At 37.9% G+C, this 144,179-nt stretch overlaps 1 protein-coding gene across 2 annotated transcripts; it reads right to left on the minus strand.

Moving 5' to 3' along the window:
- Positions 1 to 7,247: 7,247 nt before the first annotated feature.
- Positions 7,248 to 86,731, minus strand: MSR1 (macrophage scavenger receptor 1). 2 transcript variants are annotated; one of them, XM_080796886.1, is made up of 10 exons: positions 86,642 to 86,716; positions 76,986 to 77,092; positions 74,614 to 74,727; positions 67,784 to 68,196; positions 62,511 to 62,697; positions 52,948 to 53,028; positions 46,491 to 46,580; positions 37,483 to 37,536; positions 18,148 to 18,336; positions 7,248 to 7,487 (listed from the first exon to the last, which is right to left on the minus strand). In XM_080796886.1, exons 2-10 carry the CDS (start codon positions 77,086 to 77,088, stop codon positions 7,354 to 7,356), a joined length of 1,365 nt encoding a protein of 454 aa, XP_080653012.1. In that variant the 5' UTR covers positions 77,089 to 77,092; positions 86,642 to 86,716; the 3' UTR covers positions 7,248 to 7,353. The 2 variants fall into 2 exon arrangements, with proteins under 2 accessions (XP_080653012.1, XP_080653013.1); XM_080796887.1 differs by lacking the exons at positions 7,248 to 7,487; positions 18,148 to 18,336 and adding an exon at positions 33,654 to 35,062 and having other exon boundaries at positions 86,642 to 86,731.
- Positions 86,732 to 144,179: the final 57,448 nt, after the last annotated feature.

The raw sequence follows: 144,179 nt of genomic DNA on the forward strand, positions 1-144,179 counted from the left end.
CCAATGCTTCTTGATCTGGGATTTCTGCTAGGGCTCAGCTTAGGATCAGTCTCTGAAAATTCCCCTTTTTCTCCCCTTTCTTTTTCTTGGCCTATGGATGTCAAGAGCTGAGGGTCTCCACCAGCTAAGCCAAGTACCCCCAGGAGGACTCGGAAATGTCCCCTTGTTGTTTTATGTGTTTTTCCGTTTATAAGATAATTCCTTCACTAAATTAGACTAAGCCGATTCACACAGCAATTCTTCCTTCCTAAACGTCTGAGTAAATGAAAAGTTCTAGATACATAGTGAACTCTCTATTTACAGAGTATTCTCATAGCTCTAATGCTAATGAAGCCCTCATGTGTACAGGTCTCAGAGTTGCATCAAAATGTAAAGGAAACAGCCTTCAAAACAAAACCAACTTCAAGGTAACTCAGTTTCTTTACCTTTTTGTTTTAGAACATGGGGAGTCTGAGGACTGCCTGAAAATGAGTCACTTCTGACCTGTCAGTAATTCACGTTCACACCCGGTCCTTGCAAGCACATCCTGAGTTAGCAAAATCACAAGGAATCGTCCCCCCTTCCTGTTCTCGCCTGTGAGGACTAGAGGCTCGGTGACTTCCCTAAAGAATGTGCTGGCAGCACCAAGCAGAGCCTGGACAGAAAAAGGGGTCATCCCCCTCCTGCCCACTACACTGACCACATCCTACGGCTTCCTAATAAATATCAGCTTTTTTTCCTGAAAAGACACAGCTCTCCTTACCCATGTAGAGGGCACCTGGCAAAAAATAACGAATTACTTAAGTTCACTGCTCTACAAGAAGAGCATAAGGCACAGAGAGTGTTATGCCTTTGTGCTTTATCTTAATGTGACACAGTTTTTCTCAGTATCAAAGAAAATAATATTGTAATTCTATTTTAAAACAAAAACAACAATAAGAAATGCTTTTCTGGTGCCTCTCGGTGAGCATACATCAAGTTTATGGGTGGATATCTCCCCCAAATATAATTTGAGTACACAGTCACTGGTAGGAGATTTTTATGATAAATTTGTTCCCTTTAAGTTCTTGATTCCCTCACGACGGCGATGTGGAATGAAGCTGTTTTGAGTAGGAATTCAATTTAGAATTTGAATGCTAAGATAAAAATAATTACTACTGCAGTCCCACAACCCTTTCCCCCCCAAATCATTTGTTACCTCATTTCTTTAGCGTAAGATGTTTAAAAATATCACAAACTGACCTACCTCCTCGTTCAAAATTTTCAGCATAGAACGAAGAGATGATTAACAAATTTGTTGCTGCTCAGATCTCTTCTTTCCTCCTTCCCCCTGACCTTCCTTCTTTTTCTCTTTTCTTGTTTTGAACCTTCTCAGGTTATCCTTTTAATCCCCAATCACTCTGGCAGCTGACGTGGATAGAGGACATATTAAGTCTCCAAAAGATAGCAGGGTCTTACTCAGGATAGTAGCTGTTTTCAATTTATTCTGCCCTAGAACCCTTAGAATGGGACAATGCTACGTGATTTGACAAAAGAAAATAAATGAACAATTTATGTCAGTAATTCTATCAGCCTATTTAGGGTAGTGTTGTAAGCATGAAGCATCAGAGATGTTTTCTGAAAAAACAAAACAACAAAAAAAAAAAACTGCAATATTTTACAGGTTTGAGTGAACTTGTTTGGCCCCAGGGAGGTTCTTAATGGGCAATTAGCAAATGTATTTCAGTCTTGTTTTTCTCCCTGCCTAAAATTCCTGCAGGCATGGAATTCTAAAGTTTTTCATTCAAGGAACCCCAAAGAGCTTTGAGGGTCACATTCAATTTCAGAGTTATTAAAGTAATATAGTAAGTCCCCTTTTTAAAATTCTTGGTGCAGTTCACATTTTTGTAGAAAAACCTACAGCATGGAAGTTGGATACTTTATGTAACTGTTAAAACCTGCGTTCGTGTGTTTGTCTCAGAGATGGTTGCCTTCAGAAAGCACCGTTCAGCAGCCAAAGTAATTAAAAATAATTTCAGTTTTCACTTGTGTGCTTGGCAAAACAGAAGAGACTCTAAATCGCAAGCCCATGACTACGATTATTAAATACCCCTCTTCTTCTGTCCATGTTTCTGCCCAAAGCCACTGGTTCAAAATCTAGAGCTACTGTTCCCCATCTCCCTGTAAGGGGTTTGATCTGATACAACAGTGGATGGGGGCTGCTGGTTGAGTAGTCTGTGTCCGGTGCTGTGTGCTCTGAAGTCAGTGGGGTCAGCCCGTGAGAAGGGCAGTTGGCCACTAATGGAGATCAAGGGCAAACTGAAACCCATGCGGATGAGCTGGAAACCTGCCTTTCTCCCTGCCTTCAACTTGATGGTGCAGGTGGCCTGCCGGAGAAGGTGATGAGTTCCTCAAGAAGCTAACCACGTACCGGGCTCAGGAGTGAGAGGAACCCAGGGAGGCTCCAGAGGGAACTCTAGGAGCTCCAGGTTCTGCTGTCCTGCAAAGCTGGTGAGCCAGCAGAGCAGTGATGAGTGGTGTAGACATGTATTAGACCCTGTTGCCCCTGAAGTGACTTTCTGAACGTGAACCGTAACTGCGGCTAAACTCCCATGCAAAATGTCTTGTGTGGCCCATGATGAGCCAGAACAATGTAGGAAAGAGAATTCTGGAAAACGTAGTCCCGTATAGATGCTTTTCCTCCTCCTTGTCTCTCTCTCTCTCTCTCTCTCTCTCTCTTTGTGTGTTTGTGACACACACAGACACTTATTTATTTATTTATTTCTGGGACTACACAATGCATGGTTCCGTCCAGTGGACAACGACCCACAGGTACCTTAGGTTCTTTTTACTTTTCCTCTTTTTTTTCTTTCTGCTTCTCAGATTCAAGAGGTTCAATTGTCCTATCTTTAAATTAGCCAGTTCTTTCTTCTGCTTGTTCATCACCGCTGCTAAACTCTTCTAGTGAATTTTTCACATTGCTAATTGAACAATTTCAGATCCAAAATCTGTTTGACTCTTTTTTCTTGTTTTCTAATTTCTATCTTTTCATTGATATTCTCATTTTAATGCATTATTCCTAATTGCCTTTAGTTCTTTGTGTTTTTTTAAAAATCATATTTTAGCAGTTGTTTTACTTTGTTGAGTACGTCCAACCCTGGACTTCCTCGGGGACCATTTTCTGTCAATCTATTTTATCCTTTTGGGGAGGTAACTATCCTATTTCTTTGTATGACTTGGGATTTTTTGGTCGTTATTGAAAACTGGACCTTGGACTATCATGTGGTAACCCCTAAAGGCAGATTCTCCCCCTTCCCTATGGTTTGTTCTGTTTTTCTTCCTTGAAGACTGTAGTAGTCTACCTGCTTAGGTACTTCCTGAAACTGATTTTTGCAAAGATGGTGTTCCTTGTTGCGGGAGGTCACTGCAGACTCTGTTGCTTGGCTTGTGTTCCACTAGTGTTTTTGAACGCCAGGAACTAGAAACCAAAAACAAGCCTCCCTTCCCCCCAAGGAACCCATAACCAAACAAAAAACACTAACAACAGCAACAACAAAAGCTACCTGTCCCAGTCTTTGCAGTCGCGTGTGTATCTTGCCCTGGGCACGTGCAGTTTTCTGCAGTCCTCTGTACACGTGGCTTTTTTAAAAAGTCCTTAGAAGCTCTGCCGGGCTTTCGCTTGCAGTGCTTGTGCGATCTATCATACGTCTCAACCGTAACCTTTGGCCCCCGGCACGTAAGGGTTGTTATCAAAGTCTGTAGAGTTTTTGAGCAAGGCACGCTGCTTTTCCAGCTTGAGTTCCAAGTTGGGCTCGACGGGGTTGAAGGTAAGTTTGCACCCATCCTTCAGGGAGCCCTCAAAGGAGTTCACCCTGACACACACAAGCATTTGTGAAGAAGGCTTGCCCTGCGTCCTCTGGAATCGCAGGCCAGGGTTCCAAACGAGGAACCTCTGCGGTGGCTGTCTCATGACCAAATCTGGGAGTGGTTAGGACAAGGGTGAGTAAAAATGCCACAGAACTTCCCTGTTGTCTGGAAGTTGCCTTTCTCTTGACTCAGCATTTGCTTAGTTGCTGTAAAATTTTGGCTGTTTTCCAGAGGACTGAGGAGGTTGGTTCTGACGGCTTGTACTTGTTTCTCAATGTTTCTGTGGGGGAGGAGCACGTGGAGTTGCCTGTTCCACCATTTTGCTGATGTTGTGCTTCCTAATTTTTCCTTTTGTTTAGGTAAATGTTCTAAATAATAACCCATACCTGAAACACATTTTTTGTTAACAGATAATACAAGTGTAAAAATAACTTTACATGTTACAATAAAATTAAAAAACTAGAGTAAAACTAGAGTAAACAAGAGCTGGTAAATATCAGAAAGGAATAGTGTTCCATTTTGTGATGTGACAAGAATATTGATTCGATTAAAGAAAACCCTGTGAAAATCTGTCACCTAACATTCACTAAGGAAAAAGCAGAGTTAAAAAAGCCAGGCTACATTGTGGTTATATGCTTGATAAAAAGCTATATCTAGTGCCAAACACATATTCCTAAAATCCCTGCATTCCATTTGAATGTATTAAAAAAATATCTCAACAGAAGCATCTCCTAATTGTACTCTCTGTGGAAACACTGTTAACTGTCCACCTGACGGTCATTCACTTGTTCCCATTCTCTGCCAGAATCTTGATTTCATTTAGTGAACATGGTCCCTTGACCTTTCATGAACCTTGAGCTTTTCCAACTCTGGAGAATGAATAATTGTTATTATTCTAATCCGATGACAGTAAGTTTGTATCTCTTGCCAATGACTGGGTTAAGCGTGAGCATCCAGCAATCCTGATCACACATACATTACCGAGGCTGCAAATATTCCATTTCCCTCTTAATCACGAGCATTACTATATGATTTGTAATAGGTATATGCCTCAAGTGCACATTTTGAGCACAGACTATCATGGTTCATAATTTATGGAAAAATTGAAAGTTTTTACTTGAAATTATTTGTTCAGATAACTGAGGGGAAGTATGTTTGGTTCTTAAATATCAACTGATATTCTTATTTTCTACTTCCCTATTCTTTTAAAAAAATTATTTTAATGCACACTGCATTTATTTTGATGCATGGCTAGATAAATGGAATGCAATGATTCTGGTCAGGTGGTCTCTCCTTTTTTGCTTCCCTCTTTCCCTCTTTATCTCCTTTTCCTCCTTCCCTCCCTCCCTTTGTCCCACCCCCCTTCCACTCTCTCTCCCATCAGTCCTTCCCCAAATCCCCACTTCCTGAAGGAGTTAATGCAATTCACCATTCCAAAGGAAAGGTCCCAAATATAGTGGCAAAGTTAAGCTCTTTTCTAGGCCAGATTGAGTTGAGTAATCCAATTCCAAAAAGGGCTTGCTTGGTTTTAAGGACACAAATGTCTATATATAGGTGGAAAATCAGTATCCATATACCCTACATCAATACAGCACGTGCCACCCATAAGCACTGATCCCAGACATCTCATGTAGGCTGCTATGTAAAGGATTCTTTTTATTTATTTATTTTTTTAAGATTTTATTTATTTGGCAGAGAGAGAGAGAGGTTGAGAGAGAGAGAGAGAGCGCAAACACAAGCAGGGGGACAGCAGGCAAAGGGAGAAGCAGGCTCCTTACTGAGCAAAGAGCCCAATGCAGGACTCCATCCCAGGACCCTGCGATCATGACCTGAGCTGAAAGCAGATGCTTAACCGACTGAGCCACCCAGGGGTCCCTGCAAAGGATTCCTTTTAATACTATCTTGTTTGCCGTCTGAAGGAAATACCTAGACAATGCAGTTGAGCCCAAGGACTTAATAACCCGCTGAATGTGAGCCAGGGTTTAGAGACAGTTTGTCTAGGTTGAGAGCCCATTCTCTTAGCCACAAAATTACATTGGAGAAAATAACTCGTGTTTAACAAGTAAAAGAATGTAACATGATAAAAGGGCATTTTCAGCAGGCCATTTCCAGTACTTCCAGTTCCGTGAGAATTTTTGCCTTTGCAAGCGAGAAGCAGGGAATCTACTCTGGCTACTATTTGTGAAGTGAGACTTCAGGAGTGAAAAGAATGCATCAGCCCATGGTTTTGCTTATCACCGTTCAAGAGAGAAGAGTGGAGCCATTCCAAACTAGTACTACTTCCTCATCACATGTCCCTTGGGGTGGCACTTAGGAAACTTGAAAAGTATATTCTTCTCTGGGCTAGATTATACTCAACTGGGCTTCAAGAGCAATCCCTGGTCTTTCTTCCTGTATACCTAGACAGCTGGGGACAGGCACTGGGTTCCAGGTGGCCTTCCACATTCTAAGATGTACCCCTGGTGATGGGCTGACCATTGGTAAGGTACTGTTTTGGCATGTGTAGGTTCACTGATCCTTGAGAGCTACAGATCTCTCTCTCTCTGTCTCTCTTTCTCTCTCTCTCTTTCTGGTTGCAATTGTTAATGGACTCCATGAAAGACTTCAGAGAAGGGTAGTTGAAACTAGGTTCTGTGCTCAAGACATTTGCATGCTGTTATTTAAAGTAGAGCCATTTAGATTGGAAAGTGTATTTACATTTTAAACACAGCATTCTGGAATGATAACAACTACTCAACTTAATTTAAAATGCACATTAAATTGAGCTCCATGTTGAAATGACATTTTTGATCCACCAATTATCAAGACACATATACTGATGGGGAGCCTGTGCCTTTTCTCAGAAGCCCTTTTTCTAACACATGGGTCAGTAAAAACAAACAAAAACTGTCAATATATGATCATATAAAATAATCATGTGGGTTTTCTTAATCATCATGTTATTATTGACCATGTGAAATCTGCTGTTTTTCATTATGCCCAGAATATATCATGAACAATGCTACCTAACAGCCAAGTTACTGCACATGCAGAAATCTTAATGGCCAGATAAAACGTTTCCTCAAAAAATGTGTATGGTTAGAGATTTCACAAACTTGGCACAAAAGAACTCTTCCAGTCTTCTCATTATTAAGAAACTGATTAAATTAAAGTCAATTAAATAGATTACAAAGAAGATAAAAATGACAAAAATTGTCATCCTGTGAAGAGATCAGTTAAAGTCAAAGGCTGGAAGGTGTTTCCATTATCATTGGCATTTGTAATCTAGAAGCCTTAAATTCCATTCAATATATGTCATTATATTAGAAATTCCATTTAGAAACCTAAAGAAGTTGAAATGGTTCAAATGCATGTCTATAGCAAGTATGAAGGTGTCCAATATGTTTATCCAGTGATTTTAAAATATTCCTTTTCTTTAGACAAAATTCCTAATCTCTTAAATATTCACTGAACTGATATTAATGGAGCAAAATAATAAAAGTATTTTTGCCACAATGATTTCACGAAGGTGAAAGAAAGTACGATACATTATAAAGTGCAAGTGACTCCAGCATCTTCAGCGTGTGAACAGCCTCTCACCCCCCATTGGCTAATTTTACAGTCTTCGATAGATGATTCTCTCCCAAAACAAAATACTTCATTCAGCCAAATTGGACCAGTACCTGCAAAAATCAGATACAAATGCGTTAGTAAGTATGGTTTTAGGGTTTCTATCTGAGTGGGAAAAAACCATTATTTTATATACTAATTTAAAAACAAAGTGTCATATATCATCATATACAAGTTCTGTGCTTTCTCTTAGGATTCAAAAATTAATCTCCTGCCCCCGAAAACTTATATGTTCTGTCAGTGAGTAAACTACTTAAGTACAAAGTAGTAAGACCTGTGACAAAAGTACATACACAGCTCAGTGAAATCATAAATAAAACACTGAATGATTTGAACAGACTGGTTTTGTTTTTAGAAATAAGAAAGGAAAGACGCTTTACTGATCATAGGCATATGCCATGACCTGATGGTCTGTGGGCATCTTACGAGGCATTCTCTGAAATGTTACCATGTACTGGAGTTCTCTTCTTGGCTTCCAGGGTTTTGCCATTAATTAATTAATTAATTAATTAATTTTTTAAAGAATTTATTTATTTATTTGACAGAGAGAGATCACGAGGAGGCAGAGAGGCAGGCAGAGAGAGAGGGAGAAGCAGGCTTCCCGCTGAGCAGAGAGCCCGATGTGGGGCTCGATCCCAGGACCCTGAGATCATGACCTGAGCCAGAGGCTGAGCCACCCAGGCGCCCCAGGCGCCCCAGGGTTTTGCCATTTACATGCACGGTTTACCAAACATATTATCTATTTTTAATTAAACTAAGACTAATAAAATGAGCAAAGGACTTACAAACTATCCTGAAAGAAGACCATAGATTATTAATTGCAGGCACAGGTAGACAAAAACAAAATGGCAGAGCTAATACTCTCTTTATCTTGAACTCTTCCTCAGACACGTTAGAAGGGAAATGGCTGCCAGAAGCAGGCTACCAGGGAGATACCGAGCTAACTAAATATGCAAACTTAACTGCCACTCTCAAGATAAGGACATTATTTTATCAATGAATACAAAAACAAGGGCATTTTGAAAGGCATCCATGCATGCCAAAAAAAAGTTCACTTTTAAAATAATGTTTGAAAATATTTTTCTGGTATTCTCTAAAGATTTTCTGCATGTATCATATATAATAGTTCCCCTTTCTTTTACACTTAAGACAGTTAGAAATGGAACCTTTGAAAAACTTCTAAATGAAAGATTGCATTGGGTTTTGTTAAATATATATCATGCAAACTTCCTGATGAGTTTTCGAGAACATTTCATGCCATCAAGAAACATGATTTAGCAGCTAAACTTCAAGAAACCCCTTAGCAAGACTGGTGGATGGTAAATAAATATCTTAATCCTGTCAGCATAATCAATAATACATTTCTTCAATCTGGATCAATATGATGTTGAAAGGTTCTCTTTCAGTCACAGAGCTGTAGAAAACCTATTTAGAAATAACTTCAGCTCAGAAACAGACCTTGTGTAGCTATGACACAGTGCTAGATGAAGACTTTTTTTTCAAAGAGGCATCTATAATGGCACATATAATGATCACTCTTGCTGATTTTTCAAGTATTTTGTGAATTCAGTAAGCAAGAATTTATGTACATGGCTGACAGTGTGCATAATTATACAGTAGTATGTGTAGATATGAAAAAATTATAAATATTTTTATAACCACTGTGTGGATAACATTTGGCCTAATATTAAAAAATGGACAGAGCTTTTCCATGTATAAAAAAGAAGTTATTCCATATAGTGGGGGCAGCCTGAAAAGTCTTGATGTATTACAAGAGGCAATGGTATCCTGGCATCTAAAACACGAAGTACATTTATGAGGGACAAGGACTCATTGGGAAGCCTGGATAGAAAGCCAGGGCCATGCTTTACAATATTCAGAATTTTATAATAGGTCACCAAAAGAAATGATGTCATCAGAGCTATATTTTAGAAATGTATGTCTGACAGAAATGTGGAAGTTGGATTAAAGAAAAAAAAAATCTGTAAACCAGAAGGACATTTAACAGGATACCTGTGGAGAGATTTCCTCTGAAGTCTCAAGTTTTTATTTACTCTTAGAATTAGATAGGAAATTTGTATTTCCACCTCTAAAATAAATTGTGCATTCACTTAATCTTTAGTAATTTTTTCCTTTACTAGAAAGATCCAAACATGGGACAAAACTATATTGAGGTTTATGCTACCAAAGTAATTAGGAACTTTGTATTGTTCATTTCATATACTAGTAATTAAATCACTCGGGTCCAAACAATGTTTCTATTAGAAAAGAAAGGTTTTCCCTGGTTTATTAATTATAAAAGTAGTAACCTGGAGAGTGCAAGTATTTTTTGAAATGTTTATAATGGTAGTGAACCCTTTCTGGCTTGAAATTTTAAGGCAGATAAAAAGGAAAAGATCCAGGAAATATAATCTCAAAATCAGAAACCTTACCAGGAATGCTGCTTTTGTTCCCAAGTTGCTTTTAGTGGGTATAACCCAGTCTCTTTTGTGTTTGTGTGTCTGTATGTGTTGAGTATATTTGTGCATGTGTTTCTTTTTAAATATATAAAGTCTATATAAACTTTTTGGGAGCCCCAAACAGTGACTCAAATTATAGCCAAATAATCTTAATTGCACAAATAGTGAAGCTCCTCCCACGTGAATGTAGAAGAGAGCACAGTGGGACATCTAAAAACTGTCCTTATTAGATGTATAGACATTTATAAATTGTATAAATAAACAAAAGTAAAACTTTTGGTCAAAGCGGGGCTCGGTCATAACGGGGGACTGTTCTTGTCTGGCTCTCTCGCAGGACACAATGATGCTTTCACTCATTTTGTAGATCAAGTCATGGGATTTAGATCTCAGCAGTGCAGAAGTCTTACAACTCAGGAAAAGAGAATTAAGAACGAGAATCCTCCCAGTGGCCGTAGCACCAGCTGGGGCATCCCCATAGGGGCAGCAGAAGATAGATATTATTTAGTCGATCAATGTGCTGACATGTGAACACACATTTTTAGAAACAGCAGTAAAGGAATTTCTGAATGTTAGAATACCAAAGCTGTCGTCATAATAATGAGCTTTTAAGCTCACTCTTTGAAGAATTAATGATGAGGCTGAGAACATTCAAAGTAACTTTTGATATGTTCTCTCATTGAATCCTCAAATGACCTTCAAAACTTAAGCGCTTTCAAAGTGCCATTTTGCTGTTGAGGAAAGGGAATATCAGGGAGTATAAGTAACTTGGACCAAGGTCATGTAGCTAATATAGGATGGAGCCAGCAGCCCCACCCCACATCTGCCCAGAGCCAGCGCCTTACATCAATGATTCACGCAGTCCCCCTCATTCTTAGATTCAATCATTCACCCAGTCTGTTTTGGGTGAACAAAATCAAAATCAAAATCCATTCGTCCTTGAACTGTGAAAGCTTCTGTTGGAGGTAGAGGCAGCAACTGAGGTCACAGAGGTACTTAGCAGCAGAATTGCTACTTGGATCTAGAACCCCAGTGCCTTTTCCACCAAAAACACACGGATAAGATCAATACACTGTGCGATTCTCCAAGTCTGGTCTTCAGCTGTGTGCAAAAGATTCCCAGGGAACACCCTAGGCCTTTTCACATATGATCTTTAAAATTTACATCTTCTAACGACCCTGTGAAATAATGGCAATTATCTCCACGTCACAGGTAAAAAACTGAGACTCGGAAAAAAAATGTGTGCTTTTCTCCAAATAACAGAGAATACAACCAAGAAACAGAACATGACGACGACATTTTAAAACTTGGTGCTATTCACTGACTGCATAGAAGCCCAAACAGAGTTATAAAAATAATTTTCCAAGATTTGTTTTTATTTTTACATTAATACATTCAGGACTATTGAGCCTAAGGGAAAAATTTATTTAACATGCATTTTCCTTCTCATTCCAAATTGTTTTCTGCATTAAAAATTAATTCAAAGGTAGCATAGAATTCATAAAATTTTACCTTCATGTAAACCTCAAAGATTAAAAAACAAGTTTGTTTTTATTTCTTTACATAATAACGATCTTTCAAGGATGTTAGGTATTGCTGCTTTCATTGTTATTTGCCTCTGAACTATCTTTCCAGTTCGTGGGAAACTATGCAAAATTGAGGTGTATAGTTTAGATATTTTAAATTTTCTAATCCTATCTATGTATCATCCATCTATTTATGTACCTGACCATGTACACATCTACAATTCTCTTTACAATCTGGGGGCTGGAGGGAGGACACATTGACTGATCTTGTGTTTCCAAAAGCACACAGCTATCAGTGTGTTGTCCACGACTCCTGGAATTTCATGAGGTTGGTTTGTGATGTCTAAGAATATGCTTGACTGGTGATACCATTTCCTCTTAATCTCTTTTTAAAAAATAAAAGATACTGGTATCTATTTGAAGGATTTGAGATTTTTTAATCTGATCTTGAATAACTCACCACTTTTCTGAAGAAAAAAAAAAAGTCATCATATTTTATACATTAGCCAGAAAGATGGTACAGTGATGAGATTTGAAATTAGCTGCTGAATAGATAACGTGGAGAGGCAGAACCCACTGTTGGTTGGAAGTCTGAATGAATTTTAATTAAATCTAGTCATGGCTTGGTGATTTGAATCTGTATTACTTTTAAGATTTCTAGTTGGGAAGTGCTTTGTCAACAGCTTCCTCTTTGAGAGAAATAAAGCTTTTGTCTTTTTGTGAGTTTTTTAAAACCAAAGGTAGAAACAGAATGGGAATCAGAATTGAGGATGGTAAACTATAGTTCTATGTTCTAGTGTAGCAGTTCTGAGGAAGACACTGATTTTCCCTGTTTTAGCAATGAGGCAGAATGAGGACAGGGGGCTGAAAGAGCTGTGAGATTTCATTTACCGTTAAAATTCCATAATTCTAAGATTTTAAAGAAGCAAGCTCTGTAGAAAAGAAATTCGTAAGGATAAAGAACTTAGAAGGACATTCTGTTGAATGGAAAGACATAAGTTAAGGCGTGCATCTTGACCCCTCCCCCACAACCACCATAATAGTGATATAAATTTGGGCAGGTCTTGGGACAGCTGTGTCAAGTTTACTTACAGAAATTTCTCTGTGTAAATTGGGGCTATCATGTCTAGTCTCACAGACACTGTGAGCACAAAATGAGATCATCTAGTATGCACTTAATTAACAATACTATTACATACTTAGTATTGTCTTTCTTACCATAAGTCACAAAACAGGTCCATAGAGTTTTTCACATGAAACTTCTTAACATAAAACTCACAAAAAAGTTAAAAACTCTATGGACTCCAAACCAGGTTCCTTAACACCCGACATCTGAACATTTACATTTTAAACCTTCCAGTGTACAGGGAGCAGTCTGTAAGAATTTGAGTTCTGACCCATTCCTATATTTTATATCTGACATTGTTTTTACTCCCATTCTCTGGAGGATAAGTTCGGAGGGACAGTTATATTTTTTATCTCCTTCAGCTTATTCTTGTATTTTTAAAACTTCCACTTTAGAAAACTGATTATGAAATGTGAAAAGGGTTCTAATAGAAGGTGATGCTTGTGCTTAGAATTTTCTTTTTTTTTTTTTTTAAGATTTTATGTATTTATTTAACAGAGATCACAAGTAGGCAGAGAGTCAGGCAGAGAGAGAGGGAGAGGCAGACTCCCTGCTGAGCAGAGAGCCCCATGTGGGGCTGGATCCCAGGATCCTGGGATCATGACCTGAGCTGAAGGCAGAGGCTTTAACCCACTGAGCCACCCAGGCGCCCTAGAATTTTCTTTTGTTTCTGCTTTCAAGTTTGGAGCTGCAGCACAACGTCCTGTAAACTCAGAAGATGAGCTCATCGCTCCGGGTCCAGCTCCAACTTCCCGCCTCAGTGCGCAGGCTCAGACACAGCTGGAGGACCGCTACTGTCTGATCGAGCTCAAGTAAATTTGCTACCCACAGGTCACGGGGACCAGAGACTAGAAAGCCTGCATAGGGAAAGAAGCGACTCATTCTCCCTCCCCTGCCCCACCCCATGCCCTGAGAAGCACCAGCAACCTCTCTGTGCTTCCTTAATTTTAACCTTTTTTGTCTACTCAGGAAAAAGAAAAATTACATTCCACTGTATGCAAAAGGTGCATCCAAAGGAAAGAGCCTATTTATAGGAGTGGGCTCTAAGCTTTATTCCTATAAATCATTTTGCTTGCAGCTGCAAAGTAATTGTTTTTAAAGCTAACAAGGATTATCTTTGGTAAGTCAGGTTTGCTATTTTAAAACCAGAAAGAAAAAAAGCAAGGGGGGGGTGGTGGGGGGGAGGGAGAAAACTAGGTTCAGAAAATTGTGTGTTTTTTTTTTTTCTTTAAGGGGGGAATGACACAAAGGGTATAAATTTAAACTTTTTTCCTCTTGTTTCAGTTCCGGTAATAATGTATAATACAGCGTCAGACTGATTCTTCTTACTTTCCCAAGAGAACGACAAATAATTAAAACCTGGATGCACCTCTTTCATCCTTTCCTCTACCCTCCATTCATATTTCTAAGTTTCTTTTCTGGTCGCCATCCTGCGTTCAGAATTATCTTTTCTTTTTCTCCTGAGTGAAACTATAAATTAAGGTGGAGGAGTGAAAAAACCAGGAGGAGTTGAAACAGGTTCACATAAAAAGGTTGTTTGCCGTGTCTAATCCCAAATCAGCTTACAATAGAAGCCTGTTTCTGAAAATACAACATACAATGAAGCAGATCATGAAATTTATCTCTCAGGTTCTTTTACTTGCGAACAAATAGCCTCAGTTCTATTACGTCTCCCAGTTCATCTTGCTTTGTTTATTATTTTAAAATTCTCATAATCATTCTTTAATTGTGTTGGTGTGGAACTCTACACAGAGTTGACATCAGGGCAGGTCTGTCTTGAGTAGAGTGAGGTTGTGAGTCCCCATATGGGGCACTCCTTCAGTCACACTTCTACAGAGTAGAAAATCACATTCACCTCTGTGACCCTTGGAACATCACTGATGTCACAGACAAACTAATACTAATCTGATTGTTTGACCTTTCAAAGAGAATGGCAAGTACCCTTGGAATTATACAGCGGGAGCTGTTGCCAGCAGTGATCTGTGCCCCATATCGAGCAATGCTATGAGTCAGGCTTTGGCTGGGCGCTTTCTGTATGCCAACTTTTTTAAGATTCAGAGTAAATCTTATGTGGCTGTTATTATTCTTATTTTTTTGGAACAAAAATGGAATCTCTGAGACATAAATAGCAGACCTAAGGTTTCATCTCATATCTCCTTGTTACAAAATTCTTAGGGTTTCCAATTCACTCCAGTAAGCACTTAAAAATGTGAAAGAAAAAAACAAATTCAGACATACCTGGTTGTTTCACTATAATAAAACTCTAGTATAATGCATAGAATCACCAACTACCACAAATACCCAGCCTTACTAAAAATGGCCCCTCATCTTAGAGAAACAGTCAGTTATCTAAAGAAAACTTGAGAGAACTGTCTTCACACAGCCAAATAAATAATTTCACATAAGATGAAACTCTATTGTTTCATTAATTGTTTAAATGGAAGACATTTTCTTCCAATAGTTCAGAATTCTTATTTCCATCTCTTCTTATCAGTACTTGAGAACTGAAATCCCTAGAGATACAAACAGAAATGAATGAAGGCTGTGGGGAAAAGGATATTTTACTTATGAGATGAGCCCTTAATGTTAATGCAAGCTTCAGCCAATCATCTCCAATTTCGTGCACCACCTACGTTTGGAACTCAAGGGAAAACAGCTTTGTGCACCCCCAATGTTTACAGCAGCAGCATCAACAATAGCCAAATTATGGAAAGAGCCCAAATGCCCATCAACTGATGAATGGATAAAGAAGATGTGGTATACACAGTGGAATATTACTCAGCCATCAGAAGGAATGAAATTTTGCCATTTGCAATGACGTGGATGGACTAGAGGGTATTATGCTAAATGAAATAAGACAGCCAGAGAAAGACAAATACCATATGATTTCATTCATATGTAGAATGTAAGAAACCAAACAGATGAACATAGGAAAGGGGAAAAAAAGAGAGGGAGGCAAGCCATAAGAGGCTCTTAACTATAGAGAACAAACTGAGGGTTGATGGAGGGAGATGCATGGGGGATGGGCTAGATGGGGGATGGGCATTAAGGAGGGCACTTTTTGGGATGAGCACTGGAGTGTTACATGTAAGTGATGAATCACTAAATCCTACTCCTGAAACCATATCACACTATATGTTAACAAACTAGAATTTAAATAAAAATTTGAAACAACAGTAACAACATGAAAAGAAAACAGCTTTGAAATCTAAGGCAGTAAGCTTCATATTCAGTGAAGAAATGAAACTGGGGAACATCTTGTTTGCCATTCTTCCATAGGTCATATTTTTTTTTGCCAAACCTTATTAGTTTCCCCTTAATTAAGGTACATATGCTACCACTATCGCTCTGACTTGGGTTTTTTCCTTTGTAATAGATGAACGGTTTACTTCAAGATATAAGAGATTAATAAACAGCAATATGAGGCTTGTGTTGTAAAGATACAAAATTAAATGTCAACTCTTTGGATAAAGTAAGCTATAAAATTAGTCATCTTGATGAAAGTTTTTTTTTTAGGATAGTTTTCTCTTTTTGGATTGAGCTATTTAGCTCATGTTGATTACATTATCTGAACAAATGGCAAACTATATTTCACTTTGTCAACATAGGCACATCCTAATAACTCATCCACTGTTGTTATTCCTAAAACTGAAGAATTTTAGCCATCTACCAGGAGTAAGTCACCGTCGATGAAAATTGTATGTCATCTATTTGCAACATGGCTCTTCACTTCATAGAGCTAATAGTCATTTGAAATGTTTTAGATGATTAAGTATTTGAAATAAATGGCCTTTTATGCTGTGGGTCCTAGTTCCCATAGAAATAAATTCTGTCCCCATACAACACTGGAAACTCAGATTGGCAGCCTGGTTTTGCTAAATGATTGACTTATTCATTTGATCTCTAGTGATCAAGAGTTAGGGATTTTTAAATTTTGTTTTCTTCTTCTCTGGGGGAAAAAAAGTCAGGTTTATTGACTTTAAAACCTTTTGCTTTTTACAGGTGCAAGAATGATTTTAGTCCTGTACTTTTCAACCTGGGGAGAAAATTCTGAAAATGTAGTAGAGATGGAACTTATGGAAATTCCAAACATCTATTTAGTTGTAGCAAATTACAGATCTTTTCTTTTTCCTTTGTTTCTTCTATTCAAACCTATAAGGGACAAATAAAAAACTGGGCCAAGAGCTGAAATTCTCACCAGTGCCACTCTCTTTTGTCTTATCTCACCTCTTCGTAGGAGACTAAATGATATTTCTGACTTCCAAAGACTTTGGAACCTGGATCTTTGCTTTAATTTACCTTTTAAATCTGATACAGTGAGTTCATTTAGGTAAAGGAACAAAGATATAACTGTGAACTCTCATTAGTACTATTCACCTGTTTAGCACTATGCTGACCCATAGTCATAGCATAACATTACTTAATATCTTTTACGAATTTAAGAAATCGCTCTTATACTGTTGCAGTTTTTTGACATGATTTGACATATTGCCCTATTTTATCACTATAGACAAAATAGCAGCAACACCAGATAATCTTATCTCTATAATTTTGCACACAATTTCTTCTTGCCATATCTGTCTAAAACAACACTTATAAAATCAACAGGGCCAATTTTTTTTTTTTTTCAACATCAACTTCAGAGAAGCCAATTATTTATTTATCAGATTTGGACAGTGGAACAAATAAGTAAAAAATATTGACTTTAAAAGTCTAATTTATACGGTCACTTTTTTCTAATCTCTTTGTCATTTAGGATTGAAGTACTTGTATGTTTAATTATGCATAAAGCCTATATTGTAAGGTACCCGTTTAGGAAAAAAAATGAGACATTAAAAATGTCACGAGTATACATTCAAATCTTTTGTTCTCTGCAAATTTTCTTCCCAGCTCTCTAATACATTTATAGGTTACTGAGCCATCCAGGTAAAAATACACAAATGCATGCAACAAAAGAATTATTCAATGTTTTATCAACCTCAAATAGAGGGGAAAGTCACTTTCCTCTTCCCTTATTTCTCACCATGTCTTAAAAGATTTGGAGAAATCATAAGTAGTAGGTATGCAGAACCCATGTAATTGCTTCTTTCTCTTTCATGGTTCCTCACGGTCCTTTCAGAACACAGGTGCTCCACCAGGCACAAAGGATAGTTCTCATTTCTGTGAGACACAACCGGGAGGTAAAAGCACAAGCTGATGCCCTCCTCTACAGTCACACAGAAGAGAGAACATGAGCGAGCACATGGGATTGCTCAGATGCCCACAAAACCCAGACGCACCAAGTGAGTTTCCCAGGATTGTCTGTAGTTCACTTGTCGCTATTTCTCTTATTCTACTTTACCAGTCTTTCTGTTTTCCTCATGTTAGTGTTCTCCACCTAACCAGATGAGTCTAAATAAAATTTAAACATTAAAGATTGCCTGATAGCATGTGTCATTTTTAAAATATCTTTCTTTTCATTTCTGCCTTCTAGGAAAAGCCATTCAAAAAACTCCTATGTAGGATTTTTCTTCCTATTTTGTATGTTCCTGCTGCTACTTTATTCTATGTATTAGAGAATGCCTACATTTCATTTAAATATGTGTGTGTGTATCTTTTTAATTACCTTGTCCAAAGTGAGCTCCTTTATGCACAGTTTGAACGCCTTGGTATCCCAAACTCCTACAGATGACCTGTCCACCTCGCAGTTCCCAGTGGTCGTCACAAACTGTGCCCCACTGGCCATTGTGGAAAATCTCCACTCTGCCCTCATAAGGACCTCTACCACCAACCAGTCGTACTGTCTTAAATGGAGCTGTAACAAAAACAAGTGGTGGTTAATTAGATATAACTATTGTTTTATAATACTTAAAAAATTAACATTTTTTCCAGTAAGTTGAACTATTGAAATAAATATTAAACTTTCTAGCACCACCTGTTGGTAAAGAGTTTAATTACAAGTATTGCATTAGTCAAAACTGAAGAATAAAATCTATTCTCTCTGTTTCAACATTTATGACTTACATATAAAATTTATATAAGTTATAGATAGGAGAAAACATCAAAGATTACATTCCAATGACTTTACAGTTCAATTGCTACAAGTTTGTTAATGTCCTGTAGACTTTTCATACTATTTTGAAAAATTTATATAACGAATTGATTTATTTTCTTGCCACCTTAACACACAAACTGGAACACAAAATCCAGTGACTTTTTGATATAGGAGGTTGAGGAGAAGATATTTTATAATATTATAAACACAAAGATAGATGACCAAACATCCTATCTTTTACCAAGAGAATCAAGATAACCATAGTGACGGTATTTATTACTTTGGATATTTTGAGAAATCACTAAAGCAATAAATGCTGTGATGAAATATACCAGGGACGCCTGGGTGGCTCAGTTGGTTAAGCAGCAGCCTTCGGCTCAGGTCATGATCCCAGGGTCCTGGGATCGAGTCCCACATCGGGCTCCTTGCTCAGCGGGGAGCCTGCTTCTCCCTCTGCCTCTGCCTGCCTCTCTGCCTGTGTTCACTCTCTCTGACAAATAAATAAATAAAATCTTTAAAAAAAAAAAGAAATATACCAAGTTTGTAATTATAAAAATAATTTTGTTCTTCAATGTTTAGTCAATCTGTTATATACAATAAACTTTTATACAATTTTGATCATGTGCAATTTTAAATATGAAATGACTCCTATTTTTAAAAATATACATTATGAACCTAGAGACAGAAGAATAAAAGTGTGTAATTAATATTAAAAAAAAGGTCACTTGGAGAATCAAGCTTTTTTTTTTAATTTTATTTATTTATTTGACAGACAGAGATCACAAGTAGGCAGAGAGGCAGGCAGAGAGAGAGGGAGGAAGCAGGCTCCCTCTCTGAGCAGAGAGCCCGTTGTGGGGCTTGATTCCAGGACCCTGGGATCATGACTTGAGCCGAAGGCAGAGGCTTAACCCACTGAGCCACCCAGGTGCCCCGAGAATCAAGCTTTCTTTAAAGAATTTATATTCTAAAAAAAAAAAAAAAAAAGAATTTATATTCTAGTAAGTATTTTTTTAAAAATCATTTGGCTGAAGAACAGAATGAAAGGCAGAGATGAAGTATTTTTTAAAAATTAAGATAGTGCCAAATAAAAATAACAGTATTCTCTAATAATCATAAAAAGCCAATGAATAAGTGCAGTTCTATTTATATCTTTCCAAACGTAAGTTTGAGAAACACTGTAGTATAAAAAACCAAGCTGTAACTATCAACAAAAATATCCCTCCAATGTGAAAATGGAGATTAGGAAATGAGTTTACAAAGTTCAATTAATTCAAGACATATCCAGTAACTTTTTATTTCTAACTGGAATAAATTTTGTTAAAACCATAATCTAGTAACAAGTAAAGAAAATCAGCCATTTCCTATGACAAAACTGACTGAACCATACAGATACATAAAAAGCTAACATGTTAATATGTAGTATTACAATTATAATTATTTTCTTGATTCTTCCAAAATAGAACTCAGTGCAAAATACTGAACTAATGTAATCATGCCCAAGTGCATAAGCCATTCCTCACTTAATAAAATGAGTATTCTTTTTTTTTTTAAATTTTTTTTTATTTATTTTTTTTTTAAAGATTTTATTTATTTATTTGACACAGAGAGAGAGAGATCACAAGTAGGCGGAGAGGCAGGCAGAGAGAGAGGAGGAAGCAGGCTCCCTGCTGAGCAGAGAGCCTGATGCGGGGCTCGATCCCAGGACCCTGGGATCATGACCTGAGCCGAAGGCAGAGGCTTTAACCCACTGAGCCACCCAGGCGCCCCTAAAATGAGTATTCTTAAAAGGAAAATAATTTGTTATTACAGTATTCAAACTTTCAATTACCGTAAAATACCCATGTGACCCAATCATTCATTATAATTGCCTAAGAAAATAGGAAACAATTATCCAGGAGTGGATTATTTGAAGTTTTTAAATATTATAGTCATGTAGTATTAACTAGTGCTACCCCCAAATGTTTGTTTTTACAAAAGTCAAATATAGCCAAGCATAATATGTTTATCATGACGCTGTGACAAAACACACATCATATTCAAACATTTGATTATATGAGGTTGATGGTCTTATCATCCAAATAACTCAGTGAAAGCGTTCTCAGTGTGCATTCCTTACCCCCCAAAACGTTATTAAGAAGCCTTGTATCTCCTGGGACAGTAGGTCTCAAACTTTGGTATCTGTCTCAGTCTGTTCACGCTTTAACAGAATACCACAGGCTGGCTGGCTTAAACAACAGACATTTATTTTTCACAGTTCTAGAGCCTGGAAGTCCAAAACCAAGATGGTGGCATATTTGGTGGCCAGCTACTTGGATTGTAGACAGTTAACACATTTCTAGAGTAAGAGTGGGGAGTCATTTCCTTGTTGAAGGTGAATTTTGAGCAAAGACAGTAAGTCTAGACCATAAAAGATATTTTAGTAATCTTGGTGTATTTAAGCAATACTAATTATAAATGTGTTTAGATCTGTGTTCTTTTCTAGATCTGTGACTTCAGAGAATAAGAAAAGCAAAAAACCAAGAGTCGGATAATCTGGACTTTAGTTCAGATTTCTGTGACCTTATTAAACCATGTAACCACTCTAAGACCAAATTTTTCAACTGTTAAAAAGAAAAAATGATTATTTGCTGTTAGTTATCTGTCCTTAGTTAATGCACAAAACTTCATGCCAGGTATTTTCCTGGGTTCCAGGAATTATATGAATAAAACATGTATTCCTGCCTTTAGGATTTTTGAGGTCATTGTGGAAATTAGAAGAAATAGTGCATTTTTAATTTTTTATCTATTAATTTTAAAAGTTTATTTAAGGAATCTCCGAAACCCAACATGGAACTTGAACTCACCACCCTGAGATCAAGACTATCTGCTTTTCTGACTAAGCCAGCCAGGCACCCTGAAATAGTTCATTCTTTAAAATGGCTTATGTTGGGACGCCTGGGTGGCTCAGTTGGTTGAGCTGCTGCCTTCGGCTCGGGTCATGATCCCAGGGTCCTGGGGTCGAGTCCCGCATCGGGTTCCTTGCTCGGCAGGGAGCCTGCTTCTCTCGCTGCCTCTGCCTGCCTCTCTGCCTGCTTGTGTGTACTCTCTCTCTCTCTGGCAAATAAATAAAATAAAATAAAATAAAATGGCTTATGAATATAAGTTCTTAATTTTACAAGTTAAAAACATTTTGAGGTTTATGTTTTGTGATGAAAGCATTGGCATGAATATTATGTGATATTAATTACTTAATTCACGAAAAAAAATGTTGTTTTACTAATTCCCTTTTTAATGCTTATCCTTCTCAAAAAGTGTTCAACAAACCTGGGATAATTTTCTGCAGATAGACAAAACATACTCTCTAATTTCAGGACCCTGAGATCATGACCTGAGCTGAAGGCAGGGGCTTGAACCCACTGAGCCGCGCAGGCGTCCCTGACAGAGGATTTCTGTAGGAATACTCCTGCCAGGGATCCTGAAGCAAATCACATCATGACTCATCATTGCTTTCCTCTGAAGTCTGACTGTGAACCCCTCCATCCCTGCACTTCTTGCTCCTTTTATTTCAGTTATATAACTGCTTATATTTCCCAGATAACCCTTATTCTCCCATATTTCTGGGGCTTGGATCCCTGTCTGGAATGCTCCCCCGCACCCTTCCTTCCCCCACACACCTTCCAGTTCTCTACCTCCAATCCCAGGGTTTGGATAGGGTTCCCTCTTCCGACTTCCATAGCACTCCTGCCCCACCAGAGCGCTGCACACTTGTTAATTTTCTCCACAAAATTAAGATCTTTACAGTTAACATTTCAGCACCCGACAGAATGCAGGTTTTCACTTAGGAATCCATGAAGAGTTATGGTATGTATGTTATGTATGTATGAAAGAAAGAGAGAAAGAAAGAAAGAGAGAGAAAAGAGAGAAAAGGAAAGAAAGAAAGAGAAAGAAAAGAAAGAAAGAAAAGAAAAGAAAAAGAAAGAAAGAAAGAAAGAAAGAGAGAGAAAGAAAGAAAGAAAGAAAGAATCACTGTGAGCTCTTCCTGATGGGCAAACTGCATTGCCTGAGTGGATTAAGTTGGTAAACATTTAAAATATCAAACAACAGAAGACAGAGAATCCAGTATTTCACAAGTCTCTACAGGGAGTACAGTTTCTATGTATAGAAGCAATAAGGGAAAATCATAAAGGAAAGACTGGTTTAACAGAGCTAAACATGAATCCCATTACGGGGGGAAAAAAACCGATGCGACTACTGAGAGCCCCCCAAGGCGGAGAGATGATCAGAAGCCTTATGCATTCTAAAATGGTTTTGCAGGTTCAGAGGATTTATTTCTTATTGGCAGACTAATGTTAAATAGAATCTTGGGACTAAATGTCAATTCAATTTACAATGAGAAATGTAATTGCCTCAAAAACTGAAATATTTGTATCTGTTTGACAAGGCCATTTTCTCCCCACAGGCAATCTGCATAGGAAGTCAAATTGCAATCAGTGAATTATTGGCTTAATTAATTTATTAATTTACAGTGAGACACAGCAGTGAGGTTTTGCCTCTGGGACCGACCGACACTGTTTGGGTAACACATTTTTTCCTTGTATATGTTAATACATTCAATCAGGTGAGGTGACTTGACATATCTCTACTCTGATTCACTGTAGTTTAACTTTCTACAAGCAATCTCATTCTTCTTATATCCCAGCTCTGAAGGGAAGATAGGTACTGATCATTTCTATGGATTCTTAAAAGTCTGCATATTAAGTGAAAACTATATAAGATATTTATTATAGTAATAGTTTATTCACCTTTCTATTAATGTAAGATACCAAAAGAAAAATACGTAATAGAGCAGATAATTTACAAAAGGTTTTGTAATTTGATCTGAAGAAATAATTCCAAATATAAAAGTTAAAATTTTGGAGGTTATTTTTACTTTGTTTCCTGTAAGCTTATTTTTAAAAATATTTATTTATTTATTTGACACAGAGAGAGAGAGAGAGCGCACAAGCTGGGGGAGCAGAAGGCAGAGGAAGAGGGAGAAGTGATTCCCCGCTGGGCAGGGCTCAGGACTTGATTCCAGGACCCTAGAATCACAGTCTGAGACAAAGGCAGATCCTTAACTCACTGAGCCACCCAGGTGCCCCTAAAAATAACCCTTGAGGAGTTTAGTTATTTCAACTATTATCATATCATTTACCTCATGGTCATGGTTTCTTTTTTCTTATCATTTATTGGAATTAGGACTTAGGGTTAAATTTATTACAGTGGTATTTATTATATTTGCATTCCAACTGTTAACAAATTAAAAAAAAAAATCTGATTGTGGTTTAACCTAGAAGTCCTCACAACGTGGCTAAATTCCTCTAGAAAGGGAGGTATTTAGGTATGAAAGAAAGGCACAACCTGGGTATCAGATGTTTGGAGAAGCGGAGTTAAATTTCTCCGGAAAATTATCGTAACAGATTTTGAATCTTACTCCGGAAGTCAAAGGAGACAAATGTTTTGGAAATCCCTTGAGAGAGCAGAGAACAAGGTAGATGGAGAGAGTCTCAGTGGAGAGCCGGTAGGCAGCGTAGCCTGATGGCAGGGGAGAGAATGAGAATGTCCAGTGAGGAAATTTGAGGTCTAAGTTGGCTGGGAATTTCAAGACAGTGAGGTCTGAGGTTGAACTTTACACTGTAGACTGTTCTGCTTACACTTTTCTATTACAACTAAACCTTCAGTAAAATCCTCTTAGATCCCCAGGTGGAGGGGCTAAGGTACTTCCTCAACTGAAGGGAGAGATGTGGAGCTCATTGTGTAATAAGTGGTGTGGAAAGAAAGCAACCGCCAAAGATTCCTAGGTTATTAGGTTTCTAAGGCAACTGTAACAAATGATCGCAATTGTGTAGCTGAAAACAGCAAATTTAGGGGTGCCTGGGTGGCTCAGGTCATGATCTCAGGGTCCTGGGATGGAACCCCGCATTGGGCTCTCTGCTCACTGGGGATCTGCTTCTCTCTCTACCTCTTCTTCCCCGCCCCTCACGTGTAATTTCCTTCTCTTTCAAATAAATAAATAAAATATTAAAAAATAATAATAACAATTCCCTCACAGTTCTGGAGGCCAGAAGTCAGAAATCAAGACATCCACTGGGCCATGTTCCTTTTGAGGGCTCCAGGGAGAAATCGTTTCTTGCATTTTCCTCGCTCCTCATGGCTCCTGGCATTTAGTGACCATTTCTTGGCTTATAACTACATCAGTCCAATCTCTGCCTCAGTCTTCTTCCTGTATCTGTGTGTCCTTCTCTTCTTAGAAGGACACTAGTCATTTGATTTAGGGCCCACCTGAATCCAATATGACCTCTTCTTAGCTTAATCACCCCTGCAAAGATGCTACTTCCCACTAAGGTCACATTCTGAGATTTCACATGGATATGAAATTTCCTGTATTTTCGTCAGACTATTTTACACAGGAGGCACTTGACTTTGCCTTCGAACATGAGTTTGGTGCTCAGTTTTATTTCATTACCAAAGAATAAACTGAACCTCAAGATTTGAGGGCTACAAAATAGCTGGGTAGTAGATATTTTGGCTAGACTGGAAATGAGCAAAGTCCACCATGATTATACCGAACACCCATAGTTGAACTGCCGAATAACTAAAATAAAGATTGAGAATCTGTTGCTTCAAAACACACGGTGCTAAACTCAGATGGTACTGAGTAAATCTAACTTAATTATGAGTATAAGCAAATTACTTCCACGTATGAAAATTAAAAAGTAGCAGAAGGCTATTATTTCCTATGTTTTATTTATCAGTTCTTGAGGTGAATTATCAAATACAACTTTAAAAGAATCTTGCTTAAAAAAAAAGTGGTAAATACTTAAGATGAACGAAGAACTTTGTGTTTAAAAGGAATACCTCCCTAGTTGTGCAGATCCCCACAAAGCTGTGGTGGTGAAGGATAAGTTTATGTGGGAGAAAAACAAACAAAACGGAAAGGCTGAGTAAGCCAAGAGAAGCCGCCATGGTTGGGAGTGTAGGTTGTCCTCAGAGTATCCGGAGCTATAATGTTGCCTCTACTACTGGATTTCCAAATTGCCAACTAAACAGACATGTCTGCCTTTCAAAGACCAGATTGTGTCCTTCGAAGGACCGTGTGCATATATTAGGGTATATATTATCATTTTAGAGTAATTTTGTTATTAATACGCCATTTCTACGTGAGTCTTAGTTTTCAGAGTTACTTAGGAGAACTGTAAAGACATTTACAAAGGGGAATTTTACCTACCTATTTTTAGACTGTTTACAGTTTTGCTCTTCACTTAAAACCATACAGCACAAAAATAAGCAATCCAGGAAGATACTGAACAGAGCTAATTTAGAACATGCACATCACAAACTGGCATAAATTACATGATCATTCTTTCTGAGTTCTGAAAATGCAGGCCTCGGCCAGACCCTGTAAAGTTCCTGTGTCCCTTTTTATAATCTGTTATATCTGTTATCTGTTATAATCTGACATTGATAGTGATTTAGCCCACTTGATCCTTCACTTGCCTATTCATAAAATACTATAATAACACCTACCTCCGACGATTGACATTTCAAAAAATGTATTTTAGGCTAGAAAGTACTATAGAAAAATAGTGCCAGAATTATTAATTATATTTCATTCTGAATGTTATTCTCAGAAACCAAAATCATAGACTGTAGGGATTTTGAGGTGTGGATTTTGTGGAGAAAAATGTCTTAAATTTGGCCCAAGAAAAGTTAATCTGTCCAGTTATTGGCAAGACTGACAACTCAGAACAGGTTCTCTGAGTTTTTATGAAGAGAAAATTGTTTTCTAAAATAACCGAGTATTTGACCCTTGAATTGGATCTGGAGGTAAATTAAAAGAAAATATACATTCTCCTTGTCCTTGGGTGCTGTATTTTGTTTATGCTTATAACTGTTCAGAGCTCTGAGATGTTGTCAGGACAGCCTCGCTGGGATCTGTGGGAGACATTAGTGTATAAATTCTCCATTCCCTCATCATTTGATAGGAAAGACCATGATTTCTGTCCAACAGCTGTGTCCACAGGTATTTAAACACAGACCACTTGATGCCTCAAAAACCCCAAAAATGGGTGGCTTCTCTCTCCTTCAGGAAACATTATTTCCATTTGCTTAGCTTAAATTTTGACTGTTTTAGTGTCATCAAAGTAGAAGAAGAAAAAATTACAGGAGAGCAAATTTTGTTTGGATAATAACAGAAAGAAAAGCAGGGAAAAAAAAAAAAAAACTACTGTCAAGTGTGGGTTCTCAGGTTGAGGTACTAAATGCTTTATTTCAAAAGAGAAGGTTCCAGTGCTTATTCACCAGAGAAGGGGCATGGTCTGTATGGGAAACAGGATGCTTCTCTACGTGAGAAGCCAGGAGAGACCAGGGCCCTAGTCTCAGTTGTGCTACAAACTTCTCTTATGACCTTAGACGATTTGTATTTCTTCATATGTTATGACATCTTTTGTAATCACCTCAGAACTTTTGTGAGAACTGTTTTAGTCCATAAGTGTACTTTGAAGAGGTTTGAGAAAGAAAGTCAAGTTACAGGGCACCTGGGTGGCTCAGCTGGTTGGGCGACTAGCTTCAGCTCAGGTCATGATCTTGGGAGTCCCAGGGTCTAGTCCCACATCAGACTCCCTGCTCAGCGGGGAGTCTGCTTCTCCACCTGACCTTCCCCCATTTTGTGCTCCCTCTCTTTCTCTCTCTCTCTCTCACTCTTGCTCTCTCAAATAAATAAAAATATTTTAAAAAATCAAGATGCAATATAATGTGATGGAATTTAAAAATGAGATGAACCAAGATTCAGATTCCTCCCCATAAATAATTGCTGTGTGAAGCACAGATTACTTCATGTTCTAAATCCTCAGGGGGAAAAACAGCAGAGCGATAGGTTTCTTGTGAGGATGAAGTGAAGGAGACCACACGAAGTGCCCTGCAGAGCACCTGGCACAGAAGGGTCACTCTTTGCACTGCAGACATTAGTGTTACCAGTGTTACTATTTCTTAAAAATTCAGATTTATGGCCTAGTGACTGGGGAAGGGTGATGGTAGCCCTAAGGTATCTCTCCAGTATTAAAGGAGAAATTTTCAACAACTTGTGCTTTGGAATTCCAAGGAGAGTTTTTGGAAATCACAACATACCGGTCCAAACCCAAGGCCCTGAAAGAAGCATCTGTGTACGTTGGGTCCAGGTATCGTATACGATAGAAGACTTGGAGGTTGTTCTGATGCTCACCAGAGCCTGAGAACTACTGGGGGAATGATACAAGAACATGATGTGGTTACTGAAGACAGTTCTAAACCTCTTGCATTATGGAAGAATTGGCCCAATATGTTGATGGCCGATAGGCACTCAGCACTTAACAAGAGTGCTATTGAACAGTATGTAATAGCAAAGTTCGGTTGGTCCACGTTTTCAGGGCATTTTACCCTATACTCTGAGATTCTGAAGGGGGATCCTGCCCAAGCCATCACTTGCTATTGGCCCTACAAGGCTGGGTAGCGAGTGTGCCCCACTCTGAACACTACAGTGGTTTCAAGGGAAAATTCAGTATCCAAACAGAAGCAACAACAGCTCCTCTGAAGGAAAGAAAGGGGTATTCTTTCTCAGATGTGGCTAGATGTGAAGATTACACACTAGAGCAAAAGCCTAATCAACCATGAATTATGATATGATATGAACTATGAACTATATATATATACATATATATATATATACACACATACATACACATATATACACAGAGGGAGAGAGAGAGAGAGAAAGGGAGAGAGATACTGAGTCTAAATGACTTAGTTTGAACTCCTGGATCCCACCAAGCCTGAAGCAAAACCATCTCTTGGAATTCTTAATTACGTGAATCAATAGATTCTATGTCTTGACTAAGCAGGTTTTCATTTCGTTCTATTTAAAAAATTCTTACAAATACACAGATGGTGATTATTTGACAATAAATATTGAAGTGGGGCACCTGGGTGACTCAGTCAGTTGAGTGTCTGCCTCCGGGTCAGGTCATGATCCCAGGGTCCTGGGATGGAGCCCAGTGATGGGCTCCCTGCTCAGGGGGGAGCCTGCTTTTCCCTCTCCTACTACCCCAGCTTGTGCTCTGTCAAATAAATAAATGAAATCTTTAAATATAAATAAATAGGGGCACCTGGGTGGCTCAGTGGGTTAAGCCTCTGTCTTCCGCTCAGGTCATGATCTCAGGGTCCTGAGATTGAGCCCCATTTCAGGCTCTCTGCTCAGCAAGGAGCCTGCTCCCACCCCCACCCCCCGCCTGCTGCTCTGCCTACTTGTGGTCTCTCTGTCTCTGTCAAATAAACAAATAAATAAAATCTTAAAATATATATATAAATAAATAAATAAACATTAGAAGTAGCTTCCCAGGTCATTCGATTTCTCATTAATCTAATCACCACCGGTTACTGTCTACTTAAACAGCATTAGCCTCACAATTTTCATAATTTTATGGATTCCATAATGTAAAAGAACACCTCTGAAATGAGAAAACAAAATACTGACAAGGAACAAACAAAAGTCAAATTGCTTTCATAACTACAAAAACAGCACAATGTCTCAAATTTATTTATGATACAATTTAGGCCTGGAGAACTGGTTGGCAGAAAGAGACGCAGAGACGCCTGAAGCAGATCTTCCTCATTCTGAAAGTTCCAGGCCTGCGGAGCAAAGATTCAGACAGGAGGCTGCCCACAGACAGGGAGGGATAGCGGTTCTGGATCCTTCCTTTTACAGGCTGAATTATATCCCCCAAATTGCATCTGTGGAAGTCCTAACACCCAGGGTGACTGCATCTAGAGATAGGGCTTCTAAGGAAATATTAAGGTTCCCTGAGGCCATCTGGGTGGGGCCCTAATCCAACAGGGCTAGGTAGTGTCCTGAGGGCACCTGGATCTTGGATTTCAATGTTCAGAACTCTGAGGGAATAGACTTGTATTGTTTATGTCACCCAGTCTTTGTTCTGGCAGCCCCTAGCAGGCAAACACTCTTGTCTTTTTTTTTTTCTTTCTCTGTTTTGTATTTTTGACTAGCTGCAAACGAAATAAGAAATAGAGTACCTCAATGAGTATAAATTTGAAAACACAGCTTTTTCTTTAATTCATAAATGAGAACCAAGCATCCATCCCTGTTATGTCATGATCTGAACATGGTAAAAAAAAAAATCTTTCTTTAATAAAAATATTCACTTTGTCACTGAGATGCCTACCTTAATGGCTTAGAAGTTCTAATTCTTATTTTTAAGATTTTATTTGAGAGAGAGAGAGAATGCACATTAGCAGTGGGAGAAGCAGACTCTCTGCTGAGCAGGGAGCCCGATGTGGGGTTCTATCCCAGGACCCTGGGATCATGACCGGAGCAGAAGGCAGACGTTTAACCAACTGAGGCCACCCAGGCACCCTACAGGTTCTAATTCTTATTTAAAAAACTACAAAAGTGTTTATTGAGGACCTACTAGACGTCTCAATATAGTAATAATTATTCATTTGGCTACCTTTTGTGATTAATATAATACATTTTTTTTGGTATAGAGAGTATTTCTAGGTATAGGTGATAGAATAGCTAAGAGATTATAACAGGAGAATGTAACAGGACAGTCTGGCGTGGAAGATGTTTTGGAATAGAACAGACAATCATTTTATAGGGAACAAATGACTTACGCCCATAAACCATGCAGAGTTTGGTAAAAATACTGTGTACGGAAACTGAACACTGGTGTTCAGGTAAAAGAAGATAAATTCTTTTTATCTTTGGCTATTTCTGGGAAATGAGAAATCAGAATCACACAAAACTTCATTAAGTTGAGGGATTTTTTCCATTTTGGTAAAGGATTAGTGTTAGGATTCCTTTAACCAGTTCCCTTAAGAGCATCTTAAAGGCTGCTGGGATTCAGATGTTTCCCTTGGCAGTGAGTGGATCAAACAGACATGAGTAATTTAGGGGAAGTTGGGAAAGGAAGTAACTGGAGAGCCCCAGGAAAGGGGCAAGTCTGTAGGTTACACCACAAAGGGAGATAGTTCTTGGACACTTCATGTGCGAGTAACTGGTTCTAGCGACTTTTGTGTTGAGATGCCCACTGCAGGACAATGCATTTCCAAAGAAGCTAGGGTAAGGGCGGAGCAGGGACGAGTATTGGTTGTGAACCCCTACCGGGACAGTGCTTGTGTTGGTGTAAGACTACGTTGACTGCAGAGTGGGAAGCCAGGACTCAGTTCTCTGAAGAGCAGCAGGAAAGCCATTTTATCCTCTGAGATTGTGGATGGTGGGAAGTGCCACGTTGGGTCTATTTCACCTGCATTCCAGCCTATAACTGGACGAATTTCAAATTTTGCTGGTGCAAAAGACCGAGCTGGAGCTGTACTGATTTTTTTTTTTTTCTTTCCTTCTGATTGGTTCCGGTAGGAGTCGGGCTGTGTGAGTCAGCTGGGATAGGGACTCATCAGGGCAAAATGCTGACTGCGAGATCCATTCCTCATTTAAAGCTCTATTTCAGTTTATAAGACATATGAGTTATTCCCATCTATTGCGCTGATGGAATGTTCTGTGTTTCAGCAACAATGCGCGCACTCACATAAAGCTTTAAACACCACGCACTGTCCAAAATCGGCAGCACTTATCTAAGTCACCTGCAGCCAAAGGCTCTGGGATGCTCTTGGATACTCCACTCGGTCCTAACGTGGGCTGCCGAGAAGCATCGGTGAGGAGTTAAAACAAGACGCAGTAACAGAAGAGGAATGTCAAAGCAGCCAAATCTCATTCCCAATTGTTAAAATTGAGTCAGGCTCTGAAAACAAGAATGAATGTTAAGGGGTAGTTCCTGTCCCTGGTGTCACGTGTAAATGACTCCTACTACTGGTACCCCTGTTTTGTGGATATTCCAGGGAGACGATCTTTCTGAATAATAGATCGGGGGCAGAGACTGGACACAAGAGCTGAAGTAGCATGTGAAGGTGAAAACATCAATAAATATAGACTGAGAACGCTTGTTTGGGAATTTGAAATGCCGGAAGTCACACTGTAAGAATTTTCGTCTCCTTAGTGTCTTGAAATTATAGGCCCATTCTAGAAAACCAAATTGCTTATTATAAATCTCTTTTCCAGGGCACCTGGGTGGCTCAGTTGGTTAAGCGTCTGCCTTTGGCAGAGGTCATGAACCCAGGCTCCTGGGATCCAGTCCTGCATGGGACTCCCTGCTCAGTGGGGAACCTGCTTCTCCCTCTGCCTGCCGCTCCCCCTGCTTGTGCTCTCTCTCAAACAAAATCTTTAAAAAAAAAAAATCTTTCTCTTCCTTCTTTGTCCACACCCTTCATGCTATGTATTTGTGGCATTTACATATAAAAAGACAAAAAACTAGTGTGGGGGGTGTTGAATGGAGCCTGAGTTACAAACAGGGCCTTTGGAAATGCACTTATCTAGCTTTGAATTTCTGTTCTTCCATTTATCAACAGTGAGCTTCAGTTTCCAACCTATAAAATGCGAATAATCACAGTACCTACCTCGAAGTCTCTTCTGAGGCTTAAATGAGAGAATTCGTCAAAAGCCCCGGGTGCGCAGCCAGTGTTCTCTAAGCGTTCACTGTTGTAATTATTTAGTGTTTGGAGGAGAAGGTTTGACTTTGGTCATTGAATGCTTTGAGGAAGACCAGAAATCACTTAAGATTGTGCTGAGTCCTCAGTAGAAATCAATTGGAAGACAAACCGATACTTCATATCACTGCATGAGTTTCGAAATAAGATACTTTAAATTCACATCCTAATTATCGGCATGAACACAGTATAGGAAGACATACTAACCAATGACACATTGCGAATTGGTATGTGTAGGACAGAGCCTCACACTCAGTGTTGAATTGCACAGCAGGAATTGTTTCTGCTTGATTAAAACACCTTCCCTTCCAAGTTGGGTGAGAACAGGTGAACACTTGTGACAAGCATGTGAGCTTGGGGCACACTTCTCTCCACTGCACATTACTGGCATTGGTCTAACTTGTGCATTTGATCTGGGCATTCAGCATCTATTTTTGTCTGGAGAAAGAAGAGAAGCCCTTCTCCCGTCATCTGTGGTCTGGGGTATCAGACAACTTGTAAACTGAGTCCCGTGGAATTACCTCTCACGATTACTGCGATCAGAGTCATGCTACCGCCAATGTCAACGAAGGCCTGCTGGCAAGAGAAAAGGCTCCCTGGGTTTTAGCTGTTCCCCCAATGCAGAGCAGGGTGAGAAGTCACACCTGATTAAACCATGGACAAAGAGATCCAACTCATCTCCACATGTTTACATTCACAGGCCAGTCAACATTGCCGGTTTTCTAATAATGACCATCTGAAGACTGGCTACTTCCTTTTTTAATTTTTTTTTAAATTTTTTTTAAAGATTTTTTTTATTTATTTGACAGACAGAGACCACAAGTAGGCAGAGAGACAGGCAGAGAGAAGAAGGGAAGCAGGCTCCCTGCCGAGCAGATAGCTGGATGCGGGGCTTGATCCCAGGACTCTGGGATCATGACCTGAGCTGAAGGCGGTGGCTTTAACCCACTGAGCCACCCTGGTGCCCCCTACTTCCTTTTTTTTAATTAATTTATTTTTTTTCTTGGAGACTGTCATCTTGGAGGTACAGACCCAGAGTACCCCTGAAACTAATTCATTTCAACCTTCGTTGGAGTTTTCTCAGCACAGTCTTGGGCTCCTGCTTCATTCTTCAGAGCCTGGACTCCTGTTTTATGAGGCTGACATTTTGTTCTGACCTCTGGTGACAGCTTCTGGCCTCTGGCATGCACTCTGTTGAGTCACTTCTTTATTTATAACTTGCGTTCTCTGGCGCGGCTCAGACAAACTCACTGATTTGCGATCTGGTCACACTGGCGTTGCTCTATCTAAGGTAAAATCTTATCTTATTCTCTAGCATCTCTCTTTTTGTCCGTGACATTTATTTGGCTTCTCGCATTTTCATTTTGCTTTCCCTCCTGCTCTGATTACAGATTTTACATGTCTGCACGATAGCAGCAGGGAAGAGCGGTTCCAGTTCAGAGAGACCATTGTGAAGCATACCTTATGTGTTTAAAGCACTTTATAAATGGTTTTACAGAGCATCTCTGCCCACACAAGACCTTATGTGATCCTCACAACAACCCTGTGAGGTAGGTGTTACGAAGTCCATTTTACAGGAGAGGGAATGGAAGGGCTGACAGACACACGGACACACAACTTAGAATTTACTAGAAACTCAAGACTATGAAGCTCGGGACTATTTGTAAACCTTGAAAGAAATGAGAGGTGTGAAAATGTGATCTGTTAATTAATTAATACAGAGACCTACACACATATCACACTACACTAAATCTTCCCTGTTCCTTTTTTGGGGGGGAGGGGGCTGTCTTTTCTTACATTTTCCCCTTTCTCATTTTTATCCCTTTCTTCACCCACACAAAATATCTCCAGGTCTACTGAAATATCTCTTCATCTTCAGGATCTATAATTAATATTTAAAGTGTAGTCGTACAGGAGGCTTTTTAGAATAAAACATTTCAGCATTATATTTTCATGGCCACAATATTCTTGCTTGAGATAGCCAGGTCATTTAAGGAAACAAGTTCTGTTTTTTTGGTCTAAATGTGTTCAATAAACTGTCTAAGCTTCACTTTACTTCACTATAAACTCGAAAAAAAAAAAAAGGTGTAATTTGTAGAATAAGAAGACAAGAAAGTAAACTAAGCTAATCAAAATCAATTTACTTTTTGATATTTTAAGGAATTTAATAATGATCTCCTCTGAACACCTGTAGAGCCCTATTCCTCCCCTCACATAGTTCTGCTGTATTGCAGAATTGCCCGTTTACATGTCTAGGGCTTCCAGGGACAATTAGCTCTGTAAGATGAGAAGCTATGGTCATCTTATTAGCTCCTATGTCCAGCTCCAGGAAGTATGCAATGAACATAAATGAATGAATGAGTGAATTAACAAATGCATTTTCTTTTCTATATCCCTATTACTTACTGAGAATACTGTTTTTGAATGTCAAGAACCCACCTAGAATCAGTAGCCATGTCTCCTAGAACCCAATGGGTTAAGTTGGGTTCAGTAAGACATGAAGTGAGTGACTGGCAGAGGGCTTCTGGCCTGGCTCTGAGAACTAGCATGAGCAGCCCGCCAGTCAGTACATGGGAAGCATCCCAGCTAATGGCGCCAGGAGATGGTGGTGATGGTGGCGTCTTGGAGTGGGGAGAGGTAGGAACATGGAAACAGAGGCCCAAAGAGCACAAAGGACCAGAGAAAGCCATGTGGAAGTTGCACACCACACAGGAACCAAAGTCATTTGGAGGAGCCACAGAGGGATCTTGGAGTCGGTTGTGCTGATGACTTGTCCGGAGGTGAAGGGCCTTTTAATGAGATGGTAGCAGAGGGTGTCTTGCCCAACCCACCTGATCTTAAAAGGGCCCTGCCCACATACGATCAGGGAGTTGTACCGGTCCTGACACGGATGTAAAAAAGGAAATCAGTGATTATTCTTTTTATATATAAATATAAAAATATTAAAAATGTATATTAAAATAACTCCATATTAATTATTTATCAGAACTAACAGAAGGTGGTGAGAATCAGGCACTTTCATGCACAATACATTGGTACAGCCTTTCTGGAGCCATTCACAAGAAACCATCAACTTGTGAAATGCACATCACCTTTGAACTATTGATTTGTTCTACTCCTAGCAAATTTTCTATTATAAAATGGTTCCACAAGGTCATGTATGAGACTGCTGAATGTAGCACTGCTTATTAAAGCCAAACCATGGCCAACAAAAATCATCAAGTGTTCATGACTAGGGAACAGAATGATGTATTACGGGATAGCTATATGACGGAGTACTGCATAGTCACTGAGGGAGAAGAGCTAGAGCCACATGTCCCGACATGGGCAAGTGACTGACACATTAACCTCAGTGAGGTAAAAGCAGAACACACCGTACAGATGTTTGTACCTATGACTCTTTCTTTCTGAAACATAATGGAGTTATATCTACTCTATGGGGGCGGTGCACGGAGGGAAATCGGGAGGCCATAAACACATTTATACACAGAAATATATTGTTGCTTTCACAAAGTGTGAGCATAAAGTTCAAAAGAGCCATGAAAATAGCTATAACTGAAACCATTTCTGAACAGATAAAAAAAAAAAAAAAAGTGTTCAAAGCATTTGATAACCTCAGGTACCAGAAGACTGGGTGGGTGTTTGGTTTAAAGACTCCAAAACAGAGAAGTTCTTTACCTGCCAAGCTTACCCAGAGTCAAGGTTAAGTAGCTCAGGAAAGTCTCAGCAAAAAGAGAAAAAGATAAAAACCGCTCCAAAGATAAAGATAAAGGCAGAGATAAAGACAGATAAACAGGAAGCTAGGGAAAAGAGTTACACAAGGAGCTCAAGTGAAAATAACTAGAGTGACAAGGAGAAAGGAGTCTAGGTAGGGCAGAAAGTACTACACTAGACAAAAGTGATCACATTAAAGAAGAAATGGACACAAAGGATGAAAGGTCTACTAATGTTTCCATTTTCTTACTATAAGAGTAACAACACTAATAATCACGGAATGACGCTAAAGCACTGTGAGCAGACACACAATATTCAATGTTGTCAATTCAGGGGGAAGCGACATCAACAATGCAACAATTGTGAAAAGCATCAGGTAGTTACATTATATACCTGAATGGCTGGGATTCACGGTGGTGATTCTAAATTCTCTAAGGGCCCTATCCATACACAGCACAGGTGAAAATAATTCCTTCTGCTCTAAGGGAGAGAAATTGGTACTCTATTTTTTTTTAAATTTTTTTTTATTTATTTGACAGAGATCACAAGTAGGCAGAGAGGCAGGCAGAGAGAGGAGGAAGCAGGCTCCCTGCTGAGCAGAGAGCCCAATGCGCGGGGCTCGATCCCAGGACCCTGAGATCATGACCTGAGCCGAAGGTTGAGGCTTAACCCACTGAGCCACCCAGACGGCCCATGGTACTCTTTTTAAAATAATAACTACAACTAAAAAATGTTAGAGTTTTGGTACAATAAAGGATTAGCTATAATCTATCTAAAGCAGACCCTGTTTGGGTAGAGATTATCATTGCGGGGTGTGTGTGTATGTGTGTGTGTGTGTGCAGCAGCTGCTATCCCCACAGACACCCACACATACACATCATACACAGCTCCTACTGGGAACACGGGAGGGAGGATTTCTCAGTTCCTTTTCATAATCCTTTCCCTTGATCTGTGTGGATTCAGCCTAGACACACAACAACTGACTTAGAGCATGGCATGGTGAAGACATCTCATCTAATATTTTGTTTTTAAGGGCCAGTGTATGAGGTCAGCATCCGATCAACAGAGTTCCCTGTGTCAAATCTATTCTGTTGCAATTTTGAAGGTCTAGGATATAGAACACAACTTTTCAAGTTTTTAGTATAACAAAGCAAAACACAAACACCCCAGGCATCAGAGAATTGGTTGGCCAGGGTTCTTCAGATCGTCCAGATTCCTAGCTGGAGCCTTTCAGTTCCTCAGTCAGTAGGTAAGGAGGATATAATTGTTTCTATTCATAAACTTGATTTTCCTTCAGCAGACTGAAAGTAGCTTGAAAATGGCACAATTTTCTATGTGGAATTTTTAGAAAACTGTGCTCATCATGAAAACAAAATACAAATGGGTCATGAGACTCAGAGTTGTATAATTTAATCTATTTGTTTTACTCCAATTAGCATGCTTTTTTGGAGACAACTGTGGCTGACTTCCACAGAAACTCTCTGGGTCGATGCTGAAGTTCCCCACATTCGCCTTGAGCCCAGACCACTATGATGGCAAGCTTGTTGATGACAAGGCACACATAAAAACAAGGACCCATAAACTTACTTAGTATGCTTCCACTCCCTTTGTCCCCCTTCTGGCCTTTTGGTCCAGGATATCCTTGAAAACAAACAAACAAAAAAGCAACGATTTTGGGTTTTTTTTTTTTTTTTTTTGTAATTAGGACAATTTATTATTTAAAAAATTAATTGCTGTAAATGGAGACAAAAATGAATTGCTTTAAATGTAGACAGAGCATTAATCCCAAGGTAACCTAGAATCAACTTACCACAACCTGTAAATATTCAAGTGTAATAATATTGATGTTGATAATAATAATAATGGCTATCACCTTATTTTCACTATTGAAAAAACTTTTTTTAAAATATTTTATTTATTTATTTGACAGAGAGAGATCACAAGTAGGCAGAGAGGCAGGCAGAGATAGAGGGAGGAAGCAGGCTCCCTGCTACGCAGAGAGCCCGATGCGGGGCTCGATCCCAGGACCCTGAGATCATGACCTGAGCTGAAGGCAGAGGCTTTAACTCACTGAGCCACCCAGGCGCCCCTGAAAAAACTTTTTTAACTTATTTAAATTCACTTAGTTAATAGATAGTGTATCATTAGTTTCAGATGTAACGGCTATCAATTTAAAGTCCTATGAGAAACATGTCGGTGTTCTGGGTAGGTCCCTTACTCCATTAGCTCAAATTATTTACGAGGGCATTAGATATCCCATTTTCCTAAAGCAGACAAAACTGAGGTAGGCACTTCTTGGGCTTATTCATCTTGTTTTTCTTCTTCCTTTGACTTTGATCTTCTCCCTCCTCTGGGAAGCTTTGTCTCCTGCATCTCATCTGAAACCTTGATTCTGTATTTCCCACTATACTTTATCTGGTTTTCCATTTCTTTAGAGGGGAGAATCCCAAAGATGGACTGTGAATGAATTTCTGGAATGCTAAGATCTTGATGAGCTCATCCTGGGGGAAGCTTGGAAGGTCTCAAGGGCATCTAAGCCTATAGGGGCTTTGGCTTTGAAAACCCCATCTGTTTACAGAAGGGTGTGGTACAAATGTTCTCCTTTACTTATTTATTTTTTTAAAGACTTTATTTATTTGACAGAGAAATGGAGAGCACAAGCAGGGAGAGCAGCAGGCAGAGGGAGAGGGAAAAGCAGGATCCCCTCTGAGCAGGGGGGCCATGCGGGGCTGAATCCCAGACCGTGAGTGGAAAGCAGACGCTTAACCAACTGAGCCACACAGGTGCCCCCAAAATACTATCCTTTTATATGAGGGTCAGGACTTCAGAGAGGTACCGGAAACACCGTTAAGACCTTGATCTTTGCTATTGGTGACGATTTATCCACAGCTCCACTTTCAAAGGTACACCCAGAAGATCATGTTTTAGTACCAACAGATTTTAATGGTAAAGATGTCATCTTTACCACTATGAGAGTGGGGCTATTCTTGTGTATTGATTCTTCTTCTAACATTCCTCAAATATTTACCTTGCAAGTAATCACCTTCTCGGCATATACATGGGGTTGATCCGAGTACCTCTTAAGCCAGAATCTTTGTTAATGTTCTCGATTTCCCCCAACCAAATTAAGACCCTCTGCCTTTTCATCCAAGAGCTAACAGGACATAGTTTAAAACCCATGGCTTTATAAAAGCATGATAACAGCAATTTTAGAAATCTCTATTTGAATTATTTTGCTCTGCTACTTACCAAGTATGTGGCTCAAAACAAGTTTTCAAACCTTTCTGAACTAAAAGCTTATTTTTCCATCAAATGAGAAAACAACACCCTCGATAGGAGAGTTCTCTTAAATTAGCAACAATATTTATAAAGCATCTTGCCCATGAAGAGATGAATAGAAGAGATGGTAGTAGCTCTTATAGTTTTACATCTCCCAAAGCTTAGCTAGAATGGTCTCTCTGTGGTTTTAGTCTCGGTGAATGAGAGAGGACTTTGTCATCTCTGTTCACTCTTCATGGCACAATTACTTTTAATTTTACTATAAAGTTTTAATTTTTATTTGGATTTTGTTTTTGTTTCTTTCCCTAATTTAGTTTACTCTGTCTTCATCTGTCTTTGTGAACATTTGTTCTTATTTACCATTTAAGGATTTTTTGATCCCCAATTATCAAATTAAAAATACAAAATTATGCTGATAAGTAACATGAGAACTGAGATTGAGCACTTAAAAAGTGTAAGTTTTTTCAAATTAAAATTTTATTGGGAAGATTTCATGAAATGCCAACCACTCCTTATCAGAGTATGATGGAGAGAATGTCTCTAATCATTTTGCATATATGATTACACTGTACATAATTGTATTCACTTTTTAATTGTGATTCAGTCATTGCAGGTAATGTGAAATTGGCAAAAAAGTCATAAATTTACAAAAGTACTCAAAACCCTTCCTATTTTTTTGATGATATACTACTATGAGATATATTTTTTTATGATATACTTTTGGGAGATAGTACCTAACTTTCAGATTCCCAAGAGGAAAAAGTCTAAGATGTTAAACAAAAATTAGGAGGGGGGATTTAAAAGGGTGTAATGATCAGCTCTAATTCTTCTTAGAAAAGATAAGGTAATAAATGAGCTTAATTTGAACATTTTAGCATCATTTAGTAAAAAGGAAGAAGTTGTACATCATTCTTAGGAGTCTTTTTATACCACAACTGGTTTGGGATAGTTTCAGAATAGAAATGCTTGCTCAAGCCAGGGCACTGAGTGAATGACTCACTTAAATCCTGATAGCTCTAGGATCCTATGACAAATAAAAAAATCGGTTTAAAAAAAAATTGCTCTTTTATCTTATACCACTTTTTAAAAAATAATAAAATGAAACTTTTCTTCTTATCAATAAATACAAATGTTTTATGTCCCTCTAGCCAGATTCAGAGATCTCCTCACAGAGGACACTTGGAAATTTTTTCTTGCAGGTGAACACATCAAAAACATCCTTGCTAAAGAACAGCCTCCTTTAGAATGATACCTTTGGCTAAAAATGGAGCCCAAGGGCTTTGCCAAAACCTGGAGTTAATACTCTTTCATAAATGACACTCTTCAATCAAAAATAAGGAACTTATATTTCTGAAAGCCGTTGAAAAATAAGAAGTAAATAGTATGTACTAAATTGACATTCTAACTTTAAATATAAGGGAAGGTATTTTCAATAACATCATTATAATTTCAAGCATTTTTAGTGCCCCTTCTATGAGCTAGACAGGAGGTTAGTTATTTTTACAGACACATCATAATTAGCCCAGCCATTTGGCTACTTCAATTTGAGGTGTGAACATCCTCCTTCCTAAGCCTACAACTGTTTCCTATTTCCTGAAGTTTCCACTTTCAACCTTCTCACTAACCTTACCCTCTTTCCTCTGTCTCTTCAACCATTCCTTTATCTTATCATCAGTATTTAAACAGTATTCAAATCTCTTTCAAAGAAAAAAAAAAATCAAAGGAGCAAACATACCAAACAAAAACCAGACTTCTTTCTTCTCTGAGAGTCTGATTACTCCAGCCTTGGCTCCCTGTCCTTGCCTGACCCTCATCAGCAGTTCAGCTCTGAGCATCCCCATCTGGTTTCCACTCACCCCACTGAAACCTCTCTCAATAAGGCACGGTCCTTATAGCAACAATGTAGAGAGCTTTCTGTAGAGTTCACCTTATTTGACCACCTTTTATTTTATTTTTTAAGATTTTGTTTATTTAACAGAGAGATACGGCACAAGCAGAGGGAGCAGCAGGCAGAGGGAGTAGCAGGCTCCCTCTGATGTGGGATGCAGATGTGGGATCCAGATGTGGGACTCGATCCCAGGATCTTGGCATCATGACCTGAGCTGAAGGGAGATGTTTAACGAACGGACTGAGCCACCCACGTGACACACTTGACCATCTTTTAAAACTTCCTCCTCGCCTTTGATTTTTTCATCACTCTTTCCCCAGATTTCTTTCCTCACTCTGGCTGCTTCTGTTCAATCTACTGCTTTGTTTTTACTGCTCAGCCTGTACCTTCACTACTTAAGGCTTCATCCTCGGCGGCTTCTCTTCTGTCTACTCACGAAATAGTATTAAAACCAACGATGCCAGTAAACATTCATATAATCATAGCTACAACTTTGTTTCTCTATCTCTGGGCTCTCCCCTGAACTCCAAACCCATACCTTCACTGATCTATGAATATTTCCATGAAGGACACAGAGAAAAAATTCTGTGATTATTTGTTAGATAAATAAATGAATCTGTTTGGTCTATAGTTTTAGATACTCCTAAACTTTTTGAAGTAGGTAGGTCAGACTGCAACTGCGCTACCCTATAGATCAAGACACCATAAAGTCGTCCCCTTCGGTTAAGGACAGTTAACCACTGTGTCTTATTTACCTCTCATTTCCTGGTGCTAGCATTGCACCTTGTGTACACGGTAAGTGTGCATTATACGTAGAAAGGCGGGCACAGGTTGGGGAGAAGGAGAGCAGAAAAGAAAATAGGGTGCTCTTTCTCAAACTTTTTCCTTTGAAATCTGCCAATGCTTTCAATATCATTCAGATAGTCCAGGCTGTGTCATTAGTTAGACGATGACAATTAATGGATTTTATTTCTAATTTTACTACCTTCTTTGGACTCTTTTGGAGGAGAGACTCTATTATTCATTGTTTTAATGTACAATATAACTAAAGTGGTACCAGACACTGATGCTCGCATTTCTACCAAATTTGAGTTATTTTTTTAAATTTTATTTATTTATTTTTAAAGATTTTATTCATTCATTTGACAGAGAGAGACCTAGAGAGCACAAGCAGGGGCAGCAGCAGACGGAGAAGCACGGCAGGGAGCCTGATGCGGGGCTTGATTCCAGGACTCTGGGATCATGACCTAAGCCAAAGGCAGATGCTTAATGGACTGAGCCACCCAGGTGCCCCCAAATTTGAGTTTTTAAATAAGGCAGTGATGTCTTAAGAATATCTTCTGTCAAACGAATTCCTGCCTCTGCCCTGGCATGCATGCATTCATTCATTCATTCATTCATTTATTTATTTTTGCAGTGTTCTCTTTCTCCACTCCTTTTCTTTACCTGAAGATACGGTTCTCAGAGTGTGGTCCCTGGAACAGCATCATCACTATCACCTGGAAACTTGTGAGGACTGAACATTTTCAAGGGAGCCCTAGTCCCCAAACTACTGAATCAGAAACTCTGGGGATAGAACATAGTACCCTGTTTTAACAGGCCCTACAGGTGATTCTTTTTTTTTTTTTCTTTTTTTAAAGATTTTATTCACTTACTTGAGAGAGAGAGTACAGAGCTAAAGAGAGAGAGAGAGAGCACATGCAGCAGGGAGGGGCAGAGGCAGAGGGAGAAGAAGGAGAAGCAGGCTCCCCGCTGAGCAGGGACCCCCCCCCCAACCCCCACAATGTGGGGCTGGATCCCAGGATACTGGGATCATGACCTGAGCTGAAGGCAGACACTTAACTTGCTAAGCCACCCAGACGGGCCTCCTACAGGTGATTCTAATGCCTGGTCACGTTTGAGGACTAAAGAAATTGTACCTTTTTTTTTAAAATTGAAGTCTAGTGACTTACAGCAGTTTCAGGGGCAATGCCTATTGTGTGTCTTCTAGGACAGCACTAACAGGACTTCCTCTGTAACACATGACCTTGCTGTGCCTCTACTTTCTGTTCCCAGAGTGTTTTGTCCTAATTCATGAATGTTTATTACTTACCACGCTGCACTACAGCTAACTGCTTCTGCATTTTTCTGTCCCTGCTCCTTAAGGGCTGTGCTATATTCATGCAGGGCACCCAGTGAACCCTCATAAAATTGTGTTGGCTTGGTGAATGAATCAATAAATGCTCTCTCCAACACTTTGATTAGAGGGCAAGTGCTGAACTGTAGGAGTCTGATAGTAGAAAAAAAGTCCTGCTTGTGTAGGCAGTAAGCTACCAACATGTTTACAGAACTTGCTTTGTGACAGAACTATCTGAAGCACTTTAAGACATCTATTTATTCGAATTTTGCAGAAATTCTGAAATATGGGTCCTCTTAATAGCCCTGGTTTTTTACATAAGAAAACTGAGGCACAGTGGGCACCTGTGTGGCTCAGTGGGTTAAAGCCTCTGCCTTTGGCTCAGGTCATGATCCCAGGGTCCTGGGATCAAGTCCCACATCGGGCTCTCTGCTCAGCAGGGAAACTGCTTCCCTTCCTCTCTCTCTGCCTACTTCTCTGCCTACTTGTGATCTCTGTCTGTCAAATAAATAAATAAATAAAATCTTTAAAAAAAAGAACTGAGGCACGGAGAGGGTAAATGGGTGGGGAGGTAGGATATACTATGCTATTTCTGTCAAGTACCAAACATATTCTGCTATTCCTGTGTGTCCTAGGAGGATAAATAACGGACATGGAAGAATGATGTGCCGGCGTGAAATTCAAAGTCAAACCACTCTGACAAACCTTTACTCTTCCCAAATGAACCACCTAAGGTTAGAGAGTGCACATAAGTGTTACTGAATGATCTTGTTGATTAAACTTTAGAAGAGGGGTCAGTGTGAGAAATTTCTGGGAGAAAACTCTGGGGTGGGGATCTGGCTCATCTTGTATCCTCTGCTCCAAGCACAATGTATGAGAAAACATAGACATTCAAACAAAGGGAAGTTATTTCTCATCAAATCCGCGAAACTGTGCTGTAGTTAGTTACACGTCTCTTCTGTGGGTTATTCTTTTTTTTTTTTTTTTTTAAAGATTTTATTTATTTATTTGACAGACAGAGATCATGAGTAGGCAGAGAAGCAGGCAGAGAGAGAGAGAGAGAAGGAAGCAGGCTCCCTGCTGAGCAGAGAGCCCGGTGCAAGGCTCGATCCCAGGACCCTGGGATCATGACCTGAGCCGAAGGCAGAGGCTTTAACCCACTGAGTCACCCAGGCGCCCCTTCTGTGGGTTATTCTTAACGTTGTCAGTGACCACGTAGGAAGGTTATATTTAACAGATGGTTGTGAGAAGGAGTGAAGCCTTCTTAACATTCTTAAATTTTTTGCCATGTTTCCACTTCTTATGTAGACTTTCCAAGAAAGACAGACTAGTAACTCTGACTTACTCAGAGTGCCTCGTGATACTCATTTATGAAGATACCCCTTATGATTTAATGGAAATAGAAAGTTACAAATAGACTGTACCAGAAAGAGTCCCGAACAAAATTTTACCATGATTTTGCAAGAGATAATAAATGACTACCTATGTGAGAGAGATAGTAGACAGATATGCCATTTTAGCTTTAAATTTAGAATACAGATAAAATATGTTTTCTCACTTCATGGAATTATTTTGAATTATCTCGGAAAGTATAAGTAGCTTTGCAATTTTCTCAAATTCAGGGTTTTTAAATATATTTATCTATTGCACACAAATTGCCCATTTAGGAAATTCGGCAATTCGTGAAGGATGTAGATAATTTCAAACACATTAACAAATGAACGCTTCTTCCCATTTTGCCAAAAAAGGCCTGATTAAAGCTAGTCAGTTTTAGAGATGGTTGGTATATACATTTACCATTCAGTTCAGGTAATTGGGTCTGATTGTAGCTTGCTTATTTGTGGCTAGCTGATTTTTCTCCAAGCCCAACTGCCATTGACACAGTCCATAAACACTGATACTATCAAAAATACCTCTACACACCTACTGAAATTGCTAAAATCCAAAACACTGATGGATGTGTGACAATACTAACTTTCATTCACTGCTGGTTGGAATGCAAAATGGCACCAGCACTTTGGAAGACACTCTGGTGGCTTCTTATAAAATTAAACACAGGTAGTTTACCATGAGACCCAGCAATGAAACTTATAGGTCAACTCATGTTGCCAGCTTCATTCATGATTGCCCAAACCTGGAAATACCAAGGTGTCCTTCAAATAGGTGAGTGGATAAACAAACTGTGGTATACCCATACATTACAATATAAGGACCATTATAAATAAATGAGCTATCAGGCCACCAAAAGATATGGAGAAGCTTAAATGCATACTGTTCAATGGAATAAGCCAATCTGAAACCATTACATTTGGTATGATTTCAACTGCATGACATTCTGGGAAAGGCAAAACTACAGAGAGCGTCAAAACATTAGTGGTTATGCCAAGTTGAGAAGGAGTGTGGTAGTGATGAGTAGGTAGACTACAGGGGATCTTTAGGGAAGTGAAAGTTCTCTGTATTGTACTCCAGTGGTAGACACATGTCGTTACACAGCTGTTATAATCCACAGAATGTATAAAACCGAATGTGAATTCTACACTGTGGACTTAAATTACTTATAATGTATCAATATTGGTTCATCAATTATTACAAATACACCATGTTAATGACGTTAACAGGGAAACTGGATGTGGGTTTATGAGAACTCTGTATTTTCTGTGCAATTTTTCTCTAAGCCTAAAACTAGTCTAAAAAACAAAAACTATTTTTAAAAAACACCTCAGTGATAAGGCTCCTGTTCTCTCAGTCGTCATTTACTTTGAAATTAGGAAACAGTAAGCTTGTCTCTTTCTAAAATTTCTATGCAAATTTTACAGTTCAAGCGTAGGCTACTTCCTTTTCCTAAGGAGTAGAAAAAATGTCATCACATATAAATTTTAAAGAGCTTGAACAATGTAGTTTATTAAGAACTAACACATAACAGCAGTTAGTTTATCTTGCACAGAATAGGATTTCTGACCTATCTGTAGATTGCTAACTATAACTTTCCAGGGTTTGGCCAGTTTGGGTTAAAAGGGTATTTATACTTTGCTTGTTTTTCTTTGCTAGGCTTTCCATTCTCTTTGTTCTAAGATAGACACCATTCTTCATGTGATTTATGGCTGGGTAGAGTTTATAAATCCTCTGTAGTCTTTTTTTTTTTTTTCTTTCTTAAAGACTATTTTCCTTTAGGGCATAGAAACTTTCCTCAGGTAGAGAAAAATTAGTTTCAAAATGTTTCAGACCGCAAAATAAACTTCATGTGAGTCTACTATTCCTACTAGGATGGTCATTGCTTTTGGTATACAAAGAAAATATATGTTATCACAATACCTGTCCTTCCGGTCTTCCCTGGTGGCCCTGGGAATCCTCGAGGTCCAGAAAAGCCAATTGCTCCCCGATCACCTTTGAGACCTGGAGGACCTACATGGTTAATGAAGAAAAACACAGCAGTGATGATTCATTTTGCATATAGATTTGTGAGTATAATGAAACAATTTAGTTTTGAATATGCAATAGGCAAGTCTCCAAATGAAGGGATAGTATTCCCTCCCCAAATTTCATGTGTGACATTGATAAATAATACAAGTAATTATTAGAAACATTAGTGCACTTAGTACAAGGTAGATATTCAATAAACAATATACTGCTCTTACAAATAAGAATGTATGAGAAAAGAAAAATCTTGGGAGTTTTTTTTTTTTTTTAAATCTTGGGAGTTTTGACTGGAAGGCTTATGCAGTCCAATTGGGAATCCTCAAATGGCAGGATTTTGCTGTAGCTGAAATGGTAACTTCGAAATGTACAAGGCAGAAACTGAACTCTTAAAATTTATTTCCAAGAAAGCAAAACTCAAGCAATGAGAAATACAAAATATATATATGTATATGTATATATATCTACACATATACACACATATATATATGTGTATATATATCTACATATATATATGTGTATATATATCTACATATATATATGTAGATATATATCTACATATATATATGTAGATATATATATATATATATACACAAAAAAATAAAATTTGGGTCCAAATTCTGGAATATATTAATCTTTCTTCTATGCATGTGATTTTACATATTCTACTATAATCCCAAACAATAATGTAACCATATATATATACATGTGTGTATGTACATATAGTATATGAAGATTCATTTATGGGTATATATTATATAAATATACAAACCCAGGTTTTATGTGCTAAAACAAAAGCAGTCTTTCTCCCCCTCCCCCAATTACTGTGGTGACCTTGAAAACTGCATATAAAAGTGTTATTTTCCCTAGAATAAAATATTTCATCCTGAAGCCCAGCAGTTTGAAATAAACTATTGTTAAAAAAATCTCATTTTAGATGTTATTGTCAGTTCACAGAGATCCCATTAATTCAATTTTCAGTTAATTCCTTGGGAGGCACTTTATGAAAAATTTAAAAATTATGCATCTTTTTCTAATATCAATCTTTTAATATACTGTCATTAGTTTATAAGTTCCAGGAGGCAGGGCTTATACATATTAATTGAATAAAAAAAAAGAAAAAATCTTTTCTTGAGGTATATTCATATAGACAGCTAAAATTGTGCTAACTGTTCTCTAAGAAATGTTAGGTATATTTTAAATTGTTAAGAAATATTATTCAACCCAGTCTAAACTTTGATTCCAACAGATATTAAGCAGAGATCCAAAGCAATAAAATGATAAATTATGTTTAGAAATATTAGTAAAATTAGGCTATCTCAGTTGAATTTAATTTTTCAATACGTATTACTTTATATGTATATGTATATATATTCATGAACCATATATATGTATTAAAATACAAATGTATATATCTACATATGTATAACAATATATCTGTATATCATCCATAGATAGATTCACATACTGAACACACACAAACACACACACACACACACACACACACACACACTCTCCCCCTTGTTATATCTGTTAGCTGGACTTCATAGCATACAACCTAAGAAAGAACTAACATCACTTCTCAAGACAGGCTGACTGATTGTAATTCTTCTATCTGTCTTCATTATCCAAGCAAGACAGTCAGACCTCTATACTCAAAGTTATCAAGATCTGTCGCTCAAATTTACATATAAAAACATCATCTTTACATTCTCTGATTTTTTAAAAGATTTTATTTATTTACTTGACAGACAGAGATCACAAGTAGGCAGAGAGGCAGGCAGAGAGAGAGAGAGGAAGGGAAGCAGGCTCCCCACGGAGCAGAGAGCCCCATACGGGGCTTGATCCCAGGACGCTGGGATCATGACCTGAGCCGAAGGCAGAGGCTTTAACCCACTGAGCCAGCCAGGTGCCCCTCTCTTATATTTTTTAAATCTTAGAATAGTCCCTACTCTTTATAGAGTGTCACTCACTGGTGACATCCATTTTTACCATTTGTTCCATTAATTCAACAAAAATGCACTGAGCACACCTACACCAGTCCCTGCTCGTTCCTGGAATGACAAAGGTCCTGATCTGAACAGATCTTCCAGTGTGGAGACACTATAGCAAGAAAGTGAACAAATAAAGAAGGAAGGTAATTTTGGAGATGATAATTTTAGAAAAAAATAGAGAAATGCAATAGAGGATGCCTTGCTTAAGAGAGGCGGATCAGGAAGAACCCCCCCCCCAAAGATGGCTTCCTGAGTACATCACAAGGATACTCAGGATACAGCTGCTCAACTAGGAATTATGTCGCATTGTCAGTGGGCAAACAAATGAGTCTGGAAATGAGGTACATGTGATACTTTCACAGAAATCACTTGCTCTCTAGACATCTGTTATGGGAGATGTTGAGGCAAGCTCTGTATGGAGGTGTATGACCAGTTTAGTCATGTTTGAAAATATGACCCCTAAATGTTAAGTACCATGACTGAACTTTATTCCCAGAGACCAGATTCTCTGAGCCTTTCCAGTGACCATTAGCTAATGTTCTACAATAACCTATGGCAAGAGGCAAGGGTCTGACACCCGCTGCTAACCCAGAGGCAAGCTGAGTACACAGAATCCCAGTCATGGAAGGTTAGTGTTTCCAGGAACCTGACACATCATCTGTCATTTTGTAGAGGCAGAAACAGAAGACCTGAGAGAGTCAACCATTGATGGAAAGCTGGTCTGATAATCAGTCCCGTATCCTGGGTTTGTAGGCTTCTCTATTCGGGCTTCTTTCTGTGGTCCAGCAGACTGGAGAAGAGCAGGGCTCTGAAGTGGCGCCTTCTGGGTTCAAAGACTTGCTCTGCCACTTACAGCTGCTGATTCTCTTGGGCAAGTCATTTAACTTCCCTGTGCTTCTCTAAAAAAGGTGCATTGTTTACCCCTCATCGTAAGTCTGATGTGACGGTGAGGAGAGTTAATAAGTGTGAAACATTTGAAAAGTGCCTGCCATATGGTAAGTGATTTCCTCCCCCTCTAATTATTCCCCTTCTCTTTCTTCTTCATGACACAATCATTACTTTCACCAGCTTTTTGTCAAGGCTGCTAAATTTAATTTTATTTAATGAAATGCACATAGTTTGTGGGCATTGTTGGATTCTTGGGCACAATGTATTACGTCCTGAAGAAACCTGCTTTTTACAGAGTGAGAGTACACAGCCAGCAATGCTCCTTACTCATATGTATATTTAGGGAGCGTGATCCTTGTTGAAGGCTAGGCGAGAGATCTTTCTGGGCCACAGATTCACAGAAGGGGTGAGGAGGGGTAAAGACATGGGTAGATATAAAGATTAATGAAAAACAGTTCCCATCCTACAATAAGCACAGTTAGGATAGACTTCATTTTCTCCTCCAGAAGCATGATTCCTATGGTGGAAAATTTAAGCCAAGGAAGAAAAGTAAACAGCACCAGGTGATCAAAATTTTGTAGCCAATGGAGCCTTTTGTTCCCCTCTCAAGGCCTCTTCCCATGCCTACAGGTTAGGCTACCCTGGTATGGATCCCAGTGGGCAGAAACAGCCCAGCAGATGGCCTACAAAAAGGAGACCTTAGGATCGAACCAGGAGTCCTTTCTTCAAAGCACTGCTACCCTAGGAGAATAGCCCAGAAAGTGACCCTCAAAGGATCTCAGATGAGATCGGGAATCCTTGGCCATAACATTCATCACTTACAGAATTACTTATCATACTGAGGGTTTTGTCAAAGTGGAAATTCTCTACTTCTGAGTATGTGATCCACAAGGCCTTGTAGGGCATCAGGCACAGGAAAGGTGCTCAGTAAACATGTTGTTGAGTAAAAGACACTAGGTCATTCTCCCTGGCACACTTTTTTTTTTTTTTTTAAAGATTTTATTTATTTATTTGACAGACAGAGATCACAAGTAGGCAGAGAGGCAGGCAGAGAGAGAAGGGAGGAAGCAGGCTCCCTGCTGAGCAGAGAGCCCGATGCAGGGCTCCATCCCAGGACCCTGAGATCATGACCTGAGCCGAAGGTAGTGGCTTTAACTCACTGAGCCACCCAGGCGCCCCAACCTGGCACACTTTTAAGGAACTACCACTCTGAAATAGAATTTCTATTATGTTATTTTTTTTAAAGATTTTATTTATTTATTTGACAGACAGAGACCACAAGTAGGCAGAGAGGTAGGTAGAGAGAGAGGAAGGGAAGCAGGCTCCCCGCTGAGCAGAGAGCCCAATGCGGGGCTTGATCCCAGGACTCTGGGATCATGACCTGAGCCAAAGGCAGAGGCTTTAACCCACTGAGCCACCCAGGCACCCCTCTATTATGTTATTTTTGAGATAAAGCAAATTTTAACAGAATGTTCAGCCCAGTGCCTGAGTAACTGCTATAGTATGTTTAATGCATTAATCATTTCGGGCCACTTGAATAACCCTTTAAAAGTTTCTCAGGTTTACATAACATGGTTGTGAATCTAGGGGACTCTGAGTTGGTCAAACTGAGTGTAATGAGCTCAGCTAGAAGTACAGGTGGGGTTTGAATGAACTCTCTGTAATCAGGAAGTAGAAATATGACTGCCCATCGTATACTCTTTAATTCCTGATGCCGGTACTTCTACCGGGCAATTAGGCAATCTGGCAGAGAACAAAACATAATGCAGCAATTAAGCAGGGAAGACTCCTCAAGGAGAGATGCCCAGTAACCTGGCACTTCTGCTGCAGCGCCCTACAGCAAACGGCAACTTCGTCATCCAGGAGTCCATTTATTCTACAACAACAAAATCTAACTCCTATATGAGAAACCGCGTAACGCCGATTTGTGCCAACGAGCAGCACCAACGGCAACAGACTAACCCCTCACTAAAAGGAATCAAAGCAGCTTTGCAGTGGGATCTGTTTAGGGTATTAAGAAACGCTGGAACTTTTAAATCCCTCTTTCTATTTTACACATCCATAGTCCAGAAACAGTTGCAAAAGCTGCTCCCAAGATGAAACTTTGTGCAGCAAATTGGCGCCTAGACTGAACTTCTGTGGTTGAGTTAGAAAGCTCTGACAACTGCGGTTGGTAATGGAGGAGTTGACAGACCTCTGACAGTATTAGCTCTGACAGCTGATGGAATGCTGGTTACTTCCCCTGCTATGACATGAGTGCACCGTTGCGAGGATCTCCTGAGTGCTACACAAGTAGAAAGACTTTTCTGAATAAAGACTCTTACCTGGCAATATTTTCAAAGGCATACCAGTAACCCACCTGATATACATATATATGCATACACACACACACACACACACATACACGATTATATATGTCATATATAATCATATAAATAGATTTATAGATATTATGTCAAATAATTTAAAAATCTTTTTTAATGTGAACAATGTACTGGGTTTTTAAGCATAATGCTGTCAAGGTCAGAGAGGTGTCAAATTCAAGTCTTTCATTTTAAAATACTATTTTTCTATATAAGCTGGGCTAGTCGATGTATTGATCAGAAAGAAGAACATTTTATATAACCAAAAGACAGACGAATAGGATGAAGTACATGGTATTTAGACATAGTTTTGGCAGCATGAACCATTCTAGTTATACTTAAGGCATGCAGTAAACTCCCCACTTTCAAAGTGCATGTGGGTATTTGATTTCTAGCCAAAAATGACATGACAATCATGTTGTTGCTATTGTCTCCTCTATTTTGGGGAGAGCAAGGAAAGTTCATGCTCTTTCTCCTTTTCTGTCTTCTATTATCTTCTCTCGAAATATTGCTTTCAAGATTACAACATCAACTGAGGAAAATAATTTAAGACAATTTTGCTCTAAGTAAGATACAGAGAGTAGCTGACAGCAAAGGTAAAAGTCATCTGTATTCTAGTCAATATTTACATTTAGATTTTGTGGGTTTAAGCAGGTATAGTCCAGTTAAGGTCTATGTAAGGAATATAATCCAATTTCCTTTGACACATGCGCACACACACATATGTGTGCATCTGTGTATGTGTGTCATGCATATATATTCAGTGCAAAGATGATCTTCATATTCTTCTCATGTGACCTAAAGCTAGGGATGCCATATACTGTGCGCGATCAGTAACACAGACAGCACTCCCCCAACATATGAAAAAACCCCATGTGGTGGCTTTGGCTAAAGCCAAACTTTCTTCAAAAAGCAAAAGTCAGTTACATTCGGTACATGATAGTGCTTAGGCCACCGGAAAACATTTACTCTCCCCCTTCGCACACACACATACACAAACACACATGCACTCCACAGGAGACAAATCAGATAGTGATTCCCCTACATGCGTATGTACATGTACATTACTGGGCCCTGGAGGATATGATGAAGTAGTTATTATTTCCATACCTACTGCACCTGGAATGCCTCGTGGACCACTTTCTCCAGCGGGACCTCTGTCTCCTTTTTCACCAGGGGGTCCAGGAGGACCTTTAAAAAATAAATGACAATTTCCGATCACAGTTTTAAAACAATGGTAAAATGCATATGTCATGTTTCAAGACAATTCTTCAAGTAAACCCAGTCTTCTGTTTATTGTACAGTAGCATAGAATAAGTAAGATTGACCCTCCTGAATGCAGGGTCACCAGAAATACACAACCTAGCTATCTCATACATACTTACATGTGCCCAGCACTTTTTTAGGTTCTTATAACCCAGGAGCAGAGAAAAGACCTAGAGTCAATGATGCCATAAACTCACCTTAGTATTGGGTACATAGGCAGATTCCACTGTATGGACTTAGATGCTATGTGGAAAATGTGTGAGGATGTATAAACCATGTGTGATGCACACATAGTAGACAACCAAAACCCATGTTGTTGGAAATGACTAACTCACATCTCTGAGAGACATGCAGATCCGTGGGAGCAGCAATGGTTGAGATGCCTTTGAGAGACCAGGAACCGTAATTTGAACGATGAAGAGAATGAGATGAAAGAGAATTCTGAGGGGCGCCTGGGTGGCCCAGTGGGTTAAAGCCTCTGTCTTCAGCTCAGGTCATGATCCCAGGGTCCTGGGATCAAGCCCCGCATTGAGCTCTCTGCTCAGCAGGGAGCCTACTTCCCCCAGCCCCCTGCCTGCCTCTCTGCCTACTTGTGATCTCTGTCTGTCAAATAAATAAATAAAGTCTTAAAAAAAAAAAAAAAGAAAAGAAAAAGAAAGAGAATTCTGAGTAAGAGGCAGAGACTTGGGGAAAGGTAGGAAGGAGAAAATGAGTGAAAGAACACTTTTCAAATAAAAATGAACAACATGGGTTTGGATGGTGGGTCCTCTCATATACAGATTTTTTTTTCCGACAAATACAATACAGTACTGCAAATATATTTTCTCTTGCTTATGATTTTCTTAATAATATTTCTTTTTTCTAGCTTTATTTAAGAATATTTTGTATGTTGTTATGGACATTGGGGAGGGTATGTGCTATGGTGAGTGCTGTGAAGTGTGTAAACCTGGCGATTTACAGACCTGTACCCTGGGGATAAAAATACATTATATGTTTATAAAAAAATAAAAAAAATAATTAAAAAAATTCTCAAAAAAAAGAATATTTTTTATGTTAAATGTCTTACATACTATATTCTTAACCGTGTTAACCGACTATTACAGTTAAGGCTTCCAGGCAACAGTAAGCTATTAGGGAAGTGTTGGGGGACTCAGAAGTTATACACTCATTTTCAAGGGTACAAGGGATCAGCACCCCAATGCCTGCATCGTTTACAACTAGAGTTGTATTAAGTAGCTGTATTAAGTAGAACCCTAAATAGATACAGATACGATAAAATCAGTTGGAGAGGTTGCAGGGACAATTTTGACTACCTGGCCCCACAATTTCCCAAGTGTCCCCTGAGTACTGAATTTAATCAATACTGATTTAGTCGTTTGAATTTTCTGTGCCCAGCAAAATGGATATCTAGTGATCGCCTCTTGAGAATGATGGCACTTTGGACTTTTTTTTTTTTTTTAAGATTTTAATTTATTTATTTGAGAGAACAAGCAAGAGAGAAAACACAAGTGGGGTGAGGGGCAGAGGAAGAAGCAGACTCCCCGCTGAGCAGGGAGCTCAACACGGGCTTCTATTCCAGGACCCTGAGAGCATGACCTGAGCCACCCAGGCACCCCTGGCAGTTTGGAACTTAAAAGTTACCCTGCTAATATTCCCTCTTCCACACGGAACTGCACAGGACAAGTATTAATCCCTTCCCTTCAAGCAGAACAATTTGCAATTTTCTTTTCAACTCCAAAAGAAAGAAATGAGCTTGGATATACCACAGAATAATAAACAGCAACGTTTTAAAAGAGGCATTTTCAGTCGCTGTGATTTGGCCAAATCCATAGCCCAAATATGACGCACAACTCTCTTTAGCATCACTGGATGGATGAGCACTTGCTTACACATTTTAATTAGGTGGGGGAGTAAAATATCTGAAGAATTTGAAGAGAAGCCCACATGAACAGATAAAGATTATCTCATGAAAAAGTGTATTCTGTTCATGTTCTAAGTCCCGTCCCGGCTTCTCTCCATTTTTCTGATCTGTTCCATTTTTCAAGGTCCAACTTGGATTGTAGAACCTTCCTTCCCTGGTTACTCAATTTTCAGGATATCATTGTTATTCTCAATGGCACATTGCCCCTTTCTCTTCATATGCATTGTGGGGCATTAATATTTTATTGTACTTTCATTACAAAAGCAACTCTACTTATTACAGGAAATACAAAAGCCTGGAAAAATATAATTCATAATTCGATCTTAAGAGACTAACTATTAACATTTATTTCTTTTGTGTGTACTTTTTATTTTGTTTGACTGCTTTTTTTTTTTTTTTCCAGTAACATGATCATGTGCAAACAAATTCCCCGAAGCTATAGCTTCATGTTGGAGACATATATTTAGATGTTGCCCAAGAAATGCCAGGGTTCTACATCAGGAAGGAGTTGCACCTCCACAACCATGAACATGACTGCTGTTCATTTGTCTCTACACAGTGACAAAGTTAAGGGCAAGCAGGACAGACAGACTCAATTTGCAGCCGGCATTTTACTGAGCAAATTGAAAGGAAGGAAATCCACTCTTTCTTTGGAGGAAAGAAAAAAAAAGTGTACTAGGAAAGATTTTGATTTAGTAATTAAAGTTCTAAAGCAAGACATAGACATTCCATGTGTGAGACAAGAAACAAGTCACTGACAGACTAGATCTCGGCTCTTAGCCTCTGTGGTTAAGAGTTTTCACCATTTATTCAGCCAGTAAGAGATGGAACTCTTTTAGAAACACTTCCGTTTCAATTATTTTGCAGATAACTCTGTAGAGTAACTGCATACAGCTCTAACGTTGGAGAATTAATCCAACCATAACAAATACATGGGTTATTTTATATAACTCGGAGTCAAAGCTCCCTCTCTGTATTTTTTTAAAGACTTTATTTATTAAAAAAAAAAAAAGACTTTATTTATTCATTTGACTGACAGAGATCACAAGTAGGCAGAGAGGCAGGCAAAGAGAGTGGGAAGAAGGCTCCCCTCTGAGCAGAGAGCCCGGTGTGGGGCTCCACCTCAGGAACCCAGGATCATGACCTGACCTGAAATCAGAGGCTTTAACCCACTGAGCCACCCAGGCGCCCCATGTATTTTTATATAAAATACTGATACCAGGTTTCTGACTCCCAGAGTAAGAAAATCAGTTAGGCCTTAAAGAATTCTGACTAGGTGTATTGGCTGTTACATTTGTACTGCTATTTTATTCTTCATGTAACATTAATCTCACTTATTATGTTTCATTTTTATACATTGTTATATCTCTTCTCCTGAGTAGAAAATGTGGGAAGTATCTCAATAAATACTTTCAGTGTCTTTTACATATTTGGGTGAATAGAAGTACCCAGATTATACACCAGTTTTCTCTTAGCTTTGTGTGTAGAACTTTTTTTTTTTTTTTTTAAGATTTTATTCATTTACTTGACAGACAGTGATCACAAGTAGGCAGAGAGGCAGGCAGAGAGAGAGGAGGAAGCAGGCTCCCCACCGAGCAGAGAGCCCCATGTGGGGCTCGATCCCAGGACTCTGGGATCATGACCTGAGCCGAAGGCAGAGGCTTTAACCCACTGAGCCACCCAGGCGCCCCTCTGTGTAGACCTTTGAGAACACACTCAACACAACACTATCAGGCAACCTTCCAAATGTAGTCTCCTCTCCATCCCTGTTGTAGCTCACATCCTAATCATCCTGCACTTGAACTAGTCTAGAGATTTTTATCTGGTCTGAATGTATTGTGTCTATTTCACCCTCATATTTCCTTCAGCTCCAGCTTTAAAAAAAAAAGTATGTCTATCAACTATATATAGAAATACAGCTATCTATTCTGCCATGTTAAGGAAGAAAGAAGGAAGAACTTAAAAGTCAGGAGACTTGGTGTCTTTGCAGTTACCTTTGTTCTGAATTACTATCAAGCCCTAAGAATTCACACTATTTTTCTTCAAATTTAATACCATCTAACTGCGAAGTTCCAGGGATAATTTGTAAATGCTGCAGCCGTAATTTGCCATGGACAACTTCCTCTATAAAACACACATACAAAGTCCACTACTTAGCTCCCTCCCTATGATTTTTTTTTAAAGGAAAACTAAGATTTCTACATCACCACAAAAAGAACTGATTTAGAATACTCAGTAACCATAAATATCAGAAATCAAAATTACACAGTTCACTAGAAAAGCAAACCCAGGCACATCCTAGCATTTAAAGTCCTCAGATGATACCAAAGAACTAATAATGTCTGCCTAAATTTCCAGAGCTATGCGTCTCTGTGTCCTATTCATTATGATTACACATTTTCTACTTTATTCTTTCCTTGTCATCATAGAAATCTACCACACCTTCTAGGCTATTGCTACGCATAGCTAGGCTATTATTACTTAAATGTGCCTCTTTTTTCCCTTTTAGTTTTCATGCATATTGACTTAGATATCTTTAATTTGGAAGAGGCCTTAAAGATTTCTTAGTCAAACACACATACAGGATGGTCAGAAAGAGTAAGACCTTAAAGTCCAAAAGTCCAAGGTCTTAAAGCTAGTTGGATAAAACCAGAAATAGACCACTTCTTTCCTGACCTTCTAGGCTATCCTATTCCCAACTTAATGGACTTCATTCCTGGCGTCTGTTTTTCCATAATTCCTGGGATGAATTTTTCTATTACATAGTAGTTAAAGCCACAACCATTTTTTATTTTTAAAATCATGGAAATTGGGACGCCTGGGTGGCTCAGTTGGTTAAGCAGCTGCCTTCGGCTCAGGTCATGATCCCAGCGTCCTGGGATCGAGTCCCGCATCGGGCTCCTTGCTCAGCAGGGAGCCTGCTTCTCCCTCTGCCTCTGCCTGCCACTCTGCCTGCCTGTGCTTGTTCGCTCTCTCTCCCTCTCTCTCTCTCTGACAAATAAATAAATAAAATCTTTAAAAAAAAAAAAAAAATAAAAAAAAAAAAAAATAAAATCATGGAAATTGGTTGCATAAATCTCCAAATTTAAATTCTATCAATTGTTTCTTCTTCTTCCTTGACATGAATATGTTTATGTGTGAATATAAATATGCTTTTAGATCCTGGCAAGAAAATTAGTTTAAAATTTCTTTTCAAAAAACATCACATTATCTTTTCTCACACTGAACCATACTGTATTTTTTTTCTCTAAATTTCTCTCCTCAAATGTTCACCAACTTTATTTCTTTAAATCATGCTATGTCTCACCCCCTACCAAACTACTTCACTATTGCAGTGATGAAATTCCATTTAATCCTTTGGACTCTAATGACTATAATTACTTGAAAATGTGTCCAAATATTTTTGTCTCTTTTATCTTCATGATTACTTAGCAACTGTTAATATCAAAAGGGGGGACACAAAGATGCTAATTTTACAACCAACAAATGATAGGGCACTCATTAATTTGTACAATTTGGTTTTTTCGGGTTATAGTTTCATAAGTATTTATTAAAAATTTCTTTTATGCCTAGATGTGGTAGAGAATATAAAAAATAGCCCCTAACTTTAAGGAATATATTAATTCCAAGAAGAGCCAACACTTCTCTAGAAGACAATGTAAGGTACTTTTCGAGATGACTACCATGTGACAATTTCTCTGATGAAAAAATAACTGTTTAGTATAAAGGAAGATACAGATGTCAGGAAGAGTGTTCCTCTGATGGGACTAGAGAAAGCTTCACATATCAGATGGACACTGAATGAGAGATATGGTATTTTCAGACAGAAATAGAAGGTAAGATATTTAAGTGAAGGCAAAGGCATAAAGCAGGATATAAAAAGTACTGGGTATGTTAGAATCACAGTTAAATCACTGGACGTACTTGGTATCAAAAAGGGAAGAGGGAGGCAATAAGGTATTCAAAAGTGGTTAAAAGACATATTATAGAAGACCCTGAGTGCCACAGAGAGAAATGTAGGAGGAAGTGCTAGGCTTATAATCTAGGGTTTCTCTTCAGAAAGACTTCATTTTAACAACAGTGTAGACAGGATTACAGTCTGAAAAGAAAGAAATGAGGAAGGAAATGATTGGGAAACTATTTCAATAATCTGGTAGAGTGGTGGTAAGAAAGGTCTACACAAGAATATAAAGAAACAACCAGAGGATAGAGGATATAGAATCTAAGAACTAATGGCAGTTTCAGAAGAAAGAATAAAAACAAAATTGCTATGCTGGAAATCTGGAAAAATGACACTGTCATTACAAAGTATGACTCAGTAAGAAGGAAGTGCTAGTTTCACTTATTTATTCAATACATATATATTTGCTCATCCACTGTACAGCAGGCCCTCTAACGGGTGCTGGGTAGGGAGAGATTGACAAGAGACACGAAATTCAACCTCACGGAACTCACATGCGATTCGGGGAAATGAATGCTGAACAAATAAGCCAATGTGTATATTCAACAACTTCATGAGTGGCAAGTACTGGGAGGAAGTTAAAGGAAATGATGACACAGAAGGATGGGGGAGGAAAAAAATGATCTCCAAAAAGGTGTTTTTGAGTGGACCCAAGAAGGAGTGGAGTTCTAAGAGGAGAACATTTTGAGAGAGTGGGAGTCTAGAGCACATTAAGGACGGCAAGAAGTGAAACTAATACTTCCTCCTTCGTTACTTACACTTTTAAGTAGCACTTTCATTTTTCCAGATTTCCAAGCCAGACAGAAGGAGTGTCAGAGGGGAAATGGGAAAAAGAGGGCAGATAAGTAGACGAGTTCCAGACCAAGTAAGAATTCAGATTTATTCCAAGTCAATGGGAAGAATATGGAAGGGGCTCAAGCATGAGAGTTAAACATCTACTAACTTTTAAAAATACCACTCTCTTGCTCTACGTAATACAGAATGAATTAGAAGTCGAATCAGGAGGAACAACTGAGAAGTTGATGTAGTGCATCAGACAAGCATAGTTGCTTGAATTAGTGTAGCAGCAGACGAGATAGTGAGAAGTGGTTTTATTTAAATAATGTGTGCGAGAAGAGTTAACAGGACTCCTAGATGGAGGAAAGTGGCAGAAAGACATCAGTAACAGCTTCCGAGATCTTGGAGTGTGTAACTAGCTGGATAATGATATGGCTGATAAGGCCTGGGAAGCAACAGATCCGGAGAATTGGATGGGGTAGGATGCTCAAGAATCAAGGGGTTGGTTTTGGATTTCTAAAATTTTGGATATTTATTTGAAATCCGAAGTGGAGCTTGTCTAACTGTTAAAGGGAATGTGGTTAATTCAATTTTCTCTTTGTCATCTGTGTTAATATAATAATTAAAGAATGCATGCAATGCATTCCATGTAAGTAAGCTATAAAGCACAATAAAATGGAGAATACCCCCGTGATGTCACAAATCAAGAAATAGATCTCTATTTAGGTGCTCCCCGATCGCATTCATCTTCTTCCTTTTCAGAGTTAAACATAAACCTGAGTCTTGTGTTTCTTCACTGGCTTTCCTGCACTTCACAAGCCAGCATTCTTATTACATATGTATGCATCTATAAATTCACATTATTTGCTTTTGCTAATTGTAAGCATTTGAAACAAAACTGTACTATATATAGTTTTCTGGGACTTGCTTTACACTTTTAATAAACAATTGGTGTTACTTTACACTTTAGTAAACACTTGGATATTAGACTTAAAGGATTTTTTTTCCTAAATTAGTGTTATATAACAAAAATCTCATGGATTTCTGTTTATTACTAATACAATAAAAATATTAAAATTATAAATCGGAGTTTAATAGACATGGAAGCCAGAATAAGGATCTAACATGAATTTAATTAGAATGACAGAAGAAAGGATAGAGAGGGTTGTGACAAGAAGCAATAGTCAGAGACTGAAGCTGGTAACTCTCCCGAATTTATTCTGGATTTAAATCCATAAATATAAGAACTAAAAATAAATGCCAAATGAATAAATTATCAATATAAAAACACAACTAGTGAAATTGCTGGTAATGAAGACAAGGAGGATGACAAGCAGATTGGCAGTCATTTTTAAAACAGCAAGGAAAGCCAAAAGCCAGGGAGATACCCTCAAAATACGGTTCGAAATAACCAGAATAGGTGTCAACCTAAGAAATATGGATGCAGAAGAACAATTTTAAAGATCAAGGACAAAATAGAGAAAATGGAACCAAAAGGTCTCACCTTTTAGACTTTCACTAAATGCACCTCCAAAAGATATACTTTAGGAAGAAAGAAAATGATCCCAGACGTGATATCTGAGGCACATTTAGAAGACGGGAAAATTGGCAAACTCGTGCAAATTTTAATGTTGTCTATATAATGTAAGAAAAACAATACTGACTGAATTCCTGCTTTTTTAAAAAACTACATAAAATAGGAATAAAGTATACTCAAAAACAGCAGAAAAGAAGAGAAAGGGGCCATCAGACAAAGTTTTTAAAATTCCCTGTGTATTTAGGATCAAGGTGAAGATATCGATCAACGTTAGACTTTGTTAAGATAAAGTTCAAGGACAACCGCCAATCAAATAGAAATAGATGAGAAAGTCTCCAGAAATTTTGGTGCCTTTGGTGGAAAGAAAAATTCAATGGGAAAAATCTCAATCCATCTGAAAGTAGACAAGAAAGGAAAGCAAACAGAGCATAGAACTGGACAAAAACTGTACAAAATAAGATGGTAGAAATAAGTACAGTGAAAAGAAATGATTAGGCTGCACATTTTTTAAAAAGTCTTCTTGGGATGCCTGGCTGGCTCAGTTGGTAGAGCCTGCAACTCATGATCTCAGGGTTGTGAGTTTGAGCCCCTGTTGGGTATAGAGACTACTTACGAATAAAATCTTTAAAAAAAGGTTCTTTATGTGAAAGAAACCCAAAGCAAAGTAAAATAAAAGAAAATATTTAAGATGTAAATAAAAACTAGAGTAAAAATATGTATGGTGTGTCTATTAATTTAAAAGTCGGTAAGATTCAATTTACTGTGGTTTACCAAAAGCAACCAAAGTAGAAATTGACAAACTTATTGTTATTTTGTTATTTTACAGAGTTCAAAGACCTTTCTAATTTATAACACAGTCAGGTAAGAAGTAAAAAAGACTCTGGAGGTTTTGAAAAACGGAATTAACAAGATCGATTTGTGGACAGGTAGACAATTTGGTGCCTTATAGGAAACTCGTATTCATCTTCATTAATATGGGATAGCTTGAACAATGATTCATTAGACCTGAAAGACTTTTTTTTATCACTTTCAATTAAAGAATATTAAAATACTGTTATCTCATTGTGTCTTGATATTTACTTTCTCTGGACATCTGTAGTAAACATACGCTTAAAAACTATTTTGCACCATAGGATTTCAAACACCAAATCTCTGCATATAACAGTGTATTTTAATATATTCTTTTCTGGAGAAATGAGAAAATATTTTACCTTGAATTAAAGTGATATTTTTCAATGTCTGAGAGTGTTCCCAATCTTTCAGTCTGAGATCATTAGTGATGTTATTCAGTACTTTCACTTCTCCTTTTATTTCCTCTTCCAAATTCACTTGTTTTTCTTTCATAGACATAATTTCTGCTGATGCATTGTACACACGCTCTTCTAATCTACTCATGTCCTGTGAAATATAAGCAAGCATCCACAAATCTGTAAGGTTAAGAAGCCCTGAAAGCCAGGTACTTTTTTCTTTTAAATTATTACAGAACATTATGGAATAAGAATATGGAAATTAGAGAACTGTCTTAAAGTACTGATTTTTGGTTTTGGAGCATGTCCTCTTTGAACTGAATGGCTGAATTATTGCACCTTCTGTCCCTATAAAATCAGTTGAATATACCCAAGGTACGCTTTGGTTCCCAAACATATAGATATCAAAATGCTAAAAATGACACAAAAATCATGTATAATTTTTAATTTAGCAGAAGTGAAATTTCTTTGCACTGTACTTAGAATAGATACATATTCCAATTCTGTGAATTTGGTAGAATTTGTATATTAAAATGTTTTATAGCAATAATAAACTTTAACATCATAATTCTCATAGTTTTTCACATTCAGTAAAATCTCAACTAGAATTTTAACAATCTCTTACTTCCATTTTTTTTTTTTTTTAGATTTTATTTATTTACTTGAGAGAGAGAGAGAGCATAAGCAGGGGAAGAGGCAGAGGCACAGGGAGAAGCAGACTACCACTGAGCAGGGAACCTGATGGGGGGGCCAATCCCAGAACCCTGGGATTATGACCTGAGCCAAAGGCAGATGCTTAACTGACTGAACCACCCAGGTGTCCCTCTTACTTTTAATTTTTATTATATCTGTGAGGTTTCATTCCTATTTTATATTTTCAAATACATATATATTTTGTGTATATTTATATACATACATGCATACATAGATTGTGAATAGGAGAGATCATATCGCATTCTAGAACATGCTTTCATTTGTCACTCAATAATATACTAAGGGTAGTTACCTATGAAAGTATTTAGAGACTGTCTTATTTTCAATAATTTAGTAGAATTATATTAATGTATTTTTGCATAATTTAAGATTGCTAGAGATCAAGTTTTGAGCTGCATACTTTTTTATTTTTACATCTTTAAGCAACGCTGCAGTGAACAACATTTTATATATATATATATACTTACATACTTGTACAAGTGCTTCCACAGGACAGCTTCTGGGAAGTAGAGCCGATCAGAGGAACTAAATGTTAAACTCTCTGTTCAGTACTGCCGTGGTGCCCCCAAATATATGGCACTATTTTTTCAACCCTACTAATCCCCTAACAGTGCCTACTTTTGCACCCAAATGCCGGGTACCTTCAACATCCTTCAGTTTGCAGAGTTAAGAGTAAATACATAATGAATCATTCTACTTACTCTGCTTTTCAAATTACGATGAGGTTACTTACACAGTCCTAATAAAGCTTTTGACAATGTTTGTCTTTATTTTCCTTTCAAGATTTAGGCTTGGTTTTCCTCTGGGTGTTGGGCTGTTTCTGATGTAGCAAACCTTCTCATCCATTCTGGTGACATTTTCTGTCTTTCTATTCCACTTTTGTCCCATCCTCTGTCTTTGTGGTATGCTCCATACTTTGTCTAGGGACATCTCTGCTTACCTGCTGGTGTGTTCTCATTGCCCGCTGGCACAGAGAAACAAGCAAGGGGTATATTGCTCCCTAATCCAGGTACGAAGAGAAAATTACACTTGCCTTGACTGGACTGGACAAGCTGAAGTGTGGGGTGAGGGTCAAGGCAGTTAGGGTGCAAAGCCTTTGAAAGGAAATGAAAGGTAACCTAGATTGGTCTCTTCGGTGGGCCTACATTGAAATATAGAAGCTTATGGGGTTTTACTGCTCTAACTGTGCACCCCCCAATCCAAAACCCTATTCTGTTGTCTCTACTCTCTATCTCCTCCTTCCCTGACTATTTGGCATTTCCCATATCATATGGTGTAAGTCATGATCATGGGAAGTGCAGCACTGGGCATGCAGTCAATAATTCTGTGATAATGTATGGGCATGGACGGGCCTATACATTTTGTGGTATTGAGTAATGTATAGAACTGTCAAGTCACTACTGTATACCTGAAACTCATGTAACATTTCAAATAAATACAATTTTGGGATGCCCGAGGGGCTCAGTGGGTTAAGCATCTGCCTTCAGCTCAGGTCCAGTCCCGCATCGGGGCTCCTGGCTCAGCAGGGAGCCTGCTTCTCCCTCTGCCTGCCATTCCCCTCGCTTGTGCCCTCCCCCACCTCCCCCACAAATAAATAAATAAAACCTTTAAGAAAAATAAATACAATTTGGAAAAACACTTTTAAAGCTTGGATGTGAGCATGGATGCTTGGAAAGCAGAGCAACATGAAAAATACGCTCACTTCACTTGGGGGCTCCAGATAGTCACAGGGCAGAGGGCGGGGGGCTGGCAGTTGATTTTGCAACCAAAAAAACAGGACTTGCCCATGTTTCTCACACATAAAGCTGAAGCTGCCTTTTTGTTCCCTCGTTTGAAAGCTGCCTGTGGTGTTCGTTATTAGCCAGATTTCACTTGAAATCATTTTTACTGGGAAGAGGGAAAGTGCATTTTATTATTTTTTTAAGAGCCTATTCAGCAGCCATACACGCCTTCCATACTGTACCACCAGTGACCCCGCTGGAAACTGGCATTTAATTTTGCATTCTTACAGTTCTTTCTATCAACAATGGACATGATGAATTCCCACCTCTCTCTTTCCTTTTGCGCTAGTGTACCTTTTTTCCCTCAAGCTGATGTTTGGTCTGTCCTTGATAGGCATCATGCTGGTATCGCTCATAAGTCTTTCCTTCAAGCAGCACTTACTGATTCAGGCATTCATTTAATTTACTTATTCCTGCATTGGGCTAAAGATTCAAAGATGAATACAATTGTTTAAGCAATGGGGATGAGAGTCTGAAATTGTTTTCAATGAACACATGTGTGCACACATATACCCGTCCATATACATACACTAGCCCTGACCCAGTTTCTAAATCTCTACAAGTGATTACTGCCTGGGGTGGGGGGGATAGCTTTGGAAGTCCCTCCATTCCCTCTACCTTCATTTCATTTCTTTCTTTCTTTTTTTCAGTTGCACAAATTTGTCATAAGATTCTACCTTCATTTCTAATGCTAAGACCCCCTCAAAAACATAAGTCTGATCTATCTGAACTCAAAGAGTCCACTGATCACTACATTTTGATTGTTACCAGTAATTAGCACTTCAAATACATTCAAGATTTCTACTCTCTTCCAGTTTCCAATTTGGTTTCAACTCTTGATGTGAGTTTATAGAAATCCTATAGTCTCTACTGAAATCTGGGGCATTAGCAATACCAAATACTATCTTGTCTGTCCATGTGGTCCATTTTCTTTCTCTTTGCCCTGTTTCACTGCTCTTCTGCTTTTATGTAAAGTAATATTTCTTCTCCTGTCCTCTTTCCCTCCAGCTTAATCAGTTATTACTCTCATAACTGAAATTTTATTTGTCTCCCATATTCTTCTGTCCTGTAGACAGTTAACTACCCTGTGACTCTCTCTACCCTTCCATAGCCTAAGTCCTTGATACTTTTTTAAGATTTTATTTACTTACTTACTTACTTTATTTATTTGAAAGAGAGTGAGTGTGAGCACAAGCAGGGGAAGGGGCAGGCAGAGGGAGGGGTAGGAGGCTCCCCACTGAGCAGGGAGCCCAAAATGGGGCTCAATCCCAGGACCCCAGGATCATGATCTGAGCCAAAGGCAGACGCCCAACTGACTGAGCCACCCAGCTGCCCCAGAGTCCTTGATATTTCAACAGTAACTGATATACTTAGATGCTTATTAACAGTGTGAGAAACACAGTCAGATTTTGGAAGAGGTGACATGGGTTATCAAGGCTGGTGTTGGCCATGCCATTGTCTTCTGACATCTTAAAACCAGGATCACGTGAAATTCAAAAGTCCTGAGTGATTGTACCTTATAAAGAAAGATGTAAACTATGCCTTTCGTAACTGGTTTTGTCTGTTCCCTAGTCCATAATTTAGTTGGTTTTCACCTGATGTTATGACTTTAGAGGTTTACTGTTCCTCGATAAGTGACAGCCATTTTAAAAAAACCACTACTGTTAATACTGTCTCTATACAGAAAACAACTTCATTAATCAAAAATGGGTCTATTCAAATAAAATCTACTACCAGGATACCAACGTTGTTTAGCTAATGGTGGAAAGAAACTTTATAGGCTTCACATTAATTACAATCTTAGCTCTTAGATATTTGATAATACAAAGATTACTTTTTCAGAACAGTAGTTCAATTTTAGTCATATGCTTATTTTTCATGGAATGGAACAATTATAATTATTTAGCAACGAAAAAAACCCACAATTTTGAAATAACGGGCTGCTTTTTAGTTTCTTTCTCATCAATACAAAGCAATCTGGTAGGTTGGCCACAGGACAGTCTATAACAGAGGTGAGAAAATTATGATCCATGGGCTGAAGTCTGTTTTTGTAAACAAAGATTAACTGGATCCCAGCTCCCCTCCTGTGTCTACATACTGTCTCTGGCTGCTTGTGTACTACAATGGCACAGCTGAATAGTCATAGGGGAGAGCTTACAGTCCCCAAAGACTAAACTTCCACATCTGGCCCTTTACAGTGAAAGTTTGGTTGACAAGCTGGTCTAAACACGGCTTACTCTCTTATCTTGCATATTTGGCCCTATGATAAAAATTAAATGTTGCGAGTATTATTCAAAATTTAACTCTTTAATTACAGTTATCTTTACACATTAAAACTTACGTCTACTTCTTGGGAATGACAAACTACTTACAAATGTAGAGTACGTGCTATTCATGTAAATGAGGTTTCCATTTCTTTAATGATGAAGAAATTTAGGTCTAAGATAATCTAAAAATTATAATTGGTTTAGACAGTCTCAAGTATAACAAGATTTATAGAATTAAAATAGCTTAAGAGAGTCTATATCCAATGTAAAAATAGCCCTCATTTTGTTGGGAACCTGGAGAAGATAGTAGGTAAATTCACGTACAACCTTCTGGTAAGATTGGCAGAGAAATCAGGGTAAGTCAGATGATGTTGAAATGGGGGTTTGCAGATTTTGTTTCCTTGAAATGTCTAAGGAGATAGGATCTAGACGGATTCAATCCCAGCATGTGATGTTCTAATACAAAAGTTCTTACCTCTTGCTGTTTAAGTGTATTGTCTTGGACTTTGCCATTCAGCGTTTCAATATCGAGCTGCAAATCAAGCAATGTGGTATTCAGACTTATTAATGACCTGGAGATTTCTTCTATCACGTTTCCGTGTCTCTGAACTGAGGAAACCAAGGTACTCAGCTGGAGAAGGACTTCATTAAATCTCTGATCAGTCACCAGACTGAAATTTTGGAAACGCTCTGAATCTATGAGATTGGCGTCTGTATCTGAAATATATTGGATTCTGTTCTCCATGTTGTTAATTTGTTCCATAACAGCTTCTCGAAATCTCATCTCATCTTCACTGTTATTTCCTTTTCCTGTGAGACTTTGAGATATTTCGTTTGCATTAATTGAGCCAACTGTGCAATTCTTCATTTCCCTCTTCAGGAGCTGTGCTGTATATTTAAGTAAAAATAAACAGAGTCATGGCCTGTATCCTCTAATGCATACACCACTCCGTTCTGTACCATTCCATTCCATTCTAACATTTTGAATGCTATCCTAAACTGGGTATTTACTTTAAATATACAATGTGTGAACCATACTACACATATTGTTGAAAGGAAGACAGCCAGCCTCCTTGTCCTACTTTACATCGGAATTTATTCCAGGATCAAGTCATTCTTTCTGAATTGCTGCTTATATGCATCTTCTGGGCCACTGCATTTGGCTTTGACAGTGAGATTATGAAGTGCATTGTATCCTACTCCTCAGGTCTGTTAGGATAAAATGAGATAATGCTTAACACAGTATCTGAAGCAAACATGTTGAATACGTTAGCTGTTATGAAGATAAATGATGTGACAGAAACAATACGTAGTAAAAATAGAAGTATTAGTGTTATCCACTGTACGAATAAACTGTTGGCTCATCTTCCTCATCCAGTCACTTAAGCTGGCCGAGAATTGTTATTTTCGGTTTATGCAGGACTGTTTATTATTGGTGGGACAAGAAATTGAGCAATTTTTTTCACTTTAAAAAATATTATTTTTATAAGATTCCTCCTTACCTATTATAAAATACATATTCATAACAGAAAACTTTTAAAAGATAGATAATAAAGAAAAATAACTTACTCATAATCTCACCATCCTGAGTTAAATGCTAACATTTCGATGTATGTATATCAAATCTGTCTCTTTTTTTCACTAGCATATTATTATTACAAAAATAATTTTAATACCTACATTGTATTATCTGTATGGATCTACCAAATTTAACAAAACTCCTGCACTTAATTTGCTCTATTTTTACTAATACATCTAATGCTTTGAGAAAAAAATCTTCTAAGTAATTATTTCCTAAACAAACAAACAAAAATCTATTACATTGTATTTGGGGGATATACAGAGTTGCCGATATGTATGTCCAAATGGGCACATGTTCTCTAAACAAGGTAAATATCCTTCAGAAAAGATCTAGAGCAGTATGTCTAGAGTTTCGAATCATGAAAAGTATAAGCTCTGCAGATAAAAGTAATGCATAATTACATGCAACAAAAAAATGTTAAGTACCATTTTATCACTAATCAGTGATAGTTAAGATTGTTTTTCCTATTTCCCTCTATTTCTATCTATATTATTATTTTATCTACATATATATTAGTTTTTTATTCACTTATTTTGAATGCATAAGATTTTTCACATTGACCATTATCGAGCAATAAAAAGAGTAACTCTATATGCTTTAAAAATATATCTACATACACAGCTATACCTGATACATCAGTTTTCTTAATAAAAATGATATGGCAATAGTATCAGCCTTATGGATTTTTGAGAATTAAGTGAAATAACACATAAAAGATAATTAGTTCCACCCCAAGCTCAAGATTACCTGTTATATAAATGAGAGGTTGGTATTTACTCAGGAATAAACTGCCTGATGTTATTTTTTTTTTATTACTGTATAATGTATTTTTTTGTTTCAGGGGTACAGGTCTGTGATTCATCATCTTACACAACACCCAGCACTCACCACAACACATACCCTCGCAATGTCCATCACCCCGCCACCCCATCCCACCCATCCTCTCCTCCAGCAACCCTCAGTTTGTTTCCTAAGATTAAGAGTATCTTACAGTTTATTTCCGTCTCTGGTTTCATCTTGTTTCATTTTTCCCTCCCTTCCCCTATGATCCTCTGTCTTATTTCTCAAATTCCTCATATCAGTGAGATTATATGATAATTGTCTTTCTCTGATTGACTTGTTTTGTTTAGCATAATGCCCTCTAGTTCCATCCACATCATTGCAATGGCAAGATTTTGGGGGGTTTTTGATGGCTGCATAGTATTCCATTATATATATATATATGTATGTGTGTGTATATATATATATATATATATATATATATATATATATAATGTCTTCTTTATCCATTCATCTGTTGATGGGCGTTTAGTTTCTTTCCATAGTTTGGCTATTGTGGACACTGCTGCTATAAACACTGGGGTGCACGTGCCCCTTTGGATCACTATGTTTGTATCTTTAGGGTAAATACCCAGTAGCGCGATTGCTGGGTCATAGGGTGCCTCTATTTTCAACTTTTTGAAGAACCTCCATACTGTTTTCCAGAGTGACTGCACCAGACAAGCTGCCTAACTCCATTACTCAATTACTAGCTAGGGTACTCTGGGAAAGTTTGCTTCTTAAGTTCCTCAAAGATGGAAAAGTAGTAACTGTTTCCAACAGTGGTTTTGAGGATGCATGAGGTAAGGCATACAAATCCCATAGCACACAGCTGGCCCATAGGACAATTATGTTCAAACTAAAGTGCTTTATCCATGAAAGATATCTTAGATCAGTTATGGTCTTCACCATCTTTACTTAAAGAAGCTGGTTGATGATGGTTGCTATTATAGCTATTATTATATTAGGAACAAGTACGGAATGATACATGCAATTACATCCCAATTTTAAAAAGCCAAATTATATCATGTTTTCCTAGTGAGATTCTTTAAAATTAGCTTATTGGAATAAAATGTTTGACAACATTTTTATATAATCCAGAGTGTGTAGTGTTTTACACTTCTTAATTTATTAAGGAAGTAGACAAAAACACGTTTTAGTTGGATCTCATCACATTTATTATCTTCAGTGTGGGGAGCAAGTTCTGGACTTAATAGCCTCATTCAGGCACTTAATTCTATGATTTATTTATTAAGCACCTACCACGTATAGAGCACTGCTTGAGGAATTCTGGGGATGTAAAACTGGGAATGGATTTTGACTATAATAGGGACCCAAACTAACAATTTTTACAAAACTATTTCAAAGATGTCCCTTAAAAATGTTCCTTTCATGATGATTATTGCCTTTTCTACATAGCAGTTAAAAATCTAGGTTCTAAAGTAGAACTGCCTGGTTTAGCAATTCTTGTTCTTTCCTTTTTAATCTGTGATCTCAGGCAAATTATTCTGTCCGCGGTTCTATTTTACTATATCATAGGATACTAACAGTCAGTGTTCAAATAATTAAATGAGCGAATTTATGTAAAGTGTTTATACTATTTCCTGGCATATGGTAAGCATTTGATAGCTTTTAGCTTTTTTGTTACTAATATTTTGGATTCAAATTCTGTGATTATGTGTCTGTATGCACAATATTTGAAAATATTGATGGGAAACTAATACTGTTTAATTAAAAAAAAAACTAGGGGGAGGTTGGGCGTTGTGATGAGCACTGTAGTTTCTGCACATTATTTTACTAAGCATAGTGATCTAATTGCTCAAACCATGTAATTTTTCTTTCCCTGGAAATGATTTCTATTTCACGTGGATAAAGCAAATCTTTTTCACAGTATGGAGAGGGAAGACTTGAAATGACAAAATATCACGTTGACCAAAGGTTTCTATCTGACATGGACTTCAACATAAAGTTGACAAAAAGACCATATTTTTGCTTACAGATTTACAAACACAACACTGCTTGTTTTCCCAAATCCTATATAAAAACTAATCCTAACTTTTCAAAAAACTGTTTAACTCTGTATCATAAATCTAGGTAAAGAATGAGAGACTTCAGATCTTCAAATGTTCATTTCTTTCATTAAGATGGCATTTTGTGACTTTTCTATTTCACATTTGAAGGAGACAAACTTTTATGGCTTGCGCAAACCCCCAGGGAGAGAGCGGTATTTGATTTCACACATCACATTTACTCCTTCATGTTGCTAATATCTTCTCCTGCCAAAAATTTGTATTATTTTGAGCTAAAGAATCTTCAGTATTTCAGCAACAATTACATATGCATTAATCTTAGATTGTATTTTATTGCCAGAGACGTTATGTTGTAGTACGATAGGGATCCAGGAGTTTCATTAAGAAATGATAGCATATGGAGCAGCCTTCATCATTAAGAAGTATCTTTCATCATATAAGACACTTTAAATTTAAATAGAGTCTTTATGCACAAAATTTTATCTATCAATTCATATTTGCCAAAACAGAGTAATTTCTATCTTTTAGAGATATAGTTTGTCTTTATTTATAATTTTTTATATCGAATAGAGATATGTATTGCATTTGTTTTGTTTTGGTTTCGGAAAATATTCTGATCTGTAACTTAATAAAGTTGAAAACGGATTGTCAATTGTTTATTCAAGTGTGACAGAAACAGTGAGATCTATTCCAAGTTGTGGTAAATTTGAGTGCTAATGTGAACGTATAAGATTTGAACGTTTTTAACTTCTTGTCAGTCTTAGTAGGTGGCTGCTATAGCTTTAGGGAACCAAACTCTTTCTTTCTCTTTCTTTCATTCTCTCATTCTTTTTTCTAACAAATCTACTTTGGATCAGTCATTTCAATCCAACAATGAATGTGCAAACTTGGTGGTATTTTCTTTTTTCTTTTTTTTTTTTTTTATAAGATTTTTTTTTTTTTTAAATTTGTCAGAGAGAGTGAGCACAGGCAGAGAGAGAGGCAGGCAGAGGCAGAGGGAGAAGCAGGCTCCCTGCTGAGCAAGGAGCCCGATGTGGGACTCGATCCCAGGACCCTGGGATCATGACCTGAGCCGAAGGCAGCCGCTTAACCAACTGAGCCACCCAGGCGTCCCAACTTGGTGGTATTTTCTAATAGCCCCCAAATTCTGAACTTGGTTAAAACCCTAAATTCTTTCCTGATTTCACTGGCCCATTCTGCCCGTGACTGTTAGATAGACGTTCCAACTCCCTGGCGTTCACTCTGTAGGCCAGGGTTTCTATAAAATGGATGGAACTTACCCAGATTCTTACTAGCTTATACCTAATGATCCCAAGCAATGAAGCGTCTTTCAACTGAGCATTTCAGATCAACATAAGCATATACATAAACAACATATAGATAATCTCAACTCATCAGCAAGTCAGCTGTGTAACAACAGGTCCTTTTCCACTGATGGCTGTGGTTGGTTTGCTTGGTTGGTCAGTTCCATTTGTTGTGGTTGGTTGGTTTTTGTTTTTATTTATTTTTCATTATTTTTTATTTTATTTATTTATTTATTTATTATTTATTTTATTTATTTTTTAATGGCCAAAGCAGGAATTAATTTTTACCTGTGGAAACATTTTTTTGGCTAAAACTATGGAAACTGTTTTGCTGTGTGTGTGTGTGTGTGTGTGTGTGTATTTAATTGGCCAATCCCATTTTGTTCTAAAAATTCAGTTACATCGGGAGAGAGCAGACCACAGAGGTTAGGAGTCAAGACTCCTGGTGGCAACTGCATGCTCTACCACTGAGCAGTCTTAGTTTCTTTTTGTGGATAATGAGAATACATTTATGTCTGCTCGAGGGTAATTGTAAAGGAATCTTAAGATAATCTGTGGAATATCTATATGGCCAGTGTCTGGACACAGCAAATGCCCAAAAGTGACAGCTACTGTCAGAGCTGTTGTGGTTTTATTATCATTTCTTAGCAAATTCTGGCTCTGTCTTTGAATATTCCTTTAGGTTGCCTCTTTACAGAGGAGGTTTGGCCTCGTGTTTAGGGTTAGGCTGACTTGTACGCCCATAAACATGTATCCTACTCCCGGCTTGGGAGAGCCTACATCCAGACATTTTGCCTGTCAGAAACAGGAGAGCCAAAAGGCACATAAATTCAGATGCCAATCAAATCCATCAAAAAGGCAAAATAATATTTACAGATCTGACTGTGTTATATGCAAGCCACCCACCACTGTGGAAACCCTCAAATTCATCCCTACCTCAGGTTAGACTTCCAAAGAAGTAGTGCCTTTAAAGTGTTCTAGGTTTTTTTAGGTTGAGGGGATGCCATCAGGTTATTTTAAGAGACGTTTAAATACTAGCCTAAGATATTCTTGAAATACAGGCTGTTATTGTGCAAGATCTCCTCTCCGTGAGGACTTGCAGGAATCTTTCTTTCTCCTCTCAGTGCCAAGAGCAGAAGAGCTTTTTTTCCCCCAAACAACTGGCTTGTATTCGTGTTGCTGTCTTGCTTTGTTTTAGGCATTGTGCATGTAAGTGGTCCTGCTCATATCTTCACATTGGTGGCTGGAATACTTATCATAAAATTCATCACCCACCACGAGAAGTACATAGGACTCCAGGGGATAACATATTTTTTGGAACTGTCTAATCCATTCCATCGCACCTCTACACAGCTGTATTTGTATCTCAATCTTCTATTCTCTACTCTTTTTAACCTATTAACTCTAAAGAATCTATTTTTTTAAATTTATGAATTTGAGAAACACTTTGCGATAATGATGTTTTCCTAGTGAATCTCCCCTGTACAAAAGACTGAATGCTTCTTTTTGTTTCTACAACAACGAATTCACAGGCTGAGTTGCTGAGTTTCAAAACTCTGGAATACTGTACCTGCCATTATTCCGACGATGGGTACGAGCACCACAAACACAAGAAGATAAAGGGCAATCAGTGCAGCTTTGAGGGACTTCAGTTTCTCTGGAAGGGTAGGGCCATTTTTCGGATCTGAAAAAACGAAAGCCCAACCTGCTGTTAGAAAACTTACTCTTCTTACTTAATTAACATTTTGGTAATCTCCAATTTTATCATTACGACCAAGCCTATTGGAATAAAAGGGGAACAAAAAATTTGCCCCCATTTATTCAGTAGGAAGCAAAAGGAACAATCACAAGAAAAGCCAATACAGGGATGACTACGAACATCTGATCTACTTTCCATTAACTAAACATCCATGACAAGTTATTGTCCTCTACAACTCGTACTTGTCTCATTTGAGGGCATTCATTAGTTGACAAATTTTAGTATTTTCTGATTTTTTTCTGATATATTTTAATATTGATACCAGTATATTCAAACATAAATTTTATTCTGTTTCATGTGGGAATATATTCTGAGTAAAAACCACATTCCTCAAGTAACTCTGTAATTATGATTTTTTTCAGAGTTTAAATCAGATAAAAGAGACATCTGTTTTCAATGATAATTATGCAAATTTTCTTTTCTAATTTCATCTCAATAATTCTGTATTTGGATACCTCTTATGATTTGAATGCATTAAAAAATGAGAGAAAACTATTCACATTTTGACTAAGCTTCAGAACAGATCAATGAAACCCATCCTCTGGGTATTTCAGAAAATATTAATATTTTCATATTATCCACTTACTTGGAATAGTGATTCACATAATGGGATACTAATTGTGGAAAAGTTAACTCAATGTGGAGGGGAATCTTAGTAGAGGACGAAGACATTTTCTCTGATTAGGTGAATAGAACATCCATTAAACATTTGTTTCCTATGGCCATTGCTTTCATTGCAGTATAAAAGAGAAGATTTTGTTTTCCGGTTTTAAGTTCCCAAATTAAAAATAAAAGTTTAGATATTATTCAATAATGTTCTACGAGGCATTGAAAGGGAAAGGAGAGAAAATTCAGTAAAACTAAGCCTAAAAAAAGAGAGAAAGAACTAAAGAAATAAAAAGAACAACCCGCAAAGCAAGCAAGACGGGCTACCCTTTGCCAGGCTGAATGAGCCTGAAACTCATCGGTGATCTCCCTTATCTTTAATTTATAATCAGATCTGCTGCATTCTGCCTTTTAAGTAGCTCTTCAAAGTTCCTGCTGCTTTTTCTCTGTCCCCAATGCTTCTGTGCTCCCTCCTCAATCTCTCATCATCTCTACCTTGCACAGCTTTTACTAGGGTCTTAATCCCTTTTGTCTCATCATGCCACATTCTCCCACCCATCGACTGTGTAGTGCATAATGCCTGTCATTCCTTGGGGTTATGGACTGTATTTCAGCTTTGTCTGTGTAGAAACGCATCCTTCTTGTCCCTTGCATATGCTGCCTCCTCCGACTGAAATTTCTGTGGGTCCTTTTTCACCCACCCTCCTCTTTCCGTGGAACCTATTCAGCCTTTAAAGCTTGGCAGAATTGAACGCAACTCCGTCTTGTCGCCTTAATAGAACCTGTCTACATATAACCGAATACTGATTCTTTTGAGCTCTTGTGACCGTGCAAACCTCTGTTTCAGCACTGCTGAAAAGATAGCGTTGATGTCTTAACTCCAACTGCCTGTGAATGTGACCTTATTTGGAAACGGGGTCTCTGCAGGTATAATCAAGTGAAAATGAGGTCATACTGGATTCACGTGGGCCCTTGTCCCATGATGGTGTCCTTACAAGAATAGAGTAGAGCGCACATAAAGGCACAGGAAGAAGACCCTGTGAAGACGGAAGCAGAGACAGGAGTGATGCAGTTACAAGCCAAGGAACAATACGAATTGGCAGGAGCAACTAGGAGCTGGGGAGAGGCCAGCAAGAGCCTTGAAAGGGAGCACTGGCTTGCTGACACTTTGACTTCAGATTTCTGGCCTTCAGAGCTGTGAGAGAACAAATGTGGTTGGAAGCCACCCAATTTCTGGTGATGTGTGACAGCAGCTCTAGGAGACTAATTCAAGTATATACCACCCACGATTTTCAAATATTCATTAACGGTGTTAGGGGTATAGTTATTTCCAGGACCTCGTCCAGTGGCTGAGAGGTCAGAGGACTCCCTCAACACTGTGGACCAATTTAACCTAAAACAAAGCTTCCTCCGTCCAACCTAAGCTGATTTTCTATTCTGTCTCAAAAGAGGAGAAGACCTACTCGTCCACTAAGTCTTAACCTTCATACACAGGTAAGGTAAGTCCCACGACTGTAACTTTACGTCGTGCCACTGACTGTAAGGACACTCTCCACAGGCACCCCACTCATACTTACACGGAGGGAGCAAGGCTGTCATGGAGTAGGCATCAAACTTCACAGATTCTGAGCGGTTATCAGTGTCATCCTGTTGCTCCACGAAGCTATTCCACTGTTCCATACTTCTGTCAGACACGTGGAAAAACACTTCAGTTACACACGAAGGGTCTAGGGCCCTTGGCATAATGTCTCAAGTGGAAATTTAAAATTAAAATTCAATTTTAGGGAGGCCTGGGTGGCTCAGTCAGTTGAGCATCTGCCTTTGGCTCAGGTCATGATCCCAGAGTCCTGGGATAGAGTCCCGCATGGCGCTCCCTGCTCAGCGGGAACTCTACTTCTTCCTCCCCCCACCCTCCTCTTACTGTCTCTCTCTCTCTCAAATAAATAAATAACATCTTAAAAAACAAATAAAATTCAATTTTAGCAAGGGAACAAGTACGACTAATTAAATTTACCTATCTGCCATATCTAGCAATATATTGTATCTACCCATAAGTTTTAATTTTCACAGTGAAAGACAGACCTGCATGAAATCTACTCATGTATCTTTCTATGGACAAATGCACATCTGCGTTTACAGATGTGTAGATGTGTGTTTTTTGAAAGTGAGAGGTAACATTTCTTCCTTACCTAAAAACAAAAACAAAAACAACATTTCCCAAGTGACAGAAAACAACTGTTTAGCTGAAAAGAAAAAGAATTTCCCTTAGAACAAATAGTTGGGCAAAATTTGGAGCAAATATTTCCTGTGATCTTTCATCAAAGGTTCTGGATAAAACAAATAGTTATGCAAAATTTGAAGCAAATATTTCCTGTGATCTTTTATCAGAGCTTCATGAGTCAGTTTTTCTTTTGCCAAGGCATCTGTTTATCGCGTGAGAAAGATAAAGTCTAGCCACTAGATTAAAACCACAGCAAAACTTCATTTCCCTGTTCTCTTCTTTGTGTTGTTTTCTTTCAGGGCTTCCCTCATACAATGGTAGCAGCACAGATAAGTCTTTGTAGTTTTTTAAGCACAGTTTCATTCTATGACTCCATCTATGCCTACATCTCTTTAAGATGCATCGGAATCCTTTGAGAGGCCTGACTGATGGGGTTCACCCCAGAGTTTCTGATATTTAAGGTTGGGGGGGATCAAGAATGCAATTCTAACAAGTTCTCTCTCTCTTGTTCCCTCTTTTTTTTTTTTTTTTTAAGATTATTTATTTATTTATATGAAAGAGAGAGCAGAGTGAGCCAGAGCACAAGAATGGGGAGGGGCAGAGGAAGGGGAGAAGCAGACTCCCCACTGGAAAGGCAGAGACTTAACTGACTGAGCCACCCAGGTGCACCTCCCCCCAATAAGTTTTCTTAATGATGTAGACTGCCACCAGTCAGAAGACCACATTTTATTTTTCAATGGAAAAAATTGTATGATTTTTTCTTGGAAACAGTTCAGTTCACTTGATTGATAAATTTAGCATAAAGTCAACATCTTCTGATCATTTCTTATTTTCTCTAATGCTGAGTTAGGGATTTAGTACAGCTGAGGTTTTAACTGAGTGCACAGGCAGCTCTGGGACACCAGACTCACATCCTGTCCAGGAAATGGAGGCCAATCGTTCAAATGCAAACATTCATCCTGCTTTGGGGAGAGGTACTGGCGAGTAAGGATGTGACTGAACTGTCAATATATATGTATGTTTTTAAATATTACCAAAGCGATTCTTTATTTTGCGGTTTGCAATGGCAATCTTTGTATATACATCATTCTGTGGACTGGCTGAAATTCCTATAAACCCACTGAGCCACCCAGGCGCCCCAGACCAAAGACTATCTTTAAATGATTTGGCTACTGTGGAGAAAGGGGACATAAGGGAAGGGACTTAGACACTCTTTTCTTAGGCAGAGACAAAGTGAAAGAAATAAACATCTGGGAAAATTGACCATTATAGGAAACCAAATTGGATAATTCAGATGCAGACTCTCCTGCTATTTTCCCCTTTTTAATTTATTCTATTATTTGATTTGGATGATAGCTTTACTTGCCAAGCAAAACAAACAAACAATTTTAAAAACTGAAATGACAAGAAAGCTGAGCTGAATTCATTTTAAAACTATAGTTCAAAGCAATTGGAACTATGTAGCAAAGCTGTTTATCTTTTAACTCAGTTTATAAAGAATGGGCTCACACCTATGGGGGGGGGTGGACAGATGGGAGAACCTTAAGAGACTCTTAATGATAGAGAACAGACCAAGGGTTGATGGAGGGAGTTGGGTTGGGGGTGGGCTAAATGGGTGATGGGGATTCAGGAGGGCACTGGTGATGAGCACTGGGTGTTGTATGTAAATGATGAACCCCTGAATTCTACTCCAGAATCTAATATTGCACTGTATGTTAACTAACTAGAATTTAAATAAAAATTCTTAAAAATGGACTCATAAAGTATACGTTTATATATACCTGCTATTAACCAGAAGTCTTTTCCTTTTAGGCTGCTTATTGGCCCTTTCTCCTTGGGCATGACCATGGCTTTTGTGTGATAGTGTAACTCCAGTTCCACTTAAATGCAAAGGAAAGATCTCTTATGTTACTCAGTCTTCTAGATGGGAATATTTTTGTAAAAAAGATGAAACCTTTTGAATCTGATAAATCTCTCTAGACCTTGAGTGACATAAGAGGATGGTCCATGTCTGTTTTCATTTGACATTCAATGAGCAGAGCCTAAATCAACCTGTAATATTCTTTATTATAGGTTATAATATAGAATATACTTAATATAATATAGAATATACTTAATATTTACTGAAGGGACTAGATATTTTTTGGTAAGATATTAGTCATATATAAGTTTTGTTTTTGTTTTTTAAACAAGATGGATGTTTGGACATACTGTGACCAAAAAGATGTGTTTCTTCTGATAAAGAACTTCCTGGCAAATGAGTGGTGTCCGTGATTCAGATCCATCCATCCTTCCTTCCTCCTTCCTTCCTTCTCCCCTCCTTTTCTCTCCCTCCTCCCCTCCCCCTCCCCCTCCCCCTCCTCCTCCCTCTTTCTATTCTGTATTCTTACTTTTCTGGTAGATTCCTTGAGCTGAACCAAATCTTAGGGCTGGGTGACTATGTCATGCTGTTGAGACACTGCCACTCACTCTAGCTCTTTCCTTATTAGCCTCCATTTTTACTTTGCCAGGTCTATTCAGCAGCTAGCGATGGCCACATCCCATTGTAGTTCTCAGAGGAGCATTAGTAGCATTGTGGCTAGGACAACTCTTTTTTGTGAAGGACTATCTTTATTGTGATTACCACCCTCTAAGTGTCAATAATGTTTCCTAGTGCTTATGTTACTTATATTACAGTTCCCTGACAAATAAATAAGTAAAACCCAAAAACTTTATCCCCACACATTTCCAAATACCTATTTCTCCTCGAGAACCACTCTTCAACATAAATCCCCAATATGGATGGAAGGTTGGGAGCTTTATTTCTCTCTCTCTCTGTCATACTTGCCTTGAGCAATCTGATTGTTAACATGCTTTTAATATTTGTTTTCATGAAAAAAAAAATCTTCATGAATTTCAGCAACAATACAGATTCCTCAAGTTGTCTTTGGAGATCTCTCTCAAATCATTGCCTGTGTGTTTATGTATACATATTTGACAACTGTTAAAGTCTATATGGATGCTCCTTACAGAAAACCTACCATTTCATTATTTTAAAGAGGAAAGAAAGTGGCAAATTCAGAATGATAATCTACCAATCTAATCTTGGCCTCAAGAAAGCAGGATGAATGTTATTTTCATCCATATTCTTGTTTAGAAGCTCCGCATGTTCTTTAAACTAAATTTGTAATTTTTTTCTTTAAATTAAATTAATTAATGTACTGGTTTCAGAGGTAGAGGTCAGAGAGCCATCAGTTGTTACATGCTCGTTCCATCATGTTCCATCACGTGCCCTCCCTAATGTCCATCAGCCAGTTACCCCATCCCCGCATCCCTCTCCCCTCCAGCAACCCTCAGTTTGTTTCCTGTAAGCCACAGAGTTAAAGGAGTTTTCTTGGGAGAAAGAAAGAATTCTACTTTTTTTTTTTTTTTAAGCTGGCTCTAGAATGCTAGATGCCTCTCCATGAAAACAAATAAAAAACAGATGGTATTAGGATATTTCCAATCAATGACTTTAAGATAGAAATACCTATCCCTTCATGCAGACCCATCCAACAAATTCTTATTATGTATCATTATATCAAGTACAGAGCAAGTCACCAGGAGGCCAAGATGAATGTGCATAGAATATTCACAGCCCCCAAAGATCTTATGCATTAATACAGAGGAATAAAATCCTTATAATCATCTGACAGTGGGACACCTGCGTGGCTCAGTGGATTAAAGCCTCTGCCTTCAGCCCAGGTCATGATCCCAGGGTCCTGGGATCAAGTCCTACATCAGGCTCCTTGCTCAGCGAGGAGCCTGCCTCTCCCTCTGCCTGCTACTCCCCCTGCTTGTGCGCACACTCTCTCTCTCTGACAAATAAATAATATCTAAAAAAAAAAAAAACAAACCTGACAGTGATCTCACTACTATTGCATGTATGTATGTCTGTATGTATGTGTGTGTGTGTATACATGTGTGTGTGTGTGTATACACACACACATACACACACACACACAGCACAGACATAGTCCAAAAGTGAGTGATTAATTCTTTGAGCAAGCGGGTGGTCAAGGCGGGAACACAGAACAGATGATACCTTTATCAAAGTTTTGAAAAGTGAGCAGGAATTAGGATGAGGACACTACCCAAGGGATGGGAAATCTATTAAAGGGCAGGAGGGCGTGGACAGCACGGGGACCAGAGTGGATCAGTATCACAGCAGCAGCAGCTTGGGGCAGAAGACCCAGCAGACGAGGTCAGAAAAGCATGTAGCTGGGGGCATTCTAGTCATCAATCTCCTCTTTTATTTTTCTGATTGCATGAACTTACCTGGCTTTCACAACCTACCCAAAATACATTGAGGAAATAAACTATACAAATTAAGTAAAAAAAATTATCCTTTGCTTTGGCAGCAGTGACCTGGTCTTTATTACTAGTGATAAAATATATACTGTCCATTAAATATTTTATTTATTTCCCTTTTACCCTGAACTAGAGATGATGCTCAGTTTTGTTTTTGTTTTAGGCCTCTAAGCTTTGATCTGTCTTCTATGGCCTTATGCAGGTGATAAGCATGGTGCAAGTTATTGGATTTCAAACTACAGTTTCTTTGGGTAGATTTATTAAAACTTTGAAAAAGAGGGGCGCCTGGATGGCTCAGTGGGTTAAGCCTCTGCCTTCGGCTCAGGTCATGGTCTCAGGGTCCTGGGATCGAGCCCCGCATCGGGCTCTCTGCTCAGCGGGAATCCTGCTTCCTCCTCCCCCTCTGCCTGTCTCTCTGCCTACTTGTGATCTCTCTCTCTCTGTCAATTAAATAAAATCTTTAAAAAAATTACATAAATAAATGAAAAAAATTATGACTATTTTTCATATTTGAGCTTATGCCTCAAGAAAAGTACCTATTTCACTCATGTGAAATTTTCAAAAGTCCTTTTGTTATACATCATGAAATAAAATGTTTTTCTCAAAAAAAATGTTTTTCTCTGAATTGTGCATAACTAAATTCAAACAAAAAATTTCACCCCCAGTATTCTCACTTTACCTCAAAGTCATTTATTAGACTTACCAGATTACTTCAGTTCTTTACAATGATTATTATCATTGTAATTTTTAGTCATGTTAGAGAACACACACATGTGAAGTTTTGGCAGCACCCAGTGAACAATTCAAACAATTCAAATGTGTCTGTAAATGTCATTTCCAAAGAGAAAAAGTAACCTCACATTTAGTTACAATTCCTACGAAGTGTCAATGCACGGGAAAAGGGTTGTGAAATCTTTTGAGTTTGTATAATCTATTAAAAGCATGTTCTCATGAGAAGTGAAACACATTTCTGCAATATCAGCCTTTTATGAAGTGGGTGAAAAGTTTACAGAAGCTATAACAGGAAAACCGTAATGAAAGTGTTGCAGTGTTAACTTGTTTGGAAACATACCCTTCAGTTTTTCCTGTTTTTATTATAAAAATATTATAACAATACAAAAGATAAGTTGGGTCAGATGGGAGAAGATATTTGCAAATCATATTATCCAATAAGGGATTAATATTCAAAATATATAAAGAACTCACACAACTCAACACCAAAAAAACCCCCAAAACACACAACAAAACAAAAAAACAACAACAAACCACCCCCCATAAACAAAAAACAGCTGGATTTAAAAAGGAGGGGGCAGGAGAGCTGAATAAACATTTTCCCAAAGAAGACATTCAGATCAGCAACAGACACATGAAAACAATCTCAACATCACTAACTATTAGGAAAATGCAAATCAAAACCACAGTGAGATATCACTTCATACTTTAGGATGACAAGTATTAAAAAGATAAGAAAAGAAATAACAAGTGTTGGCAAGGATGTGGAGTAAAAGGAACACTTGGTGGGAGTGTAAACTGTTTCAAGCACTGTGGAAAGCAGTATGGAGGTTCCTCAAAAAATTAAGAAAAGAAATATGACATAAGCCAGCATTTCCACTTCTGGGTATTTATCTGAAGAAAATAAAAACACTAATTCGGAAAAATATACGCACCACTTTGCTCATTGTAATGTTACATACAATAGCAGAGATATGGAAGTAACCTAAGGTCTATCAATAGATAAATGGATAAAGATGTACTTCATAAGATCTCTATATATTACTCAGCCATAAAAAATGAAATATTACCATCTGTGGCAATACATGATGGACCTAAAGGATATTATGCTAAGTGAAATAAGTCAGACAGAGAAAGACAAATATCGTAAGTTCACAAAACAAATAAACAAGCAAAACAAAAGATAAACTACATAAACTACATAAACCCATAACTACAAAGAACAAGCCAGAGGTTGCCAGAGGCAAAGGGAATTGGGGGACGGGCAAATGGGCAAAGGGGATTCAGAGGTATAAACTTCCAGTGTCAAATAAGTAAGTCACGAGAGATGTGAAGTTCAGCACAGGGAACACAGTCAACACTGAAATAATTTGTATGGTGACAGATGGTAACTAGACTTATCATGCTGATCATTTTGTAATGTATATAAATGTGGAATTATCATATTTTACACCTGAAACAAATATAATGTTGTATGTCAACTGTACCTATACTTCAATGAAAAAAATTTTGTTGTCCCATCACCTTTATATAAGAAAAAAATACCCCCATTTTTCAGATGAAATTTGAATCTTGTACATACGCATCCACATTACACTGTTGATACCATGGGGATACCATTCCAGGTGGTCTTATGTATTTCCCTTTAAAGCTTATCAATATTTGTTTACTTTAATTTTTTTTTCAACTTTAAACTGATGGGCCAAATAGTAATGCATCAAATGTATCTATCTTATTTATGTAGTCATTTTCCTATAATGTTATTTTTAAGAAATTTTTCCCTTCTCTTTTCGAGAGCCATGTTTTACTAATATAGATGATGATGTTATAAATATGTTCATAATTTAGTTTTATTAATCTTAAATGTTTCTTCAGGATAATTCACTACATGTTGAACTACCAGGTGAAAGAAACTCTCTTAAACTTCCTGGTATCTACTGCCTGACTACTCTTACAAAAGATCATACAAATTTACTATATTCCAGTCATATAGGAGTATGGCAGTTTTCAGCCAAATTTACCACTACTCAGAAATAATATTTATTTTAGAATCATTTAGATTTTGATAGGAGTTAAATTATATCTCAAAGTGGCTTTTGTTTTATTTAGCATTAGCGTAGAAGACATATTTCATGTAATTATTATTTCTTATTATATATTTATTTGTCTTCTAAAGTTTTTGTTTATTCATATCAGTTGCTTGTAAAGCCCCAGTGGAACTTCCTTTATATAGATATGAATAAAGTCTTTATACATAATATATATTTAAGGTACATTCTTTCTTCTAAGACTGTTCCAAATCAGATTTACCATCAAACCCTTAATTTCATCTTTAAGATTTGGGGTAAATAAGAACCCTGTTATGTTTCCTATTATTTAAAAACAAAAACTCTGATTTTGTACAAACAGTCAAAAATATATATGAATGGGAATTGAATGAATGTATTTGTAAAACCAACAGCTTTATACTTAAGGAATATATCCATAAAAGGGATTAAGGTGAGAATGGAAATATCCTGACGCCATTGATGCTGATCCTTGGTAGTGAATTCATCCTTGAACTGGAAGTCTAGGTCTGATTCCTGGTTGTGCCATTTCCCAGCTCTGCGACCTTTAGCAAATACTTTAATTGATTTGATTGCACTTCCTTTATATATGTAAGAAAGAATTATTATGAAAACTTAAAATAATTCTCGTAAATTGGCTGGTACACAGGTACCTTCAGTAAATAATTATTTTTAAGTACCTTCTTCTTTTTTTTTTTTTTTTTTAAATATATGGACTTTTCTTCTTTTTACCCTCACAGACTCTCCATGAGGTATATAGCAGTATTTTCATTTTACAAGCTTAGGAAACTAAGAGCAAGAATGTTTAAGTAACTAGTTAATGTTATACAACTAGGAAGTAGGGAGGCCAGATTTAAATACAGGCACTGTACTGGCAGAATATTAGCTCCTAAATACTGCATAAAACACAATCTCAGTTCTGTGACTTTTCTATCACTATTCTCACATGGCCAATGAGAATGCTAACCCCCATTTTATGCTGTGTAAATCTCAACCATTCTTCAAAATGAACCTAGATTTAAATATCTCCATGAAGACCTTCTCAAATCCTCTCCCCCAAGTAATGTTGGCCTCTCCTACATTCCCACAGTAGTTATCTATAGCACCCTTACAAATACTTAAGGTGTTCAGATTATATTATGCTTATTTGCCTTAGATCATGAACTTCCTGAAGACAGACTATGTTCTACTTTTCTGATCCCTTCTTTATGTTTAGTTCAGCAAAGTGCCTATAGTAAATATCCAACCGGTATTTGTTATATAAGCAAATACAGGTATTATATGATAAGTAAGAAAATGAGACTAATTAAAAGAGCCTCAATCACATCTTGAATAAGGTCCATAATTTTTTTTTAAAGATTTTATTTGTTCATTTGACAGACAGAGATCACAAGTAGGCAGCAAGGCAGGCAGAGAGAGAGGGGAGAAGTAGGCCCCCCGCTGAGCAGAGAGCCCGATGTGGGGCTCGATCCCAGGACCCTGAGATCATGACCTGAGCCGAAGGCAGAGGCTTAACCCACTGAGCCACCCAGGTGCCCCTGGTCAATAATTTTTTTTTAAATATGGACAATTATATGCTAAAAACTTCTTGCTAGTTTAACCTATGAAGTACTTAGCATGTTTCATATATATTTATGCACATACATTTTTCACTCATAGAAAACCTAGCAGAAATCTCTATTTTTTTTAATCATTGAAACAATCAGACCAAATTATTAGTGACAGATAAAAAATGCTACCAAAAGTTATTGATTATATATATAAACATATATGTATATATACATCTCACCTGTCACACAAACACACAAACACACACAGACACAAAGTAGACCCATATAACCAATGGAAGCAATTTTGGAAAAACATTAAAATAAACTTCTTTTACCGTTTGTCCTAAAGACAGCAGCACTGATTTATCCACTTCCCTCTCTACGGTTGAGTCCTAAAATCTTTATCACATAGTATTTCAGCATCTGGTTCATGAAGAAAGGAAATGACACATTTGTGTCCTGAAAATTTTTCTTAACAATGCATTTTAATAGTACTCTCATCAGTGCACAAGTTTGCAAAATCTAAATTTGTAAGATAACTCATTCCTCTTCCCATTTAGGATATTACAAAAGAGGAGAAGTAAAATGAAAAAGAAACAAAGGGTTATTGTAACAGGGTCAATCATGTGCGGCAGATTAATTTTTCCCTTTTTATAAAATCCGTACGCCTTCTATAATGTTCTCATTTTCTATTATTGTTTAATCTTTTTATCTTCTATTAATTCTAATTACCTTCTCTTTCATATTCTACACTGAGGGAAGACTCAATGTATATCCCTCATATCTAGCTTCAAACACAAAACACATGAAGGAAGGAGATGGATCCCTACTAAAAGTAATAATCCGATAATATTCACTTCCCAGCTCTATCTATACTGATGTTAACATTACTTAGAGATCTCTTTTGAGCACCTAACAATTCATTGATTTCCCCAGGAGTATAGTGAAGGAAAGAGGTCCCAGGCATGGGGTTCGAGGAAAGAAAGTTTTTTCACCTTCTACCACCTTCTACACTTTGCATCTCATTTGATCACATTCAAATTCCAGTAGGACACACACACAAAACATACAACATTATATTAATGAGCTAATTTTTAGATCTAATTGTTGTGAGGGAGAGTGTTGACTGTTTTCTAGAAACTCCTTGGTGCTTCTAACAGGGAAGGATCATACTTCCTACAAAGAGATCACCAGAACAGTCTTGCCACGATGCCCACGGACACCACAGAACACGATCTCAGAAGACAATAGGTCTGATAGAAAGACTGCAGGTGCAGGAACAATGCACACAGTGCTTGGGAGACAGAAATTAACAGTATCATACGGCCATTCTTCAAGCGTTAACAGTGATAGTACCAGAGGCATTTAAGCGAGCAGAAGAGCCATTTAGGCAGTCAGCTCTGGACAAGAAGTTAGGATCATAGTCATGGGTGCAGACTGAATCAGCATGAGGGCTGTTAGGCTACTCCTTAATCACATTAGTTTAAATTTATCACCAAATTCTTAGTGAAAAGGAACTGGAGACGCACATCAGAACTCACTCTATTTCCTTTGTAATCATTTGTAAATACATTATATTATAGAATATGGTCCTTTTGGCATCTTAAAATATCATCAGTTTAAGAACCCCTTCATATATTGTTAAATTTATGTGCCCCTGTCAACACTATGTGATTAGAAAAGTCAGACTCTGGGAAAAAGAAGCTAAGACATCAACTTTCCAAAATTCTCTCCTAATGAGATTTATTTCTGTCCAAGTGGACTGTATTTCTAGGATGTCTCTGTAATATTGTAAGTATGTATTTTTACTTCCATAATGTGAACCACTTCTTTCTCTATTTGATTATTTCCACAATCCTCAGCCACACGGTCTCTGTGTATTTGTATACACCCCCCCACCCCCCCGCAACACACACACACACACATTACAGATGACCCTTGAACAAAATGGGTCTCCTCACACATGGATTTTTCTCAGTAAATACAGTAGAGTACCATAAGTGTATTTTTCTTCCTTATGACTTTAATATTATTTTCTTAGTTCTAGTGTACTTTATTACAAGAATAGTATATATATAATACATAAAACATACAATATATGTGTTAATCCACTGTTTACATTATTGTTAAGGCTTCCAGTCAATAGTAAGCTATTAGTAATTAAATGTTAGGGGAGTCAAACCTTATGTATATCTTCAGGTGTGTTGGGAGGGTTGGAAAGTCAGTACCCCTAACCCCCACGCGTTGTTCAAGAGTCAACTATATATATGTATATGTTACTATTATACTACATAAAAATGATATTAGCTATTATGTCTTACTATATGGAAGATGCCTTATCAGAGAACTGGGTGGAAAACGTTCAGGTCCAGCTGATGATTAACTAAAAGAACACAAGGAATGTCAAGAAGTTGCAGCTTTACATTCATCATTCCATTGGATTTCACAGCAACTTTGTTAGGTCATTTTCCCAACTAAGAAACTGAGCCTTGGAGGCGTTAAGTATACTGTTCAAGATCACAGAACTATGAGTCATCAGAGCTGGTTCTCAAATCCAATAAAGTCTGATTTCTAAACAAGATGAAAGACATTTTTTTTTCCTCAATCTGAGATCAGGGTATGTATTCTCAGGAGTCTTGGAAAGCGAACCACAAACATGGGTACATATCAGACCCTCTACAAAGTGGCTTTAGTTATCAGTTACTGCCCTGGGATTCCAATGGCTTCATTTAGGTTCCTTGTGAACATATGTGTTTGGTGTGAAGGCTACGTAACATTATGCCAATGTGCAAATAAAGTTTTACAGTAAAAAATTGACTTCAGTGGGGCGCCTGGGTGGCTCAGTGGGTTAAACCTCTGCCTTCAGCTCAGGTCATGATCTCACAGTCCTAGGATCGAGCCCCGCATCAGGCTCTCTGCTCAGCGGAAAGCCTGCTTCCCTTCCTCTCTCTCTCTGCCTGCCTCTCTGCCTACTTGTGATCTCTCTCTCTCTGTCCAATAAATAAATAAAATATTTTTTAAAAAATTGACTTCAGTTTCATGAGGCTCATTGTGGTAGAGATATGTACATGCTGAACTAAATATATATATACATATATATTTTTTAAACTCATTAAGAGATACTTTTATGTATCTAAAATTGTAATAGGTCATTAGTGATAAGGTAAGCTATACCTTATATTTATGCGATTAATTTGCAAAGATAACATTTTTTGTATTCTGAATCCAAAGCAGTGATTTAAATACAGGTTTTCATAATGTTGCAATGGACACATCTCTCCATGTGAATATAATGCACTTAAAGAACCACCAAAATCTGCTTCATCAAAACTGATATTAAAAAATTCCATCCTAGGGCACCTGGGTGGCTCAGTCGGTTAAGCGGCTGCCTTTGGCTCAGATCATAACCCTAGGGTCCTGGGATTGAGGCTACTTGCTCAGCAGGGAGTCTGCTTCTCCCTCTCCCACTCCCTGCTCATGTTCTCTCTCGCTATCTCTTTTACTCTCTCAAATAAATAAGTAAAATCTTAAAGAAAAGAAAAAGAAAAACTGCATTCTAGCAGACCTTTGTTAGATGATTATAAATAGAAAAAAAGCAAAGCCGTGATGTTATCAGTAACATTTTAGATAACTTTATATAAACAAAAGTTTCCTACTGAAGTATTCATTGAAGTTGAGTCTGAAGTGTGGTATCAGAACCAAACACCACCTTCTTTTTATGAAATCTAATAGAAATGATTTGGTTTGGGACGCCTGTGTGGCTCAGTCTGTTAAGCGTCTGCCTTCTGCTCAGAGTATGATCTCAGGGTCCCAGGACTGAGGAGCCCCACATCAGGCTTCCTGCTCAGAGGGGAGTCTGCTTCTCCCTCTGCCCCCCACCCCCACCCCTTGTGTGCGCTCTCTGTCTCATTCTCTCAAATAAATACAAATAAAATCCTTAAAAAAAAGTTTTGTTTCAACCACCCAATCTTAAAGTGATATTGTTGATTCAAGTTTCAGTATTTTTGTAGGATTTTTAATTTAATTTATGAATGCATCGTATTTCAAAGGCGCTTAGGAACTAAATTCTGTGGAATTTAGATCTAAATTTATGTTTGTTTTAACATAAAATTGTGATGAAATAATATATCAAACACTCAGTGAGGTGGAGGGACCAATATAATTACATTCCTTTGAGAAACAATGTACTTTACCACACTTAGGTTTTAAAAGAAAGTGCATGGGGCGCCTGGGTGGCTCAGTGGGTTGAAGCCTCTGCCTTCGGCTCAGGTCATGATCTGAGGGTCATGGAATCGAGCCCCGCATCGGGCTCTCTGCTCCGCAGGGAGCCTGCTTCCTCCTCTCTGCCTGCCTCTCTGCCTAGTTGTGATTTCTCTCTGTCAAATAAAAAAAAAAAAAAAGCCTCTGCCTTCAGTTCAGGTCATGGTCCCAGGGTCCTGGGACGGAGCCCCGCATCGGGCTCTCTGCTTGGCAGGGAGCCTGCTTCTTCCTCTCTCTCTGCCTGCCTCTCTGCCTATTTGTGATCTTTGTCTGTCAAATAAATAAATAAAATCTTTTAAAATAAATAAATAAATAAAAATAAAAGAAAGTGCAGTAAAGATTTCTAGGTCCCTCCTCAACATGTGAAGAGCTTGAAAGTATGTCATCATTCCTGTCCCAAGGCCAAGAAAAAAGTTGAAAACAAAACAAAACAAACCCTAAAACTTGGAAAACAAAACAAAACAAAAAAAGAAAAAAAGCTGAACATGCTGAAAACGAATGTCTTTTTGTGGAGCCATCAGAGAAACTGAGGTTTTGGGGCCAAGGGCCACCCACATTTTAGACAGGTTAAGTACAAAGGCACATAGCTGAGATCAGCTTACCTGGGACAGAAGCCGCTGAAGCCACAAACTAGTGAAAACACTGAACTGGCAATTTTGACAAACTGTTGGAGGACTAGCGGAGACTACTGTCAGAGACTCCTGGGGCTGCAGCCCTAGGGAACCCTCACACTTTTCTGGGATTTACCTCCAGGGTCCCCACAAGGTTTTTATAGGGAAGAGCCCGGGGAAATCACCCAGGGCCTTGGGCGGAAGGAGGGGGAAGATAACCATTTTTAAACACACCCAGAGCATTGTCCACAATGAAGACTTCTCCAGAGCCTTATCTCACCTGGTCAGGGGGGAGGGTAATCACCCAACTCCAGCTTCCTGAGGGGGAGAAGATAGGAACAGGTGTGAGGGGCACAGTCCTGGGGTTAAGTCCCGGATTATGGAGCCCTTCCCTTCCCAAATACCTCACCACCCCAGTCATGGGGCTCCAGGGTGATGACAGTGAATTAGGGCTCAAAGAACTTCAAGGTTCTTTTTTAAGGGAAGTGTGTAGGGAAACTGAAGTCAGCAGAGGAGACAGAAACAAGGAGAGCAGAGGGATTTTGAGCCCCTGACCAGCTACAGATACAGCAGATAACTAAGCACAACGCAGTTCCTAGCCAGGTCATCATAAAAGCTCACACTAACAGGCCTGTTAACCTCAGTGCCTATTACCTGATCTGTCGTCTCTAACTTTCAACACAAAATTAAAACACAGGCTAAAAACGCAAGAAAATGCACGCCAGGCCCTAAAAGTCACGCAATCCTTGGGCCCTTAGGGAAGTGGAGGGGGTACAGCGTGCACGATGTACTAGTGACTAATTTCCTCGTAAGCTCAGCTGTCTCCCCAAAGCAACCTTAACGATTCGCCCTTCCCTCGTGATTCATGTCTTAATGACACGAAAATAACCAGTTTGAAAGAAAAAAAAAAAGTAAATGTGAGCTCATTCTTAAGTGATATTTTAAAAACCCGAATGCACACTGCCCTGAATTTAGGGAAGTGTGGCTTCAGAGTTAAAAGTGGCAGACCCACGTGGTTTCAATAAGCTTAAAATTGGTAAAAAAGTGTCCAGTAACTGATGCCTGAGCAAAATTCATTAAGCGGATTCTTACCCAGAAGTCTCCCGGATTTAGGAGACGGCAGCCCAGGTGCTCAAGAAGAAAGTGGGATCTGTACCATAGCCAAGGGAACGGGAGGAAGGTGGAGATTTATGTGCAGCAATTTCACCTGTTCCATATCCTCTTCTCAGAGTGAAACCTTCTCAATCTAAAATGACAGAAATGTTATCAGAGAACGAAGAGCTCTTCACTTGTCTTTTGCCTTTCACGTCTCTTGAGAGCACCACAGACTCTAACCAGGAGCCTTTTGGGGAAGGTGGTTTTGAGCAATGCAGTTTCTGGCATCTCCTCTGGGGCACAGAAAAGACTGAAAATGGTAGGTTGGTGATGTGTTGTGAGGCAAAGAGCAATACCGCGTATCTAGTAATTCGGGACGCAGAGAAGAGAATTCAGACAAGAGGAAGGAGTGGAAGCTGAATGGCTGAAGAGAAAGAAAGAACCACCCGGGTGGGAAAAGATCATTCAAATGCCTGAGGGAGACAAGAACATGAAGGACATCAAAGACCCAAAGACCAAAACAAGACCCATGTGGCTAGGGTTAAAAAAAGGCAAAAGATGGTAAACAAGATAAGGCTGAGAAGTAGGATGCCAGTGGGTTGAGTTTTTCTTTAACTTCAGAGCAGTGGAAAGACCTCGGTTTTGTAGTGGGGTGAATGAACACATCGGGATTTGGAAAGTTGCCTTTGCAACATGGAGAATAAATTGGAGGTGGAAAGTTCAACTGAGTGCAAGTAAAGTTAGAAAGTTACTGCAAAAGTGCAGGGGAAGTTGGAAGAAGTGTGGATGCGACTGGTGTTGGGCATGGGGAGGAGGAGATAAGAAATATCTGAAAAGGCAAATGTAATGAGACTTGATAATGGGCTTGATGTGGGTGATGGTGGGCTTGAATTTTTCTTGTTTACTACAGCAGACCCACTTCTTACCTTGCCCCACCCTTCTATTTTCCCCAAGAGGCTGAACTTCCTGTACTAAAACCAATGGCTTCCTTGACCTTGGGCTTCTGATGAGGGTTGGCAGGTGGGCAGCCCAGCTGGAGATTTGTGAAAGAGAGGAGAGTTCTCGCCTCATCTGAATTGTCTAGAAATGAACTAAATATTGATTGTCTAGGAAAGCTGGGTGGCCTTTTAAGGATCTACAATGACCTATATAAGCAGAAACTTCCTAGTCTGGTAGGCAGAAACCTAGCTTTTAATACTGTGGGGATTTTTTTTTTTTTTTTTTTTTTTTGAAGATTTTGTTTGGCAGAGAGAGAGAGAGAAAGCGCACATGCAGGGGGAGCGGCAGGCAGAGGCAAAAGGAGAAGCAGGCTTCCCGCTGAGCAAGGAACCTGATGCAGGATCCTGAGGTCATGGAGCCAAAGACAGATGCTTAACCTACTGAGCCACCCAGGGGTCCCTAATGTGGGGTTTTAATGTCTTAGCTAGTGCCTGAACTTTGAGAGTTAACAAAAATCTACAACTTTTTAAAATGATGGACCCTTTGAGGGATAACCCAGAAACTTGGTCATAGGACTTGGGATAGGCGGAATAATGACCTCTCCCCAGAAAGCTATCCACATCCTAATTCCCAGGACAATGTTATGTTATAGGGTAAAGGGGAATGAAGGTTGCTGAGAAGCTGACATTCAAATAGGGAGATGATTCTGGATTATCCAAGTGGGTCTAGTGTGATAACCAGGATCCCTAAAAGTAGAGAAGGGAAGGAGAAGAAGAAAATCAGAGCAAGTGATGTGTGCATGGAAGAATGGCCAGGGATGCAGAGGGATTCAGGCTTTGATAATGGAAATATAAGGTCTCAAGCTAAAGAGAGGGGTTGCCCTCTAGCAGCTAAAAAAGGCAAGGACATAGATTTTCCCCTAGAGTCTCCAGAAAATAAGCAGCCCTGCTGATAATGTGGTTTTAACCCAGTAAGATCCATTTGAACGTCCAACCTATAGAACTGTAAGAGTGTTCTTTTAATCCACGAAGTTTGTGTCTGTTTTTCCAACAGTAGAAAATGAATACAGGACTGTGTTCATTTGCTAGGGCTGCCATAACCAAGCACCACACTGGAGGGCTTACACAGTAGAACTTTACTTCTCACAGTTCTGGAGGCTGAAGTCTAAGATCAAGGTGTTGGTCATCCCACTGGGATAAGGTGATCAAGGTTTGATTTCTCCTGAGTCTCTCTCCTTTTGGTTCTTTTTCACATGGTCATCCCTCTGTGATCACACTCCCCTGACATCTCTTTGTGTGTTCAAATATCCTCTTTTTATAAGGATACTAGTCATATTAGATTAAGGCCTCATTTTACCTTAATCACCTCTTTCAAGGCTCTATCTCCAAAACAGTCACATTCTCAGGTACTAGGGGTGAGTCCTATTTGAATTTTTGGAGAACACAATTCAGTTAAGAACAACTATATCAGGAGTTTCCCTTGACGCCATCTCCAGAGCATTCTGAGGCAATATACCAAGGTGACTTAGAGAAACTTGTTAAATAGAGGCTCAACTCAGGCCATTTTGTGTGCATGTGGAATGTTCTGGCCCAAGTCCATCTCACTGTTTACCCTATGGGACCACAGACCCATCCTATGGTTATTTCCCCAGACACAAAATGTGTATTGAAAATATATTTAACAGTTGGCAGAATTCACATTTATTTCTTGATCTGTGGAGTAAAAACTCTCTTGGTGGAAGGGGTCAAATAGAAGCCACAGAAACTTCTCCCTTCCCACCAGGATAGTAATCCAAAAGCCATATTGCACCCCTGGGAGAACTAGTGAGATCAGGACACAATCAAATATTAATGTTGCAAAGTGGTTATTTCAGGGGGAAGGACATGGAAATGAAATTTTCAGAATGGGCAAGGTCACAAAAACTCATTTCCCATATAAATGTCCACTAGAGGGCATCCACCATGGCTCTCCAATCATCTGGTTGCCAAGATGACTTTCTCTGGTGAAAGGTTTATACTCCAGCCACTGCAGACACAAAGTAATGTTGCAACAGGGATGGAAGTGATTCATAGGCTGAACTACATGGGCTTTCTCTCACACGGCTGATTCAGATACTTCTGCCTCTGAGTTTTTGATTTGTCGACAGCAGATGCAAACACTGAAACATCCTGATATGCCCAACCAGTCGCCTGATGGCACCTTGATCACACTGGATCTTTTCCAAGGAAGAGTGTATGATCTCATTGGGATAAACACTTGCTTAGGATGGGGAGTTGCCTCTTCTGCTTTCAGTACTTCTCCCAATTCCACGGTCAGCAGATACACTGACACCGTCATTCAACACTGATGTAGAGGCACCTGAATGGCTCAGTCGGTTAAGCATCTACCTTAAGTTCTGATCTCAGGATCCTGGGATCCAGCCCCACACTGTTGGGCTCCCTACTCCTGCTCCATGGGGAGTCTGCTTCTCCCTCTGCAACCCACACCTCCCCCTCCCCCTCGTGCTCTTGGTTTCAAATACATAAATAAAAAATCTTAAAACAAAGACAAAAAACCCCTGATGTATACCATGCAATATTGCTTCTGATCAAGTAGCATATTTTATAAATGCTTCTAGGTTTAAAGGCTTCAGGAATGAGCTCTGATTGGTTAGGCTTGGTGAGGGGTTTATTACTAGACCAATCACTTTTGTCTACAGGTGAGTTTTGTAAGACTGTCTCTCACTGATGTGGGAGAGGTGGGTTCTTGTCTTACGTACGGAGCTGAAGAATGAATCTCCCAGACAAACGAACAGTGAGTAAAGTGAAAGAAGTTTATTAAGCAAGGATACAGAAAAAGCTCTCAGGCCTGAGAAGGGTCCTGATAGGTTTGCCACTGAAGGCTTTTAGGAATAGTGTTTTATAGAAAGCTACCCAGGGAACTTAAATCTTTTTGACATTTCTATTGATAGCATCATTGAGTAAGGGGTAGTGGTAATACCTTCAATGGCTTGCTTCTTTTTTAGGGTCCGGAATTCTTAGCTGGTTACTAGTAGCTGTTATAACAAGACCCCAACCTCTGACACCTAGGACAGGGTGGTCTGGTTTGTTCCCTTATGTCTGGTTTCATCGCCCCCATTTTTGAATTTTTGTGAGCCTAATTCCATGGCCCCCTACTTATCTTTCCCTACCTAGCCCCACTTGTCCCTTACTCACCACAAAAACTGGATGGTTGGATTGGGAGAAGGAATATGTCTCAGAAGAGGAGTGTTAGTAGGGGGGTACTTCTGTATTAATTTTCTGTCCTAAATTTCATATTTATCCATCATTTAACTTTTCATCTGTTTGTCCTATTTTTTAAACAGAATGATAAATAAGGGCATGCGTATTCTCAATATGTTTTTAAATTAGAGTGTTGATAATAATATCTCACATTTATACATTGTTTAGGGCATCAATTTTTACTACTCTTTTTTTTTTTTTTTTTTTTTGCATTTTTGTCTCACACATAATAGGCCCTTAATACATCTTTTTGTTGTTGTTGTTGGGGGGAGAGAGGGGAGAGTAGCAGAGGAAAAGGGAAAGAGAGAATCTCCAGCACATTCCATGACCACCGTGAGCTCAATGCTAGGCTGGATCTCACAATCCTGGGATCATGATCTGAGTAGAAATCAAGAGTTGGATGCCTAACCGACTGGGCCACCCAGGCATCCCTCGATACTTTTTTGACTGGAAGAAAAAATGATGAAAGAATGTTTACACAGTTTATCTCATTTCCTTCTTTATAATGACTTTATGTTCTGGACAGAATATTATCCCAGTTTAGAACTCAGGAAACAAAGGCTAAGAGACAGAAACTGCCTTAGCAGAAGGTAAAAGATTCAGTTTGAATCAGAACAACTTATCCTTCTTTGACATATTGTACTATCTGTAAATCTGATAATGATGATCCATGTGGGCCTCTGTCTCCTGATAAAATGGCATTAGAGACCTTTTCCATATTTGGTAAATTCCCCACTGTGACCATCTTTTTGGAGATGTTGGGTTCCCCAACCATGCAAACTCCAGGGTCTCTCTCCCTGTTCTTTGATAACTGGGGTGCATGCTGTGAGTCAGACTAGGCCAAGACTAAGTCCTGCCTGGGTTTTGAGTTGTTATGACAAAGTTGTTAGGATAGGTTAAAAAAAAAAAAAAAAATCCATGGCAATGGCAGGAATGAGGGTGTAGAGGAAGATTTTTTTTAAGAATCCTGTGTTGATGGTGGTATTGCCATCATCCTTAAGTCAAAGAGGGTTTGGACCTGTGTGCTTTGTCTTTGATTCATGCCTTTTTCTCAGGCTGAGTTCTCCAGCTTTCCTGCTGATTGTGGGAGGCACCAGACAATCTTTCACTAAAGTTGTTTGCTGCTTACATTAAACAAACTTCTTACTATTGTAGTGTTGATGATACTTGATATAACCAAATAGAAGCTGATGTAGAGAAACCAGATAGTCTCAAGAATCCTGATTACTCTTCTCTGGCTAATCACCATTGTCCAGAAGCTTTCCTTTCTTTTTTTTCCACCCTCTTTCTCAATTCAATTGTTAAGAGTTAAAATGCTAATAGTTTACACTGTTCCAATTGTAGCTTTCTAAATGGCATGCTCTCTCTCCTGAATCATAGGCAGTTTGAATAAATAGATTCTTACATGGAAATTGATGATATTCTATTTCTTCTCATTAGATAACATAACATGGATATGAGATATGCTTTGTGATCTTTAATAACGATCCGTTTAAAAATATTCACTCAATCCCTACCAACTTAGAGGTAAACACCTTAATTTACCAAATTAGGATAAAAAGAATAGTTAGAATTTTGTTAATTAGTTCAGGTGCCTGAACAGATCTGATGGAGTCCTGCGGCTCTCTACAGGGCACGGATGTCATCCAAAAAGCACCCAACTAAGGCGAACCATGAATATGATAATAAGGATGAAAGGAAATAGCAATTTTTTATCATCAGCCAAAGTGAAGGATACCCCACAAAGGACAAAAAGCACCACCATCTTTTGAATAATAGTTCAAAGAAGAGGATGATTCAGAAAAATGAAGAAATAAAACTAATGTAAATTGCTCAAGATTGCATTTTTCTTTGTAACATAAATGGCAATTGCATGCTTAATCTTGAGCCTTCTATTATTTAGATGTGAATACAAATTACCTTAGGAAAATTCCTTTGTGAGGCAAAAGTTTTTGAAATTTAAATGAGCTCTTTCCCATCTGTCATAATGCTTACAACAAATTTACACAGACTTCACATGGCATTGATCTTCACCAAAGGGAACAATCTTCCCTGGCTGCTTTTACATCATATGGAAGAGATTTTGTCTGTTTATTTATTCTTTTTTTTTTTTTTTTTTTTTTTTACTATGGTACACACTGGCATTTTAAATATTCCAGCTTGTTTTTAAAACCTATACCAAAAACATTGCATTACTTACATTTTAAAATATCAACTGGGTAAGACAGATTAAGGAGAATTGTTAGGAAATTTGTTACTGATATTATCATATTTACATTCGAAATAAATTCCTTGCATTCAAATCACTTGCTATATTCATACAACATAGGAGAAAAGGAGGAAAGTGGGACCACTAAAGACAAAATTCTATAAATCAGCTAGTAAAAACTATTCAGTAAAGTAACATGGTGTTATTTATTCAAGAGACACATTATGAAATCCTCACTGTTTTCCAGGGACTAAATATTTTTATTTTCTTATGATAATTTACTCATTGTCATGCACAAGAATCTTATTTAAATAGCATGCCAGATTAAGTATGGATGCTAACCTTGGGAGCCTGGAATCCTGCCTCTGGAATTTACTAACTGTGACATCAGGCAAGTTATTTTACTTCTGTTTTTTACCAGTAAAATGAGGATTAAAAAAACAACTTAGAATTGAATAAATTCCTATCTGTAAAGAACGTATGAGAGCACCTGGCATCTAGAACCTTCTCAGTAATGTCCATTGTTCAACTGTTAATAGCAAATTAAAATATTAAAATTTGAAAATGAAAAACCATCATTGAATCCTCTTTATTAATACTAAATTTTTTTCCTAAAGGAGCAATTTCTTAGGAAATATTAACTAATTAACCATATTTTCTTATATTTAGTAGCTGATTTTTAATATTGGCAAGCCATTTTACCCAGTAACCTTAACTGAGGAGTTGGTTTTGATTGTAAATGAAATGGGTTGTTGCATTTTCTATTCTCTTATTTACTTTTATCCCCTGACAGAATTCTTTTTGCCCTTGATAATTCAGCAATTTAAATTAATGATTGAAATCTTACAGTGGTTGAAAGGGTTCTTGTTATGTAAATCATCACAGCTTCTTTGCTTATAAAGTCAAACATTAAAACATCTAGGGAAAAACTAAAGCCACACTATATGGCTGCAAATTCCAGAAACACCACTTATTAGTTATGGGACTTTACTCAATGTATTTAATCTTACTGTGCCTCAGTTTCCCTCATCTCTAAAACAAGGATAAAAGAGAAAGCTATCAGGATTGTGAAAATTAAATGAGTTTTATAGCTGTGCTTTTGAAGTAGGGAAACTGAAGGGGCTCCATTTTTATTTTTTTTCTAATTTATTTTTTTCTTTTTTTAATTTTATTTTTTCAGTTTTCCAGAATTCATTGTTTATGCACCACACCCAGTGCTCCATGCAATACGTGCCCTCCTTAATACCCACCACCAGGCTCACCTAAACCCACACCCCCTCTCCCCTCCAAAACCCTCCATTTGTTTCTCAGAGTCCATAGTCTCTCATGGTTCATCTCCCCCTCCGATTTCCCCCAACTCCCTTCTCCTCTCCATCTCCCCATGCCCTCCGTGTTATTCTTTATGCTCCACAAGTAAGTGAAACCATATAATAATTGGCTTCTATGCTTGACTAATTTCACTCAGGGGCTCCATTTTTTTTTTTTAATTTTATTTATTTATTTGTCAGAGAGAGAGAACGAGAGAGAGCACAAGCAGGCAGGCAGAATGACAGACAGAGGCAGAGGGAGAAGCATCTCCCCGCTGAGCAAGGACAGGGGCTCCATTTTTAGAAAGGTTCCTTCTCTGCCATTTTTCCCATGCTCCATAATTTGCCTCTGAATAAGCCAAAGAAGCTATGTTCCCACTTCAGGGGAGAAGCAAAAAAAGTCATTCATTCTCTGAGTTTTGTCCTTGGCCCCAAACACCTGATAACACCTAAAAAGAACAGATCCCAAACATGATCCAGAACATTAGCTTCAAACTCAAGTTTGGCTCATGCTGATGAAGTTCTAGAACCTAAGTGAGGTTTGGTGGGTTGAGGTCCGGAGCCGATGACCAAGAAAGAATTCTTGAGACATCTTTGGTGCAAAATGGTGGTTTATTAAAGCACAGGCACAGAACCCATGGGCAGGAAGAGCCGCTGCCAGGGTTGTGAGGGATGGCAGGTTATGTACCCTGCCTTGGGGGAAGGTGAGGGAAAGGGAGGTTTCAACGGAGCTTTCATATGCTAAAGGCCTACAAGGTGCCGGGATACCTGAGGCTTGATCAATGTTGTCTTTTGGCAAGCCATTAACATCAAGATAGTTGGGAGATTCCTGTCTTGCAGGATCGTGATCTCTGCAAGTTAACTATTTGTTTCTCATTTATGGCGGTCAGGGGTTCCTGAGGAATGCTACACATATTACGGAGGGGAGCGGATGGAGAGGGGGTGCAAGGTGCCAGCTTTTGCTTTGTCCTCAGTCAGCCTCCTGCTCCCTCATCAATGCTGCCTTCGGTATAGAACAATCCACCCTTAACCTGACACTCACCTTCAACTGGACCCTACCTGGATCCCTGGAGGGACAGGTACCCTAGATCTTTTCCTAATATAAACCCCTTCCCTTTCCTTTCCAAGTCTCCCAGATGTTCTGTCTGCTATTCTCTACCCGTCACTTACACTATTTAATAAACTCTGTTTTCACTTTTTTGGTTCACATTTGATTTCTTTCCTTCCTGAAGCCAAGGACCGTCTTAACGGGTCCTGTGGGACCCTTCCCTGGGTTCTGTGACTCAGTCTGTCTGCATCACTTCCACAGAGGGAATAATCGTTCAGTGTTAATTAGCATTATTGGTATTATTATAATAATTCTTGTTGTGATGTCATTATAATTTAATTTTTGGTGTCGACTTTGGGGCCTTTGAAATGTGTATTTGCTGTACTTTTTGGTACATATCAACTTCTCTGACATCACCTGCATTTCAAAAATATGTTTACTGAGGCTCTATTATGAGTTAGATACTTTGAAAGACTTGTGGGTAAAATAAATGTAACAATAAAACACTTCTGTCTTTACATTTAAAATCTGGAAGGGAAACTTGTATGTGGAAGACTTTGTTAGTACTCACCAATAGGAGGTTCTCCTTGCTTTCCTGAGTATTTGGGAGATCACAGTTTCATTTGAGTCATTTTGGGGCTAAGGCAATGAAAAGTGGAAGTTCAGGTAGGAAGGCATACTAGAATCTTGTAATTGCAAAGCTTATTCAATAATGGATTACACATTGCAAAGAAAATGGCATGACATCGTGCCATAAATATGCAAAAAATACATTTATGTTAGTATTAAAAATCCTATTTCTTAGAGTAGCAACTTTACCTCTTTCAAATAAAATAGAACACTGTAAATCTTCAGTTTCACAAAATGTCACTAAGAATATTTTCTCAAATTTCAAATAAAATGAATTTTATAGAACTCTCAGAAATATTTTATAATATCTTTAAAATGAAATAAATTTCATTATATTTACAGAATCTGTGAAAAAGAATGTCATCTTGTTCATGAAACACAGGAACTCAAAATCACATTTTCTGTTATTTACTAAAACAAAAGGAAAATTATAGAAATATGTGTGTCTATTTTCAGTCATAGAATTTAATAATATAATTTCATTTAAAAAACACATTTATGTTTCTCAAGATATTTGACTCAAATGTTTATTATAACCTTCATGATCTTATCCTTATATATGGGTCAACGATTTATGGCCAACTGCTTGTTTTTATAAATAAAGTTTTACTGGAATACAGTCATGACAATTTATTTACATAGTATTTATGGCTGCTTTTACTACAACTTCAGAGGTGAATATTTGTTAGACAGTGTATGTTCCAAAAAGCTAAAAGTATTTACTATGACCCTTAATGAGAAAAATTTGCTAAACTCTGCTTATAGAGTTATTTTTATTAATTTATCAACTTTTAAGTATTTTTAATTTAACTCAGAGTTCAATGCACTAAAACAGAAACCTATACGTTTCAGTGTATTGGGGAATTTTAAGCAGAAAAGTTTTTTTTTTTTTTTTTAAGATTTATTTATCCATTTGACAGAGAGCAAAAGCGAGAGGCAGATAGAGCAGCAGGCAGAAGGGAGAAGGACAAGCAGACTCCCTGCTAAGAAGGGAGTTCAATGGGGCTCAATCCCAGGACCCTGGGACCATGACCCAAGCCAAAGGCAGATGCTTAACTGACTGAGCCACCCAGGTGTCCTGGAAAAGTACTTTTCAAAAATAAACTCTATTCCCAGCGTGGGGCTTGAACTCATGACCCTGAGATTACAAGTCACATGCTTACCTACTGAGCTGTCCAGGCACCCCTAAGAAGAAAAGTATTTAATTCAAACAATAAGGTATCCACAAAATTGTTGAAAGAGCTGAAAGGGGCCAAATCTAGGTTGCGGCTCTTGGAATGTCTCCCAGAACAATTCAGAAATGGACTCCCTGGGGACCTACCACCTTAAGGTCTCCCCTGGAGGGATCTGGGCCCAAAGAAACAGGCCCAGGCCTCTGCCTCTTCAACTGATTCTCTCATCCAGGGACCTGAAGAATGAACACCATTCTCCAGACCTTTGAGGCAGGAAAGGTGTAAAGCTCCATGTAGCTGCTTGCCGGAAGCTCTGGGCAAGGACACCAGGAGGACAGCCTCTATCACACGTCCACCTTCTGATTTGTGAAAGAATTATTCCAGCTGGAGACTTTGTAACCAGCCTCAATCTCCGAGGAGGTTTGGAAAATGTTAAATGTAGTTTTTTTATTTGTTTATTGTTTGCTTTCACTCTCCTTCTAGAAGAAGGGTGGGATGAACAGACATCAAATGAGACAACATAGAGAACTAATCTGATAACGTAATAAAAATAATGGTAATGCTGATTAAAATTATGTAATTAGAGGATAACTATTACAAGTTATTTAGAAAGCATATCGACACACACAGATGTATACATACACACATCTACATCTATATATGGTGAAATGCTAATTAGTATTCCACCGGCAGGGATCGCAATCATATTTTCTGGTTAACATACTGCTTTTTTTTCAGTTAACTTATTGCTTTTAGCAGACAACAGATTAAAATCTCAAAGCAAAGGGAAAATTTATGTGAACTTAAAGTTATTCCAGGCAATTTGACACTTTTAATGTTTCTCCTTTCTTTTTTTTCTTACCCCATACTCTTTCAATGCTGCCTCCACTGAAAATTATACATATATAATAGAATAAAAGTAAATACCCCAAAATATTTATAATGGTTTCTCCTATGCGGTGAGATTATTGCTGGTTTTCATATATCTTTCAACATTATGACACAAAAACATATGTTTAATCGTATTGTTTATATAGATAAGAGTAGTTTTCATTGAGTTAAAATTAAAACTTAATTTGGTCAATACCAAAGTTGTGTTCCAGAACTGTACCATTTTGCCTTTCCATTAGCAGTTCATGGAAGCAAGGACCTGTTTCCTTAAACCTTTATCGCTTTTAAGTTTGTTCTGCTATTTTTAACTTTGCCGTTAAATAATTACAATTTTTTCTTATGAATATGTTTTATGCATTTCGTTGATTGTAGGTTAGGTTAACCTAAACTTCTCAGTTTGTTGGAAATTTACATTAATTTATGAATCTCTTACCCATTGCATAGTCTTTTGAAATTTTTTTTTCTTATTGATTTTATGAGAACTTATGTACAGAGAACCATGATTTCTTATGTTTTGATTATTATTATAATTATTTCCTTTTTTTGCATTTGATTATGCTTGTTGTGGTGTTTTTATTACATGATTTTTAAAAACTTTTATACAGTCAGAACTATCTTTTTTTTTTTTTTAGAACCATCAATCCTTTATGATTGTTTTTTGTGCTTCTTTTTTGGTTCAAAGAATCTTTCTCAACTCACTATCATATAAACAATATTTTAGTAAGGAAAATGATAAGAAAAGCCACAGAGTTGAGAGAAAAATACTTAGATTTACCTAACATGAAAAAAATGTGATCTCTAGACCACATGAAATATTCCTACAAAATAAAAGATATAAAAGAATAGAAGATATTCTAGTTTAATAATTTCATTTTTAAGTATATACTTGTATTAGTCAAAGTTCTCCAAAGAAACAGAACCAGTAGGAGATATCCCTCTTTATATAGATGTAGATATAGATAGATAAAGGAGATTCGCCAAGAGAAATTGGCTCATGTGATTAGGAAAGCTAAAGAGTCCCATGATCCGGCATCTACAAGCTAGAGTTCCAGCAAAGCTAGGGGCATCATTTAGCCTAAGTCTGAAGGCCTGAGAATAGGAGCAGCCACTTGTGCAAATACTGTTCAGGCCCCCAGGGGATTAGCCCCTGTCCTGCTGATACTCTGAGGTGGGCAATTTACTCTACTGAGTCCACAAATCAAATGCTAATCTCAAACAGCAGAGACACTCACACAGACACACCTGGAAATATTGTTTAATCTGGGCACCCGAGGCCCAGGTTGGCCAAGTTGACACATGAAATTAACCATCCCAACACCTCAAAGAAATCCTTGCACATATGCAGGAAGAGATGTAACCAAACCTAATCTTCAAATAAATGTTTTTGTAACAGGCCCAGTTGGAAACAACTCAAACATCTATTAGGAATAAAATGAATAGATACTGTGGTGCACTGATTCCCAGACCCTTTCTTCCTTCCTTTTTTTTGGGGGGGGGGTAAGATTTTATTTATTTATTTGACAGACAGAGATCACGAGTAGGCAGAGAGGCAGCCAGAGAGAGAGGAGGAAGCAGGCTCCCTGCCGAGCAGAGAGCCTGATGCTGGGCTGGATCCCAGGACACTGGGATCATGACCTGAGCTGAAGGCAGAGGCTTTAACCCACTGAGCCACCCAGGCACTCCTCAAACCCTTTCTTATTAGGAAACCTTTAAAATTTTACAAATCACTGAGCACCCAAGGGCTTTCTTTAGGTGAGTTTAATATTTATATCAGAAATTAAAATTGAAGATTTAAATTATTATTTTAAATAATAATAAGTCCACTGCATACATTCATAAATATTTTATGAAAAATACATTTCCACACAGGGAAAAAAAAACAAAACAAAAAACCAACTGCTGCTTTATATTTGTGCAAAATGTAAATCTCCTTAATGTTTGATTATTAGAAGACAGCTGGAAAATCTCATATCAGCTTCTACATTCCACTGATGCGATATGTTACATGGATTAAAGTATATGAAAAAAACATACAGATGTATAATTGGAAAAGTAAGACGTATTTTAAAAGCTGTTAAGACAATTGTGGTTATTCTATGTTGATACTACACCACAATTTGACAAGGGTTGATTTCTTTTCTCTTTCATTTTTTAAAAAGATTTTATTTATTTATTTGAGAGAGAGAGAGAGAGAAAGCTAGTGAGAGAGCATGAGCAGTGGGGAGAGGGAGAAGCAGGCTCCCTGCTTGGGAGTCCTATGTAGGGCTCCACCTCCGGACATGGGATCATGACCTGAGCCGAAGGCAGACACTTAATCCACTGAGCTACCCAGGTGCTCCATCAAGGGTTGATTTCTTTCTTTCTTTCTTCTTTTTCTTTCTTTCTTTTTTTTTTTTTAAGATTTTATTTATTCGACAGAGAGATCACAAGTAGACAGAGAGGCAGGCAGAAAGAGAGGGGGAAGCAGGCTCCCTGCTGACCAGAGAACCCGATGTGGGGCTCGATCCCAGGACCCTGAGATCATGACCTGAGCTGAAGGCAGAGGCTTAGCCCACTGAGCCACCCAGGCACCCCAAGGGTTGATTTCTTAAAGGTTAATCTTAAAGGTTAATCTGAAGCCCTATTAACGAACTGTTTTTTCCTCTGTTATATTGAAAACTATTGACCTGTCTTACACTTTGAATGAAACTTTCTCTTCTTGATTTCCTAACATTATGTAGGGTTATTTGGAGAATGCAGTTTATTATGCAAATCTCCCAAATGTTTATACCTGTCTTCATACAATATTCTAAAAAATTACATTTTAAAAATATCACTATTGACCTCATTTTAAAAGTCAGTAAGTTTTGGGAATCTGTCAAGCTGACATTTTTAAAATTTCGAATTTTTGCTTTAAAATACTAATTATGTCATTGACAACAAATATATCCCCCCTTTTCTCTTGAAGTGTAAGCTCACTTTTTTCTTATATGAGAACATGTCTGTCAAATACTCGTCTCAATAACCATATTGTGTCTGCCAATAGGTTTTTAAGTAAAAACATATTTCATGAAAAAGTGGCTAATTGAGCTAACAATTCAGACAACTGCACAAGTGTTTTTCTTTCATATTTTGGTATAAGAAAGAGGGCTTCACATATTCCCATTTTTTTTTAAATTTTATTTATTTATTTGACAGAGATCACAAATAGGCAGAGAGGCAGGCAGAGAGAAAGGAGGAAGCAGGCTCCCCGCTGAGCAGAGAGCCCGACGAGGGGCTCGATCCCAGGACCCTGAGATCATGACCCGAGCCGAAAGCAGAGGCCCTAACCCACTGAGCCACCCAGGTGCCACCACATATTCCCATTTTAACATGCTGAATATTTTGAAAAGCATACTTGGGCTTTGTGTTTAAAAACATAGTAACATTTAGGGCTTCCTCAAGGCTACTCTGCTGTGAAACTGACAGGATTATTTTTTCAGTGAATGCCAGGCAGTGAAGAAAGCAAGGGGTACAAGGCTAGCTTGGTGCCACTGCATTGACTATATTAAGGCACCCGCAATTTTACCCAGCTGTGACTTTGACACATTGATGCAAATGAAACATAGTGAAAAAGTCAAATAGCCTCATATTGTTACAATGAAAATAGCGCTGATCTCACCGACACCCTGAAAGGGATTTGAGAACACAAGGTATCAGCGGACCACATTTGAAGGCTACTATTATCATAATGGTATATTATTCAGCAAAGCCAATGAGCAAACTAAAGATGTAGGGAACGGTACAGATCAATCTTATACATCTTATAACTTGTTTAAAAAAGAGGCAAGATCCAAATAACACATAAGATTTTAGTCAGATAAGGTTCTGAACAGGCAAGAGTAGACTCTTATTTCAGAGATGCGTACATGTGGTAAAAAGTATGCATGGAAATGGAAATAAACGCAAAAGTCATAATAGTAGTTACCTCTGTACCTCTGGGGAAGTGATGCTGTGAATGGGGACAAGAATGCTGGGCTTCTGAGAGGCTGTAAGTCATCCATTTCTGAATCGGAGAAGGGGTTTTATGTGTGTTCATTTGCTAATAATTCATTAAACTATATATATACCATTTCATTTACTTTCTGGTATAGGCATTATACATCATAATTAAGTAACAAAACTGGTGAAGGAACATTTATTCTAATTTTTTCTTTTCTTTTCTTTTTTATTTTATTTTTATTTTCTTTCTTTCTTTCTTTCTTTTTTTTTTTTGACAGATTTTATTTATTTATTTATTTGACAGATTTTATTTATTTATTTGACAGAAATCACAACTAGGCAGAGAGGCAGGCACAGAGAGAGGGGGAGGCGGGCTCCCTGCCAAGCAGAGAGCCCGATGCGGGGCTCAATCCCAGGACCCTGGGATCATGACCTGAGCCAAAGGCAGAGGCTTTCACCCACGGAGCCACCCAGGCGCCCCTAAAATTTATTTTCTAATCTTTGTTGGTGTAGGCGGTCTAGCTTTCCTTTCTCAACTGTTAGTCAGATGGCCACTACCCCCCCCCCTTTTTTTTTTAAGATTTTATTTATTTTTTTGACAGAGACCACAAGTAGGCAGAGAGGCAGGCAGAGAGAGAGAGAGCGGAGGAAGCAGGCTCCCCGCCGAGCAGAGAGCCCGATGTGGGGCTCGATCCCAGGACCCTGAGATCATGACCCGAGCCGAAGGCAGAGGCCTAACCCACTGAGCCACCCAGGCGCCCCGGCCACTACCCCTTCTTAAATGGTTTATTTTTTTCTCCATTGATTTGAAAAGCAAGGAATGTTTATGATCTTTATCACTCTTCCCTTTTTCACAGCAATGTCTCACTCTGGATAAAATTTCGTATGGTGACGTTAATTAACTTATTTCACGTTGAATTTTTTTTGCCTGAAGAGTTATTGCTTAGTTTGTTTTACTTATTACTCATTACGGGCCACTGCAGCCCAGGTATAAACCTCTCGTCTGTTCCAAAGGTAGCGTAATGAGATCCCCTTAACCATATGCTCTGTAAGTTTGCATGTCTGAAAAAGAAGTTCACTTTTTAAGCCCTCTCAAGTGAGACGTTCTAAAGGTCAAGAGAAGGCTGATCTGCTCAAGAAAAGATCCAGTAGACTTTTGGTTATTTTAGGTTTGACAACTTGCAAATAACCTGAAGGCTCAGAATATGGAGTAATTTGTAAATTAGCAGAGGCACAAATTTAGATGACAACATGCTGGGAGGGTGTTGTACAGGCGCATTACTTAGCTAATGAGAAAACTTCAGGGACCACACAGCAACCTTAATGTGACATCATCAGTGTGACTTAATTATTCAAGAATGTATGTTGGATCATTGAATTTACTCTGCATTTTATTGAACAGGAGCCCTGAAAAGAATGTACTCAGTGGGTGCTCATATAGAAAGGTGATGTAGGATACATAAAATGAAAACTTAGGCAATAGTGCAAAATTTTTTAAATAAAGGTTAAACTCATAAATATTAAAACTAAAAGATAGTATATAAAGATTGTTTTTGCTATGTATTTGTAATTCTTTTTTTTAAGATTTTATTTATTGGAGAGAGAGAGAGAGAGAGAGAGAGCATGTGCACAGAAGCTGGGGGTAGGGGCAGAGGGAGAGGGAGAAGCAGACTCCCTGTTGTCACAGGGCCCAACACCAAGACCCCAAGATCACAACCTGAGCTGAGGGCAGATGCTTAACCAACTGAGCCACCTAGGCACGCCTGGATTTTTAATTCTCATTAATTTTTTGTAAAGTCCACCTGGGCATTACTTCATTAGAAATGAGAAATTTGATTTCAGAGAAGAAATGCAATGGATGTTTTTAATTATGAGAGTTCTCACGTGAATTTAGTGGGTTTAAATCCAAGCCTAGCCCCATGACTTTCACTCCCATTTAGTTATTGACATGTTTTGGAGGGTAGGAACTAGATCTTGTCATTTTTGTTCCTGTTTACTTTTGAGTGGTAATATATCTGGAATTTATTGGATTACACTAAATATTACCTGAGCTTACATTAAAATAACACTAATATAAACAACTAGCATGTACTTATTAGTTTCTAAATATTGATGGTCTCCATTAGTACATTTGTTCATGCATGCAGTCATGACAACTTTTATTTAAAAGTAGTTTGTTCCTGGGACACCTGGGTGGCTCAGTCAGTAAAGCATCTGCCTTCGGTTCAGGTCACGATCTGGGGGTCCAGGGATCAAGTCCTACATCGGGCTCCTTGTTCAGCAGGGAGCCTGCTTCCCCCATTGCCTGCCACTTGTGCTCCTTCTCTCTCTCTCTCTCTCTCTCTCTCTCTCGGACAAAGAAATAAATAAAATCTTTTTTAAAAAAAGTAGTTTGTTCCTGATCAAATCAGAAAACTCATAAAAGCTCTTTGTAAACTTAAATTGTATGAAATAATGCTATTATTGGTAGTAGTATTTCTATATATTTCATATATATATGCTAGGTTTAGTTGACTGAGGGCATGCTATGAAGGGATCTTTGATAATTAGGCAAAAACAAAGCATGACAAATTATTGACCCTTGCTTAGGAGGTAGCATTTCTTGAGGACAACAGAATGAAGGTAGGGAAGCAAGAATGTGGACTGAGTGAACTGGAGAGCATTTGATTTAGGAATGAAGCTGTGACAAGAATTCAACAATTAAATTTGAAAGGATTGCTATGGGAACTCAGGGAAGGAATCATCAAAATATGAGGAGGAAAATAAAAGATTTCAGAGATGTGCACTTGCTGGGAAGAAGTCAAATGTTGTGATCTCGTAGGAAGCCAGGTCATCACAGTTCTATGATATCCACTAAAAACATTTTCTGGACATATAAAAAGATCCCTTCACTAGGTTTTTTTTTTTTTTTCAACATTTTATCACCATCAGATCTTTAGTATATATGAAAGAAATCTATTCCAAGTGAGGAAAAAGGAGTGAATTATCTTTTTTAAAAAAATCACACAATTCGAAAGTAATTTTTAATTAAATAATTCCTCGGTAATATTTTGATACTAAAATTTCAGCTGATGTTGAGGGTAAAAACTCAGCTAGATCTTGTGAACCTTCAAGCCAGGGGAGAATTTCAGTATTAATAAATCAGAACATGAAAAAAAGGAGTATTAGTCCTATAATGTCTATGTCAAGCTTAAAGCTATTGAGCCATTAGTCTTTCTAAAGAAGAGAATATTCTCACTATTTTAAATGTATATTAAACACAAAGTGGCACATTTTAATGTTGATAAAGATGGTAAGTAAATATTTCTGAAAACTTTTATGCATTTCAATATAAACTGAATCAAGCCACATAAAATTTCATGTCATGTCATAAGCCATGTGGAGCTTCAAATTATGAGAATATATTCTGATTCTTGTTATATTTTAAAATATAGAAATAAAATCTCATTAAGAGAAAATATTTTAACAGATAATCCAATCTTTTTACATAATTTTATTTTTCTGTAACCATTAATAAATAATACTGATTCCTTTTATATTATTGCCTGAATATAGTAATTCCAAATCTTACTAGGATGGACTATAAACCTATATGAAAACTGAAAAACAAACTGAAAAATTGCTGACTTTCAATTTGAAGGCAATAAAGTTAATAGCTCTTTATTCTACAGCTGACATAATGATATGTATCAGTATCAGAAATCAATACAAAGTTTTATAAGTTAGGAAGTGAATAGTAACCCGATTTGGGATGCAAACCAGTCTAAGCATATGAACGAAAGGTGAGGAACACAATTAAGTCATCCATAAGGGGAATAGCCATATAACACTGATATTATCATATATAATTTTTTTTTTCTTTCCAGGTGGATAAAGAACTGTTTTACAATGATTCCAAATTAAATCACTTCACTATCAATATTGTTTAAGATTTGGAAACTTCAAATGTAGAACAAAGAGAACAAGGAATACTTTTTCATAATTCAACATAAAGCCATGGGCTTTCTTATAGTTTGTTACCTGTGCCTTCAGCTACTCTTAAACATAAACAATGCAGCTCTCCCTAATTGCAGTATCATGTTTTAAGCTCTTATCCAAGTCAAGTCGTAGGGGTGGAAAACTTCTAAATTTCTTTTATAATTCACCAGTGGCTTTCAAAGCTTTGAGATACCTGTGTGCCACTTAACTGTATTTGCATATGACTTACTCTAACTTGGGTACTACTGATTAATAACTGTAGTGCTGGGATAAAAAAAAAAAATCTCATAATTTGGGATACCTGGGTGGCTCAGTGGGTTAGGTGCCTGACTTGTTTTCGGCTCAGGGCTCAGGTCATGATCTCAGGTTTGTGAGATCAGGCCTCTCATGGGGCTCCATGCTCAGTGGGGGTCTGCTTCTCTCCCTCTGCCCCTCCCCCACTCAAATGCACATGTGCACTCTTTTTCAAAAATAAATAAATATTTTTTTTTTTTTTTAAGATTTTATTTTATTTTTTTTTTTATTTATTTGACAGACAGAAATCACAAGTAGGCAGAGAGGCAGGCAGAGAGAGAGGAGGAAGCAGGCCCCCTGCTGAGCAGAGAGCCCGATGCGGGGCTCGATCCCAGGACCCTGGGATCATGACCTGAGCCGAAGGCAGAGGCTTTAACCCGCTGAGCCACCCAGGCGCCCCTCAAAAATAAATAAATATTTTTAAAAAATCTCATAGTTCAGTGTAAAAATTCTAGATATGATAATTAAAGTTCTAAAATAGCATTCTATAGTATTTCAGAGGACAGATCTTCATTTAAAAATGTTTGACAGACATCATCGGGCATCCCTTCCAATTGGGTAGTTGGAATTGAGAACGAGAGAATCTGTCAAGTTCACCCAAGACCAGCCATGACTTATGGCCCTTTTGTAGGCAATGTGGTCTTTGGTCTTTCAGCTTTTTTCATTTTACTATCTGCATTGCCTTTATCATTTCTGACCATCAGGAGAAAAAAATTAACTATTAGAACTACCGGATCACTAACACTTTCCACAAAGTTTCCTTTATTTTTTAAATGGCTGCTCCTCAAATCTCCTACTTTAATCAAACCTATGACTTCATTCCTCAGCTCTTTTCCTGGGCGGTGGGGGCTGGTGAGGACTGGAGAAGATGCTGTAGAGTGCTGGAATACACATTCTCATCTCCAGGTTGACTGAGCCTTCATAATCTGTCAATCTTTTTATTTGTCCTTATTTTTCTCCTCTCAGCAGCTAATCAAGCTTCTATCAAACACTTAGCAAATTATCTAAACTCATGCAACTTTGGTAAAAATGTGAAAAAAAGCTTGAGCTTCCTCCAGTTACTGACTCCAGCGTGCACACCTCCCTACAGATGCCTTCATCAGCCCTGACCCTCGTGTCAGATGGTGACTTTGTCCCTCCAATCCCTGCTTTTCAGAAATTATATCTCCATCTCTGCCCTGAATTCCATTCCGTCCTGTAGTTTGAGTTCTACCCAATCAGTTGTGCTCTCTCTTGTCTGTTTTGTCAACCTTTCTAGTTTTCCTAGCACCTGCTCCTTGACCTACAAAAATATTTTAATAAAAACAAACTGACAAGCAAATAAACAAATATTAAAATGCTATTAAGAAAGAGCTTCATCAAGCCTGTTACTATTTCATAAAATCTACTTTCCTGATGTTAGGATAGCTAGTGTGCATGTGCATACACTTGCGTGTGTGTGTATGTTTGACATGGGATATTATGTTCTAGCCTTTAACTTTTAGCCTGTTCATGTCCTTGTACAGGCCATCTTCACCTTGAATAATCTGATGAGTCATTTTCAGTTACCATTGTTAAAGTAACCAGGTTGGGACACGATGGTCACTCGTGCTAGGTCCCCCATCAGCAACCCAAAACTTCACTACATATTTATGCTCAGATCTCCTGGACCAGGAGTGCCTACGTCAATAAATCAGTGCTTGCCTGCTCTGTCACAAGTTATTAAACTGGCTCCAAGGCTTCCCTTTGCCTTCTATGAGGAAAGTAACCCTGCTTTTACAAATCAGCAAACGCCCAGTATCGTTCTTGCTCACTTTGGTCTCAAAAAAGCTCTTGCCCTGCAAGATCTTTGGAGCTCCTGTCCATCCTCTGGATGCTGCCTAATTTATGACCCACTGAATAAAGCTGCTAAGATCTTTGACATTTACCCAGTTGAATTTTGTTCTTTATGATCACAGTTTAAATAAACATGTTATTCCTTCAGCCACATGGGTCAGTTTTCAGTTTCCATAGTGTTTTCACCAGGAGTGATTTTGTAAAGCACCCCTCTGTGCTAGCTCCTTGATCCACATACATCAACTAACATGTGCATTTTCTGCAATGACTTTGTCAGTCCCTGCGTGTCTGGCATTAGGTTTATGCACAGACAGCAGAGCATGCGGTTAGGGTGACTTTTTGTTTCCTAGTGATAAACCCACATGACATTTTACAGAAATGGATCTCAAAAGAGGAAACTGGCCAAGGAAGATGAAAGAAGGAACAAGAAAATGTAAAGTATTTGTGCTACAAGTCAAATTCAGATCAAGTGTGAATGGAGTTTAAGAGAGACAGCTGACTGGGGAGAGTGGAACCAGCTCCTATTCAAGAGACTCTAGCTTGCAGCTAAAGGAACAAGGTGAAGGCCAACTAACTAACAAAAATTACAGAAGTGGTTGTGATAAAAATGATTAAGATGTTCTAGATGAACTGATACTGGCTAAAACTTCACATTAAAGGAACTCTCAAAGGTATTTTATGACTTAAGAGCAAGAGATAAAATGTTAAAGTATTCCATCTTAGAAAAGAATATAAGGGGCACCTGGGTGGCTCAGTAGGTTAAGCCTCTGCCTTTAGCTCAGGTCATGATCTCAGGGTCCTGGGATCGAGCCCCACATCAAGCTCTCTGCTCAGCGGGGAGCCTGCGTCCCTCCCTCTCTCTGCCTGCCTCTCTGCCTACTTGTGATCTCTCTCTCTCTCTGTCAAATAAATAAATAAAATCTTAAAAAAAAAAAAGAAAAGAAAAAATATAAAAAATTGTCAAGATAAAAAAAAAAATGCTTCCTCCATATAATGTCATATAACCACCCAAAGGCAAGTGTTACTTCTCCTGATATATTTTCTTCTTATAAAGGAATAAAAGACATAAATCTTCAATGCTTCAATTTAAAAAATTACAGTGTATCAAGGAAGTAACATTTTTAACTCTTATTTTTAAAAATTTCCTATACATTTATAGCTTATGGTAAGGGAGTTCTTAATGTTTGGACAAAAGTTAAAGTTAATGGGGCTATTCATAGTTTTTCTCACTGACTAAACTTGCTTATCACATTTTCAACTGGTATGATCATTTTCATTGTCCCACACAACCATTCAAAGTGAGGACTGCTTATATTTAAAGTGGATGTTTTCATGACAGTGAAATGATGTTTTATCAAACTGCCAGTCTGTGCATATTGTGTAAACATAACACATAATAGCAGTTAAGACATAATGACAATCTACATGAACAAAAATGTGATTTGTAGACAATTTCCTTCTAAAGTATCAGACAGAATGACAGAAAGCAAACTCTAATTACATGCATTGTTCTGTTTGATGGAACCCTGCCAGCAGGATGGTATCATTTTAGAAGTTGTGATCTGAAAGAGCATGATCAAGAGAGTAAGTACAAATACATCATTTTAAAAAAATCAATCAATTTATAATGAAAAAATGATGCAGATGTAATGACACACTTAAGGAAAGGCATGATGAATAGATATTCTCATGGGGTAGTTCTTGAAAATGTTTGTAATCGGAATTCTTTGACACAGTGAAGTTGGTTTGCTTAGTCTGTTTTTCCTTGGTGATTTCCCTTTATCCATAAGCAATATCAATATTGACGGTCCCCATGGTACCACTACAGCATTTACTCAACATTTTGCAGATGTGTGCACATAGATTAAGAGACAAAAGTCAGGTTTTAATTCCCTAGCTTCTAAGATTGCTTTGCCCCTAGACTCCATTTATGTCATAGAATTGCCAAGCTCTGATTTTTGCTCAGGTATTCAAACTTTTCCATGAATTCCTTCCTTCTGAAGATTTCTTACACACTGTGCCCACTCCTTTATAGAATTAATTTCCTTTTCATGTAAACAGTCAAAGTAGGAAGTTCATGCACATCAACTATATAAAATTTATTTACTTTTTATTGCAGGTTTAAGAAACTCAAATATTATTTAAAAACACAATTAGAAGAATGTATCCCGCTCTCTACTCCACCCTAAATCTGGGCGTTTTAAAGTGACAGAAAGAAAAGAGTTTGGCTTCATTGCCATGATGGGATGAGTGTCCTTGAAAGAGGAAGAGACACCACAGCTCTCTGTCATGTGAGGATACAGTAAGAAGGGAGCCATCTGCAAGCCAGAAATAGTCTTTTACCAAGAACCCACCATGCTGATGCCTGATCTCAGACTCCCAGCCTCTGGAACTGTCAGGATAAATGCTTGCTGTTTAAGTCATCCAGTATTTCTTTCTTTCTTTCTTTCTTTCTTTCTTTCTTTCTTTCTTTCTTTCTTTCTTTCTTTCTTCTCTTTCAAGATTTTATTTATTTGAGAAAGAGAGAGAGCATGAGTTGGGGGGGGGTGGGCAGAGGGGAAGAGGGAGAGAAGCAGGCTCCCTGCTGAGCAGGGAGCTCCATGAGGGCTCAATCCCAGGACCCTGAGATCATGACCTGAGCTGAAGTCAGACACCTAACTGACTGAACCACCCAGGTGCCCTTGTAGGTGTGTCTCTTTCAAGAAACATAGATAATAGCTCCATTTCAAGAAAGCAGACTGATCATATGTGGAAGTCTCCTCTTCCTGTGCCAAATCTATACAAGTAACCCAAAACAGAGGAAGATAAATACAGACCCATTCTTAAAAAGCATTTAGGAACTTGAAAAAGATCAAAATCTAAGAGATTCTCCTGAACAAGAGAAAACAGAATTCAGAGCCCGAAAGACATTCAACAAACTATTCCTACAAACAGCAGATGCAGCATAAATGATGCCCATCATCAATAATTCGGGGAACAGGAAGGTACTCAGGGCAGGTTACAGCATGACTGGATGAACGATTGGGATCCAAGCCTTGAACAGCCAATTTGGGACCTTGGATCAAGAAGCAAGTAACTCCCCCTTGTGGCTGCCGTAAAGATAGAACAACTGGGTTGCGACAGAGCAAAAGATGAGGGTAACCGATGCGAGAAGATGCAATTTAAAAGGCTGTAATAGATGGCCACTTTCTTTCCTTCTCAGTTTGTACAGCTTTCTCAAACGTATTCAAAACTAACAAGTTAATTTTAAGAGTGTCAAACTGTGGTTATTCTCTATAAATGTTTTTCTCTCATATGCAATTTATCAAAAGCAATTTCAGGTCTTTTTGAGATTATCATGTGGTTTTTATTTTTAGTTTTTTAAAGATTTATTTATGTATTTGAGAGGAAGAGGGAATGAGAGAGAGAGAGAGTGAGAGCATGAGTGGGGGGTGGGTAGAGGGAGAGGGAGAGAGAGGAATCTCAAGCAGATTCCCTGCTAAGCACAGAGCCTCACACAGGGCTTGATCTCACCACCCCGATATCATGACCTGAACTGAAACCAAGACTCAGACCTTAACTGACTGAGCACCCAGTGCCCCACCATTCAATAATTACTTATTGAATACCAACTCCAGTACCTACTGAGCATAATGCTAAACCCTAGTTAAATAGCAAATGAGTAAGGCAGATACGGTCCCTGACTTGCTGGGTCTTACCTTCATAATGCAGCAGATTTTTAATTATAAAATAATGAGTGCCTCTACTTTTGTCTACATGCTCTTTTGTAACTTTGTGAAGTTTGTCATTCTATCTTAAGAGGTTCTATGTATTCTTCTTCTTTTGTCTTCATCTAACGTGATATTTTAAAATTTGAATGTAAGGTTTTGTTTTGCTTTGATATAGTATCTTCTGTTTTCTGCTTCATTACAGGAGATATTGAATAAAACACAGGCATTCACACATAGATGTGTTTGCGGTCTGTATTGTGAGCTTGTGTATATCTTCTACTTAAATTCTTGAGGCTTTAATATTCTCTTGGTATTTTTAGATAATTATACAATAAGTTAAACATTTTTGTCTCCCATTTTCCAATTGCAACTTATTAAATACTTTACAGTTTTTGGAATGAGCCAGAATTTTTAGAAAAATATTAAACTTAAAATAACTTAGCAATAAAATTTTCTGGCCTTATTGGCCAATTATTTGTCCGTTTAGGTGTTTCATTCTTTCTGCACCCTTTGATTGATTTATTTGTTCCAGATATGCATCCATTCAATTTATCCAGATATTTTAGCATGAGCTTTATGTTTATTTATAGTTTATAAAATTTCTTTTTTTATTGTTATAAATTCTCATTTCTGATATTATTTTATTTCTCCCTCTTTTGCTTGGAAAAAATGTTAAGTTAGCAACCTTTGGTACTTCTGGATATTGTTCTAAATATGCCAGAAATACCTTCTGGATAACATGAAGTACAAAGGAATTCTTTGGAAGAATAGGGAGTTGCTCAAATGAAAAGTTAGGTAAGACTTCCAAAAGAATAGAGATCAGGACTGTAGTGTGGATAACAGAAATCAAAGGCATTTCTTACAAGTTCCTTTCCTGATTGTGGATGAGCTCCCACTTTTTTTCATCCTAAGTCACTCAATATTCAAATTATTGAAAAAGAGAGTCTTATGGATATAGATTTAGATTAATTATTATTGCTCTATAACAAATTACTTCCAAACTCTGTGACTTAAAACCAATGAATGTTTAGGGGCACCTGGGTGGCTCAGCTGGCCAAGTGCTGCCTTTGGCTCAGGTGATAATTCCAGGGTCCTGGGATCAAGCCCTGCATGAGGCTCCCTGCTCAGCAGGGAGACTGCTTCTCCCTCTCTCTCCCCTGTTCATGCTCTCTCTTTCTCTCTCTCTCAAATAGATAAGTAAAATCCTAAATACAAAACAAAACAAAATCAATGTCTCTTATCTCACAGTTACTATGGGTCAGAAAACTGGGTTGCAAACAAGATGTTGCAAGGCAAGTCAGGATCTGCCTCCAAGCTTACTCACATGGCTTGTTCATTTGTTGGTTTATTTTTTGCCAATTTTTAAATACAGTTTTATTTAAGACATTGCATTTTCCATGTATGTTACAATACTTATAATTTGCAATATTTCCTTTCCCTGTGTACATATTCCATATTCAGGGATCAAGAATACCCAGTTATTTATTATAGCAGTTCAACCTTAAAATCACAGTGGAATTTGCTACACATTTGTGTCCTTCAATATTTTGCGTGAAGCAATGGTAAACCTTTGCTTACGTTGGCTGAATCAATCTCTTCCATGAAGGGCCCAGGGAGACACCATCATTTGGAGGAGCTGCACCACCAGGGAAACCCCAAGCCTTCCTCCGGACATGCCTCCTGCACTCTGGGGTAAGTTGATAGTGACGGGGCTGCAGTCTTTCTGCTGATGTTCATATTCTTTCTTCTCTGTAGTCTGATTTTTACCAAGCCATTTGATGATTTCATTACACTTGTCAAGAATTTGTTTGTCCTCAAAGTAGATCTTTAATAGTTGCTTTCATCTTGAATGCACAGGATGCAAGCCAATTCTTGGAAGGCAGAGACATGGAGAATGTCACTGTCATCAATACTGAAAGTGACTGCCATTTGAGGTGTGTGTGTTCAAACTTGCCAGACAGGTTATTGTCCTTGGTCATGGCACGCTCACTTCCATAAACCTGAGTGAGCACACCAGGCTGGTTGTCAGGATAGGTAGTGAAGGTCTGTGTCTTCTTGGTAGGAAAGGTGGGTTTGAGTTTGATGAGGACAGTCATGACTGCCAGCACTTTTAATGCCAAGGGGAAGGGTGACATCCATGTGCAGCAAATGTTGACTATTTTTAGATTTGTCTCCATTGAGGATGGTTGTCTGGACCTCCCAGTTCCACAGACGAGTATCTTCATGACATGACCACTGACTTCCCCTAGATTTAGTGTTGCAAGAAGAGTGAGCATAAGGTCACAACACTTTTTATGACCTAGTACCCAAATCCACACTAGCACTTTTGCTCTATTCTCTACACTGAAAGTGAGTCTCTAGGTGCAGTCCACAGTCAAGGGGAGAAGATTTAGGCTGTACTTCTTGAAAGAAAACTCACTAGAGAACTTATTTTAAGCCAAACAGAGCAGAAGTACTGGGTAGCTGGTTAGAAAATGATAATGGCAATTTGGTAAAAAAGTTGCATCAACATTTCATGGAATGAAAGAAAATACAAAATAAAATGTTGTTGCCAAGAAAAGGAAGAGAAGCTTTTGGATGGCAAAATGCACCATGACTGCTTTTCAAAGACAAAATCCTGCCTTATTTTGATATGTGGACATGTGCTTTTATCTTTATTATTTTTTCTCACGATTGCCATTTGCTTTTATACTTTTTTTCTAAATTGTTAAATTTAATAAATACTTCACGTAATTTGTATGATAAACATGGTTAGATTGTAACATTGCCTGCTAGAATAGCACAGGTCTTACCTCATTTATTATTATTCTTTACATATAACATACTTAAAATGCAGTAATATTAAGTATAAGACTCAGTGAATTATTGCATGTGTACACTTCCTAACCTATCACTTAGATTAGGATAAGGAAGATTTTTGGCTGCCTCTTCCCTCTTTCTAGTCAGTATACCCCTCCCCCATCAAAATTTCTGACTTCAGCAAGCACAGATTAATTTTAAAACAACTTGAACTTTATATAAATGAAGCATCTTTTACATTTTTTATTTCTAGCATTTGCAGCCTTACAATTTTCTAGAAAGAAATGATAAATAGATTGCTTCTTTCAGTTTTCAAGCTTTTGGGAGGCAAATTGTTCAAGCTTGTTTTTAATATTTTTTTATTACCTTTTTCATTGGAGAATGTGATTTTTAAATATAATGGTACAGGAGTCTCTGGGTGGCTCAGTTGGTTAAGCCTTTCTTTGCCTTCGGCTCAGGTCATGATCTTAGGGTCCTGGATTGGATCCCCATGTCGAACTCAACATGGAGTCTACTTCTCCCTATCCCTCTCTTTCTTCCCTCCCCTCTGTTCATGCTATCTCTCTAAAATCTTTATAAAAAATAATAAATAAATGATACAATATTAAAACTCTTGAAATACATTGTACCCCTCCAGAGAAAGGAAATTCTAACCTCCATTTTATCCTCAAAGTCATAGCATTATTTGCTTTGCTGAATTGAAGGCAGTGCATCACCTCTCTTATAATGAGCTAATATCTCTAGCACGTGTCCATTTTTATATGAATACCATTCAGCATCATTGATCCACCAGGAAGTAAACCATCATTTTCCTAGGATAACATTCAATTTAAGTAAGAATGTGATTTCAAATTTAGATTTATCAGTCATGGACGTTGCTGTAAAACTAATCATTTCTTCAATCCAATTCTCTGGTTCACTGCACATTCCTTATATCCCTATTAAAGTTTGAAAATGCATTTTGATCAACTAAATCTTGGGCTTTTGAAATTATATCTGGTCTAATTTCTGTTTTGAAATGTATTATAATTTCTAGACATTTGTATGGGCATTACGTTGTCTAAATTTAAAGTAAAACAGATGTGTGTCACCATGTGATTTATTCAAGATTTACTCTCATTCTAATTCCCAGTTAGGACACTGAAATTGGTCTGGAAAATTATTCTCAAAAATAGCAAAGCATAATTTTGGAAAACTATGAGGTGGAAATAGGGCTTATTTCTCTTCCATTGCTTCCTCCACCCTAATGAGCCCATTGACAAAATAATATTAAGCTCAAACAATATTCTATTAGGCTTCTCTGAACTAGAGATGTGTACTATTGAAAGTAATGCTTCATTGTACAATAATTGAAACTTCCAGTAGATACATACATCATTGCATGGTCTGGGCCCTGACTTTTGCTCTGGCTGTTACTGGAGCATCTAGCTCAGGGGGTGTGGGTTTTACCTCAAATCCGGGCAACACCTAGATTTACCCAAAGCCCTCTTGTATGTCTTGTTCCCTACTCTAGGGTTTTGTTGATGATGTCATTCTTTTATTTATTTTTTTAAAGTTTTCTTTATTTACTTGAGACACACACACACACACACACACACACACACACACACACGGAGGGGCAGAGGGAGAGAGAGTCTTAAACAGATTCTGTGCTCAGGGCAGAGCCCCAGGTGGGTCTCCAATGCACACCCCAGGGATCACACCCCAGAGATCACAACCCCAGCCCTAACTGGAGTCGGATACTTAACCAACTGAACCACAATGATGCCTCTGACGTTGTGACTCTTAAAAGGGTTACCTGGAACTTTGGAGGGTCGCTGTTTAAAAAAGTAGCGTTATCCCTGACCAATGGGGCACAGAAATGGGGGATAAATGCTGTTATTCCTTTCTCCAAGAAGACCACTCTGAGACACATTTAATTAAGTTTCTTCCCATCTGGCCTTGAGCACAAGTCACCTATAACATTGGCCAACTTAATAAAATATCCTTGTACTGTTTTTGTTTTTGTTTTTATGTTTTTTCCCCCCTCTTTCCTTTTTCCCCTTTCTGGGTCTCACCCTTGGATTGGTTAAGAACAAAAACAATAATAAAAACCAAATGACCTTCACCTGAGCCTTTGTATCAGGTTTTTTTCTTGGAGGCAGGAAGGGAAGACAACTAAAATAAAGTAAATGTGCACATTTCAGTCCTCTGCCCATGGTAAAGTTGAAACTAACAAGTGAGTAAGAATGACCACAAACCATTTACCAAAACCAACCTTTCCTCACCAGACAACGCCCATTGTGCAGTCCTCTCCCACTGTTTCCAACCTTCCTTGCACTTCTAACTGGGCCGTGTCCACAGGTTCTTTACTTGCTGAGCTAGGGAGGCATTTGGACTGTCGGCTATACCTTCCAGATCTTTGATCCTTCCCCTGTGCTCGTGCACAGTCCAGGGTAAATGGTAACGACAGGCTGTACTACGTTCTGTGTCTCAGAATAGATCTATCAGCAGGCTATTTGCTCAAGAAATCAGAGCGCCCAGAGTACCCAAGTTGTCGTTTGCAACTAGACCTTCTCCAGAAACGTGGGGGATGTCAGTGGTGTCTGGTCTCTTTCTTGTTCCCTCCCAGTTTGCATGTGATCTGACTGAGTGTAGGCTATAAACCACATGTGTTGAGGGTCAGATTTTTATTTCTGAAATCCATGCCAGAAAATGCACAACCACTTTTGCCTTTTCGCTTTCTCATCCTTCCTTTGCAAACAACTAAATACTTCAATTTGGGGATATCTAGAATGCAAGTTTTGTTTCCTATGCATTTCTATTCTAATGAATACATTTGTGACATTTAAAAAATTATATATTTCTCTTAAAACATTTTGTTTCAAGCTCATATTCTAACAGAGCTCATTTTTTTTTTTTTTTTTTACTTCAGCTCAGATACCTCTGCTTGATGGTGACCTTTTCTTGGTTGTACCCATGAAGGGCCTCTATCTCTTCACCCATGTTAAGATTCCCTTTGTTGTCTTAAACGCCAGTTCAAGAACATCAGTAGCCTTTAATTTCCAACCTATGCTTTTCTTCCTAAGAATATATAGCCCTGCCCATTATACAGACTGCCATAATTGAATACACTAAAAAAAAAACCAACCAAACAAACAGAAAACGGAGTCTCAATAATGCTTGAAATACTGTCTTCATGTACATTATTTCCATAACTTCATAAAAAATAGAACAAAAGCCCATATATACTTGAATTCACTAAATAGCTGATGCAAATATGCACTCTATGTATATTCTGTGTATGCACAGGTTCATCCTGAGGCCTTTCAAATTTACATTGACTTTGGTTTGGGTCTTTCACTGTCTTATCTAGAATGATCTAATAAGTTGGATAAGAGACAAGTCTCTATGTACTTAAAAAAAATATTTTATCTATTTGAGAGAGAGAGAGAGAGAGAGCATAAGCAAGGGGGTGAGGCAGAGGGAGAAGCAGACTCCCCACTGAGCAGGGATTCCCTATTGGGCTCAATCCCAGTACCCTGAGATCATGACCTGAGCTGAAGGCAGACTCTTAATCCTTGAGCCACCCAGAGGCTCCTCTACTTTATGTACTTTCAAAATAGCTAAGTTGTCTACAGTTACTGTTTTGTTTGTCATTAGAGGTATTTCAAAGGTTCTCAAAGCTTGGCTTGAAGAGAACAAAGAAATATAAAATGGATCAAATACTTTCAAAAGAATGAATAGAATCCAAGTTAAGAATTTAATTTTATGTATTTTTACTGCAGATGTATTTATTGGCCCTCTTACTGAGGCTTATAGATTATATATTCATGGCATAGTTAAAATTATCCTTAAATTTCTGTTAAATAAGGTTTTTATGACTAATTTGAGTCTTTAATCAAAAACTAGCTGCATTTAGTGATAAGATTATTTGGATCTGTTTATAAATTGTGTATCAAAGGTACATGTATTTTTTTGTATAATGAATTTAGCAAATATTAGGGGAAAATAAATTTCCATAATCCTGACTTCTAATATTATATATTAGTTTTGCTTGTTTTTGAATATTTTATAAACATAATCATGCATTTTTTCTTTATGCTTAGATTTTTTCATACATTATTATGTTTGTGAATTATTGAGGCAGAATACTATAGTTCATTTGTTCTAATTGATAAATCGTATAGTATTCCATTATACGAGTAAAAATTTATTTGTCCATTTTACTATAAATTGAGTTTTAGGTTGTTTTTCATACTGAGTTAATATAAATAATGTTGCTATGAACATTATCGCATATGTGTTTTGGTTTGTTACCACTCAATAAAAGTATACTTTATTGTTAATATTTTTTAGATGAATATGAAAGAATGGAATTTATAGATAATAGAGAATGCAAATATTCAGGTCTAGTAAGTAATGATAAGCAATCTTTCAAAGCATTTTTACCAATCTATACCGTCAGGACATTAGTTTTCAGGTGCTTCTCATTCTTATTAATTTGGTATTTTCTGCCTTTACCGTTCTAACCATTCTGTTAAATGTGTGACTTTAATTTGCCTTTCTCTGATGACTAATGAATTTGAATGACATTTTATATGTGTATTGTCTTTTGGATATCCTCATCTGTGAAATGCTATTTGAGTTTTTTGTCTTTTTTTTTTTTTTTTTTACTGGTTGATATTTTGTCTTTTTGATTTAGAGGAGATTTTCTATAGTTTTACGAGTCTTTGCCAAATTTATATAGCGAATATCATCTTTCAGGATAGTAGTTGACTTTTCTTTTTCTCAGCTCTCTTTAGCTTTATCCCCTTTGAAGAATCTTTGCCTACATCAAGGTCTTGAGGGTATTCTCTTATGTTTTCCTCTAAAGCTTTATTATTTCACTTAAACATTAGATGTATAAGACAGCTTGAACTGATTTTTATGTTTTGTGTAATAGAGATTTGGTTTGGTCTTTTCCACACAGATATTTAATTAACTTAACATCACTTATTAAAAAGATATTCCCTTCCCAACAGCACTTCAATGTAACCTATGTCCCAAATCAGATGACCTTCTATGTATGGTCTGCTTCTGCACTTTTGTTCTGTTTTATTAGTCTTTTTGTTGTATTCTAATTGTCTTGCTAACCATACAGTTTTCACTGTATTATTAGCTAATATCTCAAGCATAGAATCCATTCACAATGCAATTTATTTATTTTTCACAGTAATAAATAGAATTCTCTATTTCAGAATGTTCAATAATTTAGATTTTTTAATAACTTCTCATATTCAATTAGGTCTTCAAAGTTTTTGCGTCATAATGTAGTTGATGAAGAATCTATTCTTAGAGTAGACTTGACAACTAAACAATTTTCTTATGACTCTCTGGTTTTTAAATTATCTTCAAAATATGTTTGTCTTGGTGAATTTTTTAGAACACTTGATTATTCACTTAGTTAAAACTACATAATAGAACTCAATATATGCTTAATTAGAAATGTTATGTTAATTTCAATACTCTGAAAAGGAAATGATTCCACTACCAACCTCCCTGCATTAAGAAACTTAAGCTTTTATCTCAAGTTAACTCCCGAAACAACATTTAATATAAGAACCAGATGAAACTGCTGGTTTCAATATGAATATAAAATAAAATGTAAATTTTCTCTTTTTTTGGTTTATTTTTTTAAGATGAAAAGTAAGTAGAACTTTTGCTTCCACTCATGATGAAGTAACAGGGACTAGATTTTTCTTTGTGCCCCAAACAACCATAAAACTAGGTAAAATACATGAAAACAATTTTCAGGAGTGCCTGGGTGGCTCAGTTGGTTAAATGTCTGATGTTTTATTTTGGCTCAGGTCATGGTCTTAGGGTTGTGGGATCAAGCCCAGTGTTATGCTCCACACTAGGTTTGGGGCTTGCTTAAGACTCTCTCTCTTCCTCTCTCTCTGCCCCTCCCTATCTCTACTTGTGCATGTTCTCTCTCTTTAAAAAATAAATAAGAGGAAAAAAAGAAGAATGAGAACAATTTGCAGACATTAGACACAAAGAAGCATAAGACAAGGATTCCTGAGAGAGGGGACTCCATAAGAAGAACCCTATAATTGCTTCTGGCTGAAGTGTTGGGGGAAGCATGGATGGTTTAACCCAAAGCAGAGCCTAATGTGGAACCCATAAATAATTCAGCAGACAATGAAGGAAACTAAGGTAGGGTAGGGAGAATAGGCAGTTGTTAATATTTTTTATTCTCTTCTTTGTATTTAAATATAGTTGAAACCTGCTCTTTAGTGCCAAGTCCTTAACCCATTAATAATTCCCTATTGAAAATTTCCTTACTGCACAATCCTACCTTTGTAATAACAACATCAACAAATAGTATTCACATTATAGGGGTTGCACAAGAAGATAAAGGGCCAGAAAACAGTTGAAAAACAATGGCAGAAAAGTTTCCTGATCTGAGGAAGGAAAGAGATCTAGGTCCAGGAAGCCCAAAGAGTTCCAAATAACATGAAACTACAGAGATTCACACCAAGATACATTATAAGTAAAATGGTAAAAGTCAAAGATAAAGAGAGAATCTTAAAAACAGTAAGAGAAAAAATAATTTGTTACATATAAGGGAAACCTCATGAAGCTATCAGCAGATTTTTCACAGAAACTTTGTAGGCCAGAAGAGAGTGGTTATGACACCGATGAAAGAAATTTAAGACACAAACAAATGAAAAGATATTCCATGCTCATGGATTGGAAAATTTGATGCTGTTAAAATGTCCATACTATCCATCTACGAATTTAATGCAATACCTACACAAATCCCAATAGCATTTTACACAGGACTAGAACAAAGAATCCTAAAATTTATATGGAATTGGATAAGACCCCAAAGAGAAGCAATCCTGAGAAAGAACAAACCTGGAGATCTCACACTCCTTGATTTCAAACTATACTACATAGCTATTGTAATAAAATCAGTATAGTATTAGCAAAATAACACATACAGAGGTCAAGTGAACAGAATTAGAGCCCAGAAATAAATCCACACATATGTGGACAATTAATTCATGACAATGGAGCCAAGAACATATAATGGAGAAAGGACAAGCTCTTCAATAAATGGTGTTGGGAAAATTGGACAGCCATATGCAAAAGAATAAAGCTAGATACTATCTTACACTGTACACAAAAATGAACTCAAAATGGATTAAAGACTTGTATATAAGATCTGAAACCATAATATTCCTAAAAGAAAACAAGGGGGTGAGCAACTTGACTTCAGTCAGTGTTGTGTTTGTGAATCTGGTTCTCAAGGCCACAGAAACAAAATTAAAAAATAAATAAATGTGACTATATAAAACTTACCACACTAAAAATCTTATGCACAGTGAAGGAGACCATTAACAAAGTGAACAAGCCACCTATTGAATGGGAGAAGACATTTTCAAATCATATATTGGATAAGATGCTAATATACAAAATATATAAAGAACTCATGCAACTCAATAATAAAAAAACCAAACAACCCATTTAGACAATGGGCAGAGGATCTTAATATACATTTTTCTAAAGAAGACATACTGATAGCCAACAGACAAATAAAAAGATGTTTAGCAACACTATTATGGAAATGCAAACCAAAAGCCCAATGAGATAACACATTATACCTGTTAAAATGGCTACTATGAAAGGGCAAGTAATAACATGTGTTGGAGAGGATTAAGAAAAAAGGGAGCATTCATTTACTGCTGCTGGAAAGGTGAATTGGTGTAACCACTATCAAAAACTGTATGGAGGTTCCTCAAAAATTAAAAATAGACCTACCATATAATTTAGATGTGTTTATTCAAAGAGTACAAGAGAACACTAATCTGCAAATGTATGTGCACCCTTAATGTTCATTGCAACGTTATTTACAACTGCTAAGAAACTGAAAGAACCTTGTGTCCATCGATGGATGAATGAATAAAGAAGATGTGGTATGTATATTCAATGGCATACTACTCAGCCATAAAGAAGAATGAGAGCTTACCACTTGTGACAAAGTAGATGGATCTTGAGGGTATTACGCTAAGTGAAATAAGTCAGATGGAAAAAGGCAAATGCCATATGATTTCACTCATATGGAATCTAAAGAACAAACAAAGCAATATAAAAGCAAATTCATAGATACATAAAACAGATTTATATTTACCACAGGGAAAGGAGTTTAGGGGCGGGCATAAAGGGCAAGAGGGTCAACTGTATGGTGTTGGATGGTAACTAGACTTCTTTGGTACCACTTTGTGTGTATACAGATGTTGAATTATAATGTACACCTGAAACACCTGAAACTTACATAATATCATATACTAATTTCACATCAACAATAATAATAATAATAATAGAATGAATAAATCTAAGCAAATGAATATTTTTATAGTAAACTATGCCAGATAATTGGTCTATGTTTCCAGTCTACAGAATGCTGAATTCCAACTGGCATTACATCAAAATGAAGAAATATTTTAGATTATATGAATGAAGAAGAAAATGAAAAATAACTGTTTTTGAATTTGACAGAAGGTATAGCAGCATTTGAAATAGGGCTCCTTTTCAAAGTGAATTAACAACAACTAATTATCTCAGTAATTCTGAATGAAAATTTTGGCCTCACTGACCCTTTAGGGTAGGAATAAAGCTCAGGTCTCTTCCAGGATATGGTAGTCTGTGTTATGGTGCATGCCAGCCTATGAAATGGGCATATAGACTTGAACAAATTAGCAAGGCTGAGTTTCCCAGTCACTAGATTTGCCATTATGGTACCCATCAGTAAGTAGGGTAGAATCATAACCTTTTTACCTCACTGAAAGGCATTTTCTGCTGAGTACCATGCACTATATCTAAAAGAGATGATGATATTTATGAACTGAATCTCCCTAAGTTTTGGCAAAATGTTCTCCTAATGGATGGGCATGGACTGGGAGCAAGAAATAAGATTTTTAGAATTAATAGTGGTTAGATTTCAGAGTCATGCAACAAATCTGGACCTCATACCTCTTTCTTTGCCTAAATTTTTACCTTTATTGAAGGAAGAGATTGCTCTCATCTCTTCTCTGGGAAATTTACTAGTGAAACAAATTTTATAAATTTGCCTTCCAAAATGTTCCCTGGATATATTCGCTTGGGCAAGAGTTAAGAAAGGGAAAACACAAAGTGAAATTTATCTCATGATCCTGAATCCTTTTATAATAACAATGATGTGTGTATATTTCAAATTGTTCATATCCAATGTAGTACTTTGAAGTGACCTAATGGGAAAAAAAATTCTATTGTACGGTCTGCTTCTAAACTCTTAATAATGATAATTTTAAACTCTAAATAAAAATATGAAAAAATGGAGACACTATCTCTACAAGCATCAGTTTCCTAATCTTTAAAACAGAGGTGTTAAGCAACATCTGTAACAGAGTTTTCGGAGGAGTTCTTTAGAATCTTGCCTTTAGAGAGCTTAGCATATAGTTCCTGGATCTGGTAAGTCTTTTCAAATGCCTGCTGTTCGGGAAAAGAAAAACAAAAATCAGGAGACAAAGCAAGCATTAATAAACTCATATACATTCCTATCACATGGGAAATGATGGATCCAAGTCTCTATCTAGACTGGAGAGCAAGTATTCTAGAACTCTCTCCTCAGAATCGTGACAAGGACTTCAGGAAACAAGATTTCATCAGAGTGAAACTTCTGAGATCCTACAGTTATACCCCCTGAGGTCCTAGATCTACTTCATAAAGAACCCCATAGATAACAGCATGGTTTGGGGAAAAGGACACCAGTGGCTCCAGAAACTACTTCCAAATCATTAACTTCCAAGTCGCTGTGAGGATTTTAGTGAAGCTTCCTTCGTATCACATCCTTCATCATAAATTCAATGGAAGATTAAAGCTTTCTTCCTTTGTGTTAGGCCAGAGGCTGGCAAAGTCACAGAGAAATGCATTTGAGCAATTAAAATCAAGTCCTGGATGGTCTGAAACTCTACCCTTTCCTAGGTCATGGTGATTGTCCTAGACCCTCATTTTTAGATATCCTTTGAGGGGCATTTAAGAATGAAGGCCAGACCAGAGAACAAGCCTTCTTCCCCTGGTGTATGTAGACGTAAATGAGTCTAAGGAGTCTTCCAAACTACTCTAGAAAAGCATATATTACCACTCTATGAGGTCAGAGGAGCACAGAAAGAAGAGAAATAATGGGAACTAGTTTATAAGAAGAATTTTGCTACACTGCCCCTGAGGACCCAGATGTGTGATCAAACTGCTTTGATAAGGTGGCTGGGAACAACTTGGGCGGATGAGTTGCAGAGGGACACTGAGTAAAGACTTGGGCCTATGGCAAGGACAGAAAGTGCTCTCAAAGAGATGCACTCTGGCAGAGGGGTAGAAGTGAGCTTAAAGGTGAAGCCAGCAGAGTCCCAAACTTTAAAAATGTTTCAGAAGAAGAGATTAAGAACAAAAGCACTCAGGGTCAGACGAAAAGAAGCATAGCTCTAAAACCGAATTTCTATAAGTGAAAGTTAAGCTGGGTCATGGAATCCTCTATTTCCTGAGGGCAGCAGCTTCAGTGCTGCTAGATCTCATAAGCAGGGATATTTACTGGTGTGACCGTCAATATCCCACAAGAGATGGCAGACATCCGACACAGCATAGAAAAATCCATATGTGTATGTCCAGAGAAACCTTATTGCTTTAGGGATCAACATTAAGTCGTAGGAAAAGAGAGTACGAAGGATTTTTAAAAAATAAGAAATATTTAAAAATGAAGTTACCAAATTGCTAAGGATGGCCCCTAGAGTATACTTAATAAGGAACAATCAAGATTAAAACATAGAGAAAGAAAAGAGAAAAAGAGTCTATTGACCATAAGTATAAGGAAGAAAAGGTGGCAATATTTTCCCACCTGGCACAGGGTAGGAAACTCTTATCATCTAAGTATTTTTTCCTCTTAGCCCAAATGAGAAAGATGATAAGTGCAATGCTAATGGCTCGTCTTGGACATGACTTGGCTGTGCTCTCAGCCAGCTTGCGGCTTTCATTAGAGTCAAAGTGAGCAGAGTAGCATTGAATTCTATCCAAAGACAACGCATGTAGTAAGATAAGATCAGCATCCAACCCCAAACTAGGACCACTCCATGTTAAATGGTCCATCTATCCAGGATGTTAAATAAGATAGCAGGGTCTACAATCTCACTGGTTTACCGAATCTAAAACCAGATCAGAATCACTTTAGCTTCCTGACTGATTAAACCTATCCAAAGTTTTCTTTAACATTTTAATCTAAGACCTAGCATTCTAAATCAAGCATACTTAATATATGAACCTAACCATAGTCACTAAGGTACTCATTTTACCTTTCTTAAAGAATAGTTAATTGATAAAATTCTTCAAGAAATTTGAAGTGTCTATTCTTGGAATGAGCTAAAAGAGATGTATCTGAGATCACAAGAGAGCATAAGACAGCATTCTCTCCAAAGCGGGACCTGTGAAATCTATTTCCCGCCCCCCCTTAAAAAATTCAAATCTTAACATACACTAATCATTTTATGTCCTGCTATATTTTGCTTAAAATGTTAGAAAAATTATTTTTTCTAACGTGCATACCATGTTTGTTACAATAAAAACAGTAATGTGAATGTTATGATTCAGTGGTTGGCATCTTCCTAAAGAAAAACTGAAGCAAACCAGTGGTTTTATTTGATTGAGTAGAAGCTGGACAAAGTAAATGACCAAATAATAAAGTTAAACAGCAAAAACTTGTCAAAAAGGTGGAATTCTTGCAACAAAAATAGAAACCCTGGCATACTTATTTAGTTAACACATACTTATTGCACGACTAATATATCTCAAATTTTGTTGGGCCCTGCTCAAAAAGTAACATTTGGGGGTTAAACATGCACAATAGGGAAAAATATATAAACATTACCAAAAAAAGAAAATTAAAATCTAGCAGTAAGAGTCCTGTCACGCAGGGATACAGAGTTTGTCATAGGAACAATGGGCCTTATCTCTAAATAATGCCATTTTCCTCGTTGGTAAAATTCTTATCAATTTTAATAGATTTCCAATTCCAACTAACAGCAGAATTGAGTAGAACTTGGTAGTTTGAGAGCACCCATGCAAATTACACTGTCCAATTATGAATTTCCATAGGCTAAAGGGACCATATGTCTCTCATAAAATCATTCCTTATGTTTCTGCTGCCATGATCCCAGGCCATTACCCTTGGGAAGATGGAGCAACATTAGAATTATTCCAAGTGTGGTGTTAGTGTCACTGACACTATAGATGACTCCAGATTAAATGCTTCTTATTAATTAATTAATAAAAGATTTTATTTTTATTTATTTGACAGAGAAAGACACGGCAAGAGAGGGAACACAAGCTGGGGAGTGGGAAAGTGAGAAGCAGGCTCTCCGCTGAGCAAGGAGCCTGATGTAGGGCTCAATGTAGGGCTTGATCCCAGGACCCTGAGATCATGACCAAAGCTGAAGGCAGATGCTTAAGGACTGAGCCAACCAGGCACCCCAGATTAAATGGTTCTTAAATCAGCTGAGGCATATATTAGATCTTCAGCTCAAAACAAATGAAGTGATTTCTGTAAGCAGTTAGCTAGACCCTTAAGGGCATTAGTAAATAAAGCTAAGAGATAACATCATTATATTTTTCTTTTAAACAGAACTTTGGCTGTTATTCTCACTGTTTAATCCCAAAAATGTTATTAATACTTTCGTTTCTAATATCTTATATATTAGCTAATTTATTATATATGTTTCATTACTGGTTCTATCAACTGTTTATAAGACTAATAAGAGATAAAATTATTTTCTTGTTCTCAGCCTCTCATAAGGCACTCAGTTAATATAGGCTTCTCCTTTTTGTTTTGCTTTGAGAGAGAGAAAGAGAGAGTGTGTGGGGTGGGGAGGGCAGACAGAGAGGGAGAGAGAGAATCTGAAGCGGGCTCCATTTCCAGCGTGGAGCCCCCCTGTGGAGGCTTGATCTCACAACTCAAGATCTTGACTTGAGTTGAAATCAAAAGACATGCTTAATGGACTGAACCACCCAGGCACCCCTAGGCTTTTCCTTTTTTGAACATTTACTGGTTTCCTTTCCAACATCAGTCATTTCTCTTTCTTCCATTTATCTTTATTTCCACCTGGAGCCTCTGAGGAAGTCCATCAGGTTCCATCAAAGGATTGACCCACATTGCTGGCGGCCATGTGACTCTGGCTAATCTGGCTCAAGTACAAATTTATCGGACTACTTCATCTCCTGAGTAGGACAGAGGCAGAAACCATTGATCCTAGCGTAACCAGGTGAGGGAAACACACAACCCATCCTGTCACCCCCTTAAGAACTGGGACAGTAAAATTTTGAGGAAATGCCGAGAGTAATATTTAGCAACCGATCCTTCATCTGGAACCCATAAGCACAATCCAGATCTTGGTACTATAGGATCGGGCAGATAGAAAAAATAAATCAATAAAAAGTAGGAAAGAAGCTTATGTAAGTTCCTGTGCCATCTGCTATCGCTTCTACCTTATCTTCCCCCCAATATTTCAACAATCCAACATTCCAACAATCTAATAATGATCCCTCTTTATTTCTTTGCATATCAAGTCTTAACACACATTCATCCGACTGTGCAAGCCATTTCTTCAGTCTTTCCTTGTTGGGATTAATGTAGAGCTTGCTAGAATGTAACATGGAGGCCGCTGGGGGGCCGTGAAGGTTTCAGACAGGGGCTTGGGCCTACAGAATGCCAAGGCCTGCCTGACTACTCTGCGGTAGGAATGCCACAAGGAGTTGCCTTCCCCAAGCTTTCTCAGCCCAAACAGCTGCCCTGTGATCTAAGAGGGGTATGCATTGTCCATTACACTATGTTTAGCAGAACTTGAAAAACCACAGATTAGCATATCATATCTTTCCTGTAAACAGATCCTCACAGTTCCAAAAAGATCCCTTGCCACATGGCACGTGCTTAAGAAACAGTGGAAAATATTCATGATTATCCTGAAGCACCAATGAAGGCGAGAGCAAAGAGGAGCGAAGGGTCATCTCTGAGTGTGAGTGTGGACCTCGTTGCCTTTTCTTCTCTATCACAGCAAAGTCTGGAGTAATCTTTTATCCATCAGTGCAAGGGTTGCTGGTCATTTCTGGCATCTCCTTACCCTGATGTTTTTGTAAGTAGGTGTTTTAACTACCCATTCTAATTTGTTATCAATCCACTTCTTTATGGATGAAGAGATATGATAAACGCTTTGTATATGGCACTCCTTGGGCCATTGTAATATTGCATCTATGGTAAAACTGTTTCTACCATCAGATAATATATAAGCAGAGGATCCAAACTGAACAATATTTTCTGTGATACTTCTTTTTCTTTATAAGATTTTATTTATTTATTTTATAGAGCGCAAGCAGAGGGGAGGAGCAGAGAGAGAGGGACAAGCAGACTCCATGCAGAGCCTGATTGGGGCTCAATCCCTGGACCCTGAGATCATGACCTAAGCAGAAATCAAGAGTCAGATGCTTAACTGTGCCACCCAGGCACCCCTCTTTTTGGATTTTATATGCAAAAAACTTACTATTTGTGGATAATGACAGTTTTGTTATTGTGATAATTCTTTTCAAAAGTTAGAACTTAATTACTAGGCAGGCAAACCCAAAATAAGAATGAGAATTGGGCCCATTCAAGACCCATTGATAGAGACACAGCTAGAGGCAACAGTGAATGCCTTAGTCTGCTAGCTATGGTTCAGTTCCACTTAGGCCCCACTAAGCAGGTAGTTTTCTTCAGTGCTTTTAGTTTCTGAGGGTCTTGTTGACAAGCAGAGATGCTATTAGTCACTTTTTAAGTTTCGGAGGAGGACAGTAGACTGCATCTTTATTGTGCCTTTTTAAAATTTTGCATTATTTGCACCTTTCCACAACCACTCATCTTGTGCAGAAAATAACCAAAGACAACCCAAGAAAAAAATTACAAAAAATTATGATTCGTTATTCTAACAACGTTAATGGGGCATCATCAACGTATAAAGAATTAGAAATATATAAACTATAAAATGTGATGTTTGACCTGTACACAGCCTTGAAACAATCACCACAATTAGGATAAAGAACATCCATCATCTTTCAGAATGTCCTCTTTCACCTTGGCAATCTCTTCTTTCTGCCCTTTTCTACACCCCCTCTGTGGTTACCAGGCAACAGTGATCTGCTTTGTGTCACTAAATTTGACTAACATTTTTCTTGAATTTTATATCAACAGAATTATATATTATATGCTCTTTTACTCAGCATAATTATTTTGAGTTTCATTCATGTTTAAGATTATTGTAGCTTTTCTTGGCTCTTGACTCACTGATATAAATTTTAGAAATACATGCTACCAAAAATGTCTATTAGTACTTTAATTAGAATCTCATTAAATCTATGGATCTACTCATGAATTGGAGATTCTATGCTTTTCTACTCATAAGTATTATATATTTCTCCATTCATTTATTTAGAACTTACTTAGTGTCTTTAACTCAAGGTTTCATTTTCTCCACAGCTGGTTATATACATCTCACTAGATTCATTCCTAAGTAGCATGTCAGAGTTTTTGCCACCATAAATAAAATCTTCAGTTCACCATTTATCATAATGTTCTCTGTATTTAAAAATGAAATTAATTTTTATATACTGAATTTATATTCAATAATTTACTAAATTCTCTTATTGGTTCTATCTCTTTGAGTTTTTTTTTCTTTTTTAACATTTTTTTTTACTTATTTTATATAGAGAGAGCACGAGCAGGAGGGGCAGAGGGGGAGAGTCCTAAAGAGATTCCACACTGAGTGCAGAGCCCAAAGGGGGACTTGATTTCACAAACCTGAGATCATGACCTGAGCCAACACCAAGAGTCGGATGCTCAACTGTGCCACCCAGACACCCCTCTTTTTGGATTTTATATGCAAAAAACTTACTATTTGTGGATAATGACAATTTTGTTACCTTTATTTTTTTTAAAAATATTTATTTATTTATTTGACACAGAGAGACACAGTGAGAGAGGGACCACAAGCAGTGGGAGTGGGAGAGGGAGAAGCAGGCTTCCCACCAAGCAGGGAGCCTGACATGGGGCTCGATCCCAGGACCCTGAGATCGTGACCTGAGTCAAAGGCAGACCCTTAATGACTGAATTACCCAGGCACCCCTGCAATTTTGTTACCTTTAAAGTAATTTAGAATATATACATTTATCCTGTTTTGGGGGCCATTAATGTCTACAAGTACAATATTGAATGTAAGTATTTGTAGGGAGCATCCTTATTTGTTCTTGATATTAAGGGGAATGCTTTTAACATTTCACAATTATATTTTCTCTGAGTCTTTGGTAGATATTTTTGATAAAATGAAGGAGATTTAACTCTACATCTAGTTTGCCAATAGTCTTTATCATAAATGCTTTGAGTGGTATCATATGCTCTCATTCTGGGTCTACTGAAAAAATAATATGATTTATCAGTTTAATTTTTAATTTGATTAACTAGGTTAATAAATTTTTTCTTGAAGAACAATCTAGCAATCCTAGAGTAAGCCAAACTTTTTTCCCTGATAACTTATTTTATTTGTCATTAGGTTGCTGAATTAGTTTGCTAGTATTTTGGGGGTGGTAGTTTTTTTAGATGTGACAACAAAAGTATGATTCATAAAATAATAAATTTTTAAAGTGAACTTCATCAAAACTATAAATGTTTGCTCTCTGAAAGACACTGTTTGGGAAATAGGAAAGTTACTGACTAGGAAAAGCACGCATAAGATGATTTATAGTAGCATCCTTCATTAGGGCAAAAACAAACAATAATAACAAATCCAAATATCTAGCTATAGTAGAATAAATAACTAAACTGGGTCTATTGATTAAATGATTACTATAAGAGGAGAAGATGAAGACATGAGAGTTTATCTGCATAAACAATTTCAGGAATATGTTGAGCAAAAAATGCTAATTCTAGATGAATACAATTAGATGAATATAATTAGATTCCATTTATGAAAATTTCAAAAACTGGAAAAACTGTTAATTTTATTTTGGATGATACTAGGAAGAGCTTGAGGTAAAACAGGTAAATTAGAAACTCAAAATTTAGGATCATGCGACGTGGATGGAACTAGAGGGTATTATGCTTAGCAAAATAAGTCAATCGGAGAAAGACAACTATCATATGATCTCTTTGATATGAGGAAGTGGAGATGCAAGGTGGGGGGCTTGGGGGGATGTAGGAAAAGAAAAAGTGAAAAGATGGGATTGGGAGGGAGACAAACCATAAAAGACTCAATCTCAAAAAACAGACTGAGTGTTGCTGGGGGGAGGGGGGACGGGAGAGGGTGGTGGGGATATGGACATGGGGGAGGGTATGTGCTATGATGAGTGCGGTGAAATGTGTAAACCTGGCGATTCACAGACCTGTACCCCTGGGGATAAAAATACATTATATGTTTATTAAAATAAATTAAAAGAAAATAAACTTAAAAAAAGAATTTAGGATCATGAATGCATAAATTTCAGCCTATGATCTGGGGTAATACAAAAGAATTTATTTTTTTAATTGGAGTATAATTAATATGCAATAGTCTATTAGTTTCAGGTGTACATTAGAGTGATTCAATATTTTTATGCGTTATGAAATGATCTCCATGATAATGGTAGTTACCATCTGTCCCCATACAAAGTTATTACAATATTATTGACAATATTCCCTATGCCGTACATTGCATTCTTATGACTTCCTTAGTTTATAACTGGAAGTTTGTACCTCTTCATCCTTTTACCTATTTCACCTGCTTCCTGACCCCTCCCTGCTCTGGTAACTAACAGCTTTTTCCCTATATCTATGATTCTGTTTTAGTTTTATTTTGTTTGTTCTTGTTTTGTTTTAGATTCTACATATTTGTTTTTCTCTGTTGGACTTATGTCACTTTCATCTGTTGATGGACACTTAGATGCTCCCATATAAATAATGCTGCAATAAATATAGGGGCACATATATTTCTTCAAATTGGTGTTTTGTTTTCTTCAGATAAGTATGCAGAATTGCTAGATCATATGGTATTACTATTTTTTTAAAAATTTTTTGAGAACCCTCATATTGTTTTCCACAGTGGTTGCACTAATTTATATTCCTACAAACAGTACACAAGGTTCTCTTTTCTCCATATTTCCACCAGAACTTGCTATTTTTCATCTTTTGATACTAGTCATTCTGACAGGTGTGAGGTGATAGCTCATTATAGTTTTGATTTGCGTTTCTCTGATGATGACTGATGTTGAGCACCTTTTTTTGTCTGTTGGCCAACTGTATGTCTTCTTTGGAAAAATGTTTATTCATAAAGTCCCCTTCTCATTTCTTTTTATTATTATTATTTATTTATTTATTTATTTATTTATTTGACAGAGAGAGAGAGATCTCAAGTAGGCAGAGAGGCAGGCAGAGAAAGGGGGGGAGGCAGGCTCCCCACTGAGCAGAGAGCCCAATGCAGGGCTTGATCCCAGGACCCTGAGACCATTACCTGAGCCAAAGGCAGAGGCTTAACCCACTGAGCCACCCAGGCCCTCCCCCCGCACTCATTTCTTAATCAGGTTGTTCTTTGTGGTTTGGTTTTTTAGAAGGTTTTATTTATTAGACAGAGAGAGAGAAAATGAGCAGAAAGGAGGGGCAGAAGGAGAGAGAGAGAAAAGCAGGCTCCCTGCTGAGCAGGAAGCCGGATATAGGGCTTGATCTAAGGACCTAGAGATCATGACCTGAGCTGAAGGTAGCTGCTTAACCGACTGAGCCATCCAGGTGCCCTTCTGTGTGTGTGTGTGTGTTTTTTTTTTAATACATAAATTTATTTAAGTTCTTTATATATTTTGGATATTAGTCTCTTATCAGATGTATGCTTTGTAGATATCTTCTATTCAGTAGACTGTCTTTTCATTTTGTTGATGGTTTTTGTTTTTGCTGTGCAAAATTTTTTTAGTTGGATGTAATCCCATTGTTCATTTTAGCTTTTGTTGACCTTGCCTGAGGAAACTGGTCCAAACAAATATTCCTAAGACTGAAGTCAAAGGGCTCACTGCCCATGTTTTCTTCTAGAAATTTTATGGTTCAGGTATTATATCTAAGGCTTTAACCCATGTTATGTTTATTTTTGCTTATGATACTCCTTTTCTTATTACTAGATTGTCTTATTTTAAAACAGCTTTTAGGTTTACAGAATATTGAGCAGAAAAACAGAGAGTTCCTATAAAGCCCCTCACCATGGCCTGTCTCCCAATTTCCCCTAATACTTATATCTTGTATGAGGGTGGTACATTTGTTACTGTTGGTTAGCCAGTATTGATACATTAACTGAAGTCTTCGTAGTTTATATTAGGATTCATTCTTTGTTTCATCATTCTTTGAGTTTTAACAATGTACAGTGACATGTATCCATCACTACAGTGTCATATGGAATAGCTTTACTGCCCTAATAATCCTCTCTCTTTCATCTGTTCATCTCTCCTTTCCCCTTATCCTCCTGGTAACCAATGATCTTTTTACTCTAATAGTTTGCCTTTTCCAGGATGTTCTATAGTTAGAATCATACTAGATGTAGCCTTTTCAGATTGACTTCTTTTACTTAGCAATATGTATTTGTAGTTCCTGCACATCTTTTTGCATCTTCATAGCTCACTTGTTTTTTAATTGAATAATATTCCACTGTATAATGGACCATAATTGTTTATACATTCATCTATTAAAGGACATCTTGGTTGCTTCCAAGTTTTGGCAATTATAAATAATCTATTTTTTTAAAAAGATTTTATTTATTTGAGAGAGAGAGAGAGAGGGAGCAGGAGTTGGGGGAGGGGCAGAGGGAGAGAGAGATGCAGGCTCCCTGCTGAGCAGGGGATCATGACCTGAGCCAAAGGCAGACACTTAACTGACTGAGATACCCAGGTGCCCCAATCTATTTTTTTAAGTGTGTTTAGGACATATAAATAATTTATTATTGTAAAACTCTATTCATTATACAAATTATATTTATTAGTAATTCCATAGTTAACATAGTAAAAAGCTATTCAATTACTAACATTATAATATATGTCTCTGTGTATGTAGACATGCCTATATGTTTGTGTGTGTGTCTGTGTGTGCATATATTAGGCAATTGTTAAAACAAAATATGTATCTATATGTATCCTTATATATGTATGTATCTTTATGTCTGTAGGTATGTGTACCCTTATTGACATGTAACCTTTTTCATAGCACATTGTTAGTGGAAAAAAGGTTCTTCAACAAATATGCTTGCCATATAGGACCATTTAGAAAGTCAGTTTGTGATCTGAAGAGAAACCAGAGTATTAGCAGGAATTTTGTTTCTATTTTCATATTGAAACTGTGGAGGTAAAAAAATACGAATTAATTTGAAATGTATTTAAAATAGCATAATCTTATTAATCATCTAAGAAAAGCCACTTGCTGTTAAAAACAAGGACTTTGTGATAGGCTACTGTTATGGATTAAACTGTACAGTAGGAGTTCACATATTAAATCCTAACCCTGGTAACTTAAAATGTGACCTCATTTGGAGATAGGGTCTTCACAGAAGTAATGAAGTTAAAGTGTCATTAGAGTGGGCTGGTGTGCTTAGTAAAAGGGAAATTTGGACACAGAAATGCATAGAGAGAAGTTTTAAGACAGAGAATAGTCATCTAAAAACCAAAGAGAGAAGCCTGGGGCAGATCTTTCCCTTGCAGGAGGACCCAATCTCACTGATCCCTTGGTTTTGGACTTTACGCCTCCAGGGCCGTGAGACTAAATCTCGGTTGTTGGAGTGCCGTTTGTCCTTCATTGTGGCTGCAGCCCTACCCCCTGAACAGAGTCAATACAGAAATTTACCTGGAGGTTTTAAATGATACATTGTTTAAAAATACCCTTTTATCAGCTTTCATATCTAAATGTTTTTCAAAAATGAAGCTGCTAACTATTTTGGTAGTTTTGAGATACGTTATTTTACCTTTTTATGTACTTATCTAAGATGTTGTACAACAGTGTATTCCTCAAAAAGAAACCCAGGAAAAAATGAAACAAGATGGGATCAGGAGGGAGACAAACCATAAGAGACTCTTAATCTTACAAAACAGACTGAGGGTTGCTGGGGAGAGGGTGGAGAGGGTGGCTGGGTTATGGACATTGGAGAGGGTATGTGCTATGGTGAGTGCTGTGAAGTGTGTAAGCCTGACGATTCACAGACCTGTACCCCTGGGCAAATAATACATTATAGGTTGTTAAAAATAATAAAAAAACAAAACCCAGAAATATAATTAGATAGTAAGATACAGATATCCATGACCAATTACTTACAAGAACTTATGGGAAGTATTTTGAGGAGAAAAAAACCACAATATTCCATAAGTTAAAGATTACAAATGTAAAGAAAAAAGTATATAACCAAGGGCAACTAAATTCAAAATGTAACATCCTCCTGAGAAAACCAGTTAAAACTATTTTCGCTTTTACAATCTTAGCACATTATGTGCCTTTGAGTATTTTTACCGCCTTCCCTCAGGATATACCTTCTTAATAAACCATAACAGATAACATTAAATGTATACTAGAAATCTTCAGCAGCCTGCTTTACATTTTGAAAGTTACATAGTGATATTTCAAATGTACATCCAGTTACATTCTATATAATTAAAATATATATATATGTGTGTGTGTATATATATATCTACATATCTATCCTCAAGTAATAACTAAACAAGGATTTAATACCTCAGACAATGACATCAAAATAAAGGAACTACAGGGAAAAAAAGAACCCCATATTCAAGATAAGTTAAATTAAAAAAGTGGAGCTGAAATCAATTAACTATATAACATGCCATTTCCCGAAGTTTTGGCAGTAAAATCATAGCATATTTTTGTAAAATGCACCCTAAATCTCATCTTGATGTGAAGATTTCAACTCAACTTTTATTTATTAAGCAAGTGCAAGGGCAGGTTTCATTGCCTCCATGGCCACACATTCTCTTGTCTGGAATTGGAAATACAGCAGGTGTAGAAGAAACTACAAGCCATTCACATAAAATTATTTGTAAGTAAGTGAGATACTGTCATAGATGCATCATGGCTATGCGGAATGCAGGATTTGTTACCCAGTGACCAAGATGTCATGGAGAGGGACTTTCAATGTGTGGATCCAGTAGTAAGTCTCTGAAGAGGTGACGTTATGGTGAGGACCTAGGGTTCTGTGACAGTTTGGGAGAAGAGGCTGAAGGGTAAAGAACTGTACATACAAAGGCCCTGAGGTAGGAACACCCTGGGTGTATTAAAGGCTCAAAAGACTAGAGTGTCCTGGAGAGTGGTGAAAAAATGGTAACAAACCAAGCACTGACCAAAAGGAGCAGAGATGGGGAGGATCTAGTAAGTGCTGGCCAAGAGCGTAGATTAGCACATTAGAAGCCACTGGGGGCTTCAGTACAGGGATAGCATTTCCTGATTTATGTTTTTAAAATCCCATCTCGGCTGCTCTGAGAATGGACTATAAGGCGGGAGGAAGTGTAACGATAGAAATCAGTTGGCGAGCTGAATATTCACCTGTGTACTCTCAGGGGCTAACACATAATGGGTGCTCAGCATTTGTTAAATGAAGAAAGGAACGAATTCCCGGGTTGCATGGGTAAGTGTAAGAAGTTCATGGCATTGTATGTTTAAAAATGACAGTTTTCAAAGGTACATCAGTCTTCTATATCTCTTTGGGTTGCATGAGTACCGAACATATCTGGAGATGTGGAACTGTGATTTGAGCACTGTCGGCTAACATGCATACTGGTAATATTTACAAAAGAAAATAGAAAAAAGAGTAAGGAAATGACCCCAATACACCATTAATTTACAAGGCCTATGAATCAGAGATAGCAGCATGTGAATTTTTAATTGACTGTTACAGTTCTCCGAAATTATACATCTGCTGTGTATGTGTCCCTGAGGATAATACAACTTTTCCGTTAATGATGATTAAAATAGAAAACATATTTTACCTCATTAAAATTCATTTAACAAATAATCATTTAGGTTCTAATTTTTCCAGGGCCTGTAAAAAGATGAATAAAGCCCAGTCTTTGCAAATCAGCATCTAGCTGAGGACAGAGCCACCGTCAGGCACACATGAGGGGCTCCCACCTTTGGTTTAGAGGTCCACTTTTTTTTTTTTTTTTAAGATTTCATTTATTAATTTGTCAGAGGGAAAGAAAGAGAGAGGACGAACAGAAGCAGAGAGAGCAGCAGGCAGAAGGAGAAGCAAGCTCCGTGATGAGCAAGGAGCCCAACGCGGGACTCGATCCTAGGACTTTGGGATCATGACCTGAGCAGAAGGCAGATGCTTAACGGATTGAGCCACCCAAGTGTCTCTAGAGATCCATATCTTTCACAGACACTGAAACACAAAGACTTTATTTCTTCCCCTCACTTCATATGGTCTTATGTTAAAGGTCAGCCAAGAGAAAATGGAGAGAGCAGAAGTGCGCCCCCCAGGCAAGAGGAGGGGGCATGGAGCGCAGGCCAATGAGGATGCCCCTGGGTGAATGTGGACCTTGGCTTTGAGAAAGAGCACTGTTATTTTTACAGTGGGCCACTTCCAATCACCTAACACCAGTTGGGTTCCACCAATTATTATGCTCCTTCCCTCCTCTCTGCCCAGGTACAGGGTTTAGAATTGCCTGGAAAACTTGCTTAAAAAGGGAGGTCTGGGGAGGGCTAAATAGCCATCCCCTACCCTCCTGTTCTGGGCCAGGCACATCTGGTCCAGCCCCATGTTAGGCCAGCTCTGCCCCAGCAGATACTGGATGCCTCTGAGGCTCACAGGCCACTGGGAGACAAGGGGA

Source organism: Martes martes (genome assembly GCF_963455335.1).
Source record: "Martes martes genome assembly, chromosome: 2".
In the NCBI taxonomy this organism is placed as follows: domain Eukaryota; kingdom Metazoa; phylum Chordata; class Mammalia; order Carnivora; family Mustelidae; genus Martes; species Martes martes.

What these genes read in the sequence shown, in the direction of transcription:
- MSR1 (XM_080796886.1), bottom strand. Translation starts at nt 77,088, where the DNA reads ATGGAACAGTGGAATAGCTTCGTGGAGCAACAGGATGACACTGATAAC. An exon ending in AAATATCACTTTAATTCAAG is followed by an intron (nt 53,029 to 62,510) that starts GTAAAATATTTT and finishes TATTTTTTAAAG; the next exon opens with GTCCTCCTGGACCCCCTGGT. An exon ending in AGGCATTCCAGGTGCAGTAG is followed by an intron (nt 46,581 to 52,947) that starts GTATGGAAATAA and finishes TTAACCATGTAG; the next exon opens with GTCCTCCAGGTCTCAAAGGT.